The sequence below is a fragment of the Triturus cristatus genome, chromosome 2_2 (genome assembly GCF_964204655.1).
Source record: "Triturus cristatus chromosome 2_2, aTriCri1.1, whole genome shotgun sequence".
Classification (NCBI taxonomy): Eukaryota; Metazoa; Chordata; class Amphibia; order Caudata; family Salamandridae; genus Triturus; species Triturus cristatus.
Window position 1 is genome coordinate 329,221,201 of NC_140582.1, and position 144,179 is coordinate 329,365,379.

At 44.7% G+C, this 144,179-nt stretch overlaps 1 protein-coding gene across 1 annotated transcript; it reads left to right on the forward strand.

Moving 5' to 3' along the window:
* The first annotated feature begins 24,725 nt into the window (after nt 1-24,725).
* GIMD1 (GIMAP family P-loop NTPase domain containing 1) lies at nt 24,726-94,615 on the forward strand. Its single transcript, XM_085643235.1, has 3 exons — nt 24,726-24,812; nt 55,336-55,744; nt 94,224-94,615. The coding sequence occupies exons 2-3, from the start codon at nt 55,358-55,360 to the stop codon at nt 94,482-94,484; spliced, it is 648 nt and encodes a 215-aa protein (XP_085499361.1). The 5' UTR covers nt 24,726-24,812; nt 55,336-55,357; the 3' UTR covers nt 94,485-94,615.
* The last annotated feature ends 49,564 nt before the right edge of the window (nt 94,616-144,179 follow it).

Sequence of the window (144,179 nt, forward strand, 5' to 3'; positions counted from 1 at the left end):
TGTGCCGTGATCTGGGCATCAAACACTCACAACAAGAGGAACCGGAGAGTGGTGGCACCACGACATCTCGAGATCGAAGGCGGTGGGCCAGAGGGGGCTGAACCATGGAGCATAAGGTGAAACCAGACCCGCAACAATAGCGCAGGAGCAATATTAGAAAATCTCCAAAGAGGGCACTAGAAACTTCAGGGGACAGATAAGTGGACAGAGCTGGGCTTGGCGGGCGGCGAGAGAGGTTCCTGGCAGCTTTTCGGCCACACTATGCACCCAACTAATTAGTTTACCAGAGACACGCAGATCACCTGCGGGTCCTGGACTATATGGGGATTTTTATTTTTTCCAGTTGGGGTTAGGGAGGTCTTGGCTGGGAACCGTATCTACAGAAAAGGTATAACAGAGGTAACACACGTCCAAACGGGAGAAGAGGGAAACTTTAGAAAAGGGGGAGGAGAGGAGAAAAAGTGAACCATCAATGGCTCTGCTTAGCCGCATACGATCCCTCTTAACATGTCAAACTACACATTGAAGGTCATTACTCTTAACTTTAAAGGCCTTAACAATCCCATTAAGAGGCGGGCCATCATTTCATATCTAGAAAATTCTGAAGCAGATATCTGCCTCCTCCTGGAGACCCATCTCTTATCTAAAGACTGGCACCGCCTATGGTCGCGAGGCTTCCCCCAACAATTCTTCTCTTCTTCCCCAGATAAGAAAGCGGGAGTTGCTATCCTGATTACTAGGCGCTTTAGAGGTGAGGTGAGAGACAAAGTAGCGGAAATCAAAGTGAGACTATTAGCTTATACATTTTAGGTAGGGGGTCATTCTATGGTGATAGGGTCAATTCACGCACCTAATTCGGGACATGAGCAATTTCTGAAGGCAGAAATATCAGATGCCATGAGTACCCAAACACGCATGACATTGGTGGGGGGTGCATTGGTGGGGGGGTGACTTGAATATAGTCACGGATGCAGCTAAAGATAGATCAGGCAGTCGCTTCACTCAAACTGGAGAGCTGTCACAGGAAGGGGGTAATGGCTACAGACCATGGGGCTAGTGGACCTGTGGTGAGAGGAGCACCCCCAGTCTTTGCAATATTCATTCTTTTCTCATGCTCATGGAACCTATGCACACCTCGATTACTTATTAGTCACAAATGACATTAGCAGCGTGGCATGAGACTGAGAGATAGAACTGGCGGCGCTCCCTAATTAAGACGCATTGACTATCAATTTACAGTTACCACCACAACAGAAACACTCAGGGAAATGGCATTCTAGAGAAAGTATGCTCCACAAAGATACAGTGACATGACAACTCATCAAATGTATTCAGGATTATTTAGCAATAAACGATTCCCCAGACATCTCCATTTCTACTGTATGGGAGGCTTTGAATGCGGTGGTGAGAGGCGAGCTTATAGATCTATGTGCAGCAGATAATAACGCGTGTAAAGGAAATAGGGAGCAACTAACGGCACAAGTAAGAGAACTTGAGAGGGTACATAGTCGTACTGGTGCGCCTAGGGTCTGGCGCCAGCTCAAAGCAGCGAGAGCGCAATTAGCAGGACATGATCTAGATAGGGCTGAATATGCTGCATTGTGCTTAAAACATTCCTATTACATAGGGGGGACAAGACGGGACGTCTGCTGGCAAGTAAGCTTAGAGCCCAACGCCAACAAACAAAGATTCCTTCTCTCAGGGGGCGCAGCGGGAAGGAACTCACAGATGACGAAGACATAGCACAAACATTCCGGGTCTTTTATGCGGAACTAAATAATGGGGAGGCCCTAGCAGAACATCACATGTCATCATACTTAGAAGGAACTCACATGTCCAAGATAGCTACCAACCTGGCTGACTCTCTTGATGCTCCTATACAGATTGAAGAGGTGATTGCGGCGATATCACGCCTTAATCCTCTCAAGTCACCTGCCCCGGATGAATTCTCGGCGGCGTTTCACAAGACATTCTGCCAACTCTTAGCTCCGATCCTGACACGATTATTTAACTCCTTTGGGGGACCGGGATCGATCCCCTCTAACATGTTAGCGGCGGCCATCGTGGTCCTACCCAAACCTGGGAAGGACACAAAATTATGCAGCTCCTACCGCCCCGTATCCCTTTCAATGTGGACTTAAAATTGTTCACAAGTATTTTGGCTTCAAGATTAGGCCCACTGATGCCAGCTATAATAGAGCCAGATCAAGCGAGATTCATCCAAAATCATCAAAGCGGGGATAATGCCAAACGGATCCTTCATATAATTTCTAAGGCCCATCATACAAATCTGGACGCACTCTTATTAACGGTCGATGCTGAGAAAGCGTTTAATCGAGTGGATTGGAGATACTTAGAAAGAACACTGTCCCACTTTGGCATGGGGGATCGATTTCGATCATGGGTTGCGAGTTGCTATAGCTCTCCCAGAGCTTCAATTAGGGTTAATGGTATTTCTTCTCACCCTTTCTCCATTCAACTGGGTACTAGGCAGGGGTGTCCTTTGTCGCCCCTTCTGTTTGCCCTCTACATTGAACCATTAGCTCAAAGGGTTAGAGATAACCCAGACATTAAGGGCATTTGGGGGGGGGGGAACCACTCAATATTGAGACTCCTGAGAGGTCACTCCCGGCTTTTTCAGAGGAGCTGGAGACCTTTGGTCGGGCCTCAGGTTTCCGGGTAAATCACAGACTCTCAGCCTATCCAGGACGCTTGAAGGTTCGGCGACAGTGGGAAACCGCTTCCTATGGCTCAAGCAGCTGAATTTATCCCGTATCTGGAGATAGAGTTGGCCTCAACCATTAAGCAAATGGTCACATTAAATAACACCAAAATAGCTCAACAGATTAGGAAAGATTTAGATAGCTGGAGACATCACCACCTCTCACTCCTGTGTCGCATTGCAGCCATTAAATTGTCAACTCTACCTAAAGCATTATATCTGTTTCAAAATTTACCGGTCTCCCCTCCTAAAGGAAACCTCACTTCACTACAAAAGGACATACTCCACTTTACCTGGGCTGGAACTAGACTGTGCATGCGACGGGAGATGGGTTATTTGGGCCCGGAGGATGGGGGATTGGGGATACCTAATTTAATTGACTATTTTCGAGCGGCTCAGATGAGATACCTGCTGGAGTGGAGTAGAGATGAGTCAGAAAAACGCTGGCTGTTTCAGGACAGGGCGATAGCAGGGCTCCCCCTGTGGAAGTTGCCTTTTCTAAAGAAATCAGACAGGGCGCGGAGTCCCCAGAGGTCACCCATTACAAAGACGGTGATGGAGGTGTGGGACGGGGTGGGACGGGGTGGCCACTAGAAGGGAACTTATGACGTTTCCCTCTCCTATGACGCCACTTTTTGAGAACAGGGAGTTCTCCCTGGGTTTGCAAGGCATTTGCAGCATGGCATGCTACGCCATGCACGGCAGCAGGACACATGTTCAATGTGAGGGAATAATTCCATTTCCACAGCTACGACAGGAGTACACATTACCAGAATCAGAACGGTTATGTTACTTGCAGTTAAGACACTGGCTGCTCCATCCCAGTGCACATCCACAAGTTAGCCACCGGTTAACAAAATATGAAAAATGGCTGGTCACAAAACACAACGACAAGAGACTGATCTCCGAACTATATGCTATGCTTCGCCAACCAGACCCCCTGTAACCACCCCTAGACAGAAACGTTGGGCAAAGGAAATGCGGAGGGACCTCTCGAGTAAGGATTGAGGAGAAATTTAGTATAGGGCCAAACACACAGCGCAAAACACGCCCAGTATAGAAACTGCCACCAAAATAGCTACTTATTGGTATCTGACGCCAGTGCGCCTTAACAAAGGAAACCCAGATCGTAGCCCTACTTGCTGGTGGGAGTGTGGGGAGGATGGTACCCTCTTACATCTGCTGTGGGAGTGCCCCGTCTTGACATCTTATTGGCCCAAGATATTAGACAAAATAGATCAGCAATTTGAAACACAGATCCCAAGATTTCCAGCATACATAGTACTAGGATTGCCCAATCCTTTAACATTCCCACTTAAATCTTGTAGGGGGAGACAGATGGGACTGGCTCTGGGGGCCGCGCTTGAAAATATTCTGACACACTGGGGGACGCAAACAGCACCCACGTACCTAGACTGGCTTCATAGAATATGGTACATCCTTGGAATGGAGTGAATAAATGCCACTCTTGCAAACTCAGATTTTGCATTAAAGAAGTATGTAAACCGCTCCTCACCCTCCTATCAACGGAATTCAATGAAATCACTTGCCCAAAATATCTCCGCCTTCTTCGGATAACATATGCAGAATAATTCCCCCAACCAAAAATGAAACTTAGCTTAGAGATACCTCTTTATACCAGTTTTACAATTATAGTTGATAATAAGAATATCGGGAAATGTTTGAATTTCCTCTGCTTTGTTTTTCTCCTTCACATATTTAGGAATAGCACCACATTACATGTAATACACCGCTCATTATGGAATATAACCGCAATGGAAGAAAGAAGTAGGTAGTGTAACAGATGTATGTTGTATAGTAGGAATTGTGATGTGCTCATAGCAACTGAGATCATACTGATAATAATATTAAAATATTTAAACCTAAAGTGGAAACTCACGCCTAAAATATTAAAGTGCCAAACGCAGACATCTAGTCATGCGAGACTGTGGCAAAGTCGAAAGTTATTGACGACCGCAATGGAGTGTGGGTCGGATACACAAAGTCAATTGAGAAAATGTCTGAGAAGGTAAAGTTTAGCAGTGCAAATCAGTTGCCGGTGTCCGAAGAGGAGGTGTTGTTGTCAGGGAGCCGCTGTTACAAACATCCCTAACAAACAATTTGGTCTCTAATTGGACCTATTAGGCGATCCATTCGCCCCTTGCTCCGTGGATTACCAGGTGGGTGCCCTATATGTTGGCCCCTCCGCGGTTGCAATTCTGATGCTACGCAGCACCTCAAATATTTTGTAACCTGGTCCTGATGTTGACCTGCATTGATAACTGGTCAAAACGCTATCAACTTCCTAGCACAATTGTTTGGCGCATTCTTGTTTTGGTTTATTAATCAACTATCAATGCTCTCTTGCACCGCCTCTCGCTGGCTTCACTTGTCACTTTGCGCCGTTCACTTTTACATGAGGACAATTTTCCACAAGTGGTACAGGTTACATGCCAGTTAATGTAATAGAGTGCTTCTTCCCTAATTTAATGTTCAATATAAACTGCTCCTAGCAATTACTGTATAAATCATCGATGTCTCCCTGTCTCCATTGCTTTCCTGCAACTGTTGTGCATGTTCTTAAATATTTGCCTCCAAATATTACCTGTTGAGACATTATTTGCTGCATATACTTATAACCCAGGTCTCAACTGGGTTTACGGCTTACCTCCTGTAGTCTATTCTTTTTGTGGAGCAGAACATAGCAGGAGCTATTGCGGAGTCAGGCTGACTGACAATGCACCTTGGGTGGATCGATGAGCAGATAGGTCCCAGTCTCCTCTCAGTTCTCAGAGAACTTTATGGGCAAATGTTTTCTAAGGGCCCGATCACGACCCTTGCAGTCCGGGTGACCGCCATCGCTTTCTGTCAGTGTTCCCGCCCCAGCTTCCCTGGCAGTATGACTGCCAGATTACGAAGAGGGCGGGAGGACCGCCGTGCGACCTCCGCCAACTTTGGTACCACCACCGTCGCGGTAGGATTGGTGGGAGCGGCGAATCATGGCAGTGCAGGCATTTCCACTGTGACCCAGACCACGACTTGCCTTACCGCTGACATTTCGCTAGGGGAACTCCACCATTCCTGAGTCGGCAGTAAGGTGATTAAAATGGCCACTAATGACCTGAGGTCATATGTGACATCACATTATGACACTGGTGCATATATGAAGCACACCATTGCCGTCAGGTCGGAGAGTGCTCTGCCTGTAGCAAGTATTTTTGTTTTGTAAAACACCCCTCTGACTGGCTGAGAGCACAGTCCAGGTGTGTCCAGCTGTGCGCTGTGAGGGCTGCATTGCAATCTACACAGATATGCAAACTACCTGCCTGGTAATCTATATTCCTCTGTTCCATGTACTAATAATGAACTTGAGATGTGGGCAGCACTAGACGGAGAAGGGGAAGGAAGGGAGGAAGGAAGGAAGGAAGGAAGGAAGGAAGGAAGGAAGGAAGGAAGGAAGGAAGGAAGGAAGGAAGGAAGGAGGGAAGGAGGGAAGGAAGGAAGGAAGGAAGGAAGGAAGGAAGGAAGGAAGGAAGGAAGGAAGGAAGGAAGGAAGGAAGGAAGGAAGGAAGGAAGGAAGGAAGGAAGGAAGGAAGGAAGGAAGGAAGGAAGGAAGGAAGGAAGGAAGGAAGGAAGAAGGAAGGCACCGCAAACTGAACACCAAATACTCCTTACAGCCCTTTACCCTAGGGGTAGCCTGAGAAGCAGTTCAAGGCTTCTCAAGGAGGTAGTTTGGAGGGCAGAGACTAGGAGATCATGTTACCAAATGACATAAAGTAATGATTATCCAGTCAAGTGCTTATATTTTATGAAAGAGAAGTACTTTATTGTACTTTATTGTACAAAAACGATATAACACACAAAGTAATATATCCGTTGGCACACAGTTTAATAATAGGTACGAAAATAGGGAACATCGGCAACAGTCCCTGAAGCTTACAATGATCTCACGGATGCTGGCTCACTGTGTATTATACACAGTGAGCCAGCATCCATGCAAGGAGACTTCTGTGTCAGTGGTCCATGGGCCAGTCATTTAATGCTCAGTGACTGGCAAACCCCAACATAGCTTATTCTTAAAGTTGAAGGAGTTGCAGGGGTCCTGAGGGCAAAGTTCTCACTTTGTATTGTGTGTATGATGGTCTCATCATCCTCCAATGTTGTTTGGGAGCTCTGTGCAGACTAAGATTGGTCAGCATGTACAGCATCAGGTCCCGCATTGGAACGGCCCAAGGCAAAAGCCCTCCTCACTCCCAAACAAGTGATCTTCAGTGATCATCCACTTGCCAGGAGTAAAAGGCCATGATGTTGGGCGCAGTCTTTGGAGTCCACCGATGCAACCACACTCTCTCACCCTCTCACTGTCTCCTTCTTCTTGGTCGTCACAGCGCCTAACCAAACCAGGAATCACAAGAAGGCCACATTGCTATCATATTGGCACAGTTTCCATTTGTTTCTGTCGCGGTCAATAAGCTCATCCATACTAGTGTGATACTGCTTTTATCAGGAGAAGTATAAGAATTCCAGGTGGTAAGAATTTTGTAGATCCCACAGATTTCAATACTTTCCTTCACAGAAATATGAGGAAAATTAGTGCTTTTAGCAGACATTTGAGGTTTGCACGGCATTCTAGGTAAGACAAGGTAGTGGAATCTTAGAAATTTGGGGCCTCATTTATGAAAAGTGTTGCATCACTGCGGGAAAACAGCGATGCAACACTTTTCAATGCATCATCCTTGCTACACCATGGATGCGCTGTATTTACAGTATGGCGCTCCATGTCACAAGAATTTACAGATACGTCAGTATTCCTGACGCATCTGTAGGCGCAAAAGCTACACATTGCTGGGGTGTGTTTGAAAACATACGCAACTCCAGCAATGGGTCCTTTCACATGGGGCATGCCCCATGTGAAAGGGCCTGCGTCACTCCTTATGCCTGCTGCGAAGCATGCGTAAGGATTTGACGCAGTGGCGTCCTAGAAGTGGCATAGTGAAATCTCATAGATTTCACTGTGCCATTACTACGAGCCTTTTTGGCGGGGTAACGCCCATCCTGCATACATTATACCTGACGCAGGTATAATGTAATGCAGGGGTTGACAAAGTGATGCATCTGCCTAGATGCGTCACTTTGTAAATATGGTACAGTGTGGTGCATATTTTATGCCACCGCAGCACCATAAAAAGTGACAAAACTGAGGCGTAAAGAGATCAGAAATAAGGACCTGGGTCTCTAGTTGGCAGAGGTACGTAACGTGTCCAAGTAGGGACAATAATGCTAGTCAGGGTAAGTCAGATACACACCCTAAATTAACTTGTGCTAACCCTCTGGTAGCTTGGCGCACAGTAGTCAGGCTTACATTAAGAGATAATATGTAGAGTATTTGTGCAAACTTAAAACAGGAAAACACTGAAAACACCATACAAAAAAAAATCCACAGCAAGTTAGGAAAATAGAGCTTAATGTAATGAACAAAACAAGACCAAAATGACAACATCCAATAAGTAGAACCGGAGTTATGAATTTTTAAAAAATATCTTGAAATATAGTGCCTAGAAACAAAGAGCCAACTGGGGCTGTCTGCTCCCGTATGACCAGTCCAAATCTTAAAGTTCAGCCCGACAGTGATGGAGGGTGGATTGGTAACAGGAATCAATCTTGTCCCGCTCAAAAAGTACCTTTTGATGGAGGATGTGTCGACATCAAAGACCCGATTCAGGGAATAGAGGAGGCGTTGCATCGGCATTGATCTCTTCGGATGTCGGCAATGCGTCAGCTCCGATCCACGCAGTCAGAGATGCGTCAATGTCGAATCCTTGGCAATGAGGGCGATGTGCTGCTGTCGAGCTGTGCTACCGGTGATGAAATGTCCTCGAGCAGTGAGTGTCGGCATCAACTTGGGTGCATCGGTTCTGACCGGCACAACAGTGGCAAAGTATGGATTTTACTGATTCAGCACAGAAAACCCCACTTCCAAGGCCCAGGACTGAATTGGCACTACTCGACAGGATAGGACTCACAGATGGCAGAGTTCAGTTGTTGTGCAGGGTTGCTGGAAGTCTTTGATGTCCCTGAGACTTCAGAACATGAGAAAAGCAGACAAGCCATTGGAGCCACTCTGGGTTCAAGTGCTGTAGGCTCAGTCCTTCTAACCCAAACAGAGAGGACAGCCGCAAATCAGCACAGCAGAAAAGCAGTTCTTCCAGACCAGCAGTCCAGCAGAGTAGCAGTCCTTCAGCAGCACAGCAGTCCTTCTTTCTGACAGAGTATCCACAGGTCCAGAAGTGTACTGAGTTGGTAGGGCTTGAAGTCCAGTTCTTATACCCAGTGGTGCCTTTGAAGTCGGTGTGACTTCAAAGAGGGGCTTTGAAGTGCTCAGAGGTCCTCCCTTCCTGCCCTGGCCCCAGACATCCTCCAGGAGGTTAAGCAGTCCTTTCTGTGTGAGCAGGACATAGCTAATAAAGGTGTAAGTGTTAGCTCCTCCCTCCCATCCTGCCCCAGGATGACCCATCAGGATATGAATGGCCGATCAGGCACACCTAAGCTCCCTTTGTGTGTGACTATCTCGAGGGAATGCACCAGGCCCAGCAGTCACCCACTCCAGACATGTATTGGTGACAGGCACACGGGGCTTAAGAGCAGAAAAATGCCAACTTTTTAAAAGTGGCTTTTTAGGTCGAGCATCAGCGCGCATACGCTATCTGCAAGACCTGCTGTAATCAATACCACCACTTTTTTCCACCTCCTACTTACCATTGGTTCACTCCACTATTGCTTTTCCTTGATGCCTCCTAACTCATTGGAATTGCCGATACGTCACTTCCCTGCGATACATAGTCGCACTGGCCAATTACAGTTTCCCTACCATATCCCTCTTCATATGTTGTGTGGGAGAACTCTTTTTTTCATTGATGCTTTCTGATGCCATTCGTCGCTACTTTGTTGCTTTCTGCCACCGCTCGTCACCGTTCTAAATATGTCGGCCAGAAACTGTGCCATTATAGAATAATAAAATGCTTCCCTGTGTGGCACGCGCCAGTATGCCCATCTTCCAGGGCTCTGGTTGTGTGTTCAAATAATTACGGAGTAACCTTTTTGTTATTAGTAAAGTAGCGGCCATCTCGGTAAAGGACTGCGGAAATCGGCTCATTTTTAAGAAACTCGGTGGCCACCTCAGAAGTGGAGCTGAAACCTGTTGTGTATGCTTTTCTTTTTTCACATGCAGCTCACTGGCATGCAGCAATTTGGCAGCCGTACTCCTTATTTATAGCGTGGCTCGCCAAACCATTTCTTTATTCAAAATTACACTTTCTAAAGCAACAGCACGCCAGCTTGTTGTTCATGGCACCTTTCCCCGCGGTTCAAGCTGCCTCCTTCCCCAGCCCCTCAGGAGAAAGGGCTGCTGCTTGTGCTGCCATTACAGGCTGCCCGCTTGCAGCCGAACCATGCCCCTCTCACCAGGAGACAGGAGAAAGCCGCTCCCCAGCTGATGGGAGAACAGACAGAAAGGATAATTCCCCACAGATATGGTATATACAGCAAAGGGGAGGCAGGGTCCTGTGCAGAGCATGCCCCTCCCCTTCAATGTATGCAGCTCTTTGTTGCAGATTGTGCATTATGTGTATGCTCCTGGGTGTGTTTCGTCTTAGCCTTTCAGTGCATATTAAGCAATGCACGGCGTGTAAGGCTTGCAGCTGCTGTACTTCCGTAAACCTTCCAGTGCAATTCGTAAGTTTGACTTTTAATCACCTCCAAACACGGAGAATCCCAGCTCTCCCACTAACCATAAAGTGTGATCCTGAGCGCGTGTTCCAATACATTCTTTAGTTTATTTACAAAGATAACAGGCATATGGGAACAGTCTCAGAACAGGCTGTAAAAACAGTGCAGCTAATATTGGGACTCATTCTGCACAGTTGTGTGCCTCAGGGGACACTTTGCAATGGAAATGCAGAAGTTGCTGTGCTTCCTGGTCATATTATTTTTAAGCCAGCTCAGAGCTTGTTAAGTAATTGTAAACTATTTCAGGAGCACTGGACCCAGGGGGGTAGCCATAACGATGACACCTATGCCCCATTTAACAAGTTGCCACGTTTTCTGCAAGTCAGTTCCTTTCTTTTTGCACACTAAATGTGCCCACTTGCTTTGGCTGCAGTGGGTTCAAATGTACCTTTGACCGCAACATCCTGTTTGTGAGAACAAACCAGCGAGATGAGTGGTAACCCTGGTTTTCCTGTTTGTGTAGCTGAAAAAGTCTTCCGCAAGTCTTATTTTTGTCAAAAAAAACTCAAGATTTCAGAAAGGAACCGAGGCACAAATAATACGTGTCAAAATAATATCGTACTGTCCCGTTTGTGGGAAACCTATTTGTTTACTTTGGTGAGTTTATTTGGCATCATTTATAGCACTGCGATGCTGTGGTTCGTCTTCGTGGAGGTTTGGTGAAAGCGCTCTCATTGCAGTTTTTGTCATGATTCTGACTGAGACAGGTGACAGAAAATGATTGATCGGGGTCATCACTGGTGACTTACATTATCGTGTGTTATCAATATTTTACAGTCTTATTACCTTTCCAGTCAAATTAATAATCCTGGCTATTATGTGTACTCAGTGACATAAAGAGTCTATCATTCTTTTTAACGAACCATTTGTCATTAGTGATGGTGTATTATGACAAATAATTTTTACCTATTTGCTCGTATTTTCATTTTACATAGTCATCAATTCTCAGTGTAGAAATTATTTTAGCATATATTCCCCTGATGACCCAGATATTAAACAATGTACTTTTTAAAAAAACAAAAAAAAAGCTTGATGTTAGACAATGCTCCATCTCACTCACTTACCAGGGTACAAACTCTTTCCCACCAGATAAGGCTTCAACAAGAGCCAAGATTTTCTTTCCCTTTTATTTCCAGAAAGCTGATTGCCGCCATGCTTTAGTCCGAAATATACAAATTTCAAGTGTTGACATGCTTAATTTTACTGACCAAATGTTGTGTGCTAAACTTTTACAGCTCACATCCTTTCAAAGTCAAACAGACCTGTTCTTCAGATGACAACAAACAAATGTTTCAAAAGGTGCAATAAACAAGAATTTGCAGTGCTTTAGGTCTCGCATTTGTGAGAGTTTGAGCTATTGGCATTATAAATGACAATGCCTTTTATTTATATGTTGGTTTTCAAAACAGATAAATAAAAGGCATTGGGCCCGATTCACAGAACTAACTTAAGACAAAATCCTAAACTTACTACCATTTTGGTATTCACAGAAGGCACTTACTCATTTCGGTATTCACAGAAGTTAGGAGTCCTAACTTTAGGACTCCTAAATGCCTTCTGTGAATACCGGAAGTCTTAAAATTAGGATTTTTCTCAGTTTAGTAGTAGTAAAGTTAGGAGTCCTAACTTTAGAACTCATAAACTGAGAAAAATCCTAATTTTAAGACTTTCGGTATTCACCGAAGGCATTTAGGAGTCCTAAAGTTAGGACTCCTAACTTCTGTGAATACCGAAGTGAGTAAGTGTCTTCTGTGAATACCAAAATGAGTAAGTGCCTTCTGTGAATACCAAAATGGTAGTAAGTTTAGGATTTTGTCTTAAGTTAGTTTTGTGAATCGGGCCCATTGTCATTTACAATGCCTATAGCTTAAACTCTCGCAAATGCGAGACCTAATGCATTGCAAATGCTTGTTGAAAGTTGTAATAGTAAATCCAACACTACCATAAAGATGGGTTATTATTGCAAGTCCATAGGTACCAAACATGAAGTTCCACCCTTTCTCAACCAGGAATTATGCTATTGAATATAATAATTAATCACCAATGTTAACCTATAAGAGGAGTAGGCCTCAAAGCAGTGAAAAATGAATGTAAACTAAAAGTATATGGCCTGTCATTTCCTTACACAGAAACTTGCACTTTGGGTACCTAGGGCCTACCTTAAGGGTGACCTATGTGTAATAAAAGGGGAGTTAAGTCTGGATAAAGGGTTTTAAATGCCAAGTCGACATGGCAGTCAACCTGCACATACAGGTTCTGCAGTGTCAGCCTTGAGACATATTTGTAGGGCTACTTAAGTGGGTTCTACAATCAGTGCTGCAGGCCCCCTAGTAACATTTAATTTACAGGCCCTGGACACACATGGTGCACTCTACTAGGGACTTATAAGTAAATGAAATATGACAATTGTGGATACACCAATTTTACCATGTTTTAGGGGAGTGAACACATGCACTTTAGCACTGGTTAGCAGCCTAGAGTCCCAAGGCCAACAAAAACAGATCAGAAAAAAATTAGGCAAACAAGCAAAAAGGTTGGGAGAAGACCACCCTAAGACTGACAGGTCTAACATGTAATCTATGCAAGTCACGCCACCCTGGACTCCCTTCGGTGTATATGTTTCAGAAATGTCTGGGTTTGGTCAGTTTCCTTGGGCTACAGCAAAGCTAAAGCCCAAACTCCTAAGTTACACACATAACCAAATTGGCAATTTTTCATGGCAAAAATAAGAAATGTGATGCCTCCGCATTGCGTTTTAGAGCCTTTCCTATTACCAAGGGTGTGGGAATGCTGAGTGGACCACCACAAATTCAGGAACTTTCCGTCACAGAAATGTTAGGAAAATGCATGATTTTAGCCAAAGTTTGATGTTTGCATGGCATCATAAGTTAGAATATTTAGCTGGATCTATGAACGCCATCCCCCCACCTTGGAATCATCTGGGTCCCTAGGTTTCAGAGATACCCTTGGTTTATGTGGTTTACCATGGGGAGGCAGCAAGACTCATTCTGGGGTAAGGGGAGGGCTTGATGCACTGCCCAATACCTGGATGGGCTGTCCCAACACGTTCTGGGCCAGAATTATTGAGGAATTACGTTGCCCTTGCATCACGCAGGGTGCTGCAAGGGCAACACAATCCCGAAGTCAGATTTACCAAGCAATGCAAGCCCACCTTGCATGGCTCTGTGTTGCTTGTTAAATCTGGAGTAATCAAGGCAGTCCAGTCGCTCCCTTGCATTACCCTGCCCTGGGAAGATGTTCAGTGGGTGGACCGTAGGTGTTCCCAGGCATCTACCTATGGTCTTTGGTGCATTCTCAGATTTACCAACACTGGTGAACCTGGAAATGTGTTAAAATGATACGCCTTCCCAGGGGAGGTGCAACGAAGAGGACTATATTTATTTCTTCTTGTTGTTTCCTCTTTCAAAGGGCGCTAAATTCTGCAGCACACTTAGTAGGAGGAAAAAGCCTCAGAAGATTGTTTTTGTGCAGGCAGGTGTCCCTTTCTGCACAAAAGCAATCCTGCCTGTAACACAGGCACCCTTGTACCATGACGCGAAGGTGCTATTTTGGCGCTAGGCAGAAGATTGTGCGCCAGCACAGGCAGAGAGAAGGAATGCTCCATATATTGGTACATATGTACATTCCTGCCCTCTCCCTTTCATGCAGTGCAGCAAGTTGTCTTGATGCATTGCGTTGCAAGAAACCTTGATAAATCTAGCCTTCTGTTTATAAAAATAATGTTCGTGTCTAGTGGGCTTTCTGCCTCCCTGTGGGGGCAGATTGAGGGGTAAACATCCCTTTTCTGCACCACAGGGAGCAGAAAGACTTCTTGTGCTCCGGGAAAGCACCTTCCCAGTTGGGCTGCTCCTGCCCCCAAAATGTTTCCACGCTGTCTAGTGAGCTTTCTGCCCACCAGTGGGAGCAGAACGAGGGTAACGCCCACATTCCATTTCATCTTGGGGGTGGCATTAAGACTGCTGAGTCATTCTGAGGTGAGGGCACTTCCCAATGGTTAAAAATTAGTGCCGCGTTACAACCGGGCACCTCGAGACCTATGGCAGCCGCTATGAGAATACCTGCAAGCGTTGCACACTGACGTCCCAGATTGATTTGTTACCATCTTCCCTCCTTGCTTTAGGTGTCTCCTAAACTTCTGTGAGGCCTTGTTCCGTGTCCTTATCACCTCTGTACCACCAGCCCCCATTCACCCATATTATGTCAACAATGTATACTGGATTTCTTTGTAAAAAGACTCACATACCTGAATGGTATTGTTTAAGCAACACTGCTGGATCTATATCATCATACATTTTGGGCATCATGCTGCTACATGTTGTTTCAATATGGAAAATGATAGATAAAGTCTTTAAAAAAAAAAACTGTCAACTTCCTTGTGCGTCCAGCAGTTTCAGGCAACAATAAAAATGTGAAGATAAGTCTGGCGATTAACGTTACTGCTGGTGAGTGATCAGAATTTTGTCTAGTGGCAGTTTTGACTCATCATAAAGCAGTGTAGAGGGATAACGTGCCTGCTGCAAAGACCGTGTACCATGCAGATCACAAAACTGAGTATGAGTGAACTATGTGTAGCGCTTTAAAACAAATTAAATGCATGTCAGAGAAGGACTACGGAGAGATGAGGGGCACTGTTGGAGAATGACAGTGAGGGAATTAGTGGAGAAGGAGTTCATTGGCACGGCGCCAAAAAAGACTGTTGCACTGGGTGCCACCTGGGCTAAATCCGGCCCTGGGTGTAAACATCCCCTCTCTGCCATGTGTGGAGACAGAAAGACTGTTGTGGTCTGGGGGGAGCACTTGTCCATGCTCAGGAGGGTTTCTCTCCCCAAAAAATGCTTCCCTGGTGTTTAGTGAAGTTTGTACCCCCACTGGGGCCCTATTGGTGCACAGTCTGGTGGGCCCGTTGTGGGGTGGGGCATGGTCAGATGCCTAGGGGGGTGCCCCACCCCTTCCTTTTTTTAGACCTGTCCCTTGTGTCTAGTGGGCTTTTTTGTCCACCCGGGGAGCATATTAGGGGTAAACACCCCCTATTTGCCCCACCAAGGGAGCATAAAGATTTGTGCCCATAGTGAGTTCTTGACCATACCCAGGGGCCGCTCCCCCAAAAGAACTTTTCCATGGTGTATAGTGGATGGATCCATGCTTGGAGGATAATGGGCCAGGGGCAGAGCCCCCTGAATTATGAGATTCTGCAGCTATGGTATTTTACACATAATTATGGATCTGCCACATAATCCAGCACCAGCTGCATAATTTGCATATTTTAGAAAAAAAGAATTGTTTCTAGATTAAACGGATCAAAAATTACTAAAAACGTGGTGAAACATATTGCCGTGTAGCATAAGGCCCATCGCAAAAGTCGTCCGGTCACCTTTAAATTGTGTATTGCAGTAATTTGAGTGTTAAACCATTCTTAATGAGGTGGAACCTTTGCCCAGATAGTGTGAAACTGTGTATAACAAGATAAAATAATGAGGTAACACTGTCACAAAATGTGATGCATTGGGGGCGTGGCCAGCAGCCGGCTAAGATGGCCTCAATTTGAGAAAGCTGCGCTAGCCACCTAGTTAGAGCTCCATAATATCCGTCATAATCTGGCATTTTTTAGTGCACTTTCGAGGGAGGAGAGGTCCGGGTGAAAGCGGTACCCCCTTGGATGAGCTGTGGGCCGAACGGAAGGCGCAGATGGAAGATTAGGTCGGCGGCACCGGGAGCCGGAGCTGACAAAATGGCACCGCCCCATCGGGCCTGAATCCAGAGGGGCCCGGTCTTGTGGGCCAGAGAGTTTACTGCGGCCTGGGACAATATATACAGCAAAACCAGTGCGTCTGTGAAGTGGTAGTGAGAAGAAGGCCCCCCCGCCTGTGATCCTCGTGGCGGCAGGACGAGTAATGTGTGCCAGTGGAGAGGCCAGCCTAATAGGCATTAAATGCGGCGGATGCGCTGAGGCTCCGGGGGAGGCCCACTGCGGCTGAAGGTAGGGAGCCGGAGAGACATGCGCAGCAGGAATCGGGGTGTTGGTCCCCTTTCAACTCTCCTCCCTTCTCTGCTACTAATCAGGACAGCCGCAGGAGCGGTGGAAACCAGTGCACGCCCGAGGGAAGAGGTTTGAACCTGGCTTATGCAGAGGAGCTGAAAACCGGGACTCGGAGACGTTGGCCCCCGAGGGCGCAGGGAGCACAGCTAAATAGGCGCCTGCCCGACCAGTGAGCCTGGGGGACAAGTGATGGTGGTTCCCCTGGTCCCCAGAGGGAACTGAGAGGCCTGAAAGTTGCACCGGTGATATGTGGAGGAAACTGGGGCCTACACCAGACTTTGAATAGGTCGTAGCCACCGGGAGAAGGTGGTGGGTCTAGACAGAGTAAGATTGGGCTTGCAGGAAGAGGCTATAGTACCGGTAGATCCTGAGGGGCCCCAGCTAGGGCAGACGCAATGTAAGGGCAACATAGAGCAATAAAGTTTTCAGTTACCGTGAGAGACGCAGTTTAAGATGCTTGCGCCTAAGGGCCGGAGTGAATCAGACACAGCCGCTGGGCTACCCCTGACGATTTCGACTCAGCACAGGGGATCCAAAGTAGAAGCCGGCACATTGAATACAACACGGGGCTGCCGGATGGAGCGCACAAAAGGAGTAGGAGGGGGCCAATCGAACAAAATTGACAAATACACCCTCAGTATGGGTCGTTAACATGGTGCAACAGGGGGAACGTCGATGCATAAGGGAAAGACCAGGCCCCAGATCCCTCGTTGAAGGATATAATGCAGGCGATAACGGTGCTACAAGGGACCTTGGAACCGAAGTTGGACTCTGTCACCGAGGAGGTCAGCCTGCTCAGAGCAGACTTCAGGAAGATGGCGGACAAGATGACATCAGCGGAATCCAGCATTGACGGATTACAATCCAAGACTAAACGCCTGGTAGAGCAAGTCTTGAAATTGACGAAGAACCAGACTGACTTCCTGGCCTGACTTGATGATCTGGAGGGCAGAGCTAGTCGTAACAACATTCAAGTGCTGGGGGTGCATGAGGGTATGGAGGGACCGTCGGTGGACCTCTTTTTAGAGGACTTGATCTTGAATAAACTGAAGGCCGAACGCCTGTCAAAAATGTTCTCCGTTGAGAGGTCACACCGTGCCCTGGGACTGCAGCCTCGACCGGGGGCCTCCCTTGTATGATAATAGCACGTTTGCTTAACTATAGGGAGAGAGACGCAATCCTACAAGAGGCGCGCCAACATGGAGATCTGCAACTCGACAATGTCACGATCTGATTCTTTCCTGACTTCACGCTCCAGGTTCAGCATCAGAGGGGCAGCTTCGATGCGGTGAAGAGGGCCCTGCATGATCAAAACATCAAGTACATGATGTTATTTCCAGCCAAGTTGAAGATTATCACGGAGGGTAAAACCTTCTTTTTCAACTCGCCGGAAGATACAAGCGACTGGTTAGAAGGTTGGAGAACGGTTGGGCGGAAAGGAGGCAGGGTCCAGCAACAAGTCCCCAAGGAGCGTGATGGAGAATGGAGAGGCGAAGACCAGGACCACGAGAACCCAACACAGCGACAAAGACCAGATAAGTTAACAAGTGGGGGCACCATGACTGTCAAGATCGATATTTTATCTACGGGGGAGGGAGCACGAGCTAAGTTGAATTTGTGATCAAACTGATGTAAGGTGACTCTTCTGCTTTGGAGGGCATCTGTGGAGATTCTGAACCTGAGAAAAGCTGCTGGAAGCTGGACGAGAGACATAAGTGCAGAGGTGCACTCATAAAAAGAACTGGGGCATTTTTTATCTGTTTGCGACATGAGGTGTCATGTGGCTGGAGGCTGGTGCGCACCCCTTATTAGTTGTTACCATTACACAGTTAGGGCAACAGGCACTCTGCATGTTGGGGAGGCCGGAGGTTTTCTACTCACCTAGCAGGGCTGCAGGGAGGGGGGTGGGGTTGGGGTTTATTGTTTAATCTTTGGTATTTGTTTTGATGTTCTTAGCTCTAGACCAAAAGAAATGCACCAAGCATGCACAAATGTAGGGATTGGGGGGGGGGGGTGAGGCACAAAATGGACTTTAGGGACTATGTCTAAGATGGTAGATAACCCAGAGCAACTCCAGGCCTGGACCTGGAATGTAAACGGTCTGGGAAATCAAATCAAACTCACTATTGTCCAATAGCATATCAAGAGGACCGCCCCGGATGTCATAATGATGCAGGAGACACACCTTAGAGGTAACAAATATAAGGCACTAGATCGCTTTGGATATAATCTAGTTGGACATTCAGGGTACACATCTGACAACAGGAGAGTAAGGATGCAGATGCAGACTGCATGCCCGCTCATCATAGAAGGGGTCTGGTCCGACAAAGCTGGCTGCAGTGTGGATGTGGTGGTGAAATGGGAGGGGAAGAAGCATTAACTTCTGCTCGTTTTATGCAACGCCGAGGCTCCAGAAGATAATTTTCCCAGCGATTAGCAAAATTCTCATAGGGCTCCCGGTGGGCACTCTCCTAGTTGGGGGCGACGCAATCACAGTCTTGGACCCGGAGCTGGATAGCTCAAGTACACCAATAGGGCAGGGGGGTGATAGGCTCCTCTTTGGTTTCCTAACTGCTCTGGGGTTGGTAGATATCTGGCGAGCGCGGAACCCTCGATAGCAACAGTACACATACTATTCAGTGCCCACGGCTCGTTCTCTAGGATAGATTGCTTTTTCACACAGAACGATAGGATGGGGGAATTTCTTGCACCTTTGCACATGGCATGGGATGCCTCCGACCATTCCCCAGTGGGGTCACAATCAAGTGTCCACATGTTAATAAGGGGGCGTTCCCGAAGATCGATCAATGGCGATTTAGGGATTCAGTGCTGAGTGACAAACTTCGGGAGGGAACTGACTTGTATTTCCAAGAGAATGCTGGAACAGTCGACTCACATCAAACAATCTGGGAGGCCTACAAAGCGGTGGTAAGGGGGCAAGCTCAGGCACTTAAAGGGGGCCAAAAGAAGGAGGATTCAAGGCACATGAAGTCCTTAGAGCAGGAAGTACTCTGGCTCGAAGAGGAAGGTACAGCGCAAAGAGACGCAGCCTGGCGTTATGCTTTGGCCCTGCGTCAACATAAATTGAGAGCAGCGGCCGAAGGGGCGGTACAGGGGAATGCCCTGGCAGTAAAACATTGTTTATACGATGTTGGAGACAAGGCATCCAGGCTACTAGCCTGGCTGGAGATGCGTGATAGAGAGCGGTTGTGGGTGGCATGTATCAAAGATAAGGACGAGATACTTCAAGCATCTAGCGTAGAAATTGCGGAGGTGTTTGCTTCATACTATGAGTGTACTTATTCACCAGTGAGCAAGAGATCTGAAAGTGACTGCAATGAGTTACTGAGAGATTTCTCATTGCCAGTAGTGTCGGCTGAGACCTGTGAGGCCTTGGAGGCTGAGATAACGGAGAAAGAGTTGTCAATGGCATTGGGATCCTTAAAAGTAGGAAAGGCGGTAGGCCCCAATGGCCTCTCAGTTGAGCTGTACAAGGGTCTAGCTTCCAGAATCGTGCCACCACTACGTAGTATGTTACTAGAGGCTCAGGGAGAAGGTCAATTGCCAGCCGATCAGCAAGTGGCCACTATTGTGGTGATGCATAAGTCAGGAAGGCCCCCAGATCAATGCATCTCGTACAGGCCAATTTCCCTCCTTAATGTCGAAGTTAAGGTGTTAGCTAAGACCTTGGCAAAAAGGCTGGTACCGGTTATCACCAAACTAATCCACAGGGACCAATCTGGCTTTATGCCTAACAGAAGCACCCAACATGATCTTCGCAGATTGTATGGAGTGATGCACACGACACAAGACCCCTTAGGTCAGCAAGTAGCTCTGATGGAGCTTGATACCTCCATGGCCTTTGACAGTATTGAATGGCCCTATCTGTTTGCAGTGCTGACTAGGATAGGCAAAATCAGTGGTGTTCCCACTGTCTCCCCCCCCCCCCTGAGATTGCCTGTGAATTGTGCAGCTCCCATAGCTACATAGGGTTTCAAATACTTGGGTATCCAGATTGTTCGGAACCAACAGTTGTTTCTTGAAAGGAATCTCACCCCTCAGTTGGAGAGACTCTATATGGATGTACAAAACTGGCGTGCCCTGCCGCTGTCCCTTGCAGGCAGAGCGGCTCTTTTAAAGATGATGGCCCTACCGCATCTGTTATACATTCTGCAAAACACCCCCTGTCCAGTCCCACCGACTGTTTTTAAAAAGATTGCCCATGATACCCAGGAATTGTAATGGCAGGCAGGTACACCAAGAATAGCACTCCATAAGATGCAAAGAGGGGTATATGATGGTGGCTGGGCTGTACCAGATGTGCGGCTCTACTACTGGGCATCACAATTATTAGTGGTAAACGATTGGGTCTACACGGACAGGGACGAGCCAGCACAGAGAGTAGATTGGGACTCCATGCCAGCAGGTAACAGTGAGCCGCTGCTGTACGCGCGAAAGCAGGACCCCAAATGGCCTCCGCACACAGCGGTGGTGGTGGAATGCTGGAGGAAGGCAAATCGGGCACTGGGATGGCAGAACAAACTGACCAGCACAACCCTGCTTTGGTCAGGTGATGGGTTAAAAGAGGTGGTCTCACTAAAAGGTTTTACAGGCTCGAAGAATATAGGAATAGAGCGGCTGGGAGATGTGTGGAGGAGAGGGGCTCCACTTCCGTTTGAGGATCTACAACAGAAGTTTGACCTGGCTGAGACCCAGAGGTTCCACTACTTGAGGCTCACACAGGCAGTACTGACACATTTGCATCTTCGCACATCCCTTCCGGACCATTCCCCCCTAGAGGACAGATTACTCATCAGTCCCATCCCTGAAAAAGCAACCTCAACAATATACCGTAAGTTTATGAATAAACTGCTGGATCCGTTGACAGCTCTGAGTGCCGCTTGGACCAACGACCTGGGAAACATAGATGATGAGGAGTGACTAGAGGCACTCCTGGGCCCATGGGAGAGAGTGATACGGGTACGGTTCTGACTGGTCCAGCTTAGGAAATCACATCGCTCCTATTACCCTTTGACACTTTTACATTGGAAGGGCACCATCTCCGCAGTGCATTAGAGGTTGCCAGAGAGAGGGCACCTTCCTTCACATTCTGTGGGAATGCCCTAGGATTGCGCAGTTTTGGCGCAAGGTTACGGCAATAATGGCCAGAGTAGTGGGAACTGACTTTCCACTAGCAGCAAAATGGCTCCTGCTTATAATTAAGGGTGAGGTAGACTGGCCCATATACGCAAACATATGGCTTACGCTGGCACCGGGGATCGCGCAGCATAACATTGCCAAGGGATGGCGGAGCACCACTACCCCTTTCGGTCACGGAGTGGGAGAAGGACTTGGACTGGTGTCAGAGGTCGGAGGAAACGGTCTATAAAAGCAGAGGGTGTGCCAAGAAATGGGAGAAGGTGTGGGCACCGTGGTGTGCCTATAGGGGGACCTTGGAGGGCCATGAAGAGGCTGAAGGGGCTTTGGCTAACCATAGTGAAGGGATCACCTAATTGGAATTTTCTCCTCAGGTACGTGCCATTAACAGGAATGGTGCTGGGTACCCCTTTGTATACGTTGTTTTCCAACCTACCAGTTCCCCTGTTCTTCTAAACTACGATGTGTGAAGTGTTCATAATTCAAATGTGCATGCTTTTGTAAAGATTATTGTATTGTCTAAGGAGCTTGTTTAATAAAAATAATTTAAAATAATAATGTGATGCATTACGCCACATAATTTCCCTTTCTTTCTGCATAATTTAGGCAACCCTGCGCATAATTTAGTATTCACCTGTCACATAGTTCCGGTGGCCCTGTACTGAGGCCTTTCCAATGTTTCTCTCCCTTTGCGACTGGTACTCGAAGCCTGAGCTGTGTACCCCTCCCTGTCAAACAGTGCCTTTACTTTCACTCTCTGCTCTGATGTGCATCTACTCTGCAATGGGGAATGAGATAGAACTTCAGGGGCCATATTATGGATGCAGCGCATTTTCCTGGATTGCACTGGGCACACCTTTCAGAAGGTGCACCCAGTGCAATCCAGGAAAATGTGCTGTAATATGGCAAATGCGCTGCCCCCAGGGCAGTGCATTCTTATGAAAAACGGAGCGGCTGCTTTAAAGCCGCTCCGTGTTTTCACAGTGCAGGTTTTCACAGTCAGTGACTGCACCTGCCTGCAAAGGGATGTCTGGGGGGTCCATGGGACCCTCTTTCCCCCCTCAGGAAGGCTGCCATCAGGGGGCGCACTGAGAGTGTGCCACCTTTTAGGTGGGACAATGTCAGTGTGCCTCCTGAGAGCTTCTTTGCCCCATCGCCCGCATCTATAATACGGCGGAGGCGCTGAGGCAAAGGGATTCCCTCATTTGCATGGGGCCACGCCCACATGCATGTGAGGGAATGCTCTCTTGAGGAAGCGCTTGCGCTGTATGTGGGCCAGCGCTTTCAATATTACAGAAGGCGATGCACAAATGTCTGAGGCCTCTTCTGTGATACCAAAGTGTCCCGGGGGCACCCAAAGCGGGCGCAAACGCCCTTTGTGTCCCCGGGACACCTTGAGTAATGCAGTCCATGGTCCTATTTTCACCATTTGCACACTACACTGACTTTAGGTCAGCGCTTAAGTTGAGCCGGTGGTTTCCAGTTCTTGGCACCTGCACTTAATTGGTTTCGGTGCTCGCACCAGCACTTCATTGTCAACACCGTACTTCTGACAGTCTGCCACATGGTGGCGCTGCTCATCTAATTTAGAGATGAGCGGAACAGAGATTGTTTATAAATACAATATACATTCAAAAGTACTATTACCTGCCTCCCCAGACATTCTTTTAGCTTTGTGGACCTGGAATAATCTGAACTGTCGCACTTGCAGGCGAGAGAGATGGTTAGTAGTTGTTTTGGCAGCGATGACAAGGACGATGGGTGGTGCCAGCTGCAGTGGACTCCTGGTCAGGGCCCTGGCACTGATTAGTTTGCAAATGAAGCACTGCTTTAGGTGCAATACCCGTTTTGTGAATTGGACTACAGGTGAACTTTTTATTCTCCATATCAAGTGTCCAGGAGTCTTCATATGATCAGAGGTGATGGCATTGGTATGCTATTACCCGGTACAGGGAAGCACCCATGAAGAAAACTTTGACAACAGTGAGGAGAGTAATGGAGGATGTTCCTGAATGCTAGTCCCCGTGTGGCGATTCACACAAAATACCTTAAAGGTTTGTTCATGTAGAGCTATAAATCTCCATTCATGCTTTACTTGTATTTCCAATTTAAAAACATTCACACTAGTAGGCCCAGAAAGCTATACCAGGGCCACGTTTTTATGTGTTCAACTGTGAATTTCATGTGACATCTCCCACGGCTTCTATTCCCCCTGCACAGTTCTACCTAGCGAACATTTAGGCTCAGAAAGGATGGATCCCGCTGTGCACCTTTTTAACTCCATGTGAAAAAAAAAATCTTCATGTAGAAAACCCGTCCTCTAATCTGGGGGTGGGCCATTCTTCTGAGAATGCTGCAAAGGAAGTACATTCTTTGATCATCATTTCCAGGGTGTGAATGAGTTGGATAGGAGTTTATGAATTCCAATAAACATATATATTTGTTGAGATTCACAAACTTGCAAGACAAACACCTGCTTCTCGTGCATTGAGTAAATTGTATTTACGTCTGCCAGTAACCATTTTGCGCATTCCTGGAAGGCATAAATGGAGTATTTCCCACTGGAAAAGTATGTTTGCAGCCGAATATACCTTGACATATCGGGCCAATTGTTGCCTATTAGAACGGTTAGAGGCTAGGAAGCATACGAGGCGCCACGCGAAAGTTGCTGCGTAGGCTGCACTGTTTGTTACAGCTCTTCATGCGTGATAATGGCCAACGCTCCTGACACAGCACGGGCTCTCCTGTCGCGCGAGCCCAGCCTTCCCAGAGAGAGTACGAAAAATAAAGCTGTTGCAAATAACGGGAAAACTTTCATATTTAAGTAAACAGACCACGTGTCCGTTGTCAGTCGCGAGAGTTCGTCGTTTGACAGGAAAAGTGGACAGCTACTACGTGGTTCTCCTGGGACAAAAAGATTGCATATAGCATCTGTTATCCAGTGTAACTTATTAACTCGGATACGGTTTCCGTATCAGCCCGAGTGTGGTACCGGCTCCCATCATTATCCTGGTCTCAAGGTTCAAGCCGCGTGCACAGTCGCTGCTGACAGGGAGCCTGCAAGCAACTCTGAGGAAGAGAGCATTTAAGGTAAGCAGTAGAGAAATTATGCTGTTTTCCTTTTGGATTTTACAGGGCATTCAATTATTTTAATCTTTGGGCGTGTGGCAGAGCATACATGAATAAAAATTGTCCACTGCACGTTGATGGCATACACTGTGATTTAGTACTCTACAAGAGCAAAAAGGAGAGACATTCATGGCCTTAAATTAAATCTTACTGCACAAATGTCTCTAAAGGCAAGTTAAAATAGGCTTGGTGTGTGGAGACATGGCTGTGTTTCCAAGCACAAGAAGGCGTTTATACACATGCTTTTTAAACAACCCTGTAGAAATAATTGTTTTGGATGTAAAACGTTTGTAGTCTAAATAATGTTTATGTGCAACATCATTGCCTTTCAACACAGGGACCCCATTCGCAAAGATAAATTCGGTCGTAATCATAGGTTTACAACCAAGTTCAACTTTTACATGCTTGCCAGAAATTCACAAAGGGATTCCCAGCAGGCGTAACTCACCAGTAAAGGGATCTCTGCACTCCTAAATCCAGCTCATGGGGTGAGGCTCTGGGAAGTGGTATTCCAGGGCACGGTATGCCTTGGCGTTTGGGAATATGCACAAACATTCATGTCTGTAGACGTTCCTAAATCTCCACCTCTTCCCTTTCCCACCTTGGGAATGGTCAGAGGTTTACTATAAAGTACAGGGTTGAAGTAACTTCCTTTTCAGGGTGGAAATCATCCCCCAGATTTGAGTGAGGCTTTCTACATGCTGAAAAATATTTTCCATGGAGAGGAAAGCAATGTGCATTTGCACAGGTTATCCTATTATCTTTGTGGAGAGTTCTGTTTTATGGTAAACTCTATACAGCCGGAAGAGGAGCTCTCTGGAAAAGTAATCTGCCTATCCCAGGAGTGTTCCCGGAAAGCTGCACCTATTATAGCCTTATAGCCCACCGTAGCGTGCTATACTCGCCATTAAAGGCCCTATCCAGCGTGGGGCTCGGGCCTTTAACAAGGGAGCAAGCCTTTAATGGCTGGTGTGGACGAGCAACTGACTAACTGACTGATATATTTCTAAAGCGCACTATTGCCGAGGCGTCTTGGCGCTGAGCTGTGTGAAAAACAGACAAACGATGACAGATCTAAAGCTTGGGGAAGAGCCATGTTTTTATCATTTTTCTGAAAAGAGTCCTGCTGGACTGTAGTCGAATCTGTATGGGGAGGGAGTTCCATAATTTGGCCGCTTGGTATGAGAATCCCTTTCCTCCCCTTCTTATCGTAGGGGTACGTACCAGTCCAACATTAGTGGACCTAAGACAGCACGGTGGTACATACCGGGGAAATAGGAGTTGTATATCCGCAGCTCCTCTTCCATACAAAGCTTTATGCACTAGGCAGAGGGCCTTAAAATCCACTCGCCGCCGAACTGGAAGCCAGTGGAGCTGCTTAATACTAGCGGACATGGAATCAAGCAGTACCCGAGCGACCACATTCTGAAGTGACTGGAGTTTGGTAATCTGCCCTGTGCCAGCTCCCAAGTATAGAGCTTTGCAGTAATCAACTCTAGAAAGGGCTAAGGCTCCGACTACCGCTTTCCTTAGTGGAAATGGAATGGAGGGAAGAATTTTATGCAGAACTTTCAGCGTAAAGTAGCAGGCAGAGGAGGCTTGATTTATTTGTGGGGCGAGCGTTAGATCTTTATCAATCAGAAAGCCTAGATTCCTAGCCTTGGGCACAGGGACAGGGCATGTCCTGGCCTCGGGGGGCCACCATAGTTGGCTCCATACAGAGGGTTTCTGACCGAACTCGACGACCTAGTTTTTTTCAGTGTTAAGCTTCAAAAAATTTTAATTCATCTATGCCATCACTGCTGTGAGGCATTTACGAAACCGTACAGCTGTCATGTCCACACTTTTCGTAACCGACACAACTAACTGGGTGTCGTCCGCGTACGACACAAGCGTTAGACCATGATCTTTTATTAGTCTAACTAGTGGTGTGACATATAGATTAAACTTTGTCGGGGACAAGGCTGACCCCTGAGGAACTCCACATGGGAGGTAGAACTTTCCTGACTGAAGTCCGTCCCAGTGAATTAGCCCAGCGGAGGGCTATAATGCTATTAGAACATTCCCACACTAGAGGGGAGAATCTTATAACAAATAAAACAAAGGCCTCAGTGAGCCCAAGGAGATTTAAATCCCTCGGGCTCCATTATGCCTTTGTTCACAGCAACACCTGTGAATGACAAACATTGGAATGTTTGAGCTCTGAGCTCTTGCCAGACATTAAAAACCCAGAGCGCTCCATTGTCTTCAATGGAGCTCCCAACATTTCAATGTTCTAATACAGCCTTAGAGCCCGACGTAGCGGGCTCTTCCGGCCATTAAAAGCCCGCTCTAGCGTTCGGCTTGGGTCTTGAACATGAGAACAGGCCTTTAATGGCCAGAAGAGCCCACTACGGAGGGCTCTAAGGCTATTAGAACATTCCGCCCCTAGAGGGTATAATGTTCTAATTTGTTAAAAAAACAAAGGCCTCTCATTGCCGAAGGGGGTTTAGATCCCCTCGGGCTCCGAGAGGCCTTTTTTCACAGCAACAGCTGTGAAAACAAAAAAAACACTGGAATATTGCTTTCCGGGCTTCTACCAGCCAGTAGAAGCCAGGACCACTCCATTGTCCACATTGGAGTGCTTAACATTCCAATGTTCTAATATAGCCTTAGAGCCTGCCATAGCGGGCTCTACCAGCCATTAAAGGACCCCTTGCGTGCGGGTTTATTTCTCCCGCTGTGCGGGAGAAATAAACGGCGTTCGCGAACACGACGGCTCCCGGCCGTCGTGTGCACACGCCCACCGTAATGCACGACGGCCGGGAGACGTCGTGCGCACACAAGGGGTTAAAGGCCCGAGCCGAAGGCGAGGGACTTTAACAAAGCAGAGGGACTTTAAAAGCCGGTATAGCCCTGCTACAAAGGGCTATAAGGCTATTAGAACATTCTGCCACTAGAGGGCAGAATGTTCTAACAAAACAAAGCCTTCAGGGAGCGTGAGGGGATTGAAATCCTCTCAGGCTCCCTGAAGTCTTTGTTCACAGCCAGAGCTGTGAACAAAGAAACATTGGAATGTTGGTGCTCCGGGCTTATACCAGCCATTATAAGCCCGGAGCACTCCATTGTTTTCAATGGAGCTCCCAACATTCCAATGTTCTAATAAGATTTAATTCTACATTGCCTGTTTAAGCATCATCTACACTGGGCTACTGTCGCGGGGAGGGAAAACCTTTCAACAGAACATGAAACAGACACTGAGGAAAACTACAGTGGAAACAAGAGGCATGGAATGGGCAGACACCATGATTGTCTGGGTCCTTATCTGCCACTAGGTAAGTTTCTATGACCTCTGATTTGGAAATGTATACGACACTTTATGATGGCTTGATCCTGGCATTGCTCATCTCTGTGTCCTCATGTAACGCAACTGTTCGTCGTGTAAAGCGCTCGGATACCCAATACCTTCGGGTCAAGTTTGCGCTATATAAAACTCCGTTAAAAAAGAAAAAAAGATATCTAGGTTGTCATCATTGATAAGTGCTCGTAGGATGTAGGGCTGTGTGGTGGGTTTGCCTGCCTAGGATGTTACAGTCTCCCACTACTGTAATGCATGAAATGATTTACTGTGATTAGGATGCAGGTTATTGTCAGTAGGATGTGGTTTTGCGTGGAAAATATGTTTCATCAAGATACATTCGTGTGGTCCTGTCCGGCGAATGAAGTGTAGTGGTGTAGGTTCTGTTTACAGTATCCTAGGCAATGCGGCTTGTTAGCATCCTAGTGATGCAGTTTGGTGTGATGGGCTAGTGCCCTTGGGAGATAGAGCAGCGCTGAGTCTCTCCCTCTACATTTCCAGACCTATGACAAGATAATTAAATTCTATTTTAAACGTTTGTGGTACCTAATCCTTAAAAAGCTAAATTTGCTCTATTCATTCACACTATTAAATACAAGTTGGATCTCAAAAGAATGAGCTGAACCTCAGAGCAACCTGAAATTTGCTGGTTTACATCCCTTTAGCCTTTGACAGCCTGAGCTCTTCTACTCCTCTTTTGAAATGGATATATGGGAAAGATGAGGAGCAGCTAGGGATGCACCACCCACTGAAAAGTCACTGTTGAGCCACATTTTTAAAGTGTTATTTTTTGATTTGCTTGATCCAACAAGCTTTTATCCTTCTGTTCAGTCTAAGACCTCTGTAGTAGCTTTGTGCCTGGTGTTTGAAATCTCCCCAGAGACCACAATTTAGCTCGTCTTACCTTTGAAGGTGCTTCCTCGCTTCCGCGACCAGTCGCTGCTCGGGCAGCTTTCAGCTGAGCATCGACGCTGAGAGCTCACTCCCGGAGAGGCGAAACTGGTTTTGGCGGCCATATTGGGGTATTGGAGCGAGCAGACGCGCTCTAGTCTTCTACATAAGGGGATGACGTCTCCTCCGCGCAGTGGACGCGCATTGCGGACGAGCCGGACTCAGGCCGGAGTCATGCCAGAGTCCTGCCCGTCTGCGCTCGTCAGAGCAGAGGAAGCGCTAGGGGCTAGGGATGCTGCTCGGCGTTCTTGCTCCCCATCCTGTACCCGGCTGTATTCTAAGAACACTTTCAACTCTCTTAGACCCCCTTTGTTAAAATGACATCACAAATGTACTCTTGCGCAGCTGCGTCGTGGTGTGCACTGCAGATGTCTGAAGGAGTCGGGGACAGCCCTCCCGGTTCCTGTTGCCAATTCCCGCACGAAAATAGGGATACAAGAGCCCCCACTCCCCTCGAAAGAATTAGGCTTTCTCATCAATGCCCGTTCCTTGGTCAAAAACAATGTAGCCTTCAGAGACTTTGTATCCCAAAGGAAACCCTCCTGGGTCTTTGTAACTGAAACGTGGGGCTCAGACTCAGCAGGCCCTGATTTGCTAAACGCTCTCCCTGACGGCTATACCATGGTAAGACAGGATAGAGAGGGCTGTAAAGGGGGCGGAATTGGCATTATATATAAGATCGCTTTTACCTGCCGCATGGAGTCTCTTCCCTCTCCCCACAGTTCTTTTCAGGCCATGTTTTTCTGCCTTAGTTCCTCTCCCCTAGAAAAATTTTCAGGGATTCTTATTTACAGACCCCCAGGCCCCAGATCCTCGTTTTGCCCTGATCTTTTGGAAGTCATAGAGCCTTTTCTAAACAGGCCCTCCTTTACTATTCTCGGGGACTTCAATTTCCATCTGGAAAACAGTAATTCCAGCGATACGTTATCCCTCGTGGATCCACTGGCCTCCTTCAGTCTATTCCAAAAGGTGTCTTCTCCCACCCATATTGCCGGTCATACATTAGATGGTGTTTTTACGAATGACCCTAGGTTGGAGTTGGGTCCACTCTTTCCCCTTTCCTGGTCCGATCACCATGCAGTCTCCATGGAATTCTCTCACTGTGCCTCTCTCGCCCTTAGAAAAGATACAAACTGCTGGGTGCAGAAGAGAAACTTCCGGGGCCTGACTGACCAATCTCTGGGTCCCCTTATTGCCAATTTCAAGCCTCTTCCCTCACAGGATATCGACTTCTCAGCACAGGAACTTGCGAACACTATCGCAAAGGCAGTGGACTTTCTGGCCCCCCTTAAATCAGTATATAGCGCCAGGAAACGCCCTTCGGCACCTTGGTATTCTGACTCCCTTAGAATTCAGAGGCAGGCATGTAGGAGGCAAGAAAGGCTCTGGAGAACCCAGCCCGATGCTGAAGGCCGGACCAAACACAGAAAGCTTCGTAAGAACTATAAAGCGGCGGTGCTGGTTGAAAAGCAATCCAATTTCTCCAACCTTACTTCCTCTCTTTCCTCCTCTGGAGACCTGTTTAAAATTGTGGACACTTTATCTCTTATCCATCACCCAGACCCCATAGTTCCTTCACAAGAACTTTGTGATCAGATTTCCTCCTTTTTCCACAACAAATTTCTAAATATTCACACAGCCCTCCAGGCAGATAATCTTACACGGCCTTTCTCCTCGGATTTGGGGAATACGGCTCTTCCTGCTGAAACCTACTCCAGTTTTCCTCCCCTTGCGGCCTTGGACCTAGAGAGACTTTTGGACTCCCTTAGATCAGGTTCGCCTCTTGACCCCTGCCCGCTTAAAGTCTTAAAAAACTGTAAGGCTACTCTAATCCCTCCCATGCTGGCAGTTATGAATAGGGCTATATCCAGTGGGATTTTCCCATCCTCCTGGAAAACAGCCATCGTGAAGCCCCTTCTGAAGAAGACCACTTTGGACCCTGAGACTTTAAAAAACTTTCGCCCCATCTCCCTCCTTCCTGCTCCGGCCAAGATGTTGGAGGCTCATCTGAATTTCCATCTTAGCTCCTTTCTTGATAAAACCCGCCTGCTTGATCCATCTCAGCATGGTTTCAGAAAGGAGCATAGCACTGAGTCAGCCCTTACAGTGGTGGTTAACAACATCCGCGCTAAGGTCGACAGGGGTCAGACTACGCTGCTGATCCTGCTCAACCTTACCGCCGCATTTGACACCCTGTCCCCCACCATCTTGGCCTCCCGTCTCAGTGAGATGGGGGTGGAGGGTTTGGCTCTCAGTCTCCTTACCTCCTTCCTTAATAACAGGGAGCAAAGGGTTAAATTGGGTGACTTCCTCTCCACCGCCAAGCCTTTGCACTGTGGGGTCCCTCAGGGCTCCTCTCTGATCAATCAATCAATCAAGGCATTTATAGAGCGCGCTACTCACCCGGAGGGTCTCAAGGCGCTTGGGGGGGGTGAGGTGCCGCTACTGCTCGAACAGCCAGGTCTTGAGTTTCTTCCTGAAGGAGAGGTGGTCTTGGGTCAGGCGAAGGGCGGTCGGGAGGGTGTTCCAGGTCTTGGCGGCCAGGTAGGAGAAGGACCTTCCTCCTGTTGTCGCTCTTCGGATGCGGGGGACGGCGGCGAAGGCATGGTTGGTCGATCGGAGGTGGCGTTTGGGAGCGTAGAAGTTGAGGCGGTTGTTGAGGTAGCTCGGGCCTTGGTCGTGTAGGGCTTTGTGTGCGTGGGTGAGGAGACGGAAGGTGATTCTCTTGTTGACGGGGAGCCAGTGCAGGTCTCTCAGATGTCCGGAGATGTGGTTGCGTCGGGGGATGTCGAGGATGAGTCTGGCTGAGGCGTTCTGGATCCGCTGGAGTCTCTTCTGGAGCTTGGCGGTGGTTCCGGCGTAGAGGCGCTGGAGTCTCTTCTGGAGCTTGGCGGTGGTTCCGGCGTAGAGCCCGACTCTTTTCAACGTTTATGTGGCCCCACTTGCCAGGCTTGTCAGATCTTTTGGATTGGAAGTACTCTCGTACGCCGATGACACCCAAATCATGGTCTCCCTGTCACAATCTGTCGGGTCTACAGCCCTAAACTTTAGGACCTGTATGGAGGCCGTGGCAGGCTGGATGACATCAAGCTTCCTAAAGTTGAATGGGGAAAAGACGGAGATCCTGGTGTTCGGGAGCAACAAGGAGGTTTGGTCAGCCGATTGGTGGCCATCGATTCTGGGAGTCTGCCCCCAGCCATCCCTCGTTGCCCGCAATCTGGGAGTCCTATTCGACACCTCACTTGCCTTTGACAAGCAGGTGAATAGGACCGTTTCCACCTGCTGTGGGGTTTTAAGGGTGTTGAGAAAGCTCACCCATTACCTCACGCCTGACGCCCGGAAACAAGTCTCGGTTGCCCTTTTATCTTCGCGCTTGGACTATTGTAATGCCCTCTATCTCGGGATGAGCAATAAACTGGTCCATCGGCTGCAAGTGGTTCAGAACGCGGCAGCAAGGTTCGTTGCTAATGCACCTAGGCGCTCCTCTGGAACCGCGATCAGGAAACATCTTCACTGGCTACCGGTGTACGCCAGGATAAAATTTAAAACCCTGATCTTCATCCATCGGGCTCTTCACGATGCAGGGGCCGAGGGCATTAGGTCTCTGTTGTCCTATTACACCCCAGGCAGGGCCCTGCGATCCACCAGTCTGAAGTTGTTAACCGTCCCCCGCATTACGAAAGCAAGGTGGGGAGGCAGGGCCTTCTTCGCCCTTGCCCCCAGACTTTGGAACGAGATTCCCCCTGACCTTAGGAATCAGGAATCTCTTATTCTGTTTCGTCGAGCACTTAAAACTTTGCTCTTCTCTGAAGCTTATCCCTAATGTTCCTTGTCTTGCGATTTGGCTGATTGTTTCCATCAGTTGCGCCTTGACGCCCTTGGGCAAAGTAGCGCATTACAAATTTCCTATCAATCAATCAATCAACATCTCAACCACAAAGACAAAGCAAGTATGTTTTTCCTCAGTTTCCTTGTACACACCTGTTTTTCCACAAATGCACCCTAATTATTACACCTCCCCCATTCTTCATGGTCTTTGCACAAAACCTCCCAAAACGGCACAGATGTATCCAAAATAAGGTTGCAGCATTACTCATCAGTGGCGGGTTCAGAAATCACAGCACTGTCATCGTTTCACCTGCAACACTGCTTCAAGCAGCTGTCAGTATAAAAAACACAGTTGTAACCATAGCCATTTTAGCTCATACATAATCTCAAATCTATGCTGCATTCTACAGTCACTGCCCCTTTATCTATTCTCCCATTCCTAAACTTTTATGTGTGTGAATATTTTTCTAAATCTAAACATCTTCTTCTTAGAATTCCTTTTTTAGCAACCTTAGTACCAACCAAAATCTCTTCGTATTGAGAAAAACAGATCATAATGGAGTTTTATGCTCTAGTTTTCCATAATCAGCTTTCCCATCAGCATTTCAATGGCTTCAGGTGTATATATGCAAGGTATATTGTTCATAATAAAATAAGACGGATCTATGGCTTTTAAATGGCAACTTCTGGATGCCTACATTTTTCCAGATGAATAGTTGCCTGTATCTGTTTAGGGCAAGGTTGAGGTGAATATAAGTAGGAGGGTTCTCTGAAATCTGACCAAAGGACCAAAGTGGAGCTGGACCATTTGGTGGTAAAGTGATTCATCAAGATTGGACGTGTCATTCTCTGATTGACCTGCCTACCATCTCTTTCAACCTCTGCTGCACTAAATATATATTGAAGATGGGCCTTGTCACATGGTGCTGTATCATAGAACTTATGATGACAGCGCTATGCATTCACTGACTTTTTAACCTCATTCTACTACAGCATGTACCTAGACATGCCAGGAGCTAGTCTCCAGATACAACCTGTGTGAGGCTACAGGGTCCAAGGCTACAGTGTCCAGATGCTGCTAGTCGTGGTTTCCACGGTGTCAGCATCCAAGGACATTATGTATAGGTCTATCTTTAGCCATTGGTTATTGTTGCAACGGCCCCAGATACTGCTGAATATTAATTCGAGTGAACGGTCTCTTTTTCTCGATTCGCTCGTCCGCAGCTCTCTGCCATTTACACATGAGACATGTTCGCTTCCAACATTGTTTTTATAAAACTGGGGATGTTCATGTAATTGAGACCAAAAGAGGAAGGGGGACACAAGGGGCTTTTTGCTGCTTACTAGGGAGCAGGAGGTCCAGCATAAGAGAGGGCCCACATGAACGTTGTAATCAAAATTGAGTTTATGCTGTTCCTTATGAAGAAGAAGTTATAGAGTCACGGAAGACAGTGGTCCCATGGATCCCATATGGAGGGAATATTAATGGGAGTCCAAAATTTTGGATAATAATGCCCTCACACACCTTTGCAGGTGTCATGCTTCATCATCTGGGCTGCTCCTCGTCGGGTCGGCGGTGCACTACCCGACGGGCTCCCTAAAATTAGGGGCTCTTTAGCGGAGATCTTTTTATCCAATGCCGTATGGTGAAGTGCGGGTGTGGGGCCAATGTTGTGTAGATGAAGTGAGTTAAAATAGAGCTAGGAGTGCCGAGGTAAATAAGTATTTTATTCTGGGGGTCTCCTACTCTAGTTAAAAATGAAGAGCAAGGTACTAGATTGAGTATAATGTCTCATGTAGTGTATCCTTGGTCTGTAAAGTGTAGGTCAACATGTTTCTCGCTGTTGGACAAATATCCATGCGATTCTTCAGGACCAGAAAAAGAGAAATAACTATCTACACATGAGCTGTGTGGTATTACTCACAGTAGTGGTGCTTAAAAATGTCTGGATCTACCCTATTCAGTATAATCCCCAGGCATAATCAGTACCCGGTGGAGTAAGCATAACAAAATTGCTCCTACAATGTTAGGAAGTTTACATTCGTTATGCACATCAGTCGACCTGCCCTGTCGACCTGCCCTGTCCACCGAGTCTAGTACCTTGCTCTTCATTTTTAACTAGAGTAGGAGACCCCAGAATAAAATACTTATTTACCTCGGCACTCCTAGCTTTATTTTAACTCACTCCTAACTTACATAACATCTGCACTTACTAAAAATGTATGAATGCAGCAAGGATCTATTTCAAAATAGCTACATGAATGCTAACATAATGTCAAGTAAAATACGACTAATATAGGAGAAAAACATTTTAATTCTATCAGATAAAAACTAGGAGCTAAGGAACCATTTAAAGGAAAACAAGGACTGCAAAAAGGGAAACTACAGAAGCGAAAATTCAAGGAATTAGGAAGTAATGAATAGTGATTGCTCAAAGAACAAGACAATACTGTAGAACTGTGGATGGTCAGGAAGCAGGGATAACAGTAGTAATCTTTGGAAACGTAGCGCCTCATTTACTATATTTTGACGCACAGCAGCGCAGCAAGCCATCCTGCTGTGCTGCCCTGCGTCAAAATAAAAGGGCAGGAATGTGCTGTATCCACAAGATATGGCACATTCCTTTCCTTCTCCCCTGCGCCGGCACACAAACAGCAGCCGTGCGCCAATACAGTCACCCTTGCATCATGTTGCAAGGTTGCCTGCATTGTGGGGATAATTGATTTTATGCAGGAGGGAATACCTTCCTGCACAAAAACAATCATTAATGGAATTTTCCTCTTTCTATGCATGCAGCAGAATGCAGCACACATAGAGGAAAAAACTGGAAGAAATAAAAGCATTCTGCACGTTGCGCCAAGGTGTAGGATTCTGACACATTCTCAGTTTTAGAAAATGTTGTATATCTGGACATGCACCACGTTCCATGGATGTGGCAATGGAACACCCATGGAACGCCCCTTTCACGTAGAGTAATGCATAAAGGGGCCCATATTTACAAGGCCATGAAAAGTCACACAGGGTGACTTTAAGTGGCCTTGTAAATATGTTCAAGCCCATTGCGTCGCTGGTGCTTCAGAAAAAGTGACACACCTATGGGGCAATGGGCTTGTAAATAAGCCCCAAAGAGTCAGTTAAAAAAGAGCATTACTAGTGACCAACCCTGGATTAAAGCTTACCAGTGATCATGTGCCTTAAGTATGATCAAGCTTCCACCTGCCAGCCACAGTTGTGCTGGTTTCTCCTCCCATCTTTGGCCTGCAAGGGTGTAGATGAAGCAGCGAGAAGGGAATTCGAGGAATAGCAGTCATTGGCAGGAAAAACAACGGGCTTCCACAAAACCCGGCATGGATCTGGAATGAGTTGAGAATAATGGGCAAGAGGCTGGAAGTCAGTGTATAGATACTGAGCAAGATTAGGAATCTTAGATGAACACTGAAAAACCCAGCCCTAGCCTTGGGCAAAAGAGCACAGGCAGGGAATAGTGACACAGTCAGCATGGTATGTGTGTCATTGGCTGGCTAACTGACCACATATGGTCTGAGTGGATTTGTTGTTTGTTTGTCTACTGTTGGTCTGGGGACATATTGCATGCCTACTGATGTACCACCGTGTCACTGTAGATGTTTGGTTGGGCTTTTTAGTCTTTCAATGCATTTTCAAGTATTGGTAACACGTGCTAACTCGAGTTCCAGAATCTCAAACAGTGACAGTCCCCTATGGCAACTAACATAATATTTCATTAGACCAATCAGCTTTCCTTCCTAACTGGTATTTCGGAAGCAGTACACCCACAAGGGTCATGAGTAGTACATGAATCGAGTGCAGATGAAGAGGGCTGTCAGTCGAAGACTTGGCATTATTTGATATATCCTCATAATGTAAGGACTGTGACAAGGAATAGAAATGTAGTGATTATGCCAGAGGGTTTTATCGCACTCAATCCAACTCTTAGTCATCATAGTGCTAGGTTATGTCCTCTTTTCCGTGCCATCTGTCCTCGACCACTGTTGGTACTGTTTGGGAATTGCAAACAGATCTTCTAAGGGAAAAAAGATAGAATTACTCTTTCACCAACCCCTTGCTGCACAATAGACTCCTGAGCCCCCTTAGATTTAAAGGGGTCAATCATCCTGACAAATTCTCTCCATCGCCGGGCCATGAGTGCAGACATATCTGAAAAGATTCGGAACTGGGGCACCTCCATAGTTGAGAAGGTTCTTCTCTCTATGGCTTTAGACAGGATGCGCTCCTTAACACGACAGTTGGCAAAGTTCACCAGTATTGTGCGGGTGTACTTGGAGCTGAAGAAGCATTGAGCTGGCACCCTGTGTGCGCTAGTGATAGTCAAGTCTCCCATTAATTCAGGTATTGCTTTCTTCAGCAAAGAGTCCATCCATTAGGGTACATGTTGTCCTTCATTCCCTTCCAGTACTCCTACGTTTCGGAAATTTGAACGCCTGTTATAGTTCTCTATAATACGTGGCGGGTATGGGTACTTTCGGGGCATGAGTGCGGAGGGATGGAGGCAATGCAGAGCAATGGCACCTTGGTTGATGTGAGCTGAGAGGGAGGCATTGCAGGCTATTTCCAGCTCTGGTGGTAGCACAGGGTGGGTGATAGGGGGAGGGGGAGGGGGTGGCAGGATCACTGCAGTTAAAAAATGGAAGAGTTCACACTTGGATATGTAGAGTTGTTTATTGGCTAATGGAATTAAAAAATGGAAATGTAACAAATGTAGCAAATGTAGTAAATGCAGTATGACCTGTGCAGAAAGAGTTAGGTGAGGTACAGTTAGCAATGCTTAATGTTGTAAAATGCACTTTGGCACTTTAAAACCAGAACGATGCAATGAAGAACGGCAATGTGGAGGTGCCAGGTGGACCTATGGCGATACAAGTATCCAGGCAAGCATGAATACTCCTATATTTCAGAAAGGCATAAATCTGCAGCAAAACTATATTATTTTCTTTCTTCATGTGATTGGGGTCTAATTTGTTATGAACTTGTCGTAAATGGCTTTTCAGACTACTCTTTGATAGAGATGGAAGTGATGGGGATTAAGGTAGAAAGGTCTGCTGTGAGAAGGTCTTTCAGCACTGTGAAGATGTAAGACAAACACTGGTAAAAAGGGATACAAAATGAGATTGTAAATTATTTGAAGGTGAATGTAAACACGACTAGAGTGAAAAATATTTGGGAAGCATTTAGCACAATCATTCGTGTCTGTATAACTTCTAGAGGAATTTTGGAGAAGAAACGCCTGTCAGAATGCAGGACAGGATTAGAATTAGTGTTATATCAGGCAAATGAGGAAGTCTTACAAACTAGGACCCTTGCTTACCAGTTATCAATCAGACAAGCTAGACTGCGCATGCAAGATTATTATTATGAGCAAGGATACATTTCCAATATTGCATAGCTTCAAAATATCTATGAAGAAAGTGAATATGTGCGGGAACTTTTAGCCTGGTAGGCCCCAGAGCGGCAAGCTCAAATTAGGATAGCATCACTCTCTGATGAAGAAACAAGAACTCATATTGCACATCCTGTTCAAATTCAGGTAAAATTTAGCAAACGTTGTGAGTCGATATATAGTGCATGTCAGAAGGGAGATATTTTCCAACTCAGGCATTTTTTAAGTCATCTTCCTATTCCTAAGCTACGACAAGGTCAAACTCAAGCTTTGGTAGCTTAATTTTCTCTCGATTAAGTTGAGGAAGTAAATGGAAAGGCCTATGGCAAAGATGGCTTACCAGCTGAGCTATATATAAGAAATTCACATTTGTGTCAAATCCCGAGATATTAAAACTTGCTAACTATATTATAGAAGGGAGAGAAGTGCCCTCATCATTTCGTACAGCAAAAGTGGTGAGCTTCCTGGAAAAGGATTAGAACAGGGAACATGTGAATTCCTATAGGCCCATCAGCCTTTTAAATGTTGACTATAAGATTGTCAGCAGAGTATTGGTCAACCGTTTGAGTAAAATTGTGAGAGAAATTGTCCATCCGGACCAGTGTGGTTTTGTTTCTGGCAGACAGCTGTTCTACAATACAAATGTTTTGAATGAGGCCTTGGACTACCTTCTACAAAAACGATTCCTGCCCAGGTTTTGCTATTAGACGCCGAGAAGGCATTCAACCTAGTTTGTTGGTTGACCCTCTTTGTCATTCTTAGGAAATTCGGATTCTCCACTAGCTTTATACAGATTATATCTCGGCTGTATAAAGACACATCAGCTCAATTAATCATCAATTCTAGCAATATTGGTTCTTGCAAAGTTAACAGGAGAATGAGACAAGGTTGGCCCCTGTCACCTATACTTTTCGCTCTGTTTATAAAACCCTTAGCTATAGCTGTCCGGACCGATATGAGCATAGAGCCGCCAATAAGTGGGATGACTAACATCAAGTTATAAGCCGATTATATAGCTCTATTTTTAAAACCGGATTTGGACACTCAAAAGAGGGTTTTACACATTTTTTAAGACTGTCAAGCACTGGGTAGATATAAAGATTAATAAGCTGACAACTGAGATTTTAGCATGTAACCGTGCACTCAACACTTTCCTTACAGAATTTCACTCTAATGTTAATTCCAGGCCTAAGCGTTATTTAGGAATATATGTTATGGAGAACATAAATGATCTATATGCACTGAATTATTCCCCTCTGATTAGCAAAATGAAGGCGCTTTTCACAGGATGGGTCAACCAAACCTTATTGATAATGGGCCGTGTTGCATCAATTCGGATGTCAATTTTACCCTTGTGCAATTTCCTGATTGCAGCAATCCCCTGTGCTTACCAGGTGAAGTTCTTTACGGAAAGGGAGGGAAAGGTCTCTGCCTTCATATGGGCCAAACAAATGCCTACAGTGGCGCTAGGTACATTATATAGGCCAGTTAAAGAAGGGGGCCTCACCCTCCCTGATTTCAAAGAATACTGCTTTGCGAATTTTACGCATTGCTCTTAAAGGTACTTTAAATCTCCTGGATTAAATTGGATAGAATGTTTTTTCCAATATTTAATTTTTCAGGACTATGAGATCAATGATATTTATGCCTAGCTAGATCACCCAAAAAGGTTAGATATAAGATTCTGCAGTGGTCTCTAAAACGTAAGGGACAACTGTTTAAACATTATGATATTCCTGCTATCAGTGGAGTCACCTACGTGGCGTGTGTTCATATTGGGTGTCAACCTATATTAGATCAGTGGTGGTTTCTTTATTGGGGCGCGGGGGTGACACCCCCTGTTTGTTTGCCACGTTAAATCTTCAATTAATTAATACTGTTGATTCCTTTCTTTTTTTTTTGCCGCAGTGCGCGGTATGACCCGGGCAAAGAAAAAGAAGTTACATGAGATGGGGCAAGGGGGGGGGGGGGGGATGGGCTCCGCTACAAGCCTGTTCGATGATTGAAGGTGCAGGGCCTCCTTGAGGTGAAGTGCGCATGTCGGCTTGGATGGGTGCCTTGTTCCGCCCAGCTCAACAAGCTCACTTAAACCCTCACCAGGCTCGTTAATGTAGGAACCCAGGGTATTGTTACCACAGTCCCTAAGGCTCCAAATGAGTGTTGGACGCCCCTGACCCAGCCAATCATCGCACTGCTGGAGTCACAGGGGTGGGTTTGTGCCTGAGGGAGATGAGGTCATAACTTGCTCGCAGCCCGCAAGAATCGACTGTAATGAAGGACCCTGAGGCAAACATAAACTCATCGTGTTCGGGGATGAGTGTGTTTAAACTTTCATTTTAATTAAATTATCCTAAGAGTATTACCTGAGTCCAGCCAGGGCATTTAGAGCTGTGGGGCTCTTTCTTGCTATTGTTGTACGATATTCTTCAAAACTCCACATAAGTGGGTGTTATTAAAAGCAGATTCCTCTGAATAAAAATAACACAATTTTTTATTCAGAGGAATCCGCTTTTAATAACACCCATTTAGATTAAATAGAAATTTGCACAAATAGCGGATCACTTTTGCAAACACACCGAACAGAAGTCGATATACACAATTCTTTCACTTTTACACCGAGCGCTGCATTAGTTTTATGCCACAACTTAAAACCAATACAGCGCGCTGCGTGAAAGTGAAAGTATTGTGTATCCGATTACTGTTTGCAAAACTGTACACATTGATCAGCTATTTGCCACACAGGCACGTGCTTCCGTAGTCAAAAGTAGTTCTGTTTGGACTAGGAAATCTGATGTGACCCTTTGTTCCAGGTCAGACTCTGGCTGTGGCTTTATAATGGGCAGTGGAATGTCAGATCTTGGGAACTCAATTTCACTGCACATTATCCCCTTCCGCCAGACCTATTCATAAGAGGCTTGAATGTCTTGTGTGTTCGGACACCATGTTTACTGGCAGTTTATAAGAAAACATTACATTACACATTTAAAATTGCAATTAATGACTGTGTTCGAACCTTTGTTGCGTAATATTAAAAAAAATAATAAGCACAGCCAGGAAGGTGTTTTACTGTCAAGCTTTGTGTTTTTTTCTCATTGAAGCAAACAATGTTATTCTTTACAGCTACCTCTTCAGAGAGCCCCAGTGTAAGTAATATTTCTCAGATCCCCGCTGCTTTTAAAGGGGGCATATACACAATGAACTCTAAGCCGGCTCACTCTCATTGAAGAATGCAGTACACTGCTAGGGGTTCACTGACATAACATCGATGTAAAAAATATCGATGTTAAAAATATCGACTTAATATTATAGACAACAAAAATATCAACTTCTATTCTTAAATAGATAAGTACAAAAATATCGACGAAAAAATATTGATGTAAAAAATATAAATGTATAAAATATCGACTTTTATATCAATATAAAATAAAATAATATAGCCTTATAGCCCGCCGTAGTGGGCTATACCGGCTATTAAAGGCCTTCTCCAGCGTTCGTCTCGGGCCTTTAACAAGGGAGCGGGACTTTAATAGCCGGTATAGCCCAGGTACGAAGGGCTATAAGGCTATTAGAACATTCTGCCTCTAGAGCGCAGAATGTTGTAACAAATAAAACACAGGTCTCTTGGAGCCTGATTGGGTTTAAATCCCCTCGGGCTCTGAGACGCCTTTGTGAAACAACATTGGAATGTTGCTTTGCGGGCTTTTACCAGCCCGTAGAAGCTCGGAGCACTCTATTTTATTCAATGAAGTGCTCCACATTCCAATGTTCTAATATATATTAAGTAAATTAAATATAATATTAACAAAATAAAATAAAGTCAATATACAATTTAATAAAATATAACAAATAAACTTAATACAAAAATAAACACACAAACATGATAATTTATACAATATTTATTTTATGGAACCATTCTATTTATCAATCAATCCATATCTCATACACGGCTATGTGCCTACAACCCTGGGGCCTGCAGCGATGTTCAATGGTAGTCGTAAACACAGCTGTACGCCTACAACCCGGGGTTGGCAGAGCTAACAGATCTAACGGAGAACTAAAGAAAAATAGCAAATCGACATCAAAAATTACTAGTCAAAAGCCCTTTACCTCCCCCCTCCCTCGCCTCCCTCACATCCTCCACACCAACCCTACAATGATCCAGCTATGTTACTCGGGCCAACAATTCTTATCCGGGTATAGAGGCTGCGTACAAGTGTGTTGCACAGGTAAACTTCAATGCTATTCCCCTCAGAAAGGAAGGAGTCGCAAGATTCGTAGGTATTGTGGGCAGATGACCTCCCGAAATCGGTTGACAGTATCTGGATGTACGGAGACCATAGATCCGCATAGTTCTCTTCTTTATGATCTGCCACCATGGACATTCGTTCCGTGGCTAGGGTTAGCCAAAGCTTCTGTAGCCAAGTCAAATGAACCGGAACAGTCGGCGTGCCCCACCTAGCTAAGATTACTTGTGGCGCAGCTAATAGCGCAAGGGCCATCTGTCTGTCTCTTAGGGAGCACAAGGGAAATATCCGTGGATTTGATACGCCTAGGAGCGTGTACTCTGGGAAGCGCGGGATTGAGGTCCCGAATGCTTTATCTATGTCATCCAGGACTTCCTCCCAGAAGCGTTCTAGTTTGGGGCAGTGCCATAATAAGTGAACCAGGGAACCTGTCTGACCGCACCCTCACCAGCATTTTTCGGATTAGCCCTTATCCCAGCTATAAATGCGCACCGGAGTAAGGTACCAGTAAGATAATACTTTATATGCTGACTCTGTCCCCGCAGTGGTATGTGCTGTGTGGTGCGCTCTATAGTGGATGTCTTCTGACTATTTGTCAGACAGAGCGCGTCCCAACTCTTCCTCCCAGCTCTTCTGCCCTTTGCTCTTGTCACCCTTCTGGCCCCCTGTCAGCAGCGCATAGAGTTCTGATATAAGGTGTTTGTCATCCTGTTTTCGTATCAGCCATTTCTCAAACCCCATTAAATTACTCTAGGCCACCTCCTGGTATGTTGGCCTTGTGACCTAATGGTGTAGTTGCAGATACTGAAACCCGTCTGTCTGGAGGAGGACGTAGTCCTGTTTAAATTCATCAAATGGGATCAAACCGTCTGTATCATATAAAGACCCTATGCGTTTACAACCTTGTTCCCGCCACCTGTCAAATACTGTTGAGTTACTTCCCGGAGGGAAATCGGGATTCCCGGTAATTGGAGTCACCGGGGAGAGAAATGTCAGCCAGTTCTTGGTGCATGACACTTTATCCCACGCTCTCATTGTAGGTATTGTTACTGGAGAGGAATATAATCCCCAAGCCCTGTGTTTACGCTGGAGCCAAATCTCCCTCCAGATGTTGACTACCGCAACAGTTAGATCCATTAAGGACCAGTGTTTTTCTGATAATGACCGGATCCATTCCTGAATATAACGTAAATGTGTGCCTGTAGGTATCTGTGAATTAAAGGCAGGCCCACTCCTCCTTCGCGTGTCGACCATGCCATATGTGCAAGGGCTACACGTGGTTTATTACCGCCCAAGACAAATCTATTAATGGCTGGTTTTTAAAGAGCGCATTTCTTTCTGGTACCTCTAGGTGGGCACCTCTTGCCCCCCCTTGGAAATCTGTTAGAGGACACTCCATTAACTCAAACAAAGGCTTGTGGAGCATTATATATGCAACTAACCCACTTGATGAAGCCCTCTCCAAACCCAAAGTGCTGTAGCGTGTCAAAAAGGTTAGACCACCGCACCCAATCGAAAGCTTTTTCAGCGTCGATAGAGAGGAATATCGCCTCTTTCTGCGATCGGTGTATGACATCCATGAGATGGAGCAGTCGCTTTGTACTGTCCCCTCCTTGTCGGTGGGGATGAAACCGGACTGATCAGCCCCGCCATCAGTGGGTTTAACCGGGTCACTAGGATTCCTGCAAATATTTTGGTGTCAATATTTAATAAAGAAATAGGACGGTATGAACCACAGTCCGTCGGGTCTTTTGTTGGTTTAAGGATGACAGATATCGAGGCTTCCAACACAGAATCTGTTAGTAAGGCTGTATCTAGGGAGGAATTAAATAAACGTGTCATTACAGGGGTGCCAATTCTGGGCCGAACATCTTATAGAATTGTGCTGTGAACCCGTCGGGCCTGGTGATTTATGAAACTGGAGGCGTGCAATTGCTGTTATTACCTCTTCTATATGGATTTTCTGATCTAGCTGTTCTACAAGTGTCCCTGGGAGTTTGGGCACTGGTATATCTCATAGACATATACTAGGTGGGGTTTGGGCTGCGTCCGACTCAGAACACAATGTTTGATAGAAATTTTGGAACACTCCTGCTATGTCTCGATCAGCATGCACTATATTACCTGTGACATCTTTTAATGCTCTTATTGAAGTCACGATCGTCTTTGCCCTAAGCCTTTGTGCTAGCATTCTCCCACATTTGTCGTTACTTAAGAATAACTTGTGTTGTAATCTCAGGAGAGCGTATTCAGCTCTGTCTAAGTCAAGACGCTTCAGCAGAAGCTTTTTGTTCTCTGATGCCTTCCACACTCTGGGGGCTTCCTTCCGCTAGTGTATCATTTCCAGCTCAACCGCTTCTTGCTCTATGCTCTCCCGCTTTTCACAACGTAATTTGTTTTCCACTGCCGAAATTGCAATGCATTCACCTCTAATTACTAATTTAAGCACCTCCCAGAGCGCTGCTAAAGACGTGGTTACCACATCGTTAATGCGCATGTAATCTAGGATTTTTGCACGACCTTCTCCACTACTATTTTGGATTGTAAATGACTATCCCTCAAACACCACCCCTCAGGATTAGGAGGATGTATGTTCTGATGTAGTGACACCGTGATTATGGCATGATCCGAGAGAGAACGTGGTTCAATGGTAGGGTCAGAGAGGTTTGGGGCCAGGGCAGACGTGGCTAAAAAGCGATCTATGCAGGCGTATGTTTTATGAGCTGCTGAGTAATGTGTGTAGACTCTTATGCCTGGGTGGTGACTGCGCCATATGTCTTGGAGCCTGTGATCTGCAAGCCAGTGCAAACCTTCTGCAGAAAAGGACCCTGTCTGCGCGTATCACTGCCCAGACTGATCTAGAGCATTATCCATAACCAGGTTGAGATCCCCCCTATTAAAATAGCTGCATCTGTATATGCCATAACTTCTCCGAGGGCTTTGCGTATGAAGGGCGCTTGTTGTATGTTCGGGGTGTATATGCTAGCGAGCGTGAAGTGCTCTGAATCCCATTGTATCATGACTGCCAGTAACCGTCTTCTAATTTCCGCAAGTGTAGCGACTAGTTTACCAGTGAACTTTGCACTGAAGAGGATGGCGACTCCCTTAGTCTTCTGAGACGTGTTGGAGGACCATAGTTGGCGGAGAAACCTTCGGGAGCGCATGCACTGTGTATCTTGCTGTAGGAGGTGGGTTTCCTGCAGGAGGCAGATTTCCCCACCAGAATTTTCCGACAGGATCCCTGAGCGCTCTACTGGATGGTTAAGGTCTCGAACACTGAGGCGAACAATATTCAGGGTCCTACCCATAAGTTGTGTGTAAGGGGGGACAAGTGCTTGGATCCACCTAAGCCCTGCATGGTGCTAACTCAAAATAAGCCATCATAGCCTCTACCGTGCCCTCTATACCATACTATCAGACCTTGATGCGGAGGAGAAGTGAACACAAATAAAACCCCATACCAAACAAACCCCAATAAGACTTTTGCCAACACAAACTAACAAACATTTGTAACACAGCAGGCGACAGTTCGTCAAATGTAAAAGGATTTTCGGGTGGAGTGCGCCGGTTTCTTTCCGTCATCCTCACGGCGAAGAGTTATCTTGAGCCGCCTAGTTGACTCAAAAAGAAAAGAGAGGAACTGACTTGCCAGGGGGGTGTCCTCCGGCACCAACCTGCCCAAGAGCTCCCTGGGCCCCAGTGGAACCGGTCAGGGGGGCTGGACGTTCTTGTGAGCTGGCCAGAGCTTCAATCACTGCTTTTCTCTCATTTGCTATTGTTTCGAGATCTAGCTTGTGGCTGGTGGAGCGTCCCCGATCTTGCGCCAACGAGAGTCTTTCATGGTGTCCCTCCTCATGTATCTGCTGCGGTCTTCTTGGGAGGCCTCCGTACTAAGGCCCGACACTTCGTAGGCCTCTTTTAGGGATTTGATCTTCCACAGCTTGTCTTTGTGTCTGAATATAATGCAAAAAGGATGCCCCCATGAGTGCGAGATACCTTTTTCTCTAAGGTACGTGGTAACAGGTCAGAATTCTCTGCGCTTGAATAGTGTAGTTAAGGAGAGATCCTGGAAGAAGAGCAGCGTATGGCCCCTGAACTGCACTGAGTGGGCGTTCCTCGCTTGTCGGATGATGGTCTCTTTAATCTGGAAATCATGTACAGCAGACCAAAATATCTGGCGGGGGCTTTATTGCTTTTGGGCAGTCCCTCTCGATGCACCCTGTCAATCTGTATATCAGAGAGACCCTCGTCTCCCAACACATGTCTGAAGAGAGCAAGGTCGTACGCTCGAATGTCATCCCCTTCGGCTTGCGATGGTACTCCCCGGATGTGCATGTTGTTTCTCCTCGAGCAATTTTCTAGATCCTCAGTGGCCGCCTGCAAATCGATATGCTGCTACCTTAGTCACAGGATCTCTTGCTGCATCATCTCCAGCTCTTCATCTCTGCTGGTTTCTCTTTCTTCCAAAGATGCTACCCGGTCTCCTACCTCGTCTAGGTCTTTTGGTACATCTTTTTGGTCAGCTGATAACTGGGATTGCAGTGCCAGGAAGTCTTCGCAAAGAGAGGTGAAATGCGAGGTCATAAAGGCCTTGGTCGCCGGAGCATCGGGAGCTTCTCCCCCATCTTTATGCTATTCATCCCCCACAGAGCTGCTTGCCGGGGCACCAGTCAGTCATTGTTTCGTTAACGTGTCTCCGTTGCCGAATGGTCTTTTTTGATCCTGGTCATCGCCATGGGTATCGTGCGAGGTTGAAGCGTTTGCTACTGTGGGTTCGGGGACAGCGGGTGTTGTTCTTAGTCCTCAATTTCTTCCCCTTCGACCCCTCCGCAGGCTGTGTTGTTTCCCTTTTTGTGCCAGCCCTATCTAGTGATCAGAAAAGGGGCGCACCCAGTGGGGTTGGATACATTCTACAACTTTCACTCTCTATATCTGCCTGTCGGTCTTCAAAGAGCTCGGAGTAACGTTCTCTACTATACCCCGCAGTTCACTTGTGTATATTGTGCAGGTGTATATGCGCTCCGTGGGCCTGCGCAGCTAGCGCTCCTCTCACCAGGATCCGTAGGTCGCAGTATGGCATAGCTGCAGCTTGTGGGGAGCATTCCGCTGTCTCTTGCCCCTTTGCTCTGTTTAGCGGAATCTTTTCATGGCCGGAGTTTTCTAAGGACTTCGGGCTAGGTAGGCGCTGTGTTAAACCGTGAAGGGCCCCTATAGGAGGCCCTACTTCCACCTTAAGTCAAGAAGGCCCACCGGGTCACACAAAGTTCTCATGGTGCCTATTGTAACTATCAATATAGCCAGCAGAAGCCTTTCCGTATTCTTCCCCCTCTCTGCCGGGCACCCAGCTTTCACCTTCATTAGCGCGCTCCTTAGTAAGCGTAGCGGGCGCTTCCTGGAAGGCTATTTTGTTGGGGTATTCTCCACCCCAGACTCACCACTCTCAACGGGGGGTCTGATTATGCTTGTGCTCTCAGCGCTCCTGCGCTGCTTCGGCCACGTCTCCGAGGGTCCGGGAAGAGCCAAGCACTGCGCCGGTCTGCCACGCATTGCCTAGTCCTCACCACGCTAAATCCCTCGGCGCCCTCCTCCAGCACTTAAGGGTTTCTCTCCTCTGCCACCGGGACCTCAGGCCAGGAGTGGATGCGGCCCAGCTGATTGTCCCAGCCCTCACTCGCTATACGGAATCTGGGGATCACGGTTCGATCCCTGGCGCCGGCGGCAGATTAGCCGAGCACCATGTGACTCTGGGCAATAGCTTGCTTAATCTTCCCGACGGACCCCAGAGTCTAGAGACCCTTACGGGTGATTGTTTGTGCTTTACAAATGTGGATTAATATTATTATTATTATCCGGGCGTGTGTAGCTTGTAGCGTCTCCGGGCCGGGCTCCTAAGTCCCTCGGAGGGCATGGGTGCCGATATCAAACTCTACTTTTCTGCACCCGCAATCTGTCGGGTTCAGCTCTCCGACTCCTCCAACTCTCCGATGTTTCTCCCGCGGCCCTACAACAGTAGTCTAGGGCTCTATCGATGCTCTCTCTGCTTGAGGCCCACCGCCTGGAGCCGTGAGCCCTGGAACCATGTTAGTAGGCCCCACACCACTCCTCCTCTGTCCAGCGAGATTTCTTGCCTGCGCGGTTCTACAGATCCAGCTCAGAGGGAACGCGGGATGCACCGAACCACCGGTGTGCTCGTTTTATCAACAAAAAAAAATGTCCCCAGGCAGAAATACGATGCTTTATGTCGTGGTGCTGGAGAGACTCCGATGTACATCTCACACGACCGCCATTTTGGCCAAGCCCCCTATTTATTTACTTTAAAACAATTAATAAACTATTACTTTTAATTTATGTTAAAAGTTTAAAATAATATAAAAAATAAAAATATATATTAATGATTTAAAATATAAAAAATGTATAATAAATTTAAACATTAAACTATTGGGAAAATATTTAAACTTAAATTTCACAATAGAATCAGTGCAACAGTAGGGAAAGTGTTGGATAGCAAAGGGGTAAAAATAACTATTCCCACTCCAATGAGTGCAAAAGTAGGGCAAGTGTTGGATAGCGGAGGAATTACATTTACTATTCCAACTCCAAGTGAGTGTAACAGTAGGGAAAGTGTTGGATAGCGGAGGGGTAAAAATTACTATTCCCACTCAAGTAGGAGCCACAGTAGGGAAAGTGTTGGATAGCAGAGGGGAACTAATTAGTATTCCCATTCCACTGAGTGCAACAGTAGGATAAGTGTTGGATAGCGGAGAGTTAAATAATACTATTCCCACTCCAGTGAGTGCAACAGTAGGGAAACTGCTGGATAGCGGAAGGTTAAACATTACTATTCCCACTCCAGTGAGTGCAACATTAGGGAAAGTGTTGGATAGCGGAGAAACAAAATTAAACCTCAAAATAATAAAACACAATTACAACGTATTTTTTAATTAAAAACTATTACTATTAACAACTAATAGTTAAATAATTAAAATGTATTTATTACCTACCCTTTACCCCTTTAAAAGTAAAAACAACACACACAAAAATAAACAATTTCCCAAAATAAATATCGAATAATTAACAACTATATATTAATTAATTAAACACAAATAACTCCCCACCCTTTACACCTATAAACACCACAACACACACCTAAACTTAATTACACAATTACCATAATTCATTACCAATAAATTAATTAAAATTAACTAACAACCGATTATTATTTCATCAGTTAAAAATAAATTACTTCCCACCCTTCCCACCTTTTACACCTATAAACCGCAGAACACTCACCTAAAATTAATTACACAAATACAAAAATTAATTACCAATTAATTAATTAAAATTAACAACCAATTATTAATTCATAAATTAAAAATTAATTCCCACCCTTTACACCTATAAACACCACAACACACACCTAAAATTAATTACACAACTACCATAATTATTTACCAATTAATTAATTACCTATTAATTAACAACCAATTAATAATTCATAAATAAAAAATAAATTACTTCCCACCATTTACACTTATAAACACCACAACTGACACCTAAAATTAATTACACAACTACCATAATTACTTACCAATTAATTAAATAAACTTAATGAACAACCAATTATTAATTCATAAATTAAAAATAAAATACTTCCCACCCCTTACATCAGAAACACCACAACACACACCTAAAACTAATTACACAACGACCATAATTAATTACCAATTAATTAGAATCAATTAACAACCAATTATTAATTCAATTCAATTCAATTCAAATAGACTTTATTCGGATTTCAAAAAACCATCCATAAAAGCACAAAAACAAAATTTTAAAATACACATTAGGTACTACAATTTTGGGCCACAGCTTGTTACATATAAAAATATAATTTAGAAAAAACAACAGTGGAAACACAATTGGCCTTCTTGCTAAGCTGTACATAAGACCATCATACATACAATATATAGGGGTATGCAAAAAAGATGGCTATAAATTTTATGAAGGCAAGACAAATGCAATATATTAAGTTGTGCAAATCATGCTTTAAAGTGCAAAATGCATGTCTAGACAAAATTAATCAATTTTCAAAGACCTGCGTGAGCGTACAATAGCGTTAAGAAAGCTACTAACTCTAAAAATTAATTCGTCTGATCCCAACATTAAAAAGTGTCTATAAGCATAGTTGTGGTCAGTCAAGTCATATTTCCTACAGTATGGAATTAGGTAGTGCCTTGTAAATTTCATGTAGAAACCACAGCCAAAAATGAAATGGAGCATACTCTGGGTTCCACCATGGTCACAAGGACAATTTAATTTTTCCAAGTTTTTAATGTAACCCAGTGGGAAGCAGATAAGATTTACAATGCTCCTGTCCCTGAATCTAAATAATAGAATCCTATTCCACCTGCCCAATTTTTTACATAGATAGTGCTGCGGTGACATAGGAAATTTTATATGTGGTTCCCGGATTAATAAGTAGTTGATTGTAGATTGTTTCACGGAGTCTGCTCTTTCCCTCTCGTTGTGAAAATACTGATAGAGTGCCCTTCTCACCAGGTTTTTATGGGAGCCGTCAATCTGGTCGGGGTATGTAAAAAGATGACCATAGTTGACGCTCACAATTATTAATTAGTTAATAAATTACTTTACACATTTAACACTATAGCATCTCAATTAAACAAATATTAATAAATGAAAAATAATCAATAAACTTAATATAAATAAATTACTTCCCACCCTATACCCCTATAAACCCACAACCCGCTACGGAAATGAAAATGCAAAATTCAAATTAAAAAAAAATTATTAACTACTAAAACGATATTTTTTAACAACTATATTTTTGCAAACGATGTTAAACACTTTGACATTTTTAAAATCAATATTACTTACCTTAAGTCGATATTCTTGACCACGATATTCTTGCTGTCGATATAACTGACCCACAATATTAATGACTCGATATTTGTGTAACTCAATATTTTTTACTCGATATTCTGTCTCTGCACCATTGCTAGACACGGCTGATGTTTACTGATCGGGCCACACAGTTCCAAGAGTTCATTCATGCCATGATCTATTTATGTATTAATTGGGGCTGAACAAACCATGACAAGCATTCTCTCCTTATAGCACACTCACTGCCACTTCTCACTCCCAGATCACAAATGCAGCACAGTTATAGAGCGCCCCAGATGCCTATGGTGAATGACTGCTCAGCCTCTCAACTGCAGCAGCAGAGAAAGATACAGGCACAGTGCCAACGTGTTAATAAAAGTAACAGAAACATTCAATCAATATAGAAGGGGGATGGGAGCCCACAGCCTCACCTCCCAGCACAGTTCTCCCCTTAGCATCATGGTAAATGCAGTTCACTGTAAATGCTTACTTGAATATTAGCTGTATACAGAGCAATGGTCACTTATTCCAGTTGCATCTGTGTTCTGTGCAACTGTGTGTGAAGGACGTCTACAGTTGGCAAAATATTGTGAAGACAACAGTAAATGAAAATACGATGATTACAGATGAGAGGGTGCGTTGTGTGTTTGGGGGTTGTGAAGGGAAGGAGATGCGAGATAGTGCATTCAGGAGTCAGAGGAAGGAGGCTGCTGAAGATGGTAAGATATGCAGATGGACAAGATGTGGAGAGAAAAGGGTGCACTTGTCTAACATAGGATTAGCATAATTGGCATGATTGAGACACTCTGACGGCCACTACCCCTTCCAAAGGCTTCAGTAATGTTTAATTCACAGTCTCACAATGTCAGAATTGAAACATGTTATTTAGTCTATTAACCTTCTTGCTTTCTCAAATTTGCTTCAAAATGCGCTATTTACCTCCTTATGACTGTTGGGCTCACTCGCTCGTGTTTGCACCTACAACTTTCAAAAGTTACCACCCGACACTGTATTAGATGAAAAGACAAACCTCTAGATGGGAGAGTAATGGATTTAGAAATATCTCAGATTTTTTAAGTCTTGATTCTTGGAAAGATTAGACTAAAGTTGAGCCTGCTTTTAGGCACCATAAAATAATGATGGAATACTCCTTTATTAGGATAAGATATTTTTTGCATGAACTGGATCATAGAAAAATCTAGACAAGTTTAGATCTGGTTGAAGATTTGCTAGAGACTAGAACGCACATATCCCTTATTTGCTGGGTAGCCTTATGAGTCAGAAGAAGGGCAATGAGGCATTGTTGAAGGCTTGTGATAAGTGGTAGTCCAAAGAGGGCCTCCAGATGTCGGTAGAGACCTGGAATAAGATCAGTTACATTTTTCTTTAATGAAGGGGGCAAATTTCCATTGAATGCAATTCTATACAAAATGGTTGTTCTAGAACCCCAGCTTATTTGCACAAAATTAGCCCCAGATACTGGAACGTTGTTTAGGAGGGGGGTGGGGCAACTGGACACACATCATCTGGGACTGCCTAAAAATAAATCAGTTTTGGGTTGAGATTCAGGAACATTGCCTCCATACATTAGAGATTGAACATCCAATGGATGCCCAGTCAACGGTTTTGGGGTATTCTCCCGATGTCAAAATAGAACCACCGCAGAAGAAACAATTATTTATAATTGCCTTCGTAGCGTGATCAATAATTCTCCAAAAGTGATTCCTACTTTCCAACAATGGCAGTCTAAAATGTAAAACATTAAGGAATTAGAATACCGCTATGCATTAAGGTCTGGAACGCACAACACAACAAACAAAGTATCATATTAGAAATTAATCAATACGATATGCGGGACAGTATGCAATGCATGGCTTTCCATTGGCTTTAATACACCCTATTTCTGCTGTATGTGGCATGTGTATATTTTTTCTTTTTTTCTGTTTTCCATCATGATGTAATGTTTTAATGAAATGTGGTTTGTTGGCTGTATGAACTCTTCCAATAAAAAATAATGTAAAAAAATTATCTTCCAAGGGAAAGATTCACTTTTGATCCTCATACGAAGAGAAAGGTAGGTGTTAAACATGTTTTCTAGTTTAAAGGGCTAGCACAATTGCCTGTTCCTCAGACATAACTCACTCTCAGACTTGCAAATTGTTAGGCCCATATTTATGGCAAGCCAACAAGTAACCTTGCTGCTTTGCGTGATAGGGAAAGGGCAGGAATGTGCCGTATTTAAAAGAAAATGACTCATTCCTGCCTTTGTCCCGGCTCTAGTGCTGTTTTGGCTGCCTAGAACCAAGGCAGGCACCGTTGCACTATGGTGCAAGGGTGCCTGCGTTATAAGGAGGATTGTTTTTGTGCAGGAAGGGGCAACTTCCTGCACAAAAATAATCCCCCTGAGGCATTTTCCTCTTTCTATGTGTGCTGCAGAATGCAGCACACATAGAAAGAGGATTTAACGAAGAGAGAAAAAAAAAAGATATTTCTCCCCGTTATGCCTTACCTGGGAAGGTGTAGACTTTTGGCGCATTTCCAGATATATCACTTTTGGTAAATCTGGGAATGCGTCAAAGTCCATGGATGTTGCATGGGAATACCCACACAACACCCATGGAATGCCTCTATGGTGCAGAGTAACACAATGCAGCGAATTGTGATCTTGCATGGCTTCATATATCAGATATTGGGCTTGCGTCACAATAGCAGCAATGTGCGCGGTGCAAGCTCGATGCAACCCCACTCATAAATATGTCCTTTAATGTTTTTCTCAAAGGCTAAGACTAGAACTACAATGGATAGATCAATAGATATGCGAATAGACAGACAGCATGTAAATTAGCTCAATATAAACTACACATTTGCCTGTGATGTGAATAAATGCACAAAGACCGGTATATTTAGAGGTAGAAATAATCAAGTATTAGTTGCAAATGTACACGACAAAAAAATGACACCTTATGTAGCAGAATGTTTTCAACAGTAGATGGAATACCCATTGGACATTTCTTTCCAATAATACTAAAATCTTTGTCAAGATTTGTCATCTTTGGCATTAAAATACAAAACTCCACCAAACCATCTACTGCTCAAAATGTTCTTCTTTACAGAATGGGTGGTAAATGCAAGGAGCTGCCTTCCAGCTTGTGTGGTTGGATGAAACCAATAACAATCAAACAAGCATGGGCAAGTCCAACAGGTCTGGCTTTTTGTTAGGGAAATTGTTTGGGGCCATAGTTAATGTTATATGGCACATTTCTGTCCTCTCCTTGCACTGGTTCAAAATGTGCTGCCATGGTACAATGGTGCCTGCGTTAGTGGCAGGATTGTTTTGTGCTAGGAACACCTTCCTGCACAAAAAAATCCTTAGAAGCTTTTTCCTCTTTCTATGTCTGCTGCAGAATGCAGCACAATTAGAGGCTCAAGAAGGATGATTCTTGGTAAATCTAGGAACGCGCCAAAATCCATGGGTGGATGTGTGGGAATACCCACGCTCCACCCTTGTAACGCCTTCCCAAGGCAGAGTTACTTGCGCTGCCTTGTGTTGCTCCAGATTCACCAAGCAAGGCAGGGCCACATAAGGTGGCGTTGCTTATTAAGTCTTATTTAGGGATTGTGTTGCCCTTTCGACATCCTGTGGGGACGCAAGGCCGACAAAATGCTTTGATACATCTGGCTCTTGCTTTGTATTGTAAGTGGTGAACTCAAAAATCAACCCCAACAAAATATAAAGAGGCTGCCATGCTATGAGCAATGTCTGAAGTGCATAAAATAATTTCCTTTTTTTGTCTTATTTAACATAGGAAGAGAAACTGAAATAACAGGATGTCAGAGAACAACGAGGTCAGTGTTAACCTTCTTCTAATGGGAAGAACACAAAGTGGGAAGAGCTCTTTGGGAAACAGCCTTCTGGGCAGCAATGAGTTTGAGAGCCGGCTCGCCGCCAGTTCTGTCACCACAAAGTGCCGCCTTCTCAGCTGCCGGATACCAAACTTTGGTAGGCGTCTTGGGAAGGAGTTGGGTCTACGGGCACATGTCCTAGACACACCTGGAGTCCCGCACAGCCAGTTCAGCCAGAAGCAGGTGAAGCCGGAAATAGGGTCAGCACTACTGCATCACTTCCAGAAGGGACTCCACATGGCCCTGCTCGTCCTGAGAGCTGACCTCCCACTCTGCGAAGAAGATTACCATCACACCCTGCAGCTAGTTGAGGTAATTGAAGCACTGTGTATTTAAAGGATCTATGCATCAATTTTAGGCACATAGGGGCATATTTACAAGCCCCTATTGCCACCACAACGTCACTTTTCACAACGTTGTAGTGGCGATAGGGATTTTGCCTCATTTACAAGGCAGAGTTAAGCCACTTAACATGGCTTAAAGCTGCCTTGGAAATAAGGAACCCTTTCACGCTATACTTAGTGTGAAAGGGGAGGTCAATGTGTGTTGCGGTGGGCGTTCCACAGCAACACCCACTGATTTTGATGCTGCCCCATATTTACAAGGGTGGCATAAATATGAAGCAGCACCAAAATTAAGATCAGGCAAAACCTGGTCTTACCCAGGCAAAACGAGGAGAAATGTTCAATTGCTCCTAGTTTTTGCTGTTCCCATGTGTGCTGCGTTGTGCAGCACACATGGAAACAGCAAACGCCATTAATTGCTTATGTGCAGGAAGGTGTCCCTACCTGCACATAAACAATCATTTAAAAAAATTACGTTTTGCAACTTCTATATGTGCTGCATTAAGCAGCACACATAGAAGTTACAAAACGCCATTTAAAGGTTGTTTATGTGCAGGAAGGGGCACCTTCCTGCACATAAACAATCTTCACCTGCAATGCAGACACCTTTGCCCTATGGTGCAAGGGTGCCTGCATTGGCCTTAGGCAGCTAAATTAGCGCCAGCACAGGGGTAAACACAGGGCTGGACCATGTTGTTGCAAATATGGTGCAGCCCTGCGTTTCAGAAGTGACGGAGTGCGGAGTTTAGCCAAGGAGGCTAACGCCGCGCTGTGCCACTTCCTTGTAAATATGCCCCTTTCTGTTTTATTGTGAGGTGGCCAGGACAATAAAGCAATTGTACGATAGGATGATATGGTAAGAATCGTAAGAAAGACAAACTGAAAGCAATCCTCACTTCACTCGGTTGTATCAAATAGGTAATTATATACCTTAACTCATTTACAGAGGCCCTGTGTGTACTCTACTGTCCTGTTAGCTGCAACCTAAGCGACAGACTTCCCTAGGTTCTGGGTAAGTCCTGGGTATCCCTTTTGATCTTGTGGGGTGCAGGAACCAGCTCTCCCTGACCATTGGAGGAGCCTTTCAGATTTCTAAATACAGGGGAGTGTATGCACAGTCCTCAGGACTCTCCAAGGCAGACAGGGAATCCCTCCAACAGCAGTCTCCCTCTTCTGTTCTGCTTGTCTGCTCGACTCCAGGCAGCACTCTGATTCTCAGCTGATGGGACCCACAGATTATAGGTAAAACCTAGTGGTTGGCTAACTCCCTGAATCTATCCATGCAAAGCTCTCAAGCTGTTACCTCCCAGGCTTTTCAGCACTTCTTTTACTTTACGATTAAGGCTATCCCAGAAAGTACTATTTTTAAAATGGTGCAAGTAAGTTGAAGTCAATATAAGCCCCTCTAGGGCTTGGGCATTCTAATCAGGGGCCTCCCTCTCGGCTGCAGCTGCAATCTAGAGTACCCCCTGGGTACATGGAGCTAGTGTACTGGGGAAAAGGGCAATATCACAGGCTAACTTAACACACTGCATGATTGGGTTGCCTGTACATAAAACATATGTTTTTTTTCCATTCCTCTCCTACTAAAATTGAATAAACATTGTATGTTGGACCTCTCCTCCTTGCTGCTCTCCACCTGGTCCCCAACGTTCAAGCTCTCATCATCTATAACTCGCCACTTTTCATGTGCTTGAATTCTCCAGTCTGCTGCTATGTCCATGCGACACACATGTTTTTCTGTATTGCTCATTGAGGCCTTTACCACCCTCCACCCTCCTTTGTTCTTTTGTCTGTGATTCATCAGAGCCCGATCTTATGATCTCACAACATGATTAGAACTCATAACTCATGTTCCTTCTCTTTCTCTGCTCTTCAGCACTTTTAGTTAATGTCCCTCTTGTGCCTCGTTTATTTCTTTATCTCTATTAACTCAGATTACCTTCTCTTCACTATCATTTCAAGGTTCCTTGTTTATTGTGTTTAATTGTATGCATAATCTTCCATCTTCTTTGTACGAGCATATTTTATTGCCCAAAGCTCTTTTGGCTCATTGAAGTATGTGAAGTGTCCACTCATCAAGGCATTAAGGATGCAAGCGTTGAGACAATGAAAAGCGAGGACCATTAAAACTCGCCAGAATTAGAAAAGAAATTAAGAGGCATATTTATAAGAAAGTCACGCAGCGCAGCAAATCACCTTGCTGCACCTTGTGACAGGGAAAGGGCAGGAATGCGCCGTATTTAAAAGAATACAATGCATTCCTGCCTTTGTCCCTGTGCTTGCGCCATTTTGGCTGTCTAGTGCCAATGCCGGCACCCTGCGAGGGGGCCTGCGATGTGAGGAGGATTGTTCTTGAGCAGGAAGGGGCACCTTCCAGCACAAATACAATCCTCTGGGGCATTTTCCTCTTTCTATGTGTGCAGCACATATTGAAAGAGGAAGTAATGTGTAGAAATCAAGATATTTCTCCTCATACGCCTCACCTGGGAAGGCGTAGCATTTTGGCGCATTACCAGGTCTACCACTTTTCTTACATATGGGAATGCATCAAAATCCATGGATTTCGCTTAGGAACACCCACACAGCACCCCTGGAATGCCAACCTGGCGCAAAGTAATGCAACACAGTGATTCGTGATTCGTTGTGTTACTCTGGATTTATAAAGCCACTCAGGACCACGCAAGGTGGCCTTGCGCTGCTTCATAAATTGCATTTTGGGCTAGCGCCACGCATGCACCATATTGCATGGTGTAAGTGAGACACAACCCAACTCATAAATATGCCCCTACCTTTTCATGATAACCAGGATCGAACTGGGACAGGCCTGGGCACCAAAATAAAAGTGGCTGCCATTAGTGAGTTAGATAACGAAGAAAATGGTCCATGGTTGAAAATGTTGAAGATTTTGAACTTGTAAAGACAAGTTGTATTGGTGTTTTGAGCGATATGGAAGCCTGCATGGATTTGAGCTCGCTGCAGGCAATGTTTGTTTTAATAGCAGGAAAATCCAACAGTAAAAAGTGGACCAGCCGACTATAAAACAGGCGCACAAACAGCCACAAACCAGTCCACACACTTACCTATCAGACCTGCCCTTCGGACACTGCCTTATTGCTCTATAGGCCAGTCCAACCTTGACGATAACAAAATTGTATGTAGCCGATGCAATCGGTTATTTGTCTCATTATGTTTTTTTAAAGCACCAGTGCTTTCATCCATCTCATACATGGAAAGCAAGTACCTTCTTATTTTGCAACATTTATTTATTTAGTTTAAATATCCGCCGTATAACACCAGTGGATAGTTGTATAGTAAACAATTTGAAATTAAAGCAGCAAGATCAAACGTAGTCCGTACAGAGAGTAGGTCCCAGAAAGTTCCCAGGATCCCAAAGCCACAGCATTAACCATAAAGGAGTCATGCTGGAGGGGTACCTTCTTTTTAAAATATGTTTATGTTATCTGTGCATGGACACATTTTTTATTTCCCAGTTCATAAGCTTAAACAATCTTTTCAGTTTTTTTATTGTTCTATCATTATTGTTCATACTCTGTGTATGTTGGTATCAAATTCTTAAAATGCATTGATGACCCCAACATTATCAGATGTAATGGCAAGAAACACATTTCTGGTAATAACTGAACTAAATATAGGAGAGGAACCTGTAGTTTCATGTGGGTTAGCAATGACAGAACCTTTTGGCTCCTGATGGACTCCGTAGAACTGTGATGTAAGCATTAGAGCCTAGTGAAGTGAATGCAGGTTTATAATGTTGAATTTGCGTTACACACAGAAAAATAAAGATGTGTTATACTAAGCTCCGTGTGTCGCATAGTCATTAGCTGGTACCCAGGCTGGGAAGGACACTATAGAACCAATCTTTAATCCGCACCTCTTTTACAAACCCAATTTAGACTAGACTGCATGCCTCATTTCTTACTTGTCTGATTGCAGTGCTGTGTTCTTGTGTTACACTACAGAATAAGGGACTCCAATCCATTTCAAATAGCACTCAAGATAAGGGACTCCATTCCATTTCAAATCTGGCAGGCTATATTCCTTCTACATTTTTGGAAGAGTTGAATAAAGGTTCAACTTTTTAAGCAACTCCTTCTCGAAATGTAAGGCTCTCTACTGCTAGGTATCTGAGCAGACTAGCGCCTGCCAGGGCATGGCCTTGCCAAAGGGAATCAAACATTGGGAAAGCCAAAAGTTCTGGCCACTGGCATTTCCTGTCTATCTTTTGACTTTGTCGATACTTGTTTTGGTATGTTTTTTCCAAAACAGTATCATTGGGGAGGCTGCTGAGCCCTCATCAATCTAAAGAAAAACTTTTGCTAAAAGCAAACATATTTTTTAGTCCCAAAAAGCACATTGCCATTGAAGTCCATAGCACTTAAGGGAACTACTTTGTAGATGTGTGCCTTGTAAAAGGCAGAATGCCGACATTCACAGTGGAGTTAGCCAATGGCTGAAATGCGCTGAGAAACTGCCCCATGCTATTTATTATAGTGGGAGGAAGTAAAAAGTAAAATCCAAAACAATAGACCAGAGATGACGAGGAGTTGCTGAAAGCCTCTATAAGTAAATATATTATACATATAGTTTTAGAAAAATCAAAAGCTTTTGGCTATCACCACACCTAAAAATGAGCATTGATCTAGAGTCCAGTGGGGCCCTATATTCATTTCCTTCACTAGCAGAAAAGGAAAAAAAACGTCTCCCCACTTTTCTCACGTCAGTGCTGCAACACAAGAATTCCTAGTTCTGATTCATGGAGAAAGCTACACAGTGGATATCAGGGGCATACCTTCCAGGGGTGCTTAGGGTGTGACACCCCACAATAATTGCATTCTTGGCTTGGTAGCTGAATTGGAGGTCCTAAATCTAGTCTGCTATGTCTGTGTTGGTTTTTCTCGTCCACATTTCCCTAAGAGAAGGTTTTAACTTGCAAATTGTTTGGATCCAGAACTTCAAGATATATAGTGACTGATATGAGAAAGGTTTGTAAATCTGAGGCCCAAGAATCACTCCTAAGAATAGGTGCAGATTTACTACTTTTTGGCACTCAGAAACATTGTCAGTAGTAGTCTTGGAAAGCTGCACCAGTCTCAGGTCTCTAAACAACATACTACTAGCAATGTCTTGTGACATTTTGGACGTTTAGCGTTTTTGGATTTTTACTATTTCCAAAATGCCGATTGTACAGGCTAGAATGTTTTTCACTCTTTGTTCCACAGTAAGCTATTTTCTGTATGGAGAAATCCCTTCCCTTGCAGTCCACAAGCTTTTTAGGTGCTCCATTCCCCTTCCCACACTGGACGAAAATTTACCCCAATACTTTACTCGAGTAAATCTCCAACAGTTTCTAAGATGGGAAGAGGTCAGACAGGAGTTTTTTTTTAATGCTGACCAACGTGTCAGATTGTGGGTATTCTTTAACACTCAAATATATCATAATTTATCCTCCCACACCACACCCCTTGCACAGAGTTTACTACTGCATAATTGTATGAAGTTGTGATGCACAAATATGGCTATTATATGCAAGGTACTCGTAGTTGGATACTTGACAGGCATACGTTTTCGGTCATAAATGTTGCTTTGTGATTTGGGCCCACAATGAAATGCACATGGTCAGTGACTGGCTACCGTCCCCCCCCCCTTATGACCTCAGCACACCCCCAGAAACAGGAACATAAGCATGGTATCTTTGGAAGGCGGGAGGTCTCAAGACCCCCCGGCCGTATTTATTAAGTTATAAAACAATAACATTTTTATAATTGCATGATAAACCGTTATACAAAAATCAGCAGGACATTAGATACATTATTGTCAACAAGTGTGAATGACTATCCTTAACAAAGACTCTAATACAGATTGTTTCCTAACCGAGTCTAACATCCTCATCTGCATTTGTGTATACTAACATTTCTGGGCCAAATGGCAAGGTCGCTAACCGGTGTCAGGTCCTACTAGCTGCGCCTCAGATGTGCGCATGCGCAGCCGGGCCCGGTAATTACCCGGTCCACGCCGTGAACTTCATTTACCCACTAAAGGAGGGCCCTTACTCTGCGCCATCCGGTGACGTCATGAGTATGCGCGCGCGGGGTGGCTACCAGCCTAAGGAAAGCGTGACTCCCCAACCCGCGCCCCTTTGAAGCACCAGTTACCTTGCCCCTGAAGTTCTAGGAGGAGCCAATGGCCCCTCCCCCTGGGCGGGAACCTCCATAGGATGATGCCCGCCCCCTCAGACCTTAAAATAGTTGCTCACCGGTCATGACCTTACCGCATGCCCCATTCCTAATAAATACGACGACCTATGGGAAAAAATTCTAAAGTACAACTACACTGACTAAAAACAAAACATACATCATGTATAACACCGTAGAGCTACAAGGGAAAAAAGGCCTAGACATAATTGTACCAGTGACACTTAATACAGTACCATTCACTACATTGGGAGAAAAAAGGCCTACGATAAAGCATAATCAGCAACATAACTTTGCAATACAATATCGATCACTACAATGGGAGAGAAAGTCCTAAAAGAAAACCTCATCAGAAAAACCAACATTTCAGACCTAGTTTACCGTGCCTGAGAAAGTAAGTTCACCCCAACCTAGCAATTTACACCCTAAATCGGACTAGTAACGCATCAACCGCGTCCTACAGGGATGGTGGGTGGGGAAAAACACAAGGCCCCGAGCGCGGGGCACGTCCGGTGTGGGGGAGCGTCCAGGCAACAAGGGGGTCACCTGGGCGCTCCCCGCCTCTTTATTTCCTAGCGGCCCACCCCCCCCCCCCCCTTCCCCCCGACCCGGATGTCGATTAACGCCATCCGGGTCACGGGTGGGGTGGCAACCAATCGGTGACAGGGCGCGCCCCAGTGGACACGCCCCACCACCGAGAGGTCCGGAGGACAAGGGGAGGGGTCGCCGCACCGCCATGCGGGCGGGGGGGCCCAGAGCCCCCCCTTTTCACATGGTCAGTGACTGGCTACCGCCCCCCCCCCCTTATGACCTCAGCACACCCAGAAACAGGAACATAAGCATGGTATCTTTGGAAGGCGGGAGGTCTCAAGACCCCCCGGCCGTATTTATTAAGTTATAAAACAATAAAAATTTTATAATTGCATGATAAACCGTTATACAAAAATCAGCAGGACATTAGATACATTATTGTCAACAAGTGTGAATGACTATCCTTAACAAAGACTCTAATACAGATTGTTTCCTAACCGAGTCTAACATCCTCATCTGCATTTTTGTATACTAACATTTCTGGGCCAAATGGCAAGGTCGCTAACCGGTGTCAAGTCCTACTAGCTGCGCCTCAGATGTGCGCATGCGCAGCCGGGCCCGGTAATTACCCGGTCCACGGCGTGAACTTCATTTACCCACTAAAGGAGGGCCCTTACTCTGCGCCATCCGGTGACGTCATGAGTATGCGCGCGCGGGGTGGCTACCAGCCTAAGGAAAGCGTGACTCCCCAACCCGCGCCCCTTTGAAGCACCAGTTACCTTGCCCCTGAAGTTCTAGGAGGGGCCAATGGCCCCTCCCCCTGGGCGGGAACCTCCATAGGACGATGCCCGCCCCCTCAGACCTTAAAATAGTTGCTCACCGGTCATGACCTTACCGCCACAGGCCAGCATTGTTGACCGACGATCTGGCCTCCCCCTTCCCTAGACCTAAGCCAGGAGCGCGCTTATCTTGCAAATCCCTCCAACCAGGCCCAGACATTATTAGACCACAAGACGTTCGCTGCCTCAGTCAAGTGCACCCCGTCCCTCAGGTAGAACCGCTCACCCCAGATACACCCATGTGGAATCGTCTGCAACCGGGGGGCTCGAAATAATTTGTCCAACTGTGTGTTGATCCTCCGTACCGAGTGATTCAACGCCCTAACCGAGTCCCCCCCTCGCCACTGCCACCGAGGGATAAGTTGCGACCAGACTACTGTGGAACCCGGACAAGTCCTGGCCACCCACCCCGCAGTGGAAATGATCTCCTCAATAAGCAAGCGCCTCACCAATTTGGCCAAATCATTCTCCCCCAGGTGAAGTATCACCACTGAGGGGGGAGCGGGCTGCTGAGCTAATAGTCCCTGAAAAAAGTTCCGAAACTGGTTGAGGCATAAACCCCCTCTCCCGAAGAATGAGATATACAACCCCTTTCGCGCCACCTCCTTCATACGGTCTCCTGAAAGAAAAACATGTTCGGCACGCCTAACATAAGAGTGGCCCACAATCCAAGTCACCAATTTCTTGTGTCCTCCGTGCTGTGCCGATGTCGGTGGTTGACGCCCGGTGACGAGTTCCTCCCCTGCGTGACAGGTTTGAGAAACTGCAAAAAACCAGAAACATACCAGGCGTGAGCACCATCCTGTCATAACGTCAATTCGTACATAACTCTTGTAACGTTCGGACGACCATCTCCCCAGTCTCTTCACATTCTCAACTGAGAGACCCCTCGCCACTGCCTCAGTTGCTGCCCCAATCCTAAATGAGTGGGTGCCGAATTCCTTTGGATCAAAACCTGCCCGTCCGACCGTTAACTCCAAGACTCGTCTAAACTGGTACCTAGTCAATGGTGTACCATCGGCATGACACAACAGTGCGCCCCCCACCGTGTCCTCCCGCTGCCTGCAGAAAGCCTCCACGTGAGAAACCGGGCAGCAAGGGTTAGCCCGAGCCCGGCGGAGCACTATAGTGTGACCCCGAGAATCCTGATCCGTTTTTGATCTCTGAATTGTTATCCACAGAACGTCCTCCCTGATCTTCACGCCGGCCCACTGTAGTCCGCCCACCCTATCAGCCTTTGACCCAGCCACTAACTCCCCAACCCTCAAAGCCCCATAGAAGGCCAGGGAAAATGCAGCCTTGAACAAAAGTACTTCCCACTGTGAGCTACATACACTGTGCAGCGCCCCCAGTAATGCTGTCAGCCGTGCCAGTCCAATGGGCCTCCTCTTATCACCCCGGCAACCTTGTAAACGGTGCCAACCCCTCAAGGCCTTGCGTACCAGAAAGGTGTTAGTGGGATCCCGCATACCCTTACCCTGTGCGAAGAAGGAGACCGCCGCCCTATGTCTGCTCGCAGCCGCCACTGAGCGCCCTTCCCTGTGCATCGATTCTAGGTAAGCTGCAAAACTGTCCTCCTGCGCCCACCTAACCTCCCATTCCTGCCCCAAAAAGGCCCGGTAAGACAAAAACGCCCCTTCGTAAGCTGTCCTGGTCCTGGGGGCTAAGCTAGCAACCACGAGGTCTTGTAATCTAGGGCACCAATCTGCCAAAGTACTGCCGGGAATTGCGCTGGCTGGGGGTCTGCCGCAGGAAGATGTTCCCTGAAAACCTGCATTTTAAAGCGAGAAAGGGAGTCAGCTGCATTGTTGAGGATGCCAGGGACATGCTTGGCTCTGAACACCACATTCCATTTTAAGCATTGCAACACAATCTCCTTTATTAAGCGCAGTATGAATGGACAGCGTGCCCCCTGCTGATTTATGCATTCCACAACTGTCATGTTATCCGACCAGAACACCACGGATTGATTGCATAAGTGTTCCGGCCAGACCATCAATGCTACCCATATCGGGAAGAGTTCCAGGAAGCCAATATTGGCGGTCAGACCCCATGTTCTCCATTCCGCTGGCCACCGCTGGGCGACCCACTTAGTCCCCAGGATGGCACCAAAGCCCGCACTCCCCGCAGCGTCTGTCCATAAGCCCAATTCTGCTGATGTGGCGGGAGGACCTGATCACACTACTCTGCCATTGAAATCCTCCAGGAATGCCATCCAAATAAGCATATCCTGGCGAACCTCAGATGACAACCTCGTGCGGTGATGTTTCTCCCATAACCCTTTCATGGCTTGAGCAATGGAGCGTGAAAAGGGGCGTGCCATTGGGATGACCCGAAGGGCAAAATTCAATTGCCCCACCACTTCCTGTAGCTGTTGCAATGTAACCTTGTCTTTGCGTAAGCATTGACGTAGGGCTGCTCTAAACCTAGACACCTTGTCCACAGGCAACCTGAAGCATCCTTCCACTGAGTCAATTTCGATACCAAGGAATTCTAAACAGGTGGACGGTCCGACCGTCTTCCCCGGTGCTAGCGGGACCCCAAAAGCCCGCATGAGCACACAAAATTCCTTCAACGCCCACGCACACTCCTGAGATCCCGCCGCACCCAAGAAAAGGAAATCGTCCAGATAATGCATAACCTGCCGGTGGCCCGTCGCCTCTCTCATGACCCATTCCAAAAATGAGCTGAACGTCTCGAAATAGGCACATGAGATGGAACAGCCCATGGGCATGCATTTATCCATATAGAACTTGCCATCAAAAGTGAAGCCTAATAAATGGTGGTCCAGAGGATGGACTGGGAGGAGACGGAAAGCAGATTCTATGTCTGATTTTGCCATCATCGCCCCTGGCCCCAGCGCCCGCAATAGGTCAACTGCCTGGTCAAATGAGGCGTACTTTACACTACAAATCCCCTCATCAATTGCATCATTCAATGACGCTCCTCTAGGTGCCGACAGGTTGTGGATCAGTCTGAACTCCCCCCTCTCTTTCTTAGGTACAACCCCTAGTGGAGAACACACAAAATTGGGAACAGGCACCGTCTGGAAAGGGCCAGCTATCCTACCCAAAGACAGTTCCTTGCTAATCTTAGCAGCCACCACTGCGGGGTTATGTTGTACTGGCAGTTGGTTCCTGCAATGTGCGCTACCTGTGTACCCCCTGCCGGGATCCTAAAACCTTGTGAAAAACCTTCCTGAAGTAGAGTGGCCGCTGTGCGATTCGGGTACCTATTCAACCAAGGAATCATTGCCAAAACATCTATAGGGGTAGGGATAACCAAGTGATCTGCACTACTCTGGCTTCCCCGTCCCCTTCTGACTGTGGTTGCCCTGCTTAGACCTGCAAGATGACTCGGGGTGGGAGGGGTGACCGCAGACTGCACATGCATGTCTAAATCTACAGGTGCCAGGGGCCCTCGTGCAGTTGCGCTTATTAAAATCCCAGCACACCCCTTTTCTCTCAAACCCCCCCCCCTAATCCTACCCGGGACCTCGCTCCCCTGGGCCGACCGAAAGGGGTGTTGAGGTCTGGTGGAGTACTCCCTGCCCGCACTGGTGGACTGAAGTGGGGCTGAGCTCCCTGAGAACTGCCTATGCCACGACACAGAATCAACCCTATCCCATGTCAGTGATGAGTCAAATTCTTTAGCTTTCCTGAAATTAACATCATACTCCTTCCAGGCATCCCCCGGGTACTGCTCGCTCCACCCCACAATCCTACTCTGGTAACAAGCCAATGGCGCCTGCACATTAGGAGGCCGTTCGGACATGATGGTTGTGAATACTGCGAAAGCCCTGACCCAGTTGAGCAAAGTTTCCTCCACCCTAAATCTAGAACACTGTGCCCTCCATTCACTAGGAAGCATCCATTCCTTTAGTGTCTTCGCATGTTCCATTTCCCTGCTATCAAGTAGCAACGAAAAAATGTAAATATATTTTCCCGCCCAGATCATTTCTTTCGTTGCCTGGGACACATGTTGTGCCAAATTCTCACTCCTGGAGGGAATTGACCCATCTCCCAAGAGAGGCAGCGCCACCTCCTTACCATTTCCTTGTACCCGGGCCGGTTGACCACCATCTGCGTTCGGTTGAGCCGGGCTGGAATCTGAAAGTGAAGCAGATGATGGTACCGCAGCTCTGTCTGCTGCCGCTGCCGATTTAATCCTTTCTACCAACTGCGCCGCTTTTGCCGCGTGATCTGATGAAGCAGGTAACACGCCCCCCTTTTGTAACCAAGGCAATAAGGCCGCTATTTGAGATGCCAATTCAGCAGGGACCGAGTCCGGGTTATCAACTGGGACTACGGGCGCCCCAGGGGGCGTGGCCGGTAGCACTGGTATGGCAGGCAATGGAGTGACCGGTGGCGGCAGGCCCGGCACTGGCCTCGGTACCACGGGCGGGGAAACAGGGCCCACAGGAGGTAACGCCGGCGGCATGGCAGGAGCCGGTGCAGCGGGCTCCGGAACTACCGGCACAGGTATAAAAGGTACTGGACTCGGGGGTGCTGGAGGAATCGAGACCGGAACTACTGGGGCTGGGGCACTGCACCTGGGCTTCTTGGCCTTAGACTTCTTTGGCGGGCTAGCAAAATCCCCCCTTGGCAAGGGTGCCTTTCGCTGCCGCGCGGGCCTGCCTGAAGGGCCTGGGGGATCAGCAAACCTTTCATTCATGAGGGCCTCCAATTCATCAACCTTCCCCAACCGCCTATTAATGCTGTTCATCTCCCGCATCATGGCCTGCATCATAACCTCCATCTTGGACCCTCCTTTACCACCCATCGACCTCGGCATGACTGAGGTGCACCGCCCTACACTCCTAATATTCCAACACAGGTGTAAGTGCGCGTTTACCTTCACCAGGTGGAGGATGTACAGGGGGCTGTAAGCACCATGCAACCGTAACCGCAACGCCCCGGCTTATCCGGTTTGTCAGGGATGAGTGAACTCTAACGTAGACCCACCCGGCGGCTACCAGAAGCAATGCAATGCGAGACCCCCGCTCTCCTCTTACCGTTCGAATCCTGCGTATTCCCAGCCGGAAATAGACCTGCGTCCAACACCGCCGTCCACCACGCAGCTTACCTCGGAAAAAACAGCAATGGAGTAATAACCCACCTAAAATAGAACATATATTAATTCCTGGGAGTGGTAAATCACCCAGATGTGAAAGCAGACTGTAAAAAGGTAAACACGTATGTACAAGCGCTAACTTTCTGTGACTGCCCCGTCCACTGCCCTTGTACACACTCCTGTCGCGAGAATCACATAAACAATAATGTTCGCTAATTACAGCCCTTTAATGCCCTTTGCGCGCGCTTATTTCTCCAAGCACCCCCCCTTACAATAAAATAATAACCTCCCAACAGGCTCTATTAGTTGAAACTGACGCTTCTCTCCACACGGAGCTCGGGCGAGAACCAGGGGGGGGGGGGGGCCAAGGTCTTTGTCTGGCTGGCTGCGACTCGAACCCGAGTACCCCGGTCCGAAGGCAGCAGCTCTCAAGGTCACGCCACAGCCTCTGCCAAAAACTCACCCCAGCACCCGTGAGAATGGGCGGGAAAACCGCGCGTTTTTTTGCCGCACCCCACCCGCTGCCTCGCAATACCTCTGTTGCACCGGACCTCTACAAAACGCACAGCTTCCCCGCAACAGTCCCCGCTGGGCTCACGAAGGCTCCTGCACGCCACCAACAACGATCCTCCGCTCTAGCTGGGTAACGACGAAACCTGCAAAAGGGAAGCAAGAAGACACGTGAAAAACACAAGGCCCCGAGCGCGGGGCACGTCCGGTGTGGGGGAGCGTCCAGGCAACAAGGGGGTCACCTGGGCGCTCCCCGCCTCTTTATTTCCTAGCGGCCCACCCCCCCCCCCCCTTCCCCCCGACCCGGATGTCGATTAACGCCATCCGGGTCACGGGTGGGGTGGCAACCAATCGGTGACAGGGCGCGCCCCAGTGGACACGCCCCACCACCGAGAGGTCCGGAGGACAAGGGGAGGGGTCGCCGCACCGCCATGCGGGCGGGGGGGCCCAGAGCCCCCCCTTTTCAGAAGCGCAAAGAAAGTTTAAATGGCTTAATGTTCTTGGGAGGGGTGGGGAAGTGGGGTGTGGAGTAGGAGTGTGAAATGGGACAGCCGGTCAAAAGAACACAGCAATCGTCAAGGTATTTTTATGCTCCATTTTGCAGAGCTTGTCTGTAAGCTAAAAGAAGCCCTGGAAAGTGTTTTAATCCAAGCCCCTTATTGTATTGATCAAGCGCAACAAGACAGTCCGACCCTCTCTAGGAAGGTTTGGGTTATCACACCAATAAAATATGAAACAAATTTTGAGCTTATAAATGTATTTGTTGGCACAATTTCCCCCCAAATATTTATTGGATATAAAGCCATGAGTCCGGTTAAAAAACACAGCCAGAAAGCTGCACACACAGGTTTCTTACTGATCATGGGAGCTGCTTTTTTAGTTGTGAAATTTGAGATTTACCCATAACACCAGCCCCTCACCTACCCCCTCTCCAAATCTGATTTACAGCCCTGGTGGCTACTGTTGTTTACTATTGGTGTCCAATTGTCCAAGTACTATTTGATGCCAATTGATTAACTAAACTATTGCTACTTATTTTTAAATGTATCTTGTCAAGATTTGTATTGCTTATGGCCCAGGATCATGGTGCTCTCTAAACGTAAAATATCTTGCTGATTTCATAGCTTTGTCCACTAAGACTTGTTATATACATTTTCAAGCACAGGATTCTGTGGCACATGCATTAAACATTACACCTGGTTATAAGGCCAATCCTCTAGTAAAGGTTTCATGGATACATTTTTAGGCCACATCCATTTAAGGCCCCAACACCTTTCCATCCCATTTAAGGCACTACTTGCTGCTGAACTCTTTGAAGATCTCCTCACTTCACTTAGCTTTACATTCCCATCTCCACCTCTGTTGCTATTCTCTGGACACGCCGGGCACCAACCCCTCCCACCCCCTGTATCTACTGCTTGTATATGTCTGCTGTACAACACTTCATTGCTTTAAGCACGGCTGGTATTACAGAAGTCTCAGACATGCAAATATGTTGTTTTTGATTTTCTTTCACCAAGGTAAACTACATTTATGATGAAGTCACACAACGCAGCAAGACAACTTGCATCACTGCATGACAGCGAAAGAGAAGTAATGTACGATATATACTAAGAGATGACGCATTCCTGCTCTCTCCCTGCACTCGTGCACTGATTGTTGTCTAGCGCCAATGCAGGCACCATTGCGCCGTGGTGCAAGAGTGCCTGAGTTACAGGCAGGATTGTTTTTGTGCAGGAAAGGACACCTTTGTTCACAAAAACAATCCTTTGAGGCATTTTCCTCTTTCTATGTGTGCTACAGGAAGCAGCACACATAGAAAGAGGAAATAATGAGGAAAAATGAATATATTTCTCCTCTGTCAGGAAGGCATAGCATTTTGACACATTCCCATGTTTACCAGTCTTTGTAAATCTGGGAATGTGTCAAAATCCATGGGTGGATGCATGGGAACACCCACGCTCCACTCATAGATTGCCCTCCTAATGCAGAGTAATGCAAGGCAGCGATTTGCACTACTTTTCGTTACTCTGGATTTATTAAGCCATGCAATGCCATGCAAGGTGGCTTTGCATGGTTTAGTAAATCTCACTTAAGCTCTTGTGTTGCCTTGCGTCACCATGCATGATGCAAGGACAATGGAAAGGCTTTGTAACTGTGGCCCCCAATGTCTAGATCTTAAATTGCAACAAATAGGCACAAAAACACGATTTTTTTACATTTAAGATCAAACATATAGTTACATTGTTGCGGCTGGATCTGTTGTGTATGCCTCAGCAAACTCCAATGTTGGCATCTTGCGGTCGTGGACTGTCGGGACTGATGGTCACTGGATGATTGCAGCCCATGCGTGGGTTTGGTGTGAGCACTGAGTGCACTCCGGATATCCTGGTGGCCTACTGACTGTCTGCAGGACTGCATGATGTAGATAATATGGAGGCTAAGCTTAGCCTTGGTGCGTGGGCTGCCATCAAATCAAAGTGGTGGTGCACCTGACTCCCTTTAGCATCCTACCCCGGAGAGACCACAAACACGGCGATCATGAGCCGAAAGCACCACGCCCGCTGATTCAAATCCAGTTCTGGTGTGGGAGCGCCACTGGCAAGCTCTCCCTGCATTCGGAATATCCCAGACGCACAAATGAGGCAGCACCTCTTGCAGAGTTAGGGGAACTCTATTAAGATACTCCTGGGCCCTGCATAAACCTACAAGAAATGACACATTACTGATATTTCTGGTTTCCTACCCTTCTTTTGAAAGGCATCAAGCAAACCTAGAGCTACAGCTCTCATTTGTGACTGCCATATTTGAGCGGCGGCTGGTTGGGGTCATGGTGGATGCTTAGGTATTTGCTGAGGAGCGATTACTGGCTACCAGAGACCCATCTGCTCTACACTAAGGGCCATGGGCCATATGTGAGCAGTGGACTGGTGGCTACAAAATATTTACAGTGACCCAAGTGTGGTCTGGTAAATGTACTATACTACCCTTAAGACTCTGCCCCATATATCAGCACTGGATCATTCTGGTTTGGTTAACAAGGTGTAGACATAGAGTCACGCCCCTGCACTCCATGTCTTGTGTTCTTCTCTCTATGCAGTTGGTGGTCTCCTTCTTCCTCTCCTTCTTCCTCCAAACAACAGAGGCAGCTATTGTTTTCAGAAAGAGTTGTGGGAGCCAGGAGGGATAAGCAGAGGTTGGGTCCAACACCTGCACTGGTATTGATTGGTATTGATTGGCCAAGTCAGAAGTCACCCTTAAACCCTGATTTTTTTTTAAACAGAATTTTTATCGCCATTTTAGATAATAAAAACATTTCCCAAATGAAATTGTCAGGATATGCATATAAAAACAAATCATCACTTATGCATTACAGTTCAAAGAAAATAATCCTACATGGATTAACCAGTAACGCCCACTCCCCACCTCTTTTAAGGTCCCTACCCTAGTAATTCAAAAATCACTGAATTCCATAACCCTAATGACGGAAATTACTTTTGTTAAATCAGCCATAGATGCAACAACAGACTGCTCCATGGCAACTTCTCTAGAGGCAAAATCTATCAGATCAAACATTGTGGTATACCAAAACAGACAATGCATGAGAAAGGAGGCTTGAGCCCATTAACAGAAGTCCAGACATAGCGCAGGAACTATGATGTTCAAGGAAAGTGGTTGGCGAGGAATATAGAAGCAGATGGGTATCCCAGAAGACCAGTAACAATCTGCTATGCCAAAGTTCCCATCAGCCTACCCCCTGGAGGTGTTGCATTCCAAGTTCTTCCCACCTTTGGTGATCCGTAGTGCTCATTCGCACCAGACAGATCCACAGGCAGAAGATGCCAAGACCGAAAATAACCTCTTTTGTTCAATAGATGAGACAGGTCATCACATTGGTGAGGAAATACAATGGCCCATTGGTTCATGTGAAACATAAGATTTTCATTACTGTAGACTTTTCCCAAGAGACCAGCCTGTCCAAAAAATTTCTGTCTCTCCATCCTCAGCAGAACTGCCGGCAATGCTGATCATGATAGATGGTTAGAACGAGGATGAACCTGCAGACTTAGTAAAGTTCCTTGAAGCGTTTGAGGGCTCGGCCATGAGCAAATCACGCCTGACACCGCACGTAGAGATGACCATTTGCAGGAGTCCAACACCCTATGACACATTGGGGGACAGAAAAAGGGGACGAGAGAGAAAGGACAGACTCTGTCACGAGGCGATGGATGAACAAGGAGAGGTCTCTGTCCTTCAGTTTAAGCTTCTGCAGGGACAAATCTGGTTCCCCCTTGGAGAACTCACCTTTCCCTCACCCCTGTAAGCATACTGGTTTATAGGTTGGGTTATTAGGATTTCTCTGCATCCTGATAATTTCCGCGTAGGCAGTGGGTTTGTTTTCTGGTTAGAGACTTAGGCAGCTCTCACTATGCATGGTTAATGCGAAGATTATGGCCATCTCCGTGGATCCTATTAGATTAGGGGTGCTGTGTATTACATGGAAAGTGAGACCATGCCCTCTTACTACAAGTTCGGGTTTGGATGTATGCTACTGAGTTTACAGGCTTAGAATTCACAGTTGCTGTGATATCCCATGGTGCGGCAGAGGGTGGCGAGATTACCCGCCTGCCTAAAGAAAGTTAAGTTTCCTTTCCCTTTTTGTAGCTAGCTAGTTCTAACTTAAATGGTTCACGGTTTCGTCATATATTGTTGCATTAAGCTATCCCTGCATCTATTATTCAGTGTTGCCTCGTAATATTTCTTAGCACCTTTATTGGTCACAGCACATTCTGCAGTGGGGCAGGGTGCAAGGACTCCCTCATGAGTCATGAGAACTCTTTAATTAGCTGCATTTAATTCTTCTTACTTGTCCTCGCAATTGTCCCTGGTTCGGGTGCCTCATGGATTCTAAACATTGCGTCAAGGACCATATCAATGTAAATGAGCACATAAATCGCCATGGTGCACGGCTTCTACACACCCAGATATTGCATTACTCCAGGAAACTCACTATTCCATCTAAGAGTCTGATAACGCCAGCAGGGACTGGGTAGGGAGGATACTTTACATATGTAACACTTCTGGCAACCACATTCCAGATGCCGGTAAAACGTTGCATAGAAAGATGGGGATGCCATTCTGTTCCATAAAACACTTTTGTAGGATTATGTGCCTGTGTACCATGAGAGTACTATTGACTCTGACGGGTTGCTGCACTAAAATACTCTTGCAGACTTCTCCTGCCTCGTTTCTGAGCCTATACTTTTATTTTGGTTAGGGTTTATTCAATTACATTGTGGTTGGTGATTTATAGCATAAGGAAGGAAGTATCAGAAATTGCAGGGATAAGACTCAATCAAAGCTATTGGGCTACAGAAAGTAGTAGAGCCGCCTTTGCTTATGGTCTGTAATCAACATGTTTGAAATTAGCAAAAATGATAGGTTTGCAAATACTTAAAACCCACACCCCAACAAATAACATGAGAGCGGAAAACACGAAGGCCTGTTTAACGTGGTGCTACCACTTACTACACGTAAAATTGACTGATAGTAATATAGGAGAGAAATGAATGTTACTTCCAGATTAGTTATGCAGACAGTAAGACTGGAGAGATTGCCATCTGAATTTTTCTTATTTTTATTGTGTCATTTACTGAAGGCGATACACACAAATGGATAACAGAGAAGTGAACAAACCCACAAAAGGATCTGCAAGATACTGCTTCATACATCTCTGTTTTTGACTTTCAGAGTCATCAGCAGGACAGTATTGAGGGAAACGTAACATTCACCACTGGTCAAAGAACAGGACTACAATATACAGAGAAACATGCATATTTTCATTATATATATCAGCATCCCAGACTATGTTGAGGACTATGATGAGCTAATGAGTAAGAAAGGATTCCACTTCCATTACATAGGAAATGCGCCCCAACCTATCAATCTGCATTCAAGACAGTAAACTGTGGAGTAAGAGGCATGAAATGAAATGCAGCCCATTTAACAACTCCAAGCTACTGTACTTTACAAAGCATTGGTGATATGTGTTCTCTCCTGATAGCAGTGGTGTGAAATTTCTAGCGTCCAATGACTAAGGTATATTGGACCCGATTCACAAAGGGAATTCTGCATGTGGAAATCTCGGCCCATGTAAATTTCTGCCTATGGGTGGTGATTTCTTCTTGGTGATATTCACTCAGTTCCAGGTGGAAATATCCACTGAGAAATAGGACTTACAAGTCTCCATTCCCCTACATGACAGAGTGGACGGAGGTTGAGTATTTTACAACAGAAGTTATGACCATAAAGGTACCACAAGTAACTCTACCACTGTTAGTTAAATTTATGACTGTAGGGAAAATGTAGAATGAACAAATAAATGACAACAATCTTGCAAGCACATAAATACAGCCCACTCCTTAGGCTTTGCCCTCTTTTCACTGGACCGTGCCACTTTGCTTCCTGACACAGACATTCAGTCCTGCTATAGCCTCCAGGATACAGCCAACCTCACTCATGAGGAAGAAGACCTTCTGCGAGGAGACATAAAGTGGATTACCTTTGTTGTTGATCACTACAGGGAAGTACATGGTCTGCCTCCATCACACTCAGTGGAGTGGAGAAAGTGGCCATATGGCAGGAAGTGACAGACTTCGTGAATTAATTGAGGGAGAGGTACACACCATGGAGGATGTGAAAAAAGTGGCAGGACGAGAGGAGGTGATGAAGGAGAAGTTGTCCAGGATTCAGGTGGCGAAGTCTCTTCCTTAAGACAAACCTGGATTCCATCTTTGTCTTATTCTCTCAATGAAGGTATCATCTTCACCATGTAACTCGACCCACCTACCTGTTCCAAGAAATCTACATATCAGCCAGGTAAGAAACAGCCCCCCTCCATCAATCTACTACATTACAAATTCTCACTTATGTTTCACTCTCCTCCTCTTCCAAAGATAGGCATACATCTCTCATGTCACTCAGCTTTAACCCTCCCGTTAATAGTGCACATTTGTTATATTATTCAAATTCCATTCTATCTTCCTTTTATACAGCCTCCATAACAAGGGCATTTGTTGGAACAGGTGGAGCATGACAAGCCTCTATTGTGGCAGGGCGACAACCATGCTCCACGTCTAAACACATCCCTAAACAAGTATGCCACACTGATAACAATGCCACTATGACACTTCAGAGGATTGTATGGCGTTATCAGATCACAACACTGTTATTAATGTCTTTAATATATATTGAGACAAAATGTACTCAACACATACTTATATTTTCATTTCATAGGCTTCGAAAGTGCTCAAACATCTTGGCCTATCTTTTACTCTGACAGTCTGGTGTTGCCTTCTGATGTGCCAACTGCTCCCATCTCCTCTTGTGCTCCAACTAGTAGACCGTATGTGGACTGGTCGCACACAACAACCAGATGGCTAAGCGAGGCAAGTCTTCAACCAAATCAATGGAAATCTGTACAACCAATCTTCTCTTTGCATAAGTCTAGGTTAACATTTTAATTGTTGAACTATGTACGTTTCATCTCACTGTCCTAATATCAGTAAATACATTCTTGCATAGGGATGTTTTATTGGTATGTGTATGTTCCATATCACCCACTTCCTCCTCCATGATCCTATTGCAAATTAGTGATATTTATTTCTTGCAGAGTAACACTGTGTGATAATGCATATGCCATACCACCCAACAGTCTCTTATGTCATGTCATTGTTTGCCTACAAACGCTGTGTGTCTTTTTTCAGCTTCACTGATTCATTGGTCACTCATGTTCATGCTACGCCCTCACCGACATATCAAATTATGGCGGAAATGGCAGTTCAGCCCTCTAACATCTGCTGCTCAGGTAGATGGTGTCCACAACACATGTATTACTATCTAAAGTCCTTTCTAGCTTATTTTCATTGTTTAATTGTTCAAAAATATAAATCCGGTGATTAAGATCATCATCTGTATTTAAATTGACATAAATACATTATTTTGTGCCTTGATAACATTTGTGATCATTTTCACTTTATCCTCACTACCATGTCACCAAACTGATTTTCTCTTTTACTATTTTCACAAGCTGCTGGATCTAGGGAGACGGGTCTACTGCCTTCTTCCATGATACAGATTCAGCAGCCGACATCTAAGGATCCCTCCACAAAGCAATAATCTATGGCACCAGCAGGTAAAACTTTATTATATGTTATTCATTTGTCCCTTGATTAACAACTAACTGATTATAATATTTAAGTGTTAATGAATCATTCTTCCTGTGCTTAAATTTCACCTATAGCTTACCTAAGTATGTTTGACATAGAAATAATCTGTGATGTCAAACATACTAATTATATTACCCTTATCTTTTAGCTTCTGGGGGGCCCAGAAACTGGTGATGATGCCTCACTATCCACAAGTGAAGGAAGACACGCAATCAAGAAGTAAACATAATCCTCCTCTAAGATGCCATGTTTGCAACCGCCACCTTGTAGAGACAGATCGTTGGACCCACCTAGAAATACGTTTCCAAAAAAGGGACCAAGGTCAACCAGCAGTCTCCCTCCTAGAAAATGTATGGATTATAAGTCCCTAGGACACAGCTACAAAGGAACAGATATTTGTACTAGCTATGCAGGACTCTCCTTAACCCACCTCTCAGGCTATAGGTACCCCCAGTTGACTCTCCTCCTGTACCTTCCAATGTGTGTGCAACTCTGGTCTTCTCTCAATCTTATGAGGATAAAAAAAAACATGTTGTGAAGAACCTCTCCCCATTCAACAATTTCCCCAGCATCTCAGATGTCAATCCTCTCTGTTATAGACAACCTCCTATCATGGTCACCCATGTGGGGGAATGAGGGGTTGGCAAATCCTGTACTCTGGGAGTATTAGTTTTCCAGCAGCAATCCTCTGCTTGGGGTCCATCAAGCTGGACTGACCAGGGTTGACTGCAAGACAGTCCCATGTCTTTGAAGACATTAAAACAATCCTCCAAGAAATTGTGAATTTGTACCACAACCACCTCTGAGAGTCAAGGTGACGTCAAATCAACACAAGATGACATCCTTTGGTCATGTAGATGCTACAGGCATTATTATACAGTGCCGTTATGCACAGCCTATGCATACACCCCAGTCAACTTGGGCACAGAAGCAACCTGCAGCACCCACTACTGCTACATAAAATATCACCAACCGCTACTTCACAAACACATCCTCGACCTCCAGTGGACCCAGTATTAGATAATGAGACATATGGAAAGTGAATGTGTACACAACCACCACCCTCATGAACCGTTTATCTAGCACTCAGTCACCGGCCCTTACGAGAAAAAAAACACTAAGTTGTCTAAAGACTCTATTCCCACAACCTTTTATGTATATAAAAACACTACTATTCATCTGTTTAAATAAATATCACCTACACATACCTTTCATCTGTGTGTCATTTTTTGTGTGCTTTGCCAAGAATATGTGTGCATTGCAATAATGCAATGTAATCACATTCTGGAAGGGGCAAGCATTCCGGATGGTTGGAAGGGAGCAGAAATAGTCCCCATTTATAAAAAGGGAGCCCACGCCTCACACCTAATTTATAGGCCGATAAGCCTTATTGATGTAGCCCAAGAGGCTTTTACCGGGCAGATTCTGGGAAGATTGGAGACCTGGATTGAAGACCATCAGGTCCCCTCTTACCTGAAAGCACGGTTTAGAAGACATATCAGTAACACAGACCAGATTTTTAGGTTTTTAAACATCTATTGGAAGACCATAGTACTCCCGAAGGCCCACCTGTACTTACTCTTTTGGAACTTAAAATCTGCATTCAACTTAGTTCCTCGAAACAAGCTGTGGGCGGTCCTGACGGACAATGGAGTACCTCATGATCTTTTGGATACTTTGGTTCATCTGCATCAGGAAACAGTTGTCCGATGGGGCCAGGGAGAAGAATTGATAGAACGGATAGAGATTCATAAAGGTGTCAGCCAGGGGTGCATCCTTGAACCAACTTTATTTTCTCTATTTTTCAATGATGTGGTCACTTTTTTGGAGGATGAAGCGAGTGACGCTTCCCTTGTGGCAGGACGCAGGATCCCCCCTTCTGTTGTTCGCAGACAACACCTTATTGATGTGTAAAACCCAAGGTGGCCTGCAGCATCTGATGGATAGGTTTCTGGCTTTTTGTGCTGAAGTGGGCTGGTGATCAATCATTCTAAAACAAAGTTCATGACTATCAGCCCACATAGGTCCTTTGGGAGCACGATCAAGCTGGATGATAAACCGCTGGAAAAGTTGACTGAGTTTGAATACCTCAGCATGAAATTAGCTGGGTCTATGTCATGGTCCCTCCAGATTAAAAAGAATAGCCTGAATCTAACCCAGCATACTGCAGCTATCCTAAGGCACTATAGGTCGTCCAGAGTTAGTAATATATCTCCTGAGATTAAGGCATACAGGGTCAAGGCAGAGGGAAGTGTATGTGGGCTGAGTTATGGGGCATTGACAATTTGTCTGCATTAGGAGTAGCAAAGAGCTCCTTACTAGAGGTTTGGCCAGTCTTCCTAAAAATAACCCCTTGGTCCCATAATAACATGATATGGGCATTAAACTAATGGTCAATAAAGCCCAATCAAGTCTGCTATTGGACTGGTGAAAGCTTAAATATACCCCTGCCCTGGATGACTACTACAAAGCTTTCCAAAAAGTGGCGTCATCAGATATCTCAGGTAAGATCGAGTGGATAAGTTATGTAAAGGACTCAACTAACCCAGCTTGGCCAGGGAGATGTTTGGTCTACCACCCTTTGGTAAAATGTTTACTTAGGAACACCCTGAAGGTGGTGTACTGGGGACTCTTCTTTCAAAATAAACTAAGGAATGCTGACCAAGAGTCCCTAACTTAGAGTTTATTCGATTTTAAGCCTGACACTGCTTTTGAACCTTTCTTACATGTTATCCATCTCTCAAGGGCCAGACAACTCTACATTACATTTCGCTGCAGCACTTTGCCTTTACTCACTGTTCAAGCTAAATGGAGCAATGACTCTGCTTTAAGTACTGTTTGCCCGTCGTGTTGCCAGGCAGGGGAATCATGGTCTCATTTTATGTTCCTCTGTCCTGGCTATGCATGGCCTAGAAAATTCAGGATTGTCCCCATCTGTAAATAGTTGGGGTGTAGACAGATCCACACAGCTCTTAGGCTCCTTCGCACAGAGCATAGCCAGTCGTGTATTTGTGCAGTTACAAAATATCTTCACAGGAGCTGGTGCATCAGAAGTAGAGCGGAAGTCTTTTTGGCCAATAAAAGTTCAGGTATATCAGTAATGATCTGAACTTCTTTGTTTGCTTGCCCGAGAATATTGGGGAGAGAACCCAGTTTGCACTTTTTGACTTAATATAGTGCATGTATAGTTACACAGATTTTTTACTTTTAGTCCATTCAAGAGGGCATTTAGGGGACAAAGACACCCTGACCCCCATCTTCTCTTTTAGCTGTAGCGAAAACCATAGGCATTTTTTAGGTTGTTGCCGTTATATTGTTGATTGTTTTTAATTTTCTAGAATTATTGCATTGTGTCTATTTGTATCTTGGTATATTTTCATATTTTCTATCCTTTTATATTTTTAGCCATTACTATTGTATAGGATGTTTGCGAAACTACGTATATGTATGATTGCCTCTAAGTGCGATTGTGAAGCTTAATGTTTTAATAAGTTTTTATTGAACAAAGATCTGTGTACTTTTATAGTTGTGAAAAATCGGAATTAATGTAATGTGTCCGAAAATGTGGATCATTTAAAGATAACTTTTACAGCGATTCAATCACATACATCTACAAGCATCTCCCCATACACATAAAAATGTAAAACCACAACCGGGTTCAATTAAAAAAATATTTTTCATATAGTGTATATAAAAAATGTAGACAACGAATCTTTAGTAGTTGCTTTGGTGAAATAAAACTGTCCTTGGGAGGAGAGATAAAGAATGGGTCAATGGTGGGCACTCAAAAAACACATTGTACCAAGACCGATAGTCTGAGATTCCCAAAGTCAAATGGGGATTATGTTCATAAAAAATTCAACCGTTCTTGTGAAGAAGGGGTTTTCTCGTGCCCCACTACAGCTATTAGTTCTTGTTAGTCAAGAGGAGCCCCATCGTCTTACTCCCTCTGGCATGTGGTGTCCATATCGAGCACCCCACCTGTGGTCTCACCAGCCTATGCTCAGAGTTAAATGGGTTGCAGTTGTGTGACTCTCTGGGCGGGTGAACTATCCCTGCTGGTGAATGATGTCTTCTCTACTTCCACCTTTGCATGCACCTAGAGACCGAGGATCTCAACTACCTTTGCTCCTGGCCCTGCTGTTCCCTGCTTTCTCCTTGTTTGCCTGCTAAAAGGAGAGGGAAAAAGAATAAAAATCATGTGTAACTAATGTCAATGCCACATGAACCACCTACATTTGCCATGCAAACATCAAAAACAAAACTGCAACTTTTAACAGTCGGTAACTAGGTTTCCACATTTCCAAACAAGCAAGTCATTTTTTCAAAGTTTACAAAACAAAATCTACGATATTTAAACTGAAAAATGTAACTGTGATATTTAAATTGAAATGTCACCTAAGTATATTGAGAATGTGCATGCACAATCTAAAACATTGCCACCCTAAAATACACTTAAAATGCAAAGAGGAACAGAAGTATGAATAGAAGGCCCAAAATGGTGGGCACCCTGAATATCAAGTAGGAAACATCGTGGGACCTTAATATTATGGAGAAAATAATGTGGGACAAAATATTGAAAGGTAAGTATGTATAGATTTTCCATACTTAGCTCCGCATGTGTGTACCTGGGCAATATAAGTGACTTCAAGGTACATAGAGGAAGTATAGATGTACTATTCTTAACTCCACATCTATCTGAACTGTTTTGTCCACAATATTATTGTATCACACTATTCCTATTCCCAATATTTAGTAGTACAATCGTCTATCAGATGCAGCATGCATATGTATTATGCGGACTTGAAACTCCTGTTTCTCTTAATTGTCCATTTGATGCACATCACATGACAATGGCCATTTTAATTGTAAATTAAAAAGATGTGTCTATCTTTCTGTCTAAAATGTGTGTCTGATTTGGAAAAACATCACCTCAATTGTAAGTCTTATGTGCATTTAACATAATACATTCAGTCATTGTATAAAAATAAGGGCTTATTATGTCAACAATGAAGTATATTTTTTAATGTATTAAAAAGTAAAAAGAGAAATATCCCTTGTGTCAGCTTAATATTCCATGGAGTATATAACAATAGACAAATAATGACAAATATATGCTTTAGTAACAATCATTCAAAGTTGCATTTTACTTGACAACATAAATACTCACAAGTTGGACAGAAGGAAACAAAATAGACATGAAACAGGACACAAAAACTATTCAAAGCACATGTACATTTTTAATGTATTTAATACTGTAAAACCAGCTGCCTTGCTTTTGCTCATAAGCCTCCAGCTGAGCATGGAGGGTCAGCTATACAGTTTTAAAGACTCTCCAGTGCAGTGGGACAAAACCTGGGGCACCACGTCTGGGATGATACCCCCAGTACATTCTCAGCTTTCTGTTTTGGCGGTCCTCCCTGGCTCTGAGGGTATGAACACCAACAGTACTGTAGCGTATTGAGTTGGCCTGCCATATCGCAGTTGTCTCTGCACTACTCATCTGGGTTCAACTCTACCCTCCTAACCCCCAGAGAGCATAGGGTACCAGGATACTTCAAGAGGACCCCCTCACCAATTATCTGTAATTCTGGGATATCCTCAGCCATTTTAATAATTACTGGAGTAAACAGAGCAGCAGAATGGAGGAGAATTGTTTGATGGCCCATGGATGGGCAAGAATGGCCTACGTTTTGTATCTGTATGTCATATCTTATTTTTCACTGTTGATGGAGAACTCCACCTCATATTTATAGTTCTCCACCTATGTAGCAGAGGCAGAGAAATCTGGGCATATTTATCATAATTTCGCGCAACGCAGCAAGCCACCTTGCTGCGCTACGTGAATTTACAGGAATGTGCCATATTTAACATCATACAGCGCATTCCTGTCCTTTCCTTGCGCGGGCGAACTTTTGGCTGCCTAGCATCAACGGAAGTACCCTTGCACCATGGTGTAAAAGTGTCTACATTGCAAACAGGAATGTGTTTGTGCAGGGTGGGAAAACAATCCTGAGAGGTATTTAGCAGACTTAGAAAGAGGAGAAAACGAGGAAAAATAAATATATTTCTCCTCACTGCTCTTCTCCTGGGGAGGCGTAGCATTTTGATGCATTCCCAGGTCAACCACTAATGGTACATCTGGGAATGTGCCAAAATCCATGGGTGAATGCGTGGGAACACTCACGCTCCACCCATTGCACACCTCCATGGGGCAGAGTAACTCGGCGCAGAGTAACTCAATGCAGCGATTTGCGCTGCCCTCACGTTACTCCAGAATTATCGAGCCGTGCAGGGCCACGGAACGTGGCCGTGCATAGCTTGATAAATCTGACTTTAGTGTTGCGTTGCTCTTGCGCCCCCTTGCATGGCACCAGTGCAATGTAACTCTATAAAAAATATGGACCCGATATGTAGATATATTAAATATCTATGAACAAAAACAAAAAGAGAAAAAACTGTGGTATTGAAAGTATTCATAGTATTATATAGAATTTAAAATAAAACAAGTCTAAATTAATAAAAGTAATAAACCTTTAAAACTACATGTATGTGATTGTGAGGATATGTGTATCTAATCCAACATATGTTATATTTTTTAGTTAATATGCTACATGTAGCGTGTTAGGACATGTTAGTGTGTGGATGATAAATTAGAATTAACATTTAATTTATGAATGAATGAGTGATGTGTTTTAGTGAATGCACTTTACATTCAGATTTGCAAGTTTGAATGTTACACCGTGATGTTGCAACAGTGGTGTTTCAGCATGTTATGAGGAAGGTGTCATACTCCACTATTCATCATTGACTCAACACTGTCCAACTACTATTATCAAGCAACCAAAGTAGCAGCTCAGTTTAAAAATAACTTTATGTGCTCAAAATTGTTTTGTGAATAGGCTCCATTCATGAGAGTTGCTCACCAAAATGCCAGGGGTAGTGAAAGTGATATCACATGTTTTGACCCCAGTGACATCATAAGATTGATGTCATTTGACTTTTAACCTGCGATCACCCACCCCTCAGCGTCTTTCTCACCTGTTGCTGATTCGTGTTCCCCCTCCTGTCTATCTTAACTGTGTCTTTCTCACTGATCTCCTTATAATACATTTTCCCTCTCACCTCACTTTCTCACCTGTTTGGTCTCTTTCTCCGTTCAAATATCAAAAAGAGAGAGAGGACTAGAAGGCTAGTCCGTATCCCCAGGATTATTATATGTTATCAAAGAGGACTAGTCTTTTTATGCGTGATAACAGGACTCAGGACTATATGGGAGGGTAAAACAGGAAAACCTTTAGGTTTTCTTATAAAGCCCTCACCCACCAACCTAGTTGGGGGCATGCTTCATCATCGGGCCCACCCAGTGACACAGAATATGTTCTGGGTGTGCTACAACACCTGTGTTACAACAGATCAGGTATTTTACTGAGTGTGCAGTGATAGTGGAGTGAAAGTGAAGTTTAAAAACTATCCAGTGGTCCCAGTACCCTTGAGGTTTTCTTTTAATATATGGGCCTCTGGTAGTGATAAAAACAAGGTGGTGGATGTAGGTGGAGTAATAGTTAGAAACTCCTGTATCCGGTGGGTGGTCTACATGTTTCAGTCAGGCCTTTCATTAATAACTGGCTTTCCTCAGGACCTAAATTATGTGAGTGTGAGATCTACACTAAAAGTGAGTGTTTGACCTCAAATGTGTTGCACGCGCTAAGGTGCCCTACGTGTGGGAGGGGGATTCCCTCTTCAAGCATTAGCTAGCGATTTGCAGTGAATGCCCCTTGAGATTCCAGCAGGGGTGCTGATTTGCTTCGTTGATCAGGACCCTCGTGAAACCTGTTGTTCTGCAGCAGATCTCCGTTGATCAACGGAGATCCGCTGCAGAACAACAGGTTTCACGAGGGTCCTGATCAATGAAGCAATCACTGCACACTCAGTAAAATACCTGCTTTGCTGTAACACAGGCGTTGTAGCACACCCGGGACACATTCTGTGTCACTGGGTGGGCCCGATGATGCAGCATGCCACCAACTAGGTTGGTGGGTGAGGGCTTTATAAGAAAACCTAAAGGTTTTCCTGTTTTCTCCTCCCTTACAGTACTGAGTCCTGTATCACGCATTGACTAGTCCTCTTTGATGACATATGGTCTCTTTCTCCACCTTTCTCCCACCTCTCCTACTCCCTTATCTGTCCTTTCTCACTTGTCTATGTCACAGTATTATTGGTGTCTCTTTCATCCCTCTTTTTCTTTCTCAAACTTACATCGTCCTGTTAATCTCTCTTGATCCCTCACCCTTCTCTCTGTTGTGTCTTCTTTCTTTCATTATTTTACCCTTATTTCACCTCAAAGCCTTATACCTTTACCTCCTCTCTCTCTTTCTCTCTCCTTCTCTCAACTGTATTTCTTTCTTACTCCCTCCACAAACTCTGGGGCAGCGGGAGGCACGGAGATGATCCACACCACTTGCAACAATAAATTATTCTTTTCCAAGTTAGCTACTCTCCTCTGAGGTCAAGGGCCTGCGGTGACAGTGCTGGGCGTCGCAGGAGGCTAGCCAGGGGTCATAGATGTGACCCCTGGCGACCCCTAAATGACGTCCATGGCTCCATTAGTGTCTATCAAGGACATGATGACCCAAATTTACCAAACTGTCACAAAAGGCAGTCATCCACTAAAGTTGCTGTGTTGCATGACAGGGAGAGAGCAGGAAAGCACCATATCTACCGACATATGACACTATCCTACTCTCTCTCTAGGGCTGGCGCACAATCAGGCTACTGATGGTCACGAACACACCTTTGCACCATAGTGCAAAGGTGTCTGCATGAGTCTAGCAAGGCTTTTGACTGGAAGGTTACCCTTCCAGTAAAAAATACTAAGGGCCAGATTTACTAAGCCCTTGCGTTACATTGGCTGATGAGCCCGAACTAGTGTGAAACTGGTCCTGGGTTTCTTGTGTGTCAGTTCAGCGAGCACCTCGCCTGAGAGTTCAGGCTGGACTTTTCTTTTGAAGCAGGATTAAAACCCATTTGCATATGGCTGGGTCCAAACTGGGGTGACATGGTATGCAAAACAACAATGGACTGGGATGCAGCATGATTAATTCCAGCATTCCATCCATCACTTCTTTGTATGCTTTAGTGTAATGCAACAGAGCAGCATTTTTTCTTTTCTATATAAAGCCACACAAACTGACACAAATTGTCCTTGTATGGCATTGTAAATCTTAACTAGAATTTAGAGTTGTGGCTGTGCCAAAAAAGATACACAACCACAAAGTAAAACTAGGCCTACGTACGCATAAGTTAGAAGTACTGCAACTGTAATTTCAAAGACATAAACCTCTCCTGGCACATCTATGATAAGGCCATAACAAAAAAGCTTCAATAAATTAACACCTGCAAAAAATGAAGAAAATCAGCCAGAAAACAAATTTTCCTTGGTTTACGTATAAGCTCTTTAGCTTTAATGAAAGGAGAGAGACACAGAAACTCAAAGATGGAGCACTATTAAAATTTCAAATCGTTGTCAGCACTTAAAACTCCCCCACACTCCTCCCTTCTGCGTAGACACTACAGAGCCACTCCCATGACGCCCCGCTGCCATGTTCATGCCCGCCCACATGCTCATTTAGCTCAGCTGATGGAGCAACGCTGAACTGGAGAGCCGACAAGAGTGACGGGAGAGCGACCGGGAAAGCTGGTGGAATCTCTAAGAAGCTCCCCTAGCTGATGCCCTTAATAGGAATACAATGTTTCAGTGGTCAGATTTAGAGCATTTTTACCACTATTTACCGCTTTTACTGCTCAGAGACACTGAGGCATTGTGACACCCACATGCTCCCTATTTAATTTCAAGCTAACCCCAATAATATTTGGAGGGCTGACCTGTTCCAAACTGGGGAGACACCCCAGGGGTCCGTACTTAAGTTCCACGGGGAGTTGGGGAGCTTGAGCTGCTGGACCAGGGGTAGAGAGGTCATTCCTGGATTAGATATCTGGCTGTGTCTGCCATGTGTATCTTCCCAGAGGCAGCCAGAGTCTGAGGCCAGGAATCAAGTCCCTTCTCAGCCAGAAGACGTTTGGAACTTTTTGGAACTCTTTGTTACCAGTTAAGCAAGCCTTGATAATTGGCTGGTGAAGACAGTGGAGGCAGGAGTTGTGTGAAATATTTGTCCTGTGTGTGTGCAGGGAGGAGGTAAGTGCTGGAGTGTAGACTCTGTACTGGTGTTCCTTAAGCCGTTATGGATGTAGTTTGAGGGGAAATGCCACAGAGTAAAGCGAAACCACAAGGTGGCAATGCCCAAAACAGGAGTCAAGGAGGTGCTACAGTAAAATGGCACCTGCCCCAGGAGCCCAGACACAGTGGCTCTGCGGGGAGTATTGCCATTGGTCCATCAGAAAGAAACATGATTATTAATATACCAGAGTAGGAAGACCCCCACTGGTAACCCATGTGAGACCTGCAGAGGAAGCGAGTGCGACGCCCTTGGGACAATCCATAAAATAGTTTGTAGCAAAGTACTTCAAAAGGAAGCCAAGTACCTATGGCCAGTCTGCTCTGTTGTCAAAACTGCTCGCTGAAGAAAGGGGTGTGAGTGAGGGGCTTGTAATAAGTGACTCAATTTTGCTGGAATCAGTGCCAGCCCCCACTCTTTAGGGAGAGAGTTAGACAACCCTAGGTTGTCTTCATCACCTTGCCTCCCTCTTTTGTGGTTAAAAGTTTTACAGTGGACAGCAAGGGTCCATCCCATGAAGAAGATGGTCTAAGCGAGGGTAATACTGGGAGAAGGGCGAATAGGTCGTTGGATGGAGTAGGTAGAAGGGTCAACTGTCAACGGAGCCACTATCCCCTCGCTCCCTCACAGACCTCTTTGGGTTTTGATATCAAAGCAACCATTCCTCATCTATGTAAGAGGTGATGTTTTTAATATAGAAAACTCTACAAGCAATATTGGCAGCGTTGATGGTAACTATTGGGCTAGGTACAGCTAAGAAGAGCCAGCTACAGCGGATTGCTGGGGAGTTAAAACAAAGCAATAACTGTATGCCTAGCATATTTAGACCCATGATTGAAAAAAATGGCCAGGGGGTATGTGTGTCTGCAGAAGTTGGAGAGACGGCCTCCACAAATACAGCAAGTTTTCCAACGGTATATGTAGTTAATAAACTGGGGGAGGGAGGGCGTTCAAGGGCAATATACCCTGAGTAGAATACATTTGTAAGTAAAAGAAAGTCATCAAAAAGAAAGGTGCCAAAAAGGATAATGGGAGGAAAGAGCAGCTCAGGGCCTCAAAGATTGATTCCAGAGGGAAGAGTGAAAGTGGAGGAAGGAAGAGGGCTAATGGTACCTTGAGTGGAATGAATGTTCTAAGGAGGAGGGGCGGCCAGTTAAGCCCCAACACAATTCAACTCCCAAACTCCACAAAAGATAGGATAAGGGACCCCCCAGCAAGTGAAAGTGAGAAAAGCAGGCTGAAGAGTCTGGCTACCAGAGCAAGTCGTTGGAGAGAGGCCAGTTTAGAACAACCTGGGCAGAGCAGGTGTTATCGTTGGTTAAGGGAAATGAAAGTGAGGGGTGGTCAATGGAAGACATACCAAAGGGTGAAGGAAACAAGGGGACAGTGTATGGGTATACCTAGAACCCCAGCATAGAGTGGCAGGTAGGAAACAATGGAGGAAACTTAAGCCCTTGAATTGCTCTTACCTTCTACAAGCACTGGCTAAATGCCCAGGCCTGTGTGAAATTGAGCCAGGGGATATAAAGCAGATAGGGTTTTCAACAAACCGGGAGGGAAAAGAGATTATGAAGGTTATCTTCTATTCAGCATGTGTAAAGCTGATCCTGGTGAGGGTGGAGGAAGAGCTATGGAAAGAAGGCAGAAGACTGGTACATGTGAGCGAGTTAGGGATGGATGTAGGGAGGGGCCATAGTGCCCTGACAAACCACGCTGATTTAAGCTTAACCCAAGTAAGGATTTGCTCACAGGGGGTCCAGTGTAGTAGGACATTTACTAACCTAAGAGAAGGTGGCCTAAGAGTGACCACAGCAAGTGGAGACAAGGGTCCCAAGCTAAGAAATCGCTTTGAGTGCCTATCTGACTCTGCATCAAGTCTCGAGGACAGTGGAAGGGAGGGTATGAGTGCTCTGGATTAAGAACTTTCGCACAGCCTGGCAGCCATGTCATCGAATATAGGGGGTTATACAAAGCTTTTAACCCAAAACAGTTTTAAAGAAATGTTGAGAAAGTACGATATTATGTGCCTACAAGAGACCTGGCTATATAAAGCACCCGAACTGTTAAACAGATTTTAATGCTTTTTAAAGATCCTAGGCATCTGGGTCCAGGTAGGCCTTCGGGCGGGCTACTTACCATAGTATCGACATAAGTAACCAATAAAGGGTCTGTGCTGAAGGTTAAAAGTCGATGGATATTGGCAAGCCAGATGGAGATGTATAATTGTCCCAAGGCAATAATATATATAATTGTGATTAATACATACATCCAACCATGGAATGCAGAAGGCTATGCATTGTAGCTAGGGCTGTTAGAAGAAGACTTAGAGGCAATCTATATAGAAAATACAACTCAGTTGGTAATGATTTTAGGAGATTTTAATCATAAGTTAGACCCAACCTCCAATGATCAGATGTACAAAGACCTGCGATCCCAGGTACCCCAGGCCACCTTTCCAAGATCCTGCGCCTCAGTGCACAATGATGCCCTAGTAAAACTTTTAAGGTCTATATGGCTGTTTTGTGTAAATGGGCGGGTGGATACAGATCACCCTGCTGTTAAGACCTATACCGTAGTACACAAGGCTTGTCCAATTGACTATGTTTTTATCAATGCCTGGGACTTTTCCTCCATGGAAGGGTTTGAAGTGCTGCATATCTAAGGTAGTGATCACAGGCCTTTACAGTTAATGTTTAGCTCAGGACAGTGTGATCAAAGAGATAAAGTTGTCCCTGTGCCAATGGAGTACCCCAGATGCAAAACAAGAGGAAAGTCTAAAAGTACTTAATGACTTTATGATAGATTTTACGGTGCTAGACGCACTGGAGGGCCAGGGTGGTGTTTTAACAATGTATGACCAAGTGGTAGGGCAGGCCGTTAACTGGTTTAGGGTATGACTTAGCCCAAGAGCCTGGAAAAAGAAACATGAGCAAGATATTCAGGACAAGGGAAATGGCTGGTTTAAAAAGGATTACAGGAGGTTAAAATTAAAGATACGAAAAGGGGAGAGATTGCATAAGAAAAAGCATGATCCAGTAATAGCAGGTAAGCTCTGCTCTGCAAAAATTGAATATAATATCATGTTGAGGAAAAGGAAAATGGATTTTATAAGAAAAAACTGGCAAACCATGTTACAGGTGATTGGTATAAATAATATCAGGAAATGTTGGCAGTTGGTACATAAAGGAAGTGGGTCAGGAAAAATGAGATGCCTAGTAGGCAAAGATGACTGGTTCAACCACTTGAGTAATATATATAATAGTGACAATGAGGAGGTGGCCTAAAAGAAAAATGTTGAGGTTGGTGATGAGATTGGGTCGCATTTCTCTCTTAAGAGCTAAAAGAAACTATTGAGGCCCTCAAGTTAACTAAGGCGGAAGAACCAGACAACCTCCCGGCAATAATAATAAAAAACAACGTGCACTGGTGGGCAAGCTTTTATGTCATCTTCCAAAAGGCCTTGGCCTCTGGGCATTTCCCAGAAAGTTAAAAAGGTGTGATAATTGGGCCAATTTATAAGAAGGATGATGCCACATTGCCTAAGAATTACCGCCTAATTAGCCTACTAGATCTGGGGGAGAAAGTTTTTTCCAAGGTCTTGTTAGGCCTAATGAAGACCTGGGTAGAAGAAAAAAACATAATTCCAGTCGAGCAAGGAGGGCTACTCAACCATCGATCATTGTTTTAGTTTATGGCGATGGCAAGGAAGACGATTCATCTAAAGGGGAAATGGTTTTGTTGACTTCCGTGCCGCCTTCGACCTAGTGGACCAAAAGTTATCGTAAAAAAATGCTGAGGAGGCTTGGTATTAACAAGGGGTTCCTCTTCTTTAGGAGCTACATAGTCAGAATTGGGCTCGGTGATATTAGACAATGAAGGGACCCTATTGAAGAAAATACACATAAAGAACGGTCTAGAGAGAGTTGTGTCCTGGCTCCTCTGTTCTCCTTGTTTTTGGCAGACTTACCAAACAAATTATAGGAAATAAGTGGCCTTTGCCCCAAAATGAATGGTACCAATTCATATGCCTACTATACGCTGATGATTTGGTGATAAAAAGAAATTGGACGACTTCTATGATTATTGTTCAAGTAAAAGGCTCACTAATAATCTAGACAAGATTAAGATAATGGTTTTAGGGAAAGGTAAGGGAGGGTTTAATTGGTACCTGGGCGAAAACATGGTGAATGTGGTTAAAAAATATAAATACCTGGGCAAGTGGTTTGATACAAAGTTAAATTGGAGAGATCATGTTGAATCATTAAAAACGACCACATTAACCATGGTATGGGGTTTAAAACAGTTTAGTTGGAAGTATAGTGGGCAGTCCCTACACCCTATATTGTCTGACTTTAATGCAATGGTCCGCCCTCAATTCAGGTATGGGATAGAAGTATCAACCTTAGGTGGCAAACTGGACTGGAACTTTGAAGAGGCTAAATGTGTGAAAAGACTTCTCGGATTACCATCTTCAGCTATGGTTCAAGCCATGAGGGTAGAGAGGCAGTTTACTGCCTGGAGCTATTTGGGGTTTGTAGAGGTTTTGGCAGAGTAACAAGGAATGGCACCCTTAAAATATCACACCTCTGTAAAAATTAGATAGAGAATAGTGAATTGAAATGGGATATTCAAGTAAGACATATGCTAATTGAAATCCGACAATAAAGTCTGGCTGGTGGAAGCAAGGGCTACAGTTCTCTAAACCAGATCTACGCACTCTTGCATCTAACTGTGCTAGGGATGAGTACCTGCAGTATTTGAGGGGAAAATCCTCCACTCAATTTCTGTTAAAAGGTTAGGTTAGAGCGATGACAACAATTTTCCATATATTGAAGCCCTATCCAACCCCAAGCTCAGGGATAAATCCATGTTACATAGATTAGAAGATAAAAGCAGAAATGAGAGATGAGCAGGGTATGTGCACTTGTGGGGTGAAGACAAAATTTAATGGGGCACACATTTTACTGGATTGTTTATAAAATATGGAATTACAAATTGTGATCAATCTCTTAGCCTGTTGGTGAATATGAGGTTTTTGGATGTTCTGTTGGGAGAGTTTTAATTGCAATAGGGGTTATTTTAAAAGGTCTGGAAGATAAACTTATTTGAATTGGTGGGTTTTTATGAGATCCCCCAACCCAGATTTATTTCTTTTACCTCATTGTATGTATTATTTATTGGATGTGTCTTTTTTTAAATTTTTATTAGCATTTTGTCATTACCAAAACATAGTATCATTAACAAACTTTTCAATAGTGCATACATGTTGTGTCTGTACAGTACTTATCAAGCATATGCCTGCTAGATTACCAGAAAGGTTCCATTGTGTCCACCGTCGGGAGACAACAGAGGTTGTTGGTGCTGTCCATATAATTTGGTGTTAGTTACATCAATCACTCACTTCTAACGATAAGTCCATATGTGGGGGTTCACAGATATGTCCACGATAAGCATTCCACCTGCCCCATATCCGAGTCCATTTCTTGGGGCATCCTCTATGGATGTATACCGACTTTTGGGTGTGTCTTTTTTAACCCTTTTATTGTATGTATTATTTTGGATGTATTCATGGGAGTGCTTATAGATTACGGTCTAATAAACAAAGCTTTTGATGACCAAAAAACTGCCCGGAAATAGTATTAATAAGACATTATTTACATAAAATCTGAATATCAAAAAAACAAAATCAGCCTCTCTCAACAGACCTAAGGAACACCAACTTGACACCAAATCGCCAAACCACCTCATTTTCTCTCTCGGTCTCCAAATATAATAAACGTCTGAATTACTTCACAAACTAAAAAGTCAAAGAACTGGTATGGTGCCAAAGTGCCTGCATTAGCACTAAGCAGGACACAGCGCACCAGCCCTGAGAGAGAGCAGAAGTGCAGTATATCTTAGTAAATATTACGCATTTCTGCTCTCTTCCTGTCACACAAAACAGTGGAGCAAATTGCCATTTATGTGTTGTGTTGCGTGAAAAAAATTATATCTGGCACTTAAATCTTTCTTGCCTATGTAACAACTTTAGCTTATTCTCATCATTCCTTTTAGGTACACTTTTCCCTTCAACTATTCTGCCCCACTCTTCCTTCCTTCTCGTATATTGTTACCCTTCACTCAACACAACCTTGCTCTTAGACTTTCTTTAATGCTTATTGCCTTTCTTAGACACGTTAACCCCTCTTTAATAGTTTCTTCCTTTATTAGCCTTGTTCCTCATGTTCCGACTGCTCCTTGCCCTTTCCCAAGAGGTATTTTGCATCTACGCCACCTTTCCTTGCCTCGCTCCCTTCTTTTCCACCTCCACTCCTTAGATTTTCAGACTCTGTCTCGACACTCCAGCACCACCCCCTTTACTTTTTCTATCTCGCGACACTCCAGCACCACCCCCTTTACTTTTTCTATGTACTCCTGCTCATCCCGTCCCTTTCTTTTCTTCTCCTAGTATGTTCTCATCCTGCTTTCTCTGAATTTTGTCCATATTTTCCCTACTCAGTGTTACAGATTTTTGGTTCTCTCCGTCATGATTTTACCAACTTTTGTTTCCATACCAGTCATTACTTTCATTCTTTTTCGAAATTTGTTTACACTGTTTCACTGTAAGAGATATAGGTCTGAAAATGTATTTATATGTGAAGGACGCTAATATATTTCTGGTAAGGCAGAACTATATTAACGCATTAGTAAAATGATACAAGTTACTCAAAATGTGACTACCAATTCCAACAACAGTGTTCTGCCTCGTCCGAAAATGTTATTTTGTAACAGTAGAGGATATGAAAGAAAGTAACTGAACTTTATTTGTCATTACAGGATCTCCTGGGACCAAGATGGAAAGACTTCACAACTGTTGTCTTTACTCATGCAGACAAACTAAGAGAAGCAAAAATCTCAGAAAAGGCATACCTACGAACTGCTCCAGACACACTGGCTGCCTTGCTAGAAATGGTGCAACACAGATACCTTTTCAAAGGTTTTGAGGACCACACAATCACACAGGAGAGGGCAATTATCCTGAACCAATTAATGGACTACATAAGAGGGAACGGCTATCAGGTGCTCGAGTTTAGATAGACTAAGAGCAGCTCAGCTCCCCGAGAATCCGCATCCCTTGCTCGTGACTGTACCTTGATTTAGTTCATAGTGAAAATTTCACAATGTAGAGGTGTTTTATCAATAAAAGGGTCCACAACCACTCTTTTACTGTTGATCAGGTAAACAATGTGGGTACTACCTACGCTATCAATCTATGACTAAGCACAAAAAGCAGCAGTCTCAGAAAATAGCAATAAGGGAGGATAAAAAGGAAATAAACATTACTTGGTAAATGTGGCGCCAGTGCAGATATCTCAGGATCACAAAGGGTTAATATGGAGCAGGTAGAAACACTGATGTTCGATGATCACTTTGCATATACCCAATATAATCGTAAATTACGCACAAAAATGATTTGGCATAGTACTGTTGGCTATGTTGTATGTGTGGTGCAAATGTGGTAGCTTTCTCAGCATGCACAAATATTGGCAAATAGGTTGCTTAGTAACATACAATAACCCTGACACCCTGATACGGATCCTCCTTATGGAATGCATGTTAAGCTCCCATGAAGAAGCAAATGAATCCTTGTAAAATGGTTGAGGAACTACCTTTTTTAACATATGCATGTTTCAGATTTGGTTGAGTTCTGCCATGATGTCAACGTGATGCGTCAGACTATTCACCAGCAAGAATTTTGTTGTTGTTGCCTCTCCTCCAACAGGTATATTCTGTTTGCTGAACACAAGTTGCCACAGTTAAGAGAATCAGAAAAGTGTTAAAATGACTTCGTGAAGCAAATGAAAGTAAAGGACACTGTCCCGCCTTTGAAACGCCCATTCCTGACGGTGGCCAGCACGCGCAGCAGCACGCGTTCACCTTGCTTTCGCTGCCGCGCTCCCTCCCCCGCTCCTCTGTGGTGCGCGCGCACCACTAGTTGTTGACACTAGCGATCGTTTTCAGTGCCACTTGTGTTCTTTACTTTTGGTATATTCGCGGCACCCGCGCATTACTTTTGATGTTATAAGTAAAGCGCGGGGGCCGCGATTATACCAAAAGTAAAGAAATAGAAAAAAACATCTATTTCTTTACTTTTGGTATAATCGCGGCACCCGCGCTTTACTTTTAACATCAAAAGTAAAGCGCAGGTGCCGTGATTATACCAAAAGTAAAGAAATAGATATTTTTTTCTATTTCTTTATTTTTGGTATAATTGCGGCACCCGCGCTTTACTTTTAATGTTGTAAGTAAAGCGCGGGGGCCGCGATTACACCAAAAGTAGAGAAATAGAAAAAAACATCTATTTCTTTACTTTTGGTATAATAGCGGCACCCGCACTTTACTTTTAACATTAAAAGTAAAGCGTTGGTGCCGCGATGCTTGTTTTCTTGGGGCCGTCACTACAATCTGTGACAATGGCTTCTAGCTGGACTATAATGTATGTGATGTGTTTTCATCTACTCTACAGTCACCTCTCATTTACGCTTGCACTCCTGGACCTGGATAGTGTTACAAAGCATATAAACACAAATTATATAATAGTATTAGCATCACCTTGTCCTATATGTGCCTGCTGTGAAAGACTTTAGTTTTTACTACAAATATTTGAATTTGTTTTGCAAAATAGGGCTATGGGGTACTCTTTAAATTGCTTGCAAGAAACCAACGCCATCCATCAGTGCTTCTGGGAGAGGATCTAAAAGCTACTGCATAGGATTTGGAGTTAAGAAAGCTTTTGGAGAGGGGAAAATGGCGGCAGCTTGTTAGAGGCAGTCGCAGGCTCGCGTCTCTCGGCAACACGCGGAATCGCTGAAGGAGCTCGGAACGGCTATAAATCGGGAAGGCAGCAAGTATCATTTAAATGGGCATCTTTTTCCATTTTTGCAACCTTTTGCAACCTTTAGGGGCTTGATGAGCAAGTGAAGTCGTCTTGATCCGGGAGTTGCAGTACTTCGGCGTTTAGGTGCAAGGGAGTTTTGGAGGCGGCTGAAAAACAAAAAACCCGACGTAATCGGCTGGCGTCTTTCTCTCCCTCTGTACCAATGTGCGGCGCTTAGCACCTGATACAAGGCAGTGGCAGTGGAGGGGGTGCTGGAGGTTCATGGAGGGCGATGGTATGAAGCCGCCGCTGGTCTCGCGGTGAGGAGAGGGGTCGCGGCAAGAGTTGGGACTAGATCGGCGAGGCTGTTTGTGGAGCCCTCTAGCCCCTCGTATCGGGGGAACAACGTCACCCTCGATCTTTTACAGGATTTCTCAGTCACAATTACGCCGGGGGAAAAAAAAAGGCAGAAGGAGGCTGAATTCAACATATGGCGAACTTCAATGACTCCGGTAAGGAGAAGGGGAGAGACGGGGGCCCAAACTCCACTTTGATAGGGAAACGGGGGTGCAAGCAAATCAGAGCCCACAGCTAGATAGCAATAAAACTAAACCTAACAGGTATACCCTCAGAAGTAGAGAGATTTGGGGGAGGAGGAGAGCTTCCCCTGATCTAGACCCCGCAGCTCCCATGAACACGGTTACATTAGATAAAAGGCAAAGCACCAAAACAGATAGAACTACCAAGAAAGTAATAACCCCATCTTCTATCACGGCTGACAAGAAAGAAAGGAAAGAAAGGAAAAATCCAGGCAAAGCAAAAGCAAATAGAGTTACCCCCTCATTAAGATCATTTTTTAAAGCCCAGACAGCGCAACTCGTTGTCGGGGGCAAGACAGATCAACCAGAGACCGATATAGATTTAAGAAAAGGAGAAGCTAAATTTCCTACAGCTGAAGGCTCCACCTCACAGAACCCCCAAAAAATTAATAAAAACAATAAGGAAAGAATGGAGCCATTGGTTCTTGAAAGCAGATATGAGCTTTTAGAGCTGGAGAACAGCGCTACTACAGATGCGCCACCTTCCATGCCACCCTCCATGCCGCCCAATCAGGACCACCTTAACCCTGGGGGAGAGGAGAGAGTCCCCCCGGTCGAGTTAAACTCTATAAATGGTACAGATGCACCAAATGTAGGAGCAGTGTCCTCCCTTACAGAAGGATTATTAACAACTTTACTCACGGAAATCAGAGAAAAATTTGCGGTTTCAGAAAACAATCAACTAAAAATACAAGCAGTCTGTGAGAATTTTGAAATTAAACTGAACTCAATCTCTGCTAGGGTGGGAGCTGTGGAGGGAGCAGTGGAAAATTTATCAAAACAAGTTGAGAAAAACACTTACGAGATACAAGCATTAAGAGGAGAAGACAGAGCTCTAAAAGAAAAACTAGAAGTTTTAGAAAATGCCGCAAGAAGGAACAATATTCGCCTCTTAAATGTCCCGGAAGACGTAGAAGATAGCGACATAAAAGCATTTGTTATCAACACCCTATGCGACATTCATCCCGATTTGGATAAAAATATTTTGGAGGGAGATATACAAAGAGTCCATAGAGACCCTTACTTTAAAAAAAACTGGGAAGAAAAACCCCAGAAAGATCCTGGTTAATTTCAAATCATACACTTTAAAGGAGAAGATCTTAACAGGGGGTTTGAAAGCAGGAGAGTACAAGAGATCTGATTGGTCCCTTCGAATTAGATCGGATATATCCCACTTCACTCAGGAAAAACAATGGGAGCTGGGGAAATCATTGCAGGAATTGAAAACCATGGGTTTTACAGCGTCTCTACGGTTCCCAGCTTCTCTGAAGGTTATGTGGGATAATAAGATGTACATTTTTAAAGATCCCGAAGAAGCAAATGCCCTTATAAATAGAATTAAGAGCTCCTCAGCGAAATAAAATAAATATTTGTATCTCTTGAGCCGAGACTGAGCCTGAAAACAGAGGAATTACTCTAGTAGTTGAAAGGGAGGTTCCCCTATGGGGTGGGGGGATGGAGCCCACTCATAAATTGGAAACATTGCTTAGTTTTAATTTGCACAGGGTGGGGAGCATATGGGAAAAAAACAAAAAAATGTCCTCAGCTGAAGTAGCAATCTCCAAAAAATATTCAGTTTATCTCTATCCTACTCAAAACACTGAAAAATGTAATATAGAACGTTGTCAAGGATGAGGAAATTTGATTTAGAAATAATGACGTGGAACGTAAATGGTTTGAGGGTACCCAGAAGGAGAAACAAGATATTGGAATTTTTAAGATTGTCTGAGTGTAAGATTTTTCTTATACAAGAATCCCATCTACTGAGGGAAGAATGGGAGTTAATTATAAAGCAGTATAGGTGGATCGATCACTGCATATGCACAAACCAACCTTACACTTCTAAAGGCTCCGCAATACTAATTAAAAGATCAGCATCGGCAGTGCTGAAAGAAAGCATTGTGGACCCTGCAGGTAGATGGGCGGTGGCAAAAATAAAAATAAATGGTTATGGAATGTCGCTTGCAAGCTATTATGGCCCCAATTGGGACGATTCGAATCCCCTTTATACATTGATACCCCATTTATTAGAAGTCGACAATGATATCATTTTAAGAGGGGATTTTAACTTGGTCTTAAATCCAGGTAGAGACTCGACCTCTTCCAGAGCTGTATCCACCACAGCAAAAATGAGAAGAGCCTTAAGACAGTTAATGGTGGACATAAATCTAATAGATATATGGAGCGAGATGCTGGCTAAATCCAAAACGAATGGCAGTAAGTTTACTTTTCATAACAAAAAATGCGGCCATAGATCAAGGATTGATTTTTTTTTAGTAAGTACAACATTTTTTCGTAATACGGTCCTAGTATCTCACGCCCCCCAACACATGTCAGATCACTCCGCAGTCATTATAAAAGCAGCTATAGGTAAGACTCAATCATCCCGAAGGTGTACCATAAATAGAACATTATTGTTGAAACAATCTATTATTCAAAAACTAAAAATAGATACTAAAGAATTTTTTGAAAACAACTTAGACTCTGCAGCAATTCAATCAGTTTGGGATACATATAAAGCTTTTTTGAGGGGGATCCTATTAAGTATAAATTGTAATCAATCCAAGAAGCAAAGAGAGGTAACAGGAAAGTTAGAAATTGAGTTACAGAAACTGTATGAAATCCTTGAAATGGACAAAGATAATGAGAATATCCTAAATAGCATAAAACTAGTTAAGTGGGAGGAGGAGCCTAGCGCGCATCCAAGATGGTCGCGTGAGCACAGGGCTCCCCGGACCCTCTCTGCTCCTCGGAATCTATCCTGAGAATATCCTGACGTGGCTTATGGAATCTGGGAGATAAAGACCAGCTGAGCATATATCTCTTTTCAAAACTCAAATCGGACCTGGGAATCCTGAGTTGTCGCCGTCGGAACTTTTGGGACCCACCCGACGGAGGTGACCGGGGTGAAGGTGACCCGAGGGGCCGGGCTGCAATTGAACAACAGCGGCTTCAGCGCGGTGCCAGTTGCCGATCCACCACTTTCGGTTTCGGTTTTGCACTTCAGGAGACCGGCAGGGGGGTGCGCTCGGGGTGGCGAGGTGCTTCCTGGGCCTCTGAATGAGGTTTTCTTTCACCTGCTACTAGAGTGCCTATCGCCTCGGACCCCCTCTACCGACATTTTGTGGTCTTCTTGCTGGTGCCCTTACACCTCTTGATTGGGTGTCCCCTTGAGTGACCGTGTTCACATGGGGGGCAAAGGGGGTCCCGAGGGCCGCAAGACCAAGGCTTCCCTCCGCGGGGGAGCAGTCCAGAGCAATAACATGGACCGATACACCCAGGGCAGGGGGCCCTCTGGCGCTGCTGGCCCCCCCTCGGATACTGCGGAGGGAGGCGCGACCGTCTCTACGGAACTATCCCTGCAGGACATTATGGGCGCCATTGAGGGCATTAGGGAAACCATCGCGACGCAATATGAGGCCCTGGCCCGTAAGATTGACACTGTCGCGATTGATGTCACCCTGATCCGAGCCGACCTCTCCAAAACTAACGAGAGGGTCCAGGCTCTCGACACACGGACCTCCACCCTCGGTGCGGAGGTGTCGGATCTGCGGGCCGCGCTTGGAGACATCAGGGTGGTCAACGATCATATGGCCCGGCGGCTTGAGGACTTCGAGGGACGGGCCCGACGCAACAACATCCGCGTCATAGGTGTACCGGAGTCCTCTGACGGCCGCCCGGTTGACCTCGTGGTCGAGGAACTTATCCTGAAACAGTTGTCCCCGGCTGGCCTAAGTAAGTTCTTTGCCGTGGAGCGGGCCCATCGAGTTCCGGGCGGTCGGCCACGGCCGGGGGCCCCCCCGAGGCCTATCGTGGCCAAACTGTTCTACTACAGGGACCGCGACGCTATTCTGCAGGCCTCACGGACCCACGGCCCGGTTCGTCATGAGAACTCGACCATCAATTTTTATCCGGACTTCACGCAACTGGTCCAGAAACAACGGATGGGATTCCAAGGGGTGAAGCGTCGTCTCCGCGAGCTGGGCCTAAAGTATTCGATGCTCTACCCTGCAAAACTCCGAGTGGAACATGGGGATTGGACAGCCTTTTTTGACTCTCCCGTGGCTGCAAGTGACTGGCTGGACTCTCTGCCGGACGGAGGTGGCCGTCCCGGACCCTCTGCGGGCACCGCGGGTGACGGGTCCCCTTTAGAATGACTTTTGGTCCTTGATTTTGCCGTTTTGCACTGTACAGTCGGGTCTTATTTCACTTGCATATTGTGTTTAACCAGGACCAGTGAGGGGGGCGGGCGGGGACGGGTCCCTTACCTCCTCTGGGGTCTTTTCGTAGAATGGGGTTAGAGGGGCGACAGGCACACTGCAAGTTGGGGGGGTTTTTTGGCCCGCAGGGGTGCAGGGTGGGGGGAGTTGGTCCTGGGGTGGGGTTGGGGGGGAGGTGGGGTTGTTTTGCTGTGTGTTTTTTGTTTACAGGGCGAGGTACTGATTTTTGTCCACATTTGGGAACTGTGCTGCAGGCTGGGGGACCCTTGATCTATTGGGGGGGATGGGGGGGGACGGGTTGAGGCTTATGTCATGGAACGTCAATGGGTTGGGGGACCGTATCAAGCGGGGTGTAGTACTGCAATATTTGCGTCGTTTGACTCCTGATGTGGTGTTTCTCCAGGAGACGCATCTGGTTGGTAATGTTTGTCATGCAATGAACAGGGGGGGATACCGCCTCGTGGCCCATTCTGGCTTCACAACTGGTTCCAGGGGGGTGGGCATTCTCCTGCGAACCTCACTTCCGGTGGAGATCACTAAGATAGTCTCGGATGACAGAGGGCGCTATGTGTGCTTGATTGGGAGGTGGGAGGGGCAGCCCCTTGCCCTGGTTTCAGTTTACGTCCCCCCGGGCCTCCAGAACTCCACCTTCACTGACTTGGGTCGAATGCTGCTTGACCTTCCGGACAGCCTCCTGCTCATGGGCGGGGACTTTAATTCTGTGGTTTCGGGTGAACTGGATCGTCACCCACCAAGGACCCTCCCCGCTGCCCAGGCATGGCTGGGTGGGATGCTGGATACCTTCGGCCTGGTGGATAGTTGGAGATTAATGCATCCGACCCAATGTCAATTCACCTTTCACTCGGGGGCGCATGGGAGTCTCTCTAGGTTAGACTACTTCCTTATGCCCGCGGCGCAGACTGGTCGGATTCGTGAGGTCAGGCACCTGGCGCGGGGTATCTCCGACCATTCTCCGCTGTGGCTTCTTTTCGACACCGGGCCGCGGTCTGCAGGGCGGATCGCTCCCATTAACCCATGGTACCTGCGAGACCCTACGACTCGTGACAGCCTGGTCAAGGCTATGGACCAATACTTCCTGGATAACGAGGGGTCGGTGTCGTCTGCAATGTCCCTGTGGGAAGCCTTTAAAACCGTGATCCGCGGACACGCCCTTTCCCAGATAGTGGTGGCTAAGAGGGTCAAGAGTGAGGCAGTGGTGAGGCTGGAGACTGACATAGTGGGGCTGGAGTCGGCCTTGGAGGCGAATGTCACTCCGGACGGGCTCCATGCCCTCAGCCTGAAACAGTTTGAGTATAGGTCCCTGGTCACTGACGCGGCCAAAACTATGTATAGGGAGCAGCAGGGTCGACTGTACGATGCCGGGGACCAGGCGGGAAAGTTGATCGCGTGGCTGGACAGGAAGGAGAGAGTGAATCGTGTGGTCCCGGAGTTGCGTGCTGCGGATGGTGTGTGTGTGACGGAGCCTGACGAGATTGTGGAATGTTTTGCCGACCACCTCCGGGCTGTGTACTCCCCAGTGACTGACAGGGATGAGGACGACTCTCGCCTTCTTTTGAGGGATATCGCCTTGCCCGGCCTGTCCGTTGAAGACCGTGAGCGGCTGGACGCCCCCTTGTCGGCGGATGAAATAGCGACCGCGATCCGCTCCCTTCGCTCGGGCAAGGCTATGGGTCCCAACGGTCTGCCCATTGAGCTATATAAATTGCGCCCTGACAAGCTTGCGCCCTTCCTCAGTCGCATGTTCCGTGAGTCTCTGGCGGCGGGTTCCCTCCCGGCCGACCAGCGTTTGGCCACGATAGTCGTTATCCCCAAGGAGGACAAGCCGCGAGACCGCTGTACTTCTTACCGGCCTATTTCACTGCTAAATGCGGAGCCTAAGGTCCTGGCGAAAGTCCTTGCCAATCGTCTGTTGAGCGTCGTGTGCGATCTTATTCATCCGGACCAATGCGGATTCATCCCGCATCGTAACACCGCTCTTAACTTGCGGCGTCTTCACGGCGCCCTTGCCAGGGCGGAGCTCCTCTCCGAACCGGCCGTGCTGGTTTCTTTGGATGCCACGATGGCTTTTGACACCATCGAGTGGCCATTCCTCTGGGCTGTCTTGGCTAAGTTTGGCTTTGGGGAAGGATTTATTGGCTGGGTGAAGCTTCTTTACACGGGACCCATGGCTCAGGTGGTGGTGAATGGGCGGGTCTCTCGGCCCTTTGCCCTCGGCAGGGGCACGAGGCAGGGATGCCCTTTGTCCCCTTTGCTCTTTGCTCTCGCCCTGGAGCCACTCGCGGCTTGGCTCCGCTGGGAGCCCTCGCTTAGAGGGATCCGGTGGGCCCCGGGCTTTGAGGATCGGGTTTCGCTGTATGCGGACGATATTCTCCTATATCTCACCTCACCGCGGCAGTCGCTCAACGTCCTCTTTGACGTTTTGACTTCCTTTGGGAATAATTCGGGCCTCACGATCAATTGGTCTAAATCCTGCGTCTATCCGATCTCCGGTGGTCCTCCTCTCCTGCCGCCTCGGCTTCCGATCCAGGTATCTCTGAGCGGCTTTAAGTACCTGGGGATATACGTTTCGCTGGACCCGGTGGCTCGCTATGAGCAGAATCTCCTGCGTCCGCTTCGGCGATTGCGAGAGGACACGGCCCGGTGGTGCAGGCTGCCCCTGTCCCCGCTGGGTCGGGCCGCGCTGTTCAAAATGATGTCCCTTCCCAGGTTCCTCTATGCACTCCAGAATTCCTTCGACGTCATCCCAGTGGCCTACTTTCGGGAGGTGGAGAGCCTGCAGAGGAGATTGGTGTGGGACGGGCGGGCGCGTATTGCTCTTGCTAAGCTTACTCTCCCCTGGTACGACGGGGGCATCGCGCTTCCCGACATTCGCAGGTATTATTGGGCCGCGCAGCTTTCGGCCATCAACCATGCCACGTATGCGCCTGGCCTGAATCCGGCGTATGAGATGGACAAGTTCCTGCTTCCCGGCGGGGACTATAACAGGGCGCTTTACTCCCGCTCGGCTGGCCGGACCCTTACGGGTCCTACTAAGATTGCGGTGCGGACCTGGAGGGCTGCCACTGCGGCCACGGGCTGGAGTGAGCGACTGACATGTGCTACTCCTTTGTTTGCCTCCGATCGCCTGGGGAGCCTCTGGACTACGAAGGGGTTTGACCAGTGGGATACGATTGGTATCAGCAAAGTGGGAGACCTGTGGCATAAGGGCGCGGTTAAGACTTTCGCGGCTCTTCAGGCCGAATATGAGCTTACGGACAGGGAGTTCTTCCGCTATGCCCAAGTTCGACACGCCCTGCTTTCAGTCTTTGGAGAGGGGACCAAGATCCCGGTTTCTTCGCCCCTCGAGGACCGCATACTTGACGGACATGTCCCTGACAGTACTATTTCTTTAATTTATAAGAAACTGATTAATCATCGGGCTGACCTCTTGGTGCGCCTTCGGGAGGCTTGGACGGGGGATGGGGTGGAATTGGACGACGAGGACTGGCAGTCTGCACTGTCGTCCCCCAAGGAGGTCGCCATTCCGGCCCGTCTCCGGTTGGTACAGCTTAAGATTCTTCACCGGGTGTATGTGACGGGTCCTCGCTTAGTCTCGATGGGATATTCCGATGATGGGCTCTGTAAGCGGGGTTGTGGGCTCAGCGCCACCTTTCTCCATATCCTGTGGGAGTGCCGCGAGGTGGCGGACTACTGGCGCCGGGTACATACGGTTATGGGACAGGTCACTGGGGTTGTGCTGCTGCCGGAGGTGCGTCGCTGTGTCCTGAATGTGTGGGAGCCCAATGATTATAGCGCAGCTCAGACTCGGTGGGCGGCCCTGGGGAACATGATTGCCAAGAGAGATATAGCGCAGCTTTGGGGTGCCCAGCGGCCGCCCACCGTGTCAGTATGGAAGGAGAATATGGACTGGTGTATGTTCAGGGAGAAGACTGTGTATGTTGCCCGTGGTAAGCCGGGGGCATGGGGCAGAATCTGGGGGCAATGGAATGCATATCGCGGGGGTATCTGTACGCCCCCCCTGGTGGACACCGATATCGCCATGTCCCCCTGACCCTTGACGGTTCCGGGCACCTTTTGGAATGACTACATATGGACGTTCGTTTCCCTTGGCCCCCCCCCCCCCGTCCCCAGCCTCCCGGTACTCCTTCCTTTCGCGTGCTGCTTAATGGTCTGAACTGGAGTTCCCCGGAGGAAGCCTGACCTGCACTGTTTGTCTTTATGCCTCGCCTTTTGTTTTTCTTTTAGTTTTTTGTGTTTGTTGGACTTAAGTCTCCTGTTCCTTTAGAACTATCCGGAGTCACTACGGGGCCGAGCCCCGGGAACCGACTGCAGCTTTGATAAATGTATATTTTATTCTGTACTTAGCGGCCGGCCCTGGGGGTTGTAGGCCCGTGCTTGTAATCGAATTATTGTTCAATAAAACTTTAAAAAAAAAAAAAAAAAAAAAAAAAAAAACTAGTTAAGTGTAAATTGAATAACCATTTAGAAGCTATATTAAAAAAGAAATGGGAGGCCAGTAAATTGGCTCATCACGAATATGGGGAAGGGTGTGGCAAGCTTCTCGCTTGGAAAACAAAAACAGACCAGACGAGATATATGATAAAAGATATACGTTCCCACAAAAACGGGCTCATAGTCACAGAAGAATTGGAAATTGAGGATTCCTTTGTCCATTTTTTTGAAAGTCTATATTTGGGGGAGGAAAACCTGGACATGGGAGGAATGGAGGAATATTTGAGGGGTCTAAACCTCCCACTGCTTCAACAAGAAGATAATGATTTTCTCAATGCTCCAGTAGAATTAGATGAGATAAACCAAGTAATAAACTCCCTAAAAAAAGGAAAGGCTGCTGGTCCCGACTCCATCCCCAATGAGATCTATAATACACTTAGAGATGAATTAGCCCCGGTCCTCCTTCAGTTATTTAATGCATCTTTTTTAAATGGAGATAACACTCCCTCTTCATGGGATGAAGCAACAATCATAGTCCTTTTAAAACCGAATAAAAACCCACGTGAGTGCGAATCATACCGCCCAATATCACTTTTAAACTGTGATCATAAAATCTATTCACAGATTATTACAAAAAGATTAAATAAAGTGATAGATCCACTCATCCATCAGGACCAAAAGGGTTTTATGAAAGGGAGGCAGTTGAGCGAATTAACTTATTGGGGCAATCGACCTGGCGCAGATATACAAGATTCCCTTGGCGGTTATGACATTCGATGCCGCCAAGGCTTTCGACCGGGTCGATTGGTCATTTCTATTAAAAACTCTACAATGCTTCGATCTCGGGATAGATGCATATCAGCAATAAAGGCATTATATAAGAACCCTTCAGCTAAAATATTGATTAATGGGAATTTAACTAGAGCAATACATATTGGGAGAGGAACGAGACAGGGTTGTCCCCTGTCACCGATACTCTTTAATATGTATATTGAACCGTTAGCACACAATCTAAGATCATCCCAGAACATTATCCCCTTTAATTGCAATGGGTGGGAAAAAAGAATAGGCCTTTATGCGGACGACTTAGTTATATTCACTGGAAATCTGGAAAAATCATATGTGGGGATATGGCAGGAAATAGAGAACTTTGGAAAGGTCTCGGGATATCTTCTCAATCAACAAAAAACAGAACTTATGAAGTGGCATATGGACTTTGAGAGCCCCTATGAAAAGAAGGAGATAAGATATTTAGGAATCCAGATTGTGCAAGATATCAACAAAATAGCGCAAGGTAATTTTGACAAAACAACTAAAGAAATAGCCTCCCAGTTACAATCATGGGGAGTGTTTTCTCTCTCTTTTTTGGGTAAATCTAACATTGTGAAAATGTCCATTATTCCAAAATTCATTTTTCTGTTCAACGCTATTCCTCTAGAGTTTTTCAAAAAAGTAAAACTCAAGATACTGAGTGCGGCAATAAAAATTTGGACACAAGTAAGACGACTGCTAAAAATCCCATACTACAACGAATCCGCGCCAATTTGGGACTCCCCTGGCACTCTGGAATGCTTAATGGACAGCTTGGCAGCCCCGTTAAGAAGATCTGGGATCAACACCTGGGGGCAAATTCTACATGAAGCTGAAATAATTTCCTGGCCTCATCTATTATCTTTAACTGGAGGTTCGATTTCTAAGTTTAAATTTTATCAGCTGACAAGTTGGATTAGATCTGCCGAGAAGGACGTGAAAGGGAACTCAAATTTGGCGTATAAGATATGTACTCGCAGTGGCAAAGAAAAAGAAGTGGTTACCTGGTACTGGCTACTTGCCCAAGGTGGAGAGGAGGACCAGGCTGCATTTATGCAAATTTGGAAAAAAGACCTTCCGGATGAAGACCTTGAAAACATCGGGCAAGTATCCATGTTCTATCTTTGGTCCTATGTAAATGCTGCTTCTTTAAAAAAGAATCACATCTTTACAGCGCACAAGGCATATTGGACTCCCCAGAAAATTTCAAAGATGGGAAGTCGAGACATTAGGAAGTGCCCCAAATGTGGAGATGAAATGGCTAACGAGGTACATATGTTTTGGAGTTGCCCGGTCTTAACTCTCTTCTGGGATAAAATTGGTAAGACTTTTTCTTATATTATGGGTTTAGAAATAAAGCTAACAATAGTTTCAGTTCTTTTTGGGTTACTTCCTAGTGAAATTGAAGATCGAAGACTAACTAGAAACCACAAAGCGCTATTTTTAGTTTTGATCCTTTTAGCCCGGAGGGAAATATGTATCAAGTGGATATTGCCATCCTCCCCTACGGAAGTAGAATGGGTACATTCCATCCAAAGGATAGCTATGCTAGATCAAGTAGGGATCCATAAGAAAAAAGCTAGATATTGGGAAATATGGGAAATTTGGGCTGAGTCAGGGAGTAGTTATACATAAAGGGAAAAGGAAGGGGGAGAGGCCATATGACAGGTAAAAGAAATCAAAATGTTTAGAAATTAAGATATCTTGTTGTTTTCCCTTATTTTTTTTTTTTTTTTTTTGCTCTCTTTCGGGTCCTATGATTATCTAACATGTCCAATGTAGAGCCCAGGCGTATGGGCTGAGAAGGCCTTTCCCTATGGGCAACGTGTTATCGGGGGCCAATGTAGACTCAAGACAAAGGCGAAAACCCATATAAGAAGCTGAAGGTTCGGTTTTTGGAAGTTACATTGTATCCTCCTCGCCTTGAGGGGTGTCCTAAAATCGGTAATTATAGGAGTATTCCTTCAGACATCAATTTGGGTTAGAGACTCTTTTCTCTTGTTTCTTTTTCTTGGAGCATGTTATCTTCATATGAGGACTAAAAAAAAAAAAAAAAAGGGCAATGGAACTATTCACGGAAAGAACTTAAAAACCCAAACATTTAAATACATTTTCTGTTAAATAGTTTGCTTCATTATTGGACTCTGTGCAAACAAACACACAGAATGCCTTGGTAAATGGTGATTGAGAAACGAAGGAACAGTGAGATACCCCACTTGAAGAGCAGGCAGGCCACTTGTTAGACATTCTGAAAGCTATGAAATCTATACGTTTTGTCCCTTTGTCTATACATTGTCTGGTCTGGGGATGGGTACATCTGCACACAGATCTATACCTGGTGTTTGGAATTCCTGCTACTTTTAGAGCTTGCAACTTCTTAGATGGACTATCAGTAATATGTTCTGCCACTAGTTATTAGAGACCTCATAGCATCTATAGTTATGTTAATGTTCCTTTAGTAAACCACACCGTCATCATCAGTTTCACGGTGCTATTAACTGGAAGGGGGAGACTTACCAGGTCACTAAAGTCTGGGCTGAGATTTAATCCATAAAAGACTCCCTGAAGAGCCTGGTTTTCAAGTTCCTTCTGAATTTAATGTGCTTATTTTCAGAAGGCAAGTGCAGTGGAAAGGAATTGCAGAGTGTGGGGGCCATTACCGAAAAACTGTGTCCTTCTACTCTTGTGCTTCTGTATTTCAGACTGACTAGAAGATTTAGGCCATTTTCCTCAGCACATATCCTGCCACATATTTCCTAATTTTATTATTAGGGATTCAGAAGCCAGGTTGTGACAGGCTTTCAGTGTTAAGCAGCACAACTTGAGCTGAACTCTGTCTTCTGAGTAGCAAATGAAGAGGGTTTAGTGCCGGAGACACATGAGCCTTCTTTGGCAGTTGAGGAATGAGATGAACTGCCAGATTTTCAATGACTTGAAGATTTGTGGCTGTGACAGGGACACTTGGTAGATTTAGAATAGTCTAATTTTTGGCAGGATGGTGGCCACTATCACAGATTTAAGAGTTTCTTGTGGTAGAAGGCATGGCAATTTTCTGATGGATTTCAAAAGGAAGGCACAGCTCAATGTACCAGCACCTACCACCTATTTTACCGGCAAATTGGATGTTTGGAATTCTAGTCTATAGCCTCTCATCGTGCCATAATTGATCTCAAAACACGTTAGGTCCAGTTTAAGCATCCAGTTTAAGTGCATTAGTTAAAGAACAGGTCCTGATTTAGTAGTCCACAAGATTAAGAATTTATGGGGATACAAATGGAGATACTAGCCACTTATAATGTTACTGCAGTGCTTTGCCCATGCTTTTACTCTTGTGAATGTGCCCCTTGTATACTAGGAAGTTCGGAACCATGGAACCGGAACTGTGAGTAAATAATGGCATAATTCACAACTAAACATTGATGGGTAATGATTCGCAATGCGAAGTACATCAAGATTTTCTTTTTGCAGTGGATGTTTTTGCCCCTACAAGAATAGCTACTATGTCACTTGACTATTCCACATGCTATACAGCGTGCTTCATCTAAACTGTAGCATTATCCGTGCTGTTCTGCTCGAAGCGATCCAGGGAATGCAATGCTTTTTGTGTATATAATTTTTCTGAATTGGTAGCACTCTTCTCGACTGTTGATGGTATGTTCTGCATCGTTTTGGATTTCTGTACTACAGATTCTATCCCGGACACCTTGTTATTTTCCAGTAGACTGAATGTGACCACCTAAAAGCAGGATCCTTTCGTCTGGAGTCTCCTCACGGACAATAAAATGTTTTCATTGAGTACAATTATTTTTATTTAGGTCGAGCCTGGGCAGTGCCATGCAGAGGTGGAGTATGGCTTTGAAGCCCCGCCCGCTCTCCGCCCACATTTTTTATTGGCTTTTGTCATTGACCTTCATAAACGCTGGCTTCAGGGTCGTTATTAGCCTTGTTAGTCACTTCTTGGTACCACCTTGTCTGCATTTGTTACCTCTCATAACGGCTGGGCCTATTACTGGTGTTGTTACATGGTCTGCTTTATAAGTTGGTGAGCACTATTTTATTTGGTGCTCTACCCCTATTCCGCCCACTACCTCACAGCACGCTGCCCGCTTTTATTTAAATTTTTACTAATGGCGGTCTGCTTTAACTATAGCGGCCGTGTTTTTTAATTTATTTTAGCACTGTCCTAATTTAGCGGCCGTGCTTATTTATTTTGTTTACTAGCGCCGATGCAGCGCTTTCACAATCATAAAGGCAGTGCCCCTTTCTTTCTTCACAAACTGTCTAAAGAAAGGCACGCGGCTGACATTAAAGTGAAAGTGCAGCATGGGTGCTTTTATCAAATAAAAAACCCATCTGTTTGTCAATTTGACAAACAGATGCTTTTTTTGTCAAAGCCCCCATACCGCGGTTTCATTTTACTGTCAGACACGCCCCTTTCTTTAGATGCCGATTGTCTAAAGAAAGGAGCGTGGCCCTCGTGAATGTGAAAGCGCTGCATGGGTGCTAGTAATAAAACAAATATGTGCAATGCAATAGGTCTTGCATTTGCGAGTGTTTAAGCTATTGCATTGCCAATAACTTAAACTCTCGTTAATGCGAGACCTATTGCATTGCAAATTTATTTTTGTTTTTTTTGTTGTTCGCCCATAAAAGCCTGGAACTGGACTGGAGAAGGCAAGGTAACTGTCCTGCCAAGCCTCATTGGCCCCTGTGACTTGTTCCCTGTTGGAATTGGTCTCCCAGAGCAGGCCAGAGTAACCAAACACAACTTTACAAAAGTTTTCCAAGTAACTGCTAACAGCGGTAATTGCCAATGTTTGTTTGCGAGATTTGATTGAAGAGAAGGGATTTATTATTTGCTTAATAATTTGTATATTCTGGAACTGTCTTGTGGATTTTGTTTGTTCTGGTCTTTAGAAATTCATACAGTAAGAGCTATTTTATAAATTAGTGTCAGATTTCCTTTGTGTTGTGTTTTGGTACTTCTAAATGCTTGCACTTGTTCCTTTAACAAAGCCTGACTGCTCGAAGCCACAGATACCATGGGTAGAGTTAAGGTTTTACAAACAAGCCTGACTGGACCCAAGACTGGTTTGTGAGTGTAATACACGGTGAGGTCACACAACCACACCATATAATAAACCTCTTTCATCGCACTGTCTCTGACTGCTCTACGAGGGACAGACTGAAAAATAATCTCATTAGCATGTTCTGCCATTTGAAAGTAAGGTTTACATAACCTGTCCATACTCCACATTTATCCATTGCCCAATTTCACAACTTTTTGACTTCAACAATCTTTGCAGGCTTTGAATAAACAGAAAGTTTAAATGCACCACATCCCACACTTTCCATTACAAACGTTTAGTTTCTGGTTTACTATTGTACCTTTCAACATATTCCCTGTGATTTTCTGCTACTCTCTTCATGATAGAGTCCCTGTTTATATGTACTTTGGGACTATATAACAGCCACACTCGGATTACTTCAGTTCCTAGTTGCTTGTTCTTCAATGACACAAATGGGAATATCACTGTTACAGAGTTGGGTGTGGTGGAGGATCGCACAAATCAAGATGGCTACCTCCCACTGAGGCTCGTTACAGCCCATTTTAGCGACGGTGTCATTTTATTAGAAGGGCTTGTTTGTGACGTACTTTTTGGCCATGGGACTGCTTGCCAACTCCTGTGCTTTGTTTCTGTGTGCCTCTAGCCTCTTACTATGAGCAGTTTCTCTTCTGCTCATCTCCGGTTTCTCTTCTCTAGCTTTGCTGATGTTCCAGTCAGGAAGGCGGAGTTTACTTCAGGAAAGGGCGCAACTGATGCCTCAACCACTCTTACAGCTGGTTTTAGCTGCTGCACTTACATCTTCTGTGGTGACTATCAGTTCATTTTGCTTATTTATTTCTAATTCCAATTTTGCTTGAATTAAATCTAATTAAGGGAAAAATGTTCTTATTGGAAATAATAAGTGTAAACAAACTATTTATCCTCCGCCTGTAAAATCTAAAATTGTGTATTCTAATGAACCTTCATTAACTACATTTTTGGAGGAATTGCAGGGTGTGCCTTTAAATACAGCTTCTATTGCATCAGAAATTAAAATATTCGCAAAGACGGCTAGTCTTCTATGAATGTTTATGATAATGCAATTAAAATTCAAGATAATAAATCCAAATTTGATAGCCTCGCACCTATGGCAGCAAAAATGTTACCAATGAGCAACTTATTGTTGGACTTATACAATCGTAATCGTCAATACAATTTACGCATCTTTAATTGACTGAAAGGCATGGAAGGAAAGAACTGCAGGCTGTACTTAGAAACATTATTGCCTGGTCTTCCACATTTAAAGTTCTCAGAAAAATGGGAAGTTGACAAGGCACATATAATTCCTTCTCACCACAACCCTCATCATGACAAACCGCAACAAATGATTTTTAAAGTTTTGCTTCATAACCATTTAGTGTTGATAAGGAAGGCAGCAAGAGAAATACCATTTTTAATGGTAATAAAATCTGTATTCATCAAGACTTTGCTAATGAATTTACAGAGCTGAGATCATGATTACGAAGTTCTGGTTTTAAATATGGCTTATTCGACCCATCTACAATGTGAATCTGGAAAGATGGCTTCTCTAAATCATTTCAACATCCAGAAGATCTACGTACTTTCTTGGATCAACAATCTCCATTGTCCATGGAAAAGAACGTGACTGACACGTGACTCTTTCAGCATTCATTTTTCATTTTAACTTGTCTTTTTTCTAAAATTTGCTATGAGGGCTTTCTCGGGACAGGTCATTCTTGCATATGTGTGTGTGTGATTCAACAGTATTATTTATGTATGTATGTTTGTCTGTGTCCTTCCTTTTATTCCGGTCATTCATTTCTAGAGCTACTTTTTATTCTTTTATATTTTTATTTTCAGTCTTTTATTTTCCTCTGTACCTTCTTCTTTATAATGGCTAATTTCAATAATATTAAAATTGTATCTTTGAAAGTTAAAGGTTTAAGACATTCCGTTAAGCTCGCTAAAATTTTAGATAATTTAGGAAGTCATAAAGCAGATATATGTTTATTACAAGAAAAACATATTGATGGCACAGTTTTAGCTATTATGCAGAAAAAAATGGTTAGTACTGTTATATCTTCCCCTACAGTTCTTAAGACAAATGGTGTTGCTACTTGCTATCCTTTTTGCCAAAAAATTAAATTTTCAAATATTGAGAAAATGTTCCGATACAAAATGTTGTTACATTATAGTGAAAATTTAAATTCAAAACACAGTTATGCCTTTAATTAACTACTGATGATCCTAATTTTTCATCTCTATTTACTACTGAGGTGCAAGTTAGGCAATGTTCTACTCATTATTGGAGGAGATTTTAACCTTATTTTGTGATCCTTTATTAGATAGATCATCACATATTAAATATTGTCCACCTAGAGCTTTTCTCGCTCTAAAGTCGTTCTTTAAAACAACTAAGTTGTTTGATATTGGGCGGTTACATCACCCAACAGAAAAAAAATTCTAATTTTTTCAAATCCTCATAATTCTTATTCAAGATTAGATTATTTATTAGTTTCTCAGCAATGAATTCACTCAGTTTTTCAACCAGTTATCCATAATATAGATATTTCTGACCATGCACTTATTTCTGTTTTACAACATAGCTCAGCTCATCAGGCTCAATCTAGATGGTGTATGAATACACAGTGTCCTTAACGAAAATAATAAACCAAAACTTTTATCAGCACATCAGGTTTATTTTACTTTAACGTAGAAGGCTCTACATCTATGGTGACTTGATGGGAGGCATTTAAGGCTTATATTAGAGGGATATCCATTTCTCTTATGGCTCAAGAAAATACATCTTTCAATTCCAAAATTAAGGATTTGGACAAACAAATTGTGAAATTTTAGAGACTTTTTATATAAAATACAATTGCAAAACTTTGTTATGAATGTAATTCAATATTAAGTAGAAGAGCTGGTATACAACGTTCTAATACTTCAGCCAAATTCAGTTTTAATGCTAATAGATCTAGAAGACTCTTTGAAAATTATTTGTGTATTAAAAAAGATAAAACTCAAATAAATACAATTCATGGTTACAAAGGAAAGATCGCTTTATCCCAAATGGATATTGTTAAATAATGTTTAAATAATTTTTCAACCTTGTACAATAAACCTAATTTGAGGACTACTTCCGTAATTAACCGTTTTTTTACATGAATGTGGTTTAACAAAAGTGTCACAGTCAGGCAAAGAGAACTTAGATTCACCTATTACTATGGAAGAGATTGAATTGGCTTTTAAATCCCTTAAATAATGTAAATATCCGGGTCTTGATGGAATTCCGGCTGAATTTTACAAAGAAGTTGCTTTGCAGCTCATTCCTCATTTGTTTAAGCTTATTACCTTTTTTAGTTCCTCAGGTAAAACTTCTGGATCTTTTACTGAAGCAATGATTATAATTCTTCCAAAACCTAATAAAGACCCTGCTATTGTATCAAAGTATCACCCTATTTCCTTAATAAATCAAAACTGTAAACTGCTAAAATTTTTGCAACCAGGTTGACCTCTGTGCTGGAGTCCCTTATACATCCCGATCAATCTGGTTTCATGAAACATAGATACTCTGTTAACAATACTAGAGTTTTATTACATGTCATTGAACAAGGGTCTTCTTTACCCTTACCATCTGGAGTATTGAAATCGAAAGATGAAAATGCTTTTGACAAAGTTCATTGGCAATATGTATACTATACCTTTTCGGCGTTTAATTTTGGTGACTCATTTGTTTGAATGATATCAGTTCTTTATACAAGCCCTTCTGCTCAACTTTTCATTAACCCCCTCAAGAATTAACCCCCTCAAGAATTAACCTGGTCAGATCACTGCTACATTCCTTTCGAACTACTAGGAATTATGAAACATAGACCACGGACGAAGCCTTGCATCGCTCAGGGTGGGCCTCACTGGAAGAACCTGATAGAAAACCCAGGTTTTCTAACCAAGGCACGTGAAACTAGACCATCAGTAGTTGGGAACCCCGAGAAGGACAGTCAGTCCTTCAGGAAATGGATGGAGGCTCTAGCTATGGAAAATGATAAAATAAAACCAAGGGAAAGACGTAATAAGACGCATAGAACCTCTGCTCCTTGGTTCTCTCAAAGACTAAAGGAAGAACAGAGGAAAGTTAGAGCTTTGGAACGGACCTGGCGCACAAAATATAATATAACTGACCAGGCCAAATACAAAATGGCCCGCCGACACTACCATGGGATGATAAAAACAGCCAAAAAGGTCTTTTTTACCGATGCCATAATTAACAGTAAAAATAAACAAAAAGATATCTTTAATATTGTCAATTCTTTTATAAATCCAAAGAACATGCAAAGAGATATTCCCCCCTCGCAAACCCTATGTAATAATATCGCGGACTATTTCCACGAGAAAATACAAACGATCATCAAAGACTTCCCAGATCCCCTCCCCCTGATTGAGTTACAGAATAAAAATAACCACACAATAAGCCAGTTATCTTTCTTTCAGGAAGTCAGCCTGGAAGAATCCAAGAGACAAATTCTTAAAATCAAATCTGGTTCTCCCTTTGATCCCTGCCCCCCCTACATCCTCCACACCATGGTGGAGATCGTAAATCCGACCATTAATAATATCATTAACTCCTCACTTTCCCAGGGAGTAGTCCCGGAAGAATGGAAAGTTGCAGCAGTGAGACCCCTACAGAAAAAGCCATTACCAGACCCCCCCATTCTCACCAATCTACGACCAATCTCACTACTCCCTACTTTCTGTAAATTTACAGAAAAGGAAGTAAATAAACAGCTCACTTCTTTTTTAGAGGCAAATAACATCTGGCACCCGAACCAAGCTGGCTTCAGAGCAAAACATTCGACTGAATCGGCTCTAAATTTCTCCGTGGAAACACTTAGAACAGCACTAGACCAGGGAAAAAAAGCTGTCCTCATACTTTTAGACCTATCCGCGGCCTTCGACACGGTGTCTCATACCATCTTGATAGACCGATTAACCGCGGCAGGAATAACGGGCAAGGTACTGAGCTGGCTAAAGAGTTTTTTGACAAACAGACGACAAGTGGTTACCTTGGGCCAATTTAGATCAGCAGAAATCCCACTGAACTCAGGTGTGCCACAGGGCTCGTGTTTGAGTCCGACACTTTTCAATGTATATATGGCTCCCCTGATTGCCCTCATATCATCCTTCGGCATAGCTACCATCGCATATGCAGATGATACACAACTCATCTTAGTGATGGAGGATGAATCCAGCCAAGCAGAAGCTAGACTCCAGAACTGTATGAAGGCTACTTTCCACTGGATTAGCACAAATCATCTTAAATGCAATTCAGGGAAAACTGAGATTCTACCTGTTGGAAAAAACAACTCCTTCAACCCAACTCTATGGTGGCCAGAAGACGCCACCGTCCCTCCCAATACAGAAAATGCAGTCCGTAATCTGGGAATAAAATTTGACCCCTCTCTGAGCTTTAAACAACAAGCAAATGCCGTGGCAGGGATCTGCTTCGGCATAATAAAGGGACTTAGGAAATTTTTCGATCTGATCCCTCTTGCAGCAAGAAAGACGGTGGCGGTTGCCCTCATTACTTCCCGCATTGACTACTGCAATAGTATATATGCGGGAACAAATAGGACAGTATGCCATAAACTGCAAATTGTACAACATGCAGCGGCCAGATTAGTGTTGGGTTGGAAAAGAAGGACCTCAGCTTCAACAGCTCTGAACATACTGCACTGGCTGCCAATACATAAAAGGGTGTTGTTTAAAATCCTGCTAATTACCTTTAGGGCATTTAACAAAACAGGACCCAAATAAATTGAAAACATGTTCCAACACTATGCCCCTGCACGATGTTTGAGATCTCAAAGTGAGAATCTTCTCACTATTCCTAAGTTCAGACTTAAAACCAAAGGAGGAAAGGCCCTGGCAGTTTTGGGGTCCAAAGCCTGGAACTCTCTGCCGTCTTCCCTTCGGCAAATTTCCACAGAAATTTCTTTCAGAAACACCCTCAAAACTTGGATTTATACTTTATCCGACACACAATGTAAAAATCTGATATAACACTCCATCTCCGAAACATCATAAGAATCTTTTCATCTGATCCTTTTTTTTCTTACTCAGAAGCGCAAAGATGCTCCATGGAGAGCAACCAGCGCTATACAAAACCTAATTACATTACATTACATTAATGGTCAAATTTCTAATCAATTGTTTCTGTTTAGAGGTACCAGACAAGGTTGCCCCTTGTCTCCTTTACTTTTTCTTCTTGTTATTGAACCTTTACTCACTATTAGAAATTGTATAGATATTTCTTGCATTAATATATTTTTTTATTTATTAATTATGTTATTATAAAAACTTTAGCTTATGCAGACAATATAATTTTGTTTATTGGTAAACCTGAATCCTCCTTTCCTCGATTATTTGATATAATCTCATTATACTCCCAGATTTCAGGTTATACGTTAAATACTAGCAAAACTGAATTTTTTCCTCTCAATCTTCATTGTACACCTGATAGTGTATCCATAAAAGAAATAATTTAGCAAAGGGATTTACTTCAATATCTTGGTATTTATTTTCCAGTTCCATAACAAAAAATCAACACACATTTAATTGTGAAACTTTTATAAATTATATTAAAGACAAATTGTCCAAATGGTCTGCATTATATCTTTCATGGTGTGGAAAATGGATTCAATAAAATGGTAATAGCTCCTAAAATGTTGTATTCCTTGGCTAGGAGTCCTAGTCACTTTCCTATGCAGTTTTATAAAAATGTTGATAAACTCTTTTCTAAGTTCCTTTGGAATAATAAAACTCTTTGTATAAATTATAAAAAATTAAATGTTTATATTAAGACAAAGTTCCCTTTGGTTTAATCATTCCCATTTAAATAATCCTCCTACATGGCTTCTCATAGAAAAAGGTTTGATAGCACGATTTCCTTTACCTGCTTTACTAACTATGTCTAATACTTCAACGTTACTTAATAAATCTATTATTTTGAAATCCACAAAGTTCATATTTCATGATTTAGATTCCTTTTTTAAATCCACTATTTCACATACCTAAAATATGTCATAATGCCATAATCCACGATTAAAACTTTATCAAACTGTAAAATGCTGGCACTCTTGGATTAAAGCTGGTATTTTTTATTTTTAAGATATATACCATAATAACACTTTTTTTTTTTATCATTTGATGATTTGCAACAAAAATGTTGTTTACCTGCTTCTTACTGTTCTAAATATGAGCTTTTATGTAGTTCTATGCTAGATTCCTTTCCTAATAATATTCCCTCAATCATTAATTAAGATTTAGCAATTTATATTTAAGCAGCGTCTCCTTCATCTCATGCTGTATCAATTTATTTTTAAAAAATTAATAATTTTCAAGGTATTAATAATGTGATTTCTATGTTTTGGAATAATGAACTAGCATTATCTTCATCTCAGGATATATGGAAGAAAATTTGGTTAAATAACATTTCAGGAGGGTTACCGGTGTCCTTGTATCAAACAAACTCTTTCATTCTTTTTATTTGCTTATGGACTCCGTTAAAGTTATTTCAAGCTAAGCTTCTATCTACTTCTAATTGTTGACATTGTAATCTGCATCCAGGTTTGTTATGGAACATGCTTTTAAATGTAATTTTGTTTTTACGTTTTGGAAGGAAGTTTGGGACGTCATAAAAAAATATACAATTTCTCTGAAACGCTTTCATTTAATATCTTGATTCACAAAGCTATTGATCTTTCTACGAATTTGTCTGATTTGAACTGTAAACTCTTACATTTTTTGTAATCAGTAGCCTTAAAATGTATTACTACATGTTGGAAATATACTTTTTTTTTTTCAGAGTTTTATATAGCGCGAACTTGACCTGAATCCAATCAGGTATCAGAGCGCTTTACACAGCACCAGTTACGTTACATGAGGACACACATTCATTTTTTGTTAGGCACGGGGAGATTAAGTGATTTGCCCAGAATCACAGGAAGTTCAGCGTCATTACCGAGACTCGAACCCAGTTCCCCAGGTCCGAGGTCGAGCGCCCTAGCCGCTAGGCCAACTCCTCTCCCCTCTTTATTATCATTTCATACTTGGGGGTCGATTCCGATGTCGTTCGGAAAGAATTCCTACCTAATCAGTTTCGAAATGCTTTCCGGACAACTCGGATCGGGGGAGTCCCACCGAGCGATTTGGATGTATCCAGATACGATTCGGCTGGACTCTCATTGACTTCAATGAGAGCCTGTGTTCCGAACGAGAACACAGGCTCCCATTGAAGAAAGAGATGGCTGGGGAAAACATTGCAACCTGTGGCGGGCACCCCATGGTGCCACGGTGCATGGTTGGAAAGGGGAGGTCCCTTGGGTACCCCCCACTGGCCCCACACGGAAAGCCCCACTTGAAGGGGGGTCTGCTATGGGCCCCCAAAGACAGATTCTTGCAGCCGATTCGCTCCGGAGAAACCGAATCGGATCGGCTGTCCGAATCGGTCATCGAACTCGCTAGCTCAGAAACAGAGTCCATAGAGCTGTACGATTCGGCTCTGAAAGACGCGACCTGTCTGAAGGCCTTTCGGAACCAATTCGGACAGCCTTAATGGTTTCCAGGCATCATAACCGGTCATTGGGAAGTGTGTACGATTCGGTCGGAAACAAGGATTCCGAATTGGATTAAAAAAACCCGTATCCGATTCGGAGCCCTTCCCAACGACATCGGAATCGACCCCTTAGTGATCATGCATACGTTTTACTAGAAGAGGTGCGAATCTATCTTTATCTGGTGTTATTCATAGCTTTTCTTATCATTCATTTTGGAAACCGATTGATAATTATATGGCTTTATATTTATAATTTATGTTTTTAATATCTTTTTTCTTTCTAGATCTATAATAATCTTATGGTTAATATAAGTAGCTCTGTTATGGATTCCTACAATGATGATAGTATGTATTCTTACCTCTTTTTTGTTAATTTGCTATATATCGTATTATATCTGATTTTCTATAGGTACTGTTATGATTGTATTACTCATGTTAGAGATACTTTCACAGGTACCTAGTTTGGTGCTCCTTTTTAGCATTGTCCTTGTTTTATAATAAATTCAATAAAATATTTTGAAAACAGAGTTGGGTGTGGTTCTATATGCTCATAACATCCATTATAGCTTTTTTTACTGAGAATACCAGTAACTCTAGCTAACTGCAAACATTCCTTTATCAAACTGCTAACTCTTTCTACAAGTCCCAACTCTGGGGCATTATGGAACAGTTTTATGGCAAGTAATGGACAAATTAACAAGAATTTTTTAGCACTCCATTATCGGCAATGAGGGTCTCTGGCATACCCTTGTCTGCAAAGGCACCTGATAGAAAATCAATCATGGCTTTGGATGTCTCTCCTATCTAAACCTAGCCCCTTCAAAGGTCCCACAATATCAAGTGATACATTTATACAAGAGTTTATCTTGGATTGCAACTGGAGAAAGGGGAGCTTTCCTCAGTCTTGACCTTATCACTGGATGCACAATAAGCACAATCCTTAACTTTGGACTCCACCATGGCATCCTTATCTGGATACCCATAGTTTTCTTTAACTATACTTTTTTGTAAAACGTCTGCCTAAGTGGCCTTTATGGACAAAGTTAACAATTCTCTCACACACATCCACAAGTGGTACAGATTTTGTTCTCCTAAAAGTTTACAACTCAACTCATTCATCACTTCCCATTAGACCTTAAAATTTTCAAACTCTGGTTTCCTTCTCGTCCAGCCATTCACAGTGAACTTAATTAAGACTCCCATCCCTTGTAGTGCACCCATCTCATTCTGAGGGATTTACACTACAATTTGTCAGAGGATATTACATCAATATTCTCTTCACGATCATCTGTATCACCTTGCGGTACTCTAGAGAAACCATCAGCTGCAAGGTTCCATACACCTGGGAAACACACCACTTACAAGTGAATGCATAAAATGCTGGTTGTCAGTGTGATAATTCAAATTTAAGACTCCTTTGAAAGTATCAGAAATGTCTAATAGTTCAAGAGGTTGCCAGGGATTCACATTCCACCAATGAATAATGAGATTTTGGATGTGAAGCTGTTATTTTTCTGTTCCTTTCACTGTTTAACTTAAGGTACCTCCTTGACTCTTGCCACTAGTATCAGTGGTCTCAAAGCTGCATGTGTTCACACGGAAATTATCAAGCATGTGTACATTACAAATTTCAGATTTCAGTGTTAAAAGCCACACAACAACTATCATTACACACAAAGTGAAATTTCTTCTTCAGAATTTCTCTGAGAGGATGCAAAATGTGAGCAATTTTTAAGAAAATATTATAACACTCTTCAGGTCCTAGGAATTTGTTACATTTTTCGTTTTTGTTGGGTGGTGGAGCTTTCTTACCTCAACTCGCCAAAGTTTAGGTTTGGTTCCATCTTTGGAGATAGTGTGCCTGAAAAAGTGACGGAGCCCAATCCAATTCGCCATTTCCACCTTACATAATTACATTTGCTTCTTTTAATTTGTTGAAAAAATACATGTCTTACATTTTCATGAGGTTCATCAACCTCAGTACCATAAAGTAGGATATTGTCTTGGAGGAAACATACCTTGAAAGGCCTTAAGCAACTCCTGCAAGATACACTGGAAGAGAGCGGAGGCCAGGCTGAAGTGTATTCTACAATACCTGTACTCCCCCAGGAGAGTGATAAATGATTTTAAGTGACGGAACTCAGGATGCAGTTCGACTTTATGATGACAGCCAATAGGTTTAAAAGAAGCTGGATCCACTTAAAGTAATGAGCAATTCCTGTATCCTGGAAAGGGTGTGACGATACACCCAATTTGTGGGTTTTAACTCCCTAAGATCAATGAATAGTCAGAACACTCCCTTTTTGCTTTTTTGGCCTATACAAATGAAGTGAGCCACCCAGAAGATTTTATTGGTTAGATCATCCCACTGGCTTCCAAGTTTTGCTAACCCAGCTATTAAGGGCTCTTTCATAAGATGAGAAATGAGGTGTACTTTACATACAAGGATGGCATTTTCTTTCAATGTAATTTTATGTTGGAACTTATTTAAATGGCCCAGTCTCTCTGTAAATACTCCAGCATATTCTTTATTCACATCCACATTGGTAAGAGCCCTTTCCACTAGGAATACAGGGTCAGGACTATTGGGATCAAATATAAGCCCCAATATTTTTTTTAATGTTTCCACCCTAGAAAAGTTTAACCGTGTTTGGGCACGTGGATCTTACCTATAGTCGACTTCTTTTAAAGGCTATCTGGTTATGCACCATTACTTCCAATGACATTGGGTTTTTGTTCTCCAGCATATGTCAGGTTCTTCTAGAACATATTTGTTGTAACCGGTGGCTGTTACAATGAATCCTCTCCATCATCCCTAGTTCCCTACTGCTCAGCCAGCGTGAGTGTGATGTAGTGGAATGTAGATGAGTGTCTGGCTTCTATGAATGCTAGTTGGAGGTAGTGGGCTGGGCAGCAAGAATGCTCTTCCTGGTGGGGCTATTTATATTTAACCTGTAACTAAGAGATATCATCTTCAATAAATCTGCATTTTATAATCTACGTGACTGGCTAACTGACTTAATACTTACAAGAGTGTATCTTGTACTACAACACTTGCGACAATTTAGAAAAGGAACCACATGTATGGAGGAGACTGAAGAAACAAAGTGAAAAGAGATTGAAGATATCGAAGAACCTACTGTAAGCATCAAAGAGGGGGTAAACTGAAGACTTGAGAAGGGAAAAAAAATAGATGTCCCAAGCCCCACAAGCGTCTTCCCCAACAGACAGCCTGCAAGCTTAGAGGATAATTTACTTGGCATGACTGTTCACTCACTGATGAACAAGGATTGCAGCATTTGTGATATGAGCGACCTGGCAGTGTGTGAAGACACCCACTGAGGACTGAAATGCAGCTTTAGTGGTGTACATTATGAGCAACATTTCCAGTCAGCTGGCAGTGGGCATATTTTGGATTTCACATGTTAGGACCCTACTAGGGAGAATGGTACCTTTTTGCTGAGTTTAACCACCCGTCGGGTAAATCGTATTCCTGTTTAAGGAGATTGCAACTAGTGCATGCTGAAGAGGCGCGGTGTTTTAAAGGATTAATTTGTGACAAACGGTTAACTTTTGGAATTTTAGTTTGAAAAAAGAAAAAAATGTACGTTTACTGGAGCACAAGCTCTGTGGAATGTCTTGCACGCATCCTGTGGGCTCCTGGGCTCTTGATGCAGCAATGCAGTGTTTGACCGGCTTCATTTTAAAAGTTTATGCTGATTATAATGACTTTGGTGCCTACAAGGTTGGAGTTGGCATATGCAGCATTTCATCTCTGTCAAAACGTGCTGGTGGAGAGTGAACTGGCTGCTCAGATGAACTAAGAATGCAGCGTTCGTGATGGGAGGATAACCAGCAGTGAGTGGAACAAGTCACTTTGATGGCTGAATTGCGGCTTAATGGTTTACACTGCGAGTGACTTTAACAGTGAAAAGCGTTTTGATCTGTTTAACTTCGTATGTACACTTATTGATCCTGATTAATGATGGTGTACCCTGTGCCCACAAGGTGTGGAACTGACTTGTACAGCGTTATATTTTACGAGATATACTGGCGGTGAGTAATCCGTGCAGTTTGATACATACCTGCTGCCACTGGGATTAAGAGAGAATTCTCGAATTGAGTCCGCATTTTATGCTAACGGTTCGGAGCGCGAGCATTAACACTGGCAACTGTGCTGCTGGATTAATTTGTTTTGGCAAGAGAAACTTGTTGAAAAGTGAGTATGTGTCCCTATTATTACTCAAAATATGCAGACCTGCCTGTGTAATCAAGGCAGCGTCAGACTATTGACAGCTACCTTACTTGGGAGAGAGGGGGGCAAGCCAAACCGAGTCCAATTATTTGTGTGTGTAAAAGGCCGCTTTATTGAAACAGGTGCATATCGCAATTTATTAACACTGGCAACTGCCTTACAAAACTAAAACCTCACTATACATACATTACCTAACCCCTTGTTCCCCTCCCCACCCACAAAAACCTAATCTGCGCAGCGCTCCCAGCCACCAGGTCACCAAACCTAAAATGGTGGCTGGGAACGCGCAAAGAAACCTTATATACTTTTGGGCTACTAATCTAAAATTGGGCTACAATTGGACTAATCCCAATGTAGCCCAAAGTATCTTGAAATGGCCGCTCCCTGGCCGGCCCCTCCCAATCTGCCCGGGGGGCAGACCTCGCGATGCTCGGCTGCCCCCCAAACCCCCATTGTGTTGGCATGATAGAGTGGATGTGGATCGTGAGTGGAGAACCGAGCTGAGGCATTGTCTTGGGTGAGGGACATTCCCTGTGGCAGAAGAGTGAGCAAAGTATTCGTGCTTACGATGTCCAGTTGATAAAAAGGACCATGATGTCATTGTGCTTAACGTGGGGGACGGGGGCATTTTGGAACAGGGCTCTTCCCATAGGTTTTCATTACTTGAGGACAGCGCGGTCCTCTACTTCAATTTTCTCTGCGCGCACAACTATAGTTCATTGAACTCACGCATATTTAAGAATGTGTAATTCACAGAGCTCACAGTTTAGATTGTTGAGTGCATGATCGTGTTGGCAATCTAACTCGAGGCAACCCGAGGCACCCGGTGACAACAGAGCTATGCGGATGTTGCTCATTCGGGTGAGATATCGCTCACCAGAGTAAAGAACTTTGTGGTTCTAAGCTGTGTTCGGGTGAGTAGTCGCTCACCGGGGAGGAGGACTTTAGTACCTGCCAGAATATGTTTAATGTGGTTTTCTTTATATATGCTGGCAAATGTATTGTGCATTCTGGTTTGCTATTCATGCTGTAACGAATGTTAAAGTATAGTGCCATGTCATGCTGTTCAGATTTTATGAAATGCTATGCTAAGGTATGTTGTTAGTATAATTCTGAGAGTAAGTATTTTTGTTTCCTTATTGGTGGTATACAATGGGTTCAAATGTTGCGTTTTTGCTCCTGAAGCAGGGTGCTGGAGTTTTGGTGAAGAGTAGTGGTTATGCTTGGATTTGCGTTTGCGTACTTACCCCTGCTGGTGTATGCAGCAGGGGGGGGGGGATGGTGAACTCTACGCCTGCATACGTATGCAGTATAGAGTGAGTGTTGTTTCAGTTTTTGGAACAGTCATGAGAATTTGCACCTTAATTTTCAATAGTCCTTCCTAAGGGGTTAAGGAGTACATGCATGGGTGTTGTGGTGTTGTTTCAATCTGTAATTAAAGATTCTTCTCCTTCAGGGGTTGAGGAGATGTAAGGGTCATGTGTGTTGCACCTTAAATTGTACATCCTTCCTCAAAGGTTAAGGATTGTCATGGTTGAAATGCATTGGTTGTGATCCATTTGATTTGCATTGTCCTCCCTCAGGGATTGAGGAGATGTTAGTGGGGTCATGTTGTGTTGCACCCTGTTTGTACAGTCCTTCATGAGTGGTTAAGGAATGTTATGATTGAGAGAGTCATAGTGTGTTGTATCCTAAGTTGTAGAATCCTTCCTCAGGGGTTAAGAATTGTGTTGTTTTGCAATCTTAGCTTGCTGCGTCCTTCCTCAGTGGTTAAGGATATGCAAGTTTACATGTTGTATTGTCATTCATCTTTGATGCCGCCTTCAGTGGTAGAAGAATCATCCATGTTGTATTGTGGTTTATTTTTGTTCCTCCTTCATGGTTAAGGAACCATCCATCCATGTAATTTATGTGTGGCTATCCGATACTCCCTAGTCACACAGTCGGGGTGTGAAGGTTTTGTTATGGAGGTATTTGTGTTACCTGTGAATGTGTGCAGTGGGTGGTACAGTAATTGTATTTACTTGTGTTGATAATTTATGAGTTGGATATTTATAGAACTTATTGATTGTTCATTTTATGTCCTGTTGTAACTTCATTTATTTTTCTAAGGGGAAGCGATGTGTTGTAACCTGAAAGAGAGATATAGATAATACAATGTTGAAGCGTGCCTCTTCTGGTAAGACGATCAGTTGGAGAGAGGAGGCTGAGTAGTAAGGCTGCTGCTCCTGGTGGGGCATTTACCTATAACCTTTAACTCAAGATAAAACGTCTACGATAAATCTACCTCTGATAATCTACGTGACTCCCGTTTGCTAAAATGGCAACTTTCATTTCCAAAAATATTCATTTTTATTGTAAATATCTTTAAGTACTCCTCTGTCAATTAATGTGAAAGAAGAGCATGAATCTGCAAATGGTTTGACTTTGTGTTTAATAAGAGTAATTTCACAGCATGGTACATCGTTGATGTTGGATTATTACCCACAGTATCAAAACCTGAAATACAAATGTATCCACATTTCCTTCAGCGTTATCTGACATTAGCTTGCTCGTCATTACGGTTTTTTATGTGCTCTAGCGTAACGTCTCCTTCTGTTACATTTCTTGGAAGTGGGATTTCTGACAGGGCATCAGAACCTTTTGGCTAGATGTCTTGTGTGTCCACAAAGAAAACACCTCAGGACCATTGATGTTTTTCCCTTAAATATGTTAGTCCCTTTTGGTTTGTAGTATTCTTCCATTTTTATTTTATTTCACGTGGAGGCTGCATGGGTAGGTCCTTCATTTCCTCAACACATATAGCTGTTTGAGTCCCCTCGGTGATGTCTAAGGCTTCTTTCAAATCAGTTAACTTGGTAAAAGGTTTCTCTGCATTTACGATTACTAGTACATCTTACCAGTTAATCCCCCGATAAAGTGAGACACATAATTTAGCTAACACGAATTAGAAAAAACCCTTAGTGCAGCAATGTACATCATTCCTTCCCTGCACAAAGCCAAAAAACTTGTTGTTCAAGTACAACACTGAGCTTGTCAGCAAAATACTTTAAGTTTTTTAATGTAGTTTCGAAAAAGTCCAATTGCTCACCAGCTTTCGCTGTTACAGGAAGTTCAAGCAGGGTTTCATAGACACCTTTCTACACTCCACTCCAAGGTTAAGAAAAAGTATGTACTGATTATGTAACACTGAAAATGTTCGTCCCCAATCGCAATGAGGTGAGATTTGAAGAACTTGGTTCAATTTTTCCATGGAAGTTTAGGTTCCCCACTTTCATTCAAAAATAGGGGAGGTTGTAACATGGTTGCCACAGCCATTTATGTAGCAATGAATGGAAGAAATGATACAGCTATATTTTATACAATATAAATATGGAAATAGTGGCGCTAAACGTAATGTGATGAAGTAGTAATAAATGGCTGTGAAGAAAGAAATGTGAGCAGTGAATCATACGTGCATATTGCAGGAGACATGCAGGCCAACCTTATATGACTGAGGAAAACAGCAATGCCTGTGTGTCTTAGAAATCTCACACAAAGTGAAAACAATGAATTAAATACCTTATACTGTGAGATAAACTGTGTGTGTATATCACAGATTAACACACTGGTGCTAAACGGAGTTCTCCTCAAATGAAACGTTTGTCAAAGACGACATCCATTCCTCAGTTACACTTAAAGAATATATTTTTTTTCAGTTCAAACAAAAAGTTTATTTGGACCAATTAGTCCTTAAACACATAAAATCTCCATAAGTACAATCTCATATACACTTAAAGAAATGTAATAATGTACTCCAAGAACATTAAGAAAAGGCGAATAATGCATGTGTACCGCAGATGCACTTGAAATAAAATGGACGTGTCGCTGTAAAATGGCTGACATTCGGACAAAAGGTTCAGACAGAGCGGCATATGGAGCACCACTTACCGCGCAGTCTGCAGTCAGGTGGGTAGGTAGCGCCTGATGCCCGTGACAGAATCCGCTCATAAGGCACCACAGACAGTAATAGAAGCTGGGGTGTGTTCTGACAACAAGGAAGAACAGTAACTGACATGGCGTATTTCAGGGACTAGCACGACAAGGCAGTCGACACATGAACCAGAAAGTGACACTTTTGGCCACACTGCCGGGCTGTACACGGTAGCAGGCTGGAGGGGTTGCATGATAAACAGCACTGTGCAGGGTGGGGATACAAAAAGTCATTGGTGATGGAGTCTCATATGTCCACCTGAGCAGTGAGAACAGGAGTCCTCGTCTCCAATATTGAAATGAGTGGAAGCAGGTGAAGGAATAAGTTTAATTTTCGAGGACAAGTAACCAGGAGACTAGATCTGGTGGCCTTGAATGTGATGCATTTGTTCTTCGAAATGATGTGGCCTAAAGGTGTGCTCTTTGTTAGTTTCTACAGTCTGAGTGGTGTGGTCACTCTACTTCTGGCCTCTCATGCCCTGTACCACAGGTGTAGGATATCATTAAAAGAAACCAGTGTCGAGCTGGGAAGGTGTTTGAGCAGAGCATTGCGCCCATTGACAGAGGTCTAAGGCTTGAGGTGTTGTTCTGAACCCGTTGTAGTCAGGTTGAGCTTGAGGTTGGTGCCTAAAATTCAAGTACGGATGATATCCAGGGAGTTTTTAAGGCAATATATGTTATGCACCACAGAGATTTACAGGTAGATCTGTGAATTATCAGCATATTGGTGGTAAGTCCTCGTTTGACAAAAACACGAGAGTACCTAATTTTCAATGTATTTGACTTTTACTCGGCTAGGTTCTTTCGGCTTCATAGCATTCAGTCCTTTCTGTGGAGAAGTTATTTCAGATTTCCATAATCACTAAGAACTATCCCTTTCTGTCTTCTTTCTAATGCCCAGTGCTTCCAGATCTGATGAAACTTTGTATAATCCAAGTGCAAAATATGCTCCGAGACTTTAACATTGAGGAGCTTGGGTTTGATTCTCTGCTGCTTTTGACATATCTTGAAAATGTACCTGGTTAGAAAGCTTCATCGTCATAAAGTCCCCCAACAGTAATTCTTACCTGCTTTCAATACCTTTATTTTAAAAGAACGCAAGTCCAGATGTCTGATCAGTAGCCCTTTCGAGCATGGTAAGAGCTCGGAAATGGAAGCCAGAGATACATAATGTTCCATTGATTTTTTTAGGCAGTGGATAATTATCATAAAGGAAATAGGACTCTGAAGAGATCCGAAAAGCAGAAATTCGCTTGCTTGTATTGTAAGATTAAAAAAACAAAAAACATATAGACCTTAATGAGTTTCTGAAGGATGTTGTGGTTAACGGTTAGGGACCTTAAACGCATTTCTACAATAGGCTGAGGATGAAGAACTGGACCAATTTCTCCTGCCTTTCCTCACCAGTGGAACACCCTAGAAGCTTGCTGTGGTATAGATGCTTTCATACACCCTCCACAAGTCTATGGCAGAGCCTCCGAGACATGCATGTTATTTTCTCAATCTTTGAATAAGCAGCTCACCTCTAGGTCTCAGTATCCTTGTCTGTCGGTATCCACCTATCATCCGAAGTACCTATAACCGAGGTGCTCTCAGACATTTACAAGTGCTGTTGGAGCATGGCAGTTCTGCCCGCTTGGAGGAGACATGCAGGCATTGCCAGTTCATTAGAGGCATAGGTATACTCTCTTTTCTGTAGGTTCACAAACAAAACGTTCTCCAGCAAATTTACAGAACCAAGGCGCAACTTACTATGCCAGCAGAGTGAAACTCTGACATCCACAGAAACCACATCCATTATAAGACATGCATTGACAAGAATAAGTTAAACAAGGGTATTGTATACTTCTAGGCGGCTACTAGGCAAAAGGTCAGCTCAACCTCTGAATTGGAACGTTGTATTGAGAAGCACAAAACACTGTGGAATACTGCATAACTTTGAAAGTTACGTTCTTGAATATGCTGGACCTTAAAAACACAAAAGCATCAACAGTGGTGTTGGTTTCATGTACCACTATTGTAAGCTTTAAACTTGGCTACGTCATACCAGCCTCATTAGCAACACCTTGATGGGGCATCATTTGATACCACAGCCCGCTGTCCACATTCTACTCAAAAGAAGGGCTCTTCTATGGCTTTCTTAGTTAACGTACCACTAGCTGACATATGTAAAGCAGCTACCTCTCCACTCCTCATACCTTTACTAGGCACTACTGTGTGGACGCCCTGGCTAAGCAACAGGCTAGAGTTGGCCAGGCTGTTCTGCACACATTATTCCAGTCCTCTGCAACATTGTCAGGCTGAGTCACCATTTTAGGAAGACTGCTTTACAGTCTATGCACAGCATTTCTACCTACAACCACACATGCCACAAACTGAAAATGTTACTTACCCTGTAAGCATCTGTTCATGGCATGTAGTGCTGAAGATTCACATGCAGCCACCCTCCTCCCTGGGCACCTGTGATTTCTGCAGATACTCCTTCCTTTTGTTGCCCCTAATATTAATACTTCCTACTTTGCAAGGTAATTGTTTATTGGCTCTTTATGCTCCATCTCTAGTCACGCCCTCCATGCAGGGGGGAAACACTATCTAACAATGGAGTCCATACATGTTAGCACTAATAGGTGGAGTCACCAGGTCCTGTGATTCGAAAAGACTTCTTGAAGAAGAAAAACAAGTTGTACATGTCCGAGCCTAACAGTAAATGGGGGGCCTACCCGAGTGAGGCTGGCGAGTGCCTCCATGTCGAGTGCCTCCATGTCAGCGTAATGATCAGAAGTGGAGAGGCGACCGGGAGAAAGATGGCTGCCTGCATGGACGCTTTGTAAATGCGGAGACGCTGCGGCCAGAAGATCAGCCTGCCTCCGACAACGGGGTCCTGTCCTGCTGCTAAGTGCCCAGGTGCCGGTCTGGCCTGCCCCCGTTCCCCCACCCTCCCTACTACGCTAGTCTCTGGGCCCTATTACACCTCCAGGGCCTGAGCCTGCCTGGCTGACTGATATACGGGCCAGCACCCACAAGGCCGCATTGCCAGCGCTGCACCCCCCACTCGTCTGTGAGGCGAAGGGGAGGCCCAGGTGACAGCGAGGTACGTGGAGGGGGACGTGGTGGTGGCCTGTTGCCCCCGCCGCCTGGCGCTTTTCCCGAACAGACCCACCCCCCCCCCCCCCCCGTAACGCTTCCACACACCGCTGCGAGCCCTCAGATTCTTCACTCAGCAAGATCACCAAATAAGCAAGCAATGAACCCTGCTGCTTCTGGAGGCATCCACCCGCTCGTGGTGCCCTGCGCATGCCCTGCCCTTGTGGCCTCTTGTGGTTGAGACCCAGGAACTCTCCATCCTCCTGGGCAACGGTGGCGCCGCGCCACAAGACACTGCCCCCCGGAACCTTTCCTGAGTTGCCTGGATTGGGGCCTCCAGAGTTTATGTCTTTGGCCCGACTAGCTGCGCTGGAGAGCTGCTTGGGGCATGGCGTTTTGAGAACAGCCCGGGAGACCGCATGCAGCAGCGTCCTGCAGCCCACCCATATTGCTAGGCCCATGAGGGGTTTTGACATGCACCATTGCACTCATAATATTGCCCCTGTGTAGCCTGGAATTCTGTACCACTCTTGGCCCCTACGGACACAACGCCCCAGTGGGCAGTCAGTGAATCCCAGGTACCCGGCCTGAAGTGCAGCTCAAAGAGCCTTAGAGGGTACGGGACCACTGAGGGTTGCGGTGGGGACCCGAGAGGTGCAGTTACAATCAAGTGCCCGGCCGTGTCCCCTCAAGACTCACCTTGGTGGCCCTCCCCTTACAGTTTCCGGGACATTTGCAGCCAGCTGTCCAGCTGTGGACCCTTCTCCATCGGCATGGGTTGTAAGGACCCGAAACAAAAGACGCTACCGTTTGAAAGGCTTGCTGGAGGAGGCGCAGAAGGAGGCCCGGACATGGCGGACCGTGGCCCAAGCCCTGAGCGCGAAGAAGCCGCAGTGGCGCCCCCAGCTGAGTGGCTCCAGGAAATGAGAGCTGGGTTCCGATCACTGGATGACCGTTTGGACACACTCAACAAGACTCTTGAATCGATGGGAGCCAAGATCCAGGCACATGATAGACGGCTGGACGTGGCAGATGTGCGGATCTAAGATATCGAAGACGGCACGGCGCAGTCAACAAAGCGACTAGACAGAATGGAGCGGATACTAAAAGAAGTGACCATAAAGAACAGGACCTCGAAGCCCGCAGCCGCCGCAACAACATCCGCATGCTTGGGGTTCCGGAGTCCACTGCCAAGGGCCGACTCAACCTTTTTGTGGAAACCCTGTCAGATATGTTTGGGAAAGACTCTTTCACGCCTGGATTCGTGGTTGAGCGTGCTCACCGCACCTTGGGGCCGCGGCCTAACCCGGGCCTACCTCTCCGCCCTCTCATTACCCGCATCATGAACTTCCGGGACCGTGACACAGCACTCCGCCTGCCACGGGAGCGTGGGGACATGACTTGGCAGGGCTCAAAAATTGCTCTCTACCCAGACTTCACTTTTATGGTGCAGGAGGCCAGGCGCAAGTTCACCGGAGTCAAAGCTACCTTGCGAAACCTGGGTCTTAAATATGGCATGCTTTATCCTGCACAGCTCAGGGTAGACATTGGGGGCGGAGTCGCATCTTTGAGAACCCTAATGAGGCCCAAGAATTCTGTCGCACCTATAAACGCAACAATGATCAACCAAATGCCGACAGAGGCGGCCCCTCTCCTCCACATAGTGGTTCAGTTGCCAGCCTGGAGCTGTTTTCTGGCTCTGGAATTGGGTGACATTGCTGTCCCGTTGCCGATTGTTGCCCTCTGATTATATAGGGGCAGCGCTATGTCTAGACTTCATACATATTTCTCAGTTGGCTGGCTGCCGTAGCGTTGCCACCCCCCTTGGTGAACACCTTGGGTTTGTTCTGATCGATCTAGTAGTACCTCTTTGCAGTAACGTTTTCTTTTACTCATTGTGAAGTTGCTTGGTACTTTGTTTGTTGCTTTTACACTGGGGTACGCCTTGCCTTTCTGGTAGTAAGGCTGGGAGGGGGTAGGAAGGAAGGGGGGGATGCTCACAGTTTTACAGTATTGATTATTGTCATTGTCACTCACTGTCTTGGTTCATTGTTATTAAAACGAAACATGTCACTTTTAGATTTCTTCACATTCTCAAATGACACAGCCAGGTATAATTGATGGTCCCTCCAATCTGACTTTGAGATCATGGAATGTCCGGGGCCTTAACAGTCGTAAACGGCGACAGGTGATCCATTATTTACTCAGGCATAATTTAGACATAGCTTTCCTACAAGGAACACACCTACCAGTGTCCGATCAGGCACACTTCACTTCAAGCTGGGGTGCACACAACTATGCAAGGGGTACGGCAGTGCTTATACATAAGAGAGTCCCCGTCAACTGTCAGCTAGTGATGAATGACCAGGAGGGCCGGTACACCATAGTCTCTGGGGCCTTAATGGGTCACAATATTACATTGATGTGCGTCTATGCCCCTAATACGGATTCGCCCGAATATTTTCATACACTACAGACGCAGCTTTCCAAACTAGAACCCAGTCTACTCCTGATGGGTGGAGATTTCAATCTCCTCCTCAATATAGATTTAGATAGCACATCCACATCACCAGACACAAAACCACGTTCGCGACGCGCACGCCTAGACCGATGCGAGCAGTTTTCACTTATTGATAGATGGCACAGGTGCAACCCAACACGCACCAATTACACGTACTACTCGGAACAACACGACACATGGACTAGAATTGATCTCTGGTTTCTCTCCTCTGGGGTATCCTCTTGGTATAGTGCACTAAATACGTTCCGGCGAACGTACTCTGACCATTCCCCGATCCAACTTAGTCTCTGCGTGCCTCGCCCGGAGGAGTTTGAGAGGCAGTGCCGCTTCCCTAGCCGCACGCTACTTGACGATCTTTTCTGTCACGAAGTTAGGGAAGCCATAGAAGAATATTTCACTTTGAACATGGGCTCGGTGGACACGTGGGCAGTATTGTGGGAGGGATTCAAAGCCTACATACGCGGAGTATGCATTACCAAGCATGCTGGGGTACTCAAGGCCCTCCGCACAACAATGACAAAACTAGAAGATAAATTCACGGCCCTGGACTCCCGTTCGCCCACCCAATCGGGAAGGAGACTGGCTCTCCTCCTAGAATTTAGAGGCACAGCGGATTGCGAGATTCTTTATTTGGGAAACTATCAAACGGCCCGTCGGTACGGAGAGGGTGACCGCCCGGGTCGAACACTGGCCCAAATACTTCGTCCACCGTACAACAATGCATACATTACTGAAATCCGTTCCTCCAATGTAACTCTGCTGACGTCCCCCATGGACATCCGGGACGAATTTCGAACATACTACACTACGTTATATACCTCTAAACTAGGCCGTGAACCCTCAGCACAAGAGGCTGATCTCCTGGAGATCGCCCAGGTCTACTTGAAAAAGGACATGCAGGATTTCCTGGCGGAACCTATCACTGAGACTGAGGTACGTGGAGCCATTGCAGCGCTCCGGGGCTCCTTCGCCCCTGGCCTCAATGGCTTCACTGGGGAGTTCTACAAGGCTTTTGTCGAACTGGTAGCTCCACAATTGATCGAAGTATATGCTGAAGCTCAGGAGAAACAGATCTTGCCGACCACTTTATGTGAAGCGGTTATTATACTCCTTCCTAAGCCCGGAAAGGACCCTTCCCTTTGCGGATCATACAGGCCACTTTCTCTACTCAATGTAGACTATAAAATACTGCCAAGAATCATTGCCAATCGGCTCTCGCAATTAATGGAATTCATTATTTCACCGGCGCAATCTGTCTTTGTCCCGCACTGTTCGACCTCCTTGAATTACGTACATTGTTCGCAATACTACACAGGATTAACCCAGCGGTCCCGGCAGCCGCGATACTTTTAGATACAGAAAAAGCCTTCGATACACTTGAATGGTCCTTCTTTGTGTCCATCATGCGCCGCATGGGCATGTCGGCGGGAATTATAGCTACTACAACCTTATTATATAGTCAGCCAACGGCAAGGCTCCGCATAAACGGCATACTCTCACTATCCCGTGCCAATCGCCAGGGTTGCCCTCTATCGCCATTACTGTTTAATCTAGCGATGGATCCATTAATACGATACTTCCAAGAGCGACATCTACACAGAGGGCTGCAGTTTAAAACGGGCCCTCTATTGGTTTCACTTTACACCGATGATACGATACTTTACGTCAAGAGAACCCCACCTCAATTTGGATCGGTTTCTCAGCGAGATCATCAGGTTTGGTCAGCACTCTGGCCTAGGAATTAACTGGCACAAATCCATTATTTTTCCTTTAACCTCCTGCACGACCCAATAGGATTGCGAATTCCCACTGGAGTGGTGCTCTGATTCCGTCAAATACCTGGGTGTCCACGTACACCTGGACCCGGTTCAGATTATTCGACTTAACTACGGACGAGCAGTGGAGGCCTTGGGGACCCAAGTTGAGAAATGGCTTTGTCTCTCACTGTCCACTGCAGGCAGAATCGCCATTATCAAAATGGTAGTCTTGCCTAAATTCTTATATCTTTTTAACAATATACCCATCCCCCTCACAAAGGATTTCTTTCTTTCGATACGTTCCCATCTCATCCGACTGGTCTGGGGCAGAAAGAGACCGCGTGTCCGCTGGAGGATACTTACCTTACCATATGATAGGGGCGGTTTTGGAGTACCAGAATTTTATTTATATAATTTAGTTGCGCAATGTGGCTTTGCTTATGCCTGGTATCACCCGGATGCTAGGATTCAGTTTTTACGCCCGGAGGCAGACTTTGTCCTCCCCGACAGGCTGTACACTGACTAAGTTTAATATTTTAACGGTGGGTGAATAATACCCGAGTGGTCACATTTTCTCGGCCACGGAAGACGCCCGCTTCCAAGAGGCCACGTTCATGGATAAGTTTGTTCCTAATCGTCTATATTCGGCGTTGCGAGCCACGAACGATGGCTGCCCCTTGGAACCTGCCTCGTTTGCACCGTTATCCCTTATCACAGAAAACAAGAGCGTAGTACACATCATATCTAAGCTATACAAGGCCTGCGCAGCGCAAATCCCCGTCTCTGATGACAGACTTCGGGGGGAATGGGAGGCCAACTTGGGTCGCCCGATCACGGAGCACCAATGGGAAATCTGCTGTAAAGCCACCAGGAACATATCTTTAAATAGTCGACATAAATTATTACACTATAAGTTTTTACGTAGAATATACATGACTCCTGCCAAGATACATAAAATAGACCCTAGCAGACCACACACATGCAGGAAATGCAGTGCCTCTCGAGCTGATTTTGCTCACCTAACTTGGACCTGCCTCAACATAAGTCCATATTGGGAGATGGTACACTCTTCCCTGGGTGCCATGCTCAGACTCGTATTGGTTCCTATCCAGAAGGTGGCACTACTAGGCTACACGGTGAACTTCCCTCAACCAGTTCAGAAATTGGCGGCCCTTTGGCCTTCTGCTGGCGAAGCGAGAGATCGCACTACACTGGGGGAGCAGGATATCTCCCACATTATAGGGTTAGCTGAACAGCTTAGCCTACTGCAACACAAACAGTGAGATATACTCAACCACATTACCAAGCACGGCACGCCCTAAAGACATTTGGGGCCCCTACAAGATATACATCTCCTCCCTTCAAGATACTGCCACATCTCAGACAAACACAGGCATCGTACCCACCGGTGTGGGATGAGAATAGAGATGCAATACCAAGCATACATTTTTCAGGTGCTCCATCACAACTCAGAACACTACTCCCTCACCCTCAGGCCACTAGTTTACACCACACATGCTGGACGGTGATGCCGGCGCCTCAACAACCCTGGTTGGAGTGGACGCCACATCTGAAGACATTAGTTAGAAACACAGTAAGAGTGACATTTATTGTAAAATAGACATGTTATTAATTGAGGACTGAGATTAGACAACGCTATGATTATGCTAAATATGCCAATGTAACCATTATCTAACTTTTATGAGTATTGTATATAAGTAAGGAATGACAAACAAAATATATGCTGTAAATTTGTTTATTATTGTCAATAAAAGTTACAAAAAAAAAGTATGCACAGCATGTGTATGTACTGCTACACATGCTATAAATATACAACTGTTGGACAAAACCCAATTAACCAGAGAGACTTCACACAACCGGGGAACTGTTCATCCCAGAATAATGTCTTTACCAAGCATGGAAGTAATTCAAGATGAGGTGCATTTGATGCGTATAAAAAGATCTATTCAGAAACATTCTACACCATTCATTTAATAAGGGTCCAGCTATATAAATCTCAAAAGTTAAAAAAAAAAAAAAAATACACAATATTACACAAAAACCTTAAAAACATTTAAGGTTTTTGTGTAACAAGAGGTTGTACTAAGCCTTTTGACCACAATGCTTCCCTAGTCTTTCAGGGGGGCTGAAAGGAGGTCAGTACAACTTTTTAAAGTTTAATTTCTTTAAACAAGCTGCACTTTCGAATACAAATAACACATGACAAAACAAACTACCTTTTTTCGAGAAATCGAGGCTGTAAAAAGTTATCTTTGGTAAAAGGGGCATAAATTGTGCAAAATATTCAAGTGCTAATTAGCACTAGCAAGTTTTGCACAACTCGTAATAGGAACCTTTTTGCGCAGATATGAACATTAGGTTCACCCAGTTTGTCTTGTAATCGGGTCCAAGATGCAATCAAGTTGATAACATAGTCGATACTGGATCTAAGAGCCCAACTAGCTTTTCAGGACTTAAATAATGTAGGTTTCAAAATGGGCTGCCATTCATATATTCTGCTGGGCTTAATGACAGCTGTTCTCCTGAGCACCTTCTTAAACTATACAACTAAACCAGCTATTCTGGGACTCCACTGATTGTCCGTCCACCTCACATTTTAGGGCCCTGGTTAGACACTCTAGGACAGTTCCACAAAAACATTACTCTACAGTAATAGAAGGCATTGAGGTAGTCAACGCCCTCTGTTGGGTGTCAACCACGTACATTTCCAATAGTTGCTCTTACTGCTACTCTGGGGCATAGTCCTGCTCCAGAGTATCTTCCATTTCTTCATGCAATGGTGTTTGAGGTGGATTGGAAACTGGCCAACTCAAGGTCTTCTTCCACATGCATAACCTGTTGCTATGGTGCTGCAGGCTGGCCCTTAGTGAAGCTCGACTCTTTCTTAGGTCTCTTCAAGGTATGTTTCTTAGGGTTTTATTTACACAAACCCAATGCAACCTCAAAATACAACTCCTATCTTTTTTTTGATCAAACATTTTTCAGCATCAAGACACTTGCTGATGTTTGACATCTTCACCTACAGGACACCAAGATATATTTGGCATTGAAGTCCTATCAATTCAGGAAGCAAGTTTTTATTCCATGTAAGGCCCGTAGGTACAGTCACAACAGTCACAGCAGGCAGGCCCTGTTAGGACTCCATTCTACCGCCATCTGTACTCAACTCCCACGTTTTACTCAGCATACAGACACCAACACTCCAGGTATCACCACATTCTCAAAGCATCCACGCTCAACATTCCACAGCATACCTACTTAGCCCATGCACACACAGACATCACCCCCTTTCCTGGCACACGACAAAGTGCATATGCCATGTCACTACACTGTTATTTTCAGAACGATATCCAAAGCTCCTGACTCAAAGATATCTTTTGCAGCATACCATCTGAAACTGCTTAAGCTCAGGAAACGGATTCTTCTATCCTGAAGGTACCAAATGTAGGCTGATTCTACGGAAAAGGCATGAGGTCGCTTTTTTACCTCCCTTGCATTCTTGGTCGTGTTTGAACTTCTCAAAATAGGGTATGGGCTTCATGGTTTTGAGTAGGGTCAAAAGGACCCACAATACTCTTTGTGCAAATCCGGACTAAGATCCTGGACACCATTCACAGTTTTTTTTACACAACTGTCCTGCTTCAGAGTTAGTGGGCAGATCACGGAGTGGTGTTTCCAAGGAGGCTGTAGCACCGTAAAATACTGTATATGTTAGCGCATAGAATGCCAAGAAATTCTCTCTCCATTTTCAATGTCTTTTGCATAAAATGCAGGGAAGTTTGCCAGAGTAGCAATGACCCTGCACAACACACAAATTATACACTGCATGCATATATATACACATGAGAAGGTATGGCAACACGTGGCAAAAATTAAAAGGCGATTTGTCCATACCAGACCGCAAAAAGGAACAACCTGAAATAATTTTGGAATCGCTCACATGAATCCGAATGTCCAAATGATCTTGAAAGCTACCAGTAAATTATACAAGTTTTCTTTTTCTTAGGGTAGTTAAGGTAAAAGCACATGTGGAGTAAAGGCTGAGGAGTTGGGCTATGTGGACCAAAACTGCAGAGTAAAAGTTACATACTGACAGCGGTGTTTACATCGCCTCCTTTCTTTGGATCTCTCCTGCCGTGGCTTCCTCCTTGGATAATTCAAAGGTTCAGTAGATGATTTACCTTCTGTGACCTGCGTGTTGTATCTTGTTCTCTCTTGCTCAGCCTTCAGGTCCTATAATTGTCATTAGAGGCATATTCCTTCCCTGTCTTTAACGGTTATTTTTGTCATGTTTGGACACAACCCACAAGATCTGACAGAATATGTAGGTGAGATATATACTACAGAGTAATGATTTGAGGCAGCCTTCTTCCTCCCACAGAAAGGGTACTCCACAAAAAGTTAAGACATTTGTAAGAGAAATCCTCTCGCAACCATGGGAAGCAGTTGGATTTGATGAAGGGACTTCAAAGACGGAGAAAATGGGCAGTTTTGAGGGAAAAAGCCTAAATAAACAGTGAGAAAATCTCCCAAAGTGTTCTAGGATACAGTCACCATGAGCCACAAAAAACAGAACTGAGGCTGTGATGCAAACAGACTTACTGTTCATGCTGAGAGATGGAAGCTGCTGAGCGCCTAAAAAGTACAATTCCGCTTTTCAAGCATTTTTTTTTCTTGTTTTCTGCTGAAATGCAGGGCTTGATAGGTTTCTAACCTGGGAAGCTAACATGCATCAGCTTCGTACTGCAATATAACCTTTTTATTGTTACTTAGATTTGCTATTCTCGTGAGAAAAACCTTAAAAAAATATTTCATGCTTAACTTTATTGAAGTAACATAAATTGCTTACTTTGAAATGTCTACCTCCAGTGAAGATTTTTCTACTATAGAAAGGAAATGTTCCGGGTTCCCCACACATTGGCGGGAATATTCTACATTTATGATTACCAGCGACGATCCTATGACGCACTTTCTTCAGGAAGGCAAGTTTGGACCATGCTGTCCTGGTATTCTCGATGAGGCGTTCTTTGAAGGAGTGAATGGCATAGAAGACTGTTAAACCAGGTTTAACAGTCTTCTATACCATTGGCGTGGGTCTCCCTTCCATTTTTGCTGTTGCCTCGTGTTTTTGCTGGTGTTAGATGCTTTGGGCACTGTGCCACTGCTGTCCAGTGCCACAGTGCAAGTGCTCCCTACTGTAAATGAATGTATTGATTAGTGATTCCATGATTGACTGATTTGGTTTACTTGTCAGGCCCTAGTATAGTGCACTGAGTGTGCCCAGGGCTTGTAAATCCAAATGCTGCTGGTGGGCTTGCAGCACTGGTTGTGCCACCCACAGAAGCAGCCTTGTAATATGTGTCTAAGATCTGCCATTGCAGAGCCTGTGTGCAGTCTGGCACTGTCATGCTGACTGGGCAAGTGCACCCACTTGCCAGTCCCTAAACCTTCCCTTTTCTTCATATCAGACACCCCTATGGTAGGCCCAAGGGCAGTGTGCATTGTAAGTATAAGGTAGGACATGCCCTGATGTGTGTGGCATGTCCTAATAGTGAATTACAGCCATTTTCGTTTTTCACTATTGCAAGGCTACCTGTTCTCCATAGGCCAGAATAAGCTGTTAGAATATTGCAAAAATTAATTTAATTAGATCAATATTAAAGGAAGTACAAGCCGACCTGGTTCCATTAAGCGACCTTGTGTCAAACCTAGATAAAGCCCCCTTGATTTTCCAAGATACTATAAGCAAGCTGGGCAATCTATTTCGTATAGAGGGCAAGGGCGGCCCACCCCGTGGTAGGTCCAAACGTATTCCTCCCGATGGGTGGTACTCATCAACGTGTAGGAAGAAAAAATCTGCTCTAGTTGCAGCCATAAAAATGAGGGCTATACCCGAGATTCAGCTGGCCAGGAAGGTCTATAAGGCTACCATCTTAAATGCCAAAAAACTCTGGGAAGAGCAGTATTGGCAGGCACTTAGAGAGGCTTCTTACAAGCGGGATTCTGGTTCCTTTTGGGAAATAATCAGAAATAAAACCAGGCCAACCCACATACTTCTAACATGTAACATCACCGCCACGGCATGGTCCGAACACTTTTCCAAACTTTACTCCTTCCAACCGGAAGAGTTGGGGATATCCTCTATTGACAATGCCCCCCTTCTTGCAATAGTTCCAAATCACACACCATTTACCGAAAGGGAAGTAGTCCTCGCTATCAAGTCTATTGTCCCCTCGAAAGCTGCTGGCCCAGACGGCATTCCTGGAGATGTATTAAAACTTGAACCATCCGGGTGGGGGAGGCTTCTCTCTATCTTAATCAATGCCATCGATAATGGTGCCTCGGTTCCCGAGTCTTGGAAGGGGGCGGAGGTTGTTCCCATATTTAAAAAGGGAGCTAGGGACGATCCGGCGAATTATCGCCCGATCAGTCTTATTGATTCATCCCAGGTGATCGGAAAAGTGATCCTGGAGAGGATTCTATCCTGGGCCAATGAGAACAATATTATTTCTGACTACCAAGCAGGCTTCAGGGTCGGAAGAGGCACTATAGAGCAGGCTTTTAGGCTGTTTCTTCTCTATTGGAAGGTCGTACTCCTTGGAAAGGGCAGTCTCTATCTTGCCTTCATCGACCTGAAAACAGCTTTTGACCTTGTCCCCCGCAACACCTTGTGGCGAGTGTTGGCCAACATGAATATTCCTTTCTATCTGTTGGCCTTACTTAAGAAATTACATGAGGGAAACTATGCCCAAGTGCGCTGGGGGCCCCAGGGCCAGAAAACGGAGAGAATCCCAGTGAACAGGGGCGTCCGCCAGGGATGCGTCCTTGCCCCTACACTATTCTCATTATATGTGAATGGTGTGGTGGAGCATCTGAAAAAAGTTCCAGCTGACGCCCCATCCCTGGCGGGCGATCGTATTCCAACTCTCCTGTTCGCGGACGATACTCTCCTGATATCTAAATCGCCAAAGGGTTTACAAATCCTGCTTGACAGCTTTCAGGCTTTCTGCAGTGCTAGAGGCCTCATTATAAATACCTCTAAAACCAAGTACTTGATTCTTAACCCACCGAGGAAGTTAGGGCGGCCACCAGTCCTGAACTCTGTCCCCCTTGAGCGGGTGAAAGAATTTGACTACTTGGGTATACGTATTTCGGATACGATGTCCTGGTCATCCCATCTTCAAAAAATGCTAATATCCCACAAGAGGGTCACCGGTGCCCTCCTCAGGGAGCACCGATCTTCCACATCCCGGCCTATAGTTCCTGCTTTGGATATATATAAAGCAAAAGCTGTGAGTTCGGCACTTTACGGTGCTGAACTATGGGGCGTAACTAATATAGACGAGCTTGGCAAGTCCGAATCCAGCTTCTTTAAAGAATTACTGGCACTCCCACAGAGCACACCCTTGGTTCCGTTATTAATGGACTTAGGGTGCCACTCAATCAAAGACTTGGCTAAATTACGCCCCTTACTCCTATGGGCCCGGATTTGGCGGACCCCTGAGTTAGCCAAATACGCAGAGGGTCTATCTGATATTTTATCTATCCCTTCTTGGCATAAAATTAAATGGTTGAAAGAAGTCAAGACTTTACTTATAGATCTTGGCCTTAAAGAAGCATGGGACAAGAAAATTTCCCCCCCAAAAGCCGAACTCAAGAAGCTTTATTGGAGATGGGTGTTTGCAAAAAGAGACTCTAATCCTTCTGGTGGCAGTAGAATTACTGAATTCCTCACGTTCAAAGATGTAGTGTGTTATGAACCCTACTTTGATGTAATACAAAAGCCGTATGACCGATCCCTCTATATTAAGTTTAGGATTGGTACTCTTCCGGTCCGTGAGTTGACTGCGCGATGGAAACCCCCTTCTCAGACATCTCCATACTGCCCTTTCTGTGAGTCCTTGATTGAATCGATCGCGCATGCTTTATTTGCATGCCCGAAATACAGAAACCCAAGATCCTATTGGCTCACTCCGTTATGTAAAACTTTGGGAACACGTGACCACCGCACAGCTTTGCGTATTCTTAAATCAGATGCTCGACCCTTATATGCCTGTGTTCTGGCAAAATTCTTGAGGTGGTCCTGGCTGTTGAGAACTAAAGCCCTCACAGACTCTAGCTAAGCTGGACGACTGATCCCTTTATGTATATACTCCATCATTTTTCAAATTTTTAAATTGTCTTATTTATTGTGTTTATATGGATTTTTAAAATTTTTTAAACTTCTGCTGTATAACTTGGGATCTATGGATGCTACTGTACTTTCCTGGTTTGTGCTTATTTTGTATGTTATATTTGTATGTGCTTTTTAAGATATCTTTTTATCGAAATAAAGCTTATTTCAATTCATATTACATGTTTATAATCTTAACTGACTCAGAGAACATGGTAGAAATTCGAGTTTAGTATGCCTGAACTCAGAATGATAAAATACATCTTTTAGTGAAGGTGGTTTTAACATTCTGTGTTTGAAAATACCACTTTTAGAAAGTAGGTATTTTCTTGCCTAACCTTTCAAGC

Coding starts and splice junctions, on each gene's coding strand:
- GIMD1 (XM_085643235.1), top strand. CDS start 55,358: ATGTCAGAGAACAACGAGGTCAGTGTTAACCTTCTTCTAATGGGAAGA. Junction 55,745..94,223: donor ACACCCTGCAGCTAGTTGAG/GTAATTGAAGCA, acceptor TTGTCATTACAG/GATCTCCTGGGACCAAGATG.